Source organism: Dipodomys merriami, unplaced genomic scaffold, assembly GCF_024711535.1.
Source record: "Dipodomys merriami isolate MVZ:Mamm:240054 unplaced genomic scaffold, mDipMer1.0.p SCAF_51, whole genome shotgun sequence".
Classification (NCBI taxonomy): domain Eukaryota; kingdom Metazoa; phylum Chordata; class Mammalia; order Rodentia; family Heteromyidae; genus Dipodomys; species Dipodomys merriami.
The window spans coordinates 7,038,624-7,182,802 of record NW_027206080.1 but is presented as its reverse complement, the minus strand read 5'-3'; the positions used below and the strand labels follow the sequence as shown (position 1 = coordinate 7,182,802).

General features: G+C 42.8%; 1 protein-coding gene and 1 long non-coding RNA gene across 3 annotated transcripts; one reads left to right on the top strand and one right to left on the bottom strand.

Annotated features, from left to right (window-relative positions):
* Positions 1-27,607: 27,607 nt before the first annotated feature.
* Jcad (junctional cadherin 5 associated) lies at positions 27,608-124,493 on the bottom strand. 2 transcript variants are annotated; one of them, XM_069998220.1, is made up of 4 exons: positions 124,419-124,493; positions 55,751-56,091; positions 36,270-40,018; positions 27,608-30,201 (listed from the first exon to the last, which is right to left on the bottom strand). In XM_069998220.1, exons 2-4 carry the CDS (start codon positions 56,029-56,031, stop codon positions 30,167-30,169), a joined length of 4,065 nt encoding a protein of 1,354 aa, XP_069854321.1. In that variant the 5' UTR covers positions 56,032-56,091; positions 124,419-124,493; the 3' UTR covers positions 27,608-30,166. The 2 variants fall into 2 exon arrangements, with proteins under 2 accessions (XP_069854321.1, XP_069854320.1); XM_069998219.1 differs by lacking the exon at positions 124,419-124,493 and adding an exon at positions 75,210-75,298.
* On the top strand, positions 75,297-89,123 carry LOC138810870 (uncharacterized). Its single transcript, XR_011367253.1, has 3 exons — positions 75,297-75,579; positions 88,090-88,257; positions 88,881-89,123. It is a non-coding gene; the product is annotated as an uncharacterized lncRNA (long non-coding RNA).
* Positions 124,494-144,179: the final 19,686 nt, after the last annotated feature.

The window sequence follows — 144,179 nt, the reverse complement described above, 5'->3', positions numbered from 1 at the left end:
TTCATTCCTGGGGTTCACATGAGCTTCTCATACCACGTAACGAAGGACAACAGCAAACAACTGAGTAATAAGAACTAATTATCACCCATACAAAGACTCAAACTTCCCAAGACTGGTCACAGCTGTCAGTAATTTCGTAAGGTGCTCCTTGGCAGAAATGGTCTCCATCATGACCCTATTATAAGTGTCTATATCATGACAGCTCATTTGTATTAGGCTGTTTCCAAGGCTACAACAAAATGCTTCATCACAAGAGGAGCATGTGAGAGAGGGATCACATAGCAAATCAGAAAGCCATTGACCAGCTCACTCTGCTGAAAGCGACCTGAGGTCTTAGAAGCACCACTTAATTCTCTAAGAGCATAGGTCATCACACCTTCCTCCAGGCTCCACTTCTTGGCTAGCTGTGATGGGGACCCACTTCAAATATATGAGCCCTTGGAGACACACTGCATTCTAGTCTAGTGCTATCACTCACCATCATGCTGATTTATTAGTTGTTATATAGCGTCTTTGTGGATAGGATTTTGCATCCTCCGGTGCAGAGGCCCAGGGGACCTGGGCACCAGTCCAGTTTATATCAGACCAAACAAACTAGAACCTTTTTATTCAGAGCTTGAAGGAGGAAAGCTAGTAGATAAAACTTCAGCAAAGCTTTGGAAAGTCAGCCTATCACCCTAGGGGCAAACTAAACATACAACTGCAAATAGAAGAAAAAAATTCTTTCGTTTAAGGTAGAAGGATAATGATTACATCAATCATTCAGGGAAAACCAACTGTACCAAACAATACCAGAGTGGGAAGCCCAAAGAAGAAATCTCAGGACAGGAATTCCCAAACTATCAAATAAGAGAGCATCTTTGTAACATTGACTTCTCACATGGCTTTGTGTTTATCATCAGTTTGATTTGTTTCTGGAACTAAGGCCTGAACTTGGGGCCTGAACACTGTCGCTTAGCTTTTTCACTCAAGACAGATGTGTACCACTTTTAACACTTGTACCACAACTCTCAGCTTTTTAAATACTTAATTTCAGATAAGAGTCTCACAAAACTGCTTGGGCTGCTTCAAACTATGATCATCAGATTTCAGTCTCCTGAATAGCTAGGATTACAAGTGTAAGCCACTGGTGCCCAACACTATTCTGACAGTTCTATTCTATTATGTAAGTCTACACCGTTGTACAAATCATCATCACCGTCCATCATTATCCCAAGTAAAATCTAGGTCCATTCAATAGTAACTCCCTATTTCACACACACACACACACACACACACACACACACACACACACACACACACACACACACATACACACAGCCCCTAGAAAACACCATCCTACTTTCTATTTGCAAAATGAATGAATTTAACCACTGAAGGCAGCTCAGATAAGAAGAATCTTGTACCAAGTGTGATAGAGTAAGCTTGTAAGTCTTGCTACTTGAGAGTCAGAGATTGGAGGATGGTGTTTCTATGCCAGCCTGCATATAAGAAGTTCACAAGACTCCATCCCACTTAATGGACTGTCATGATAGCATTGTTATTGGTTATCACCAATTGGTTATCACCAATTACAGGGGAAGCACAATGTCTGGGATAAGTGGTGACTATCTGCCATAACCACGGACATAAAAACCATAAGTTAAAGGGATCACAGTCTACACTGCTGGTCTAGGCATAAAGCAAAATGCAACTTCAAAAATAACTAGCGGAAAAGAGGGCTGGAGGCATGGCTCAAATGGTAGAGCATCTGTCTAGCTAAGTATGAAACCCTGAGTTCAATCTCCAGTGTTACTACAAAAATGAAGATGCACTGCTGGCTTCCTTCATTTGGTATAATATTTTCAAGGTTCACCTCCGCTGTAGCACAGGTCACAATTTTCTTTCTCATGAAGGTTGAATTTCCTATTTCATATATCTACTACTTTTGCTTATGCAAAAGTATTGTTCTGTTTCTGCCCTTTTTTTTTTTACTTTTGGTCCTCTAAATACAAAGTGTGCTCAGTAAGCAAATATAAGCATGATTGATTACCCCCAACTAGAAGATGCCTGCACACACTTACCTGTACTTACCTCTTCAGCGTACGGACTTGGCGATGAGGTAGGAAGACATTATTTCACCTCAGTCACAGGTAAGTCCATAAGGAACACCATTGCTCATTTCCAGACTGAGAATGTTACTTCATAGGAAAACAAATATGAGGAGGGCACTGTGTTTGGTGATATTAACTCTTAGCTTAGCGAGCTCCCTGTAGTTGGTTTGGAGGATAGCAGGAGGATGTGCATTTGTCTGGCAAATGTTTAGCTGTGTGCATGCTGAGTCTGGGTTGAGTGATGGTGAACACACGGATATGTGGTGTCTCCCATGTCCTCAGGTGTTCAATCGCTGTCATCTTTTCTAAGTGCTTGTAAAATGCTTTTAGAATGTTCAAAATGTTACATTTTAGAAGGAAATGAGCTGCATTTTTGTTCTAAAGCACAGCAAAGTCCCCCTGTTAGGGCTGTAACATAGAGTTTGATGTTTGTTCAGCTAAAAACAAATAGAACAAGGAAGTAAAGATAAACCTTCAGTGGCTATTAGCTAGAATGCAGGCTATCAATCAATAAACAGAGGGTATCATTACCGATGGGCCAAAATACTGAACCCTATAGAAACCCTCCCCACTTCTTCTTCTTTCAGTAGAAGGTAGAAAAGCCTCTGGGCTCTCACATTGTGCTAGCCCACCCACCCTCTCTAAGACTAGTTTTTTTGCCCTTTGGCTAGGGGTGTAGAGAGAATAGGATGCAGGTGTGGAGTTCGTCAGGGTCTGCTTACTAAGCAAAATGAAAAGAGCAAAAGAAAAGTTCAACTCCACATGTGCAAAGGAAGCAGATGTCTCCCTGGGGGAGAAAGCAAGCCCTGGCCAGAGTTCCACAGACAGAGCTGTGTCCTAGGTAGAATATTTCATAAATATGAGCTAAAACAGCAGCCAGAGGGCGATTAATGTAATATTAGCATCAAATGAGCAGCCCTCAAGGAAAAGGCAGAGAGAAACATCTCCTGAAACACACTCCTTTTCATTTTTTTCTCTGTGCATCTGAATTATGTTTTATGAATAAAATAACAGCACAAATGCAGACCTTGCAGGTGTCTTGTTCACTACAGCTGGACCAGGTGGGCGAAACTATTCAGGGTTATCTCCTGTGTGGGGAAATTTCAGGCTCATAACTCACGGACAACTACTCTCCTTTCAGGCTGACCTCATGCATCTCCTGATGAGATGCAGTGGAAAAGTACACATCACCCATGCAGTATTCTTGCCAAAAATGTTTGGCACGGCCTCCCCTCCCCCCTAGGGGTCATCAGGCAAACCCAGAATATAGACATTCACGAGAAAACTGGCCTGAGATCCTCAAAGAAATGTCACATCATCACATTCAATGTCATAAGAGACCAAAGTGAACAATAGAGAAAAGACTTCTTTTTTGGTTCTATGGCTGAGATCTACAAATTGAACTTAGTAAGAGATTGAGTAATAAGAATGTGTGTGTGTGTGTTTGGGGGCTGGGAAGGTGGCTCAGTGGTAGAGCACTTGCTTTGCATGCCTGAGGCCCTGGTTCAATTCCTCAGCACCACATAAGCAAAAAGAAAAAAGCCGGAAGTGGTGCTGTGGCTCAAGTGGTAGAGCGCTAGCCTTGAGCTGAAGAGCTGAGAGACAGTGTCCAGGCCCAGAGTTCAGGCCCCAGGACCAGACCCCCCTAAAAAAAAAAAAGAAAAAAAGAAAATAAGAATGTGTGTGTGTGTGTGTGTGTGTGTGTGTGTGTGTGTGTGTGTGTGATTCGCTAATTATATTTTTGCTAGTATGGGGGCTCCCTAGAAAAAGTGGAAAATCCAAAGAATCATTGAAACCTGGAACCTTAGGAACCTAGAAACTTATGTACTATTTTAACAACGAGCAGTGAACCCTGGAAATATGACAAAGGAAAAATAGGTTTGAGGTGGGGGTGATATATTATGGCAAAGTGACTAGGAAATACATAAGGGAGACTAACAGAAGCCATCCCCAAATGCCATCCAGAATGATGACCTCCAGGTCACAGCTGACTCTGTAAGACAAGAGACAAGAGATGCCTACTTACAGTAATGTTTGTTTAACATGGATAATGAGCTTCTCACTGTGTCTGTCTCTCCATCTCTCTATCTCTATGTCTTTGCATCTCTATCTGTTTCTCTCTTTCCCCATATCTGTTTGTCTCTGTCTCTGTCTCTTTCTCTCTCTCTCCCTCTTTCTCTCCCTTTCTCCCTGTCTCCAATGAGTGTCTGGTCTGAAGACTAACCAGAACCTTTGGTATACAGTTAGTCAATATTTATTGAATGAGGGAACACAAATCTTCATGAATACCAGGAAGGGCTATGTAGAATTACAGAACTGGGGAGTTTAATGGACAATTCATCCATTTACCTTCAGCAACTGCTTCATTCACAATGATGAATTTATCAAGTTACCTGACCATCACCTGGCACATAGAAGGGGGCCTGGTAAAAAGGAGTCCAAGATGCAGAAGAAGGAATGTAAAAACCACCTTTGCAAGAATTGTGGGTGGGCCAGTGCTAAAAAAGAGTGACAGTTTCATCCTATCAGCTACTATTCCAACAGAGTCTTCTTTATTTTTTTTGAAAATTCTTTATTGTGATTAAGTGATTACATAATTTCACCAATTTCACAGTATTGTGGGATAGTGAAGCTCAAAGTCACAAACACAGGACTGGCAAAAAAATAAAAAATAAAAAATAAAGAAGTCACAAACACATTCTACCTTTCAGAGTGCAAATTGTCTATCGAGGTCTGTAAAATTTATGAGTTCTATGATCTTTGACAATACAGTTGTTTCTTTCACATCAGGTGATATGTACATTTCTTTCCTTTTGCAGTGTCAGCTGTTGCCTCTTTCCCACTTATTCCCTCCCTCCCATAGCTGCCATTGAGTTGCTTAGTTCGTTCTAATCAATGTCCAGTGCAGCTGATGGGTCCCGCTGTTGTATGTTTTTCCCTGATTCCCTCTAGTTCTGTGTCATCCTCCTGGTTTCCCTCCGGGGTGCACATATATACTATATATGTGATCAGAAGCATGGGGTTATTTAGTAGTAATTAGTGGAAGTCCTTTATTTTTCAAGTCTTGTTAACTTTGTTGTATCACCTTACATTTTAGATTTAACATCCACTTATCAGGAAGACCATGTGCCATTTGTCTTTTTGCTCTTGGCTTACCTTGCTCAACATGATTTCTTCTAGCTCCATCCATTTCCCTGTGAATGCCACTATTTTGTCCTTTCTAATAGATGTATAATATTCCATTGTGTATAGATACCACAATATTTGGATCCATTCATCCGTGGTGGGACATCTGGGTTGTTTCCATATCCTGGCTATTGTGAACAGTGCTGCAATAAACATGGAGGTGCATGTGTCCTTGTATATTGGTTCCTGTTGTTCAGGATAGATGCCTAGAAGTGGTATGACTGGGTCATAAGGGAGGTCAATATTTAGCTTTCTGAGGACCGTGCAAACTGCTTTCCAAAGTGGTTGTATAAGTGCACATTCCCACCAGCAGTGTAATAGGGTTCCTCTTTCTCCACATCCCCTCCAGCATTTGTCGTTGGCTGACTTGAGGATGTGGGCCATTCTGACTGGGGTAAGGTGGTATCTCAGGGTTGTCTTTATTTGCATTTCCTTCACAACCAGGGATAGTGAACATTTCCTCATGTATTTCTTTGCCATTTTTAGCTCTTCTTCTGAGAAGTCTCTCTTTAGTTCCCTTGCCCATTTAATAATTGGTTTGTTACGTTTGGGAGGGATTAGTTTCTTGAGTTCCCTGTATATACTGGATATTAATCCCTTGTCTGATATATTGCTGGTAACTATTTTTTCCCAGTTAGTTGGTTGTCTTTCTAGCTTGGTTATGATAGCTTTAGCTGTGCAGAAGCTTTTTATTTTGAGGTAGTCCCATTGTCAAGTCTCTCTCCAATTTGTTGTGACCCTGGGACTCTGTTCAGGAAGTTCCTTCCTGTGCCTATTAGTTCAAGTGTCTCTCCTACTCTGTCCTTCAGTAGTTTCAAAGATTCAGGTTTGATGTTAAGGTCTTTAATCCATTTTGAGTTGATGTTGGTGCATGGTGATAGGCTGGGGTCCACTTTTAGTTTTCTGCATGTGGCTGCCCAATTTTCCCAGCACCAGGAGTTGAAGAGGCTGTGTTTCAGCCACTGTATGTCTTTGGCTCCTTTGTCAAATATCAGCTGACTATAAGCGTGTGGTTTTATTTCTGGATCTTCTATTCTGTTCCATTGGTCTTTGGGTCTGTTTTTGTGCTAGTACCAAGCTGTCTTTGTTATTACAGCTCTATAGTAGAGTTCGAAGTCTAGCATCAAGATCCCTCTCATGTTGTCTTTTTTGCCTAGAATTGTTTTGGCTATTCTAGGTCTTTTGTTGTTCCATATGAATTTTTGGACTGTTTCAAACAGTCTTCTTTTAGAGTGGTGCAATCTGATATAAAAGATGGACATCACAAATGTTAGCCTTGTGTGTAATTTAAAATTCCGTAGTATCTACCTCAAAAAAGAAAAAAAAAATAAAAGAAGCAGGGTTCTGGTGGTTCATGCCTGTAATCCTAGCTACTCAGGAGGCTGAGATCTGAGGATCACGGTTCAAAGCCAGCCATGGCAGGAAAGTCTGTGAGATGCTTATCACGAATAAACCACTCAAAAAACCAGAAGGGGCACTGTGGAAGGAAGGAAGGAAGGAAGAAAGAAAGAAAGAGAAATGATAAACTTAACTTTGATTATATTTTACTTGATTTACTATTTCTAGAATATTATTCGAATATGCAACAATAATTACAATATAATTATTATAAATAAAAAGAATATAGTGTATTAAATCTTCAAAATCCAATGTATATTGTATATTTGGACATTTCTCAACTCACACTAGCCATATTTCAAGTGCTTCATAGTCACCCATGGCCAGTGTCCCATATTTTACAGAGGAACTGAAGAAAATGTTCTATAGGAATATCTATTCATCTCTAAGTCTCAGGTAAAGAAACCACAGGATAAGACAAGCTAGCTAGCCTGGAATAATCAGATGAATAGCTTTTGGCTATTGTGAGCTCTTTCCTGATGCTAGATGACGATGATCAGCAGCATCAGGAAGAAATGCCAGGCTTCTCTTGATTCAACTGAATAATTATATCTGTACTTGGAGTATTAGCTCCAATTTAAAAAAACCTAGCCAGAAACCAGTGGCTCACATCTGTAATCCTAGCTAAGGAGGCTGAGAACAGAAAGAACATGGTTCAAGACCAGTCCAGGCACAAAAGTTTACAAGACCTCTTTTCAACCTGTAGCTGTTGCCACTGCACCAGTTTGTGCCTTCATTCTAAGCTACATGGGAGGCTGTGATTGAGAGGATTGCAGTTCCAGGCAAACCTAGATAGAAAAATCCATGGGCCTCCCTCTAAATGGAGGGAATCTGTGCATAGTAGGACATACTTTTCATCATAGCAACAACAGGAAGTTTATATAGGCGGATCACAGTTAAGGCATGAACCTAGGGAGGATGTGAGACCCTATCCTAAAAATAACCAGTAAAACAAGTGCTGGTGGCTCATGTCTGTAATCCTAGCTATTTAGTAGGCTGATATCTCAGTACTGTGGTTCAAAGACAGCCAGGGCAGGACAGTCTGTAAGACTCTTATCTCCAATTAGTCTTCAAACAAAGCTGGACGTGGAGCTCAAGTAGTAAAGAGCTAACCTTGAGCAAAAAACCTCATAGCCTGCACCTAGGTCTTGAGTTCCAGCCCCAGGACCAGCACACACACACACACACACACACACACACACACACACACACACACACACACACACACACACACACACACACACACACACACACACACACACACACACACACACACCTTAAAAATAATGAGCAAAACACAGAGCCAGAGGCATGGCTCAGTGGTAGAACTCTTGCCTAATAAACATGACAGCCTGAGAACAAACCCAAGAACTACCAAGGAAGGACGGATAGAAGGAACAAAGGAAGGAAGAAAAGAAGGAAGGAAAGAAAAGAAATTCCTGTTACACATGCATTACTTCTACCCTATGCATCCTCCAAAGCATCAGAAAGTGAGAGAAACTAAGGTGTGGGATTTTATTATAAATTTTGAAATACTGAAAACATAAAGCACAATATTGAAAATTACTGCACCTCAACCTATATTAGTCCAGACACTCCAACTTTTATGGAAGCAGAACATTCTTCATGACAGAAAACACAGACTAAAACTCAAAGGAAAAGTCATGTCAATGAAGAAAAAAATCAGCCTATAAAAACTCCTCTATGCAATTTCATAAATCACGTGCTTACTTGGCAAATGTGCTCTCATCGTTGTTCTTTGCGTGTCTGCTTATATTCTCTCTGTCCTGTTTCTGGGTTGTCTTCACAGAGGTAGTTGGGTAAGCCTGATGAGTTTGACCATCCATCCACTTGAGGATGAAACACTGACCTTATAGTCTACTAAGGAACTGATCCTTGCTCTTTGGAGTCAACAATTGACCAAGAACAATTAGACTAAAAAGATAAAAAAAAATAATCACACAGCCCTGGATTGTTTTTCATTGTTGTTTTGGTTTTTCATTTGGTTTGTTTTCTGAGACAGTGTCTCCCTGGATAGCCCTGGTTGGTCTGCTACTTTCACTCTTCCTGCCTCTGTCTTTAGAGGGCTAGGTTTACAGGTATGACTCATCACACTTAGCCCTTGTTTTCTGTGTATGTGTATGTGTTGTTGTTGTTATTTTCTGTACTAATTGCAGTCCTAAAGAAATTCAAACTGGTCAAGGACTGGCTATACCCTCTACCTCTCTAGGTTATAATAAAAGCAGGCCTTAGACAAAAATTAACCCCACACTGAGACATTTATTGAGCAAAATAGGTTAGATAACTAATTTGATAGCTTGATGAAGACCTGAGTTACTGCCCAGGTGTCTAAGTACACCTTGCATGAAAAGTTTACTCCAGGGCAGCGTACCTTTCAGGGTCAGAATTTTGTTCCTATCAAACAGCATGTCTTTCTTGAACACAGGGTTGAAATAAAACCATTGGGGTCAAACATCAGGACAATTTCTAAGGGCCAGGGCTACAGGCTATCCTCATATAGAGATAGGAAGAATTTATAAAATATTTTCTTCTGGGGCTGGGAAGGTGGCTCAGTGGTAGAGCGCTTGCCTTGCATGCCTGAGGCCCTGGGTTCGATTCCTCAGCACCACATAAGCAGAAAGAAAAAAAGCCAGAAGTGGCGCTGTGGCTCAAGTTGTAGAGCGCTAGCCTTGAGCTGAGGGACAGCGCCCAGGCGTTGAGTTCAGACCCCACGACCGTACCCAAAAAGTATATATTTTTTCTTCTGCTTGCAATCTTACAAGAATTTGTTGCTAACATTCAACAATCCATTGTTCTCAAACTTGGAAACCTCAGTTCTTCATATGCTAGCAAAAGGGTGGAGGAGAACTGGTTAAGAAGGAACAAGAAGAGTCAGAGTTGGGCATGGTGGTGTATGCCTGTAATCCCAGCTACTCTGGAGGCAGAGCTAGGAGAATCATAGTCCAAGGTTACTCCTGTGCTTTAATAGCCCAAGACACTATCTGAAAAACAAACTGAAAACAAGAGAATAGGGGCAAGCTTCAAGTGCTACAACACTTGCCTAGCAAGTGGTAAGTCTTGAGTTTAATTCCTAATACTGCAAAAAAAGGAGAGGGGGGAGTAGGGAATCAAAGGGAAATAAAGGGAAAAGAGAAGAGGAGAGAAGGGAAGGGGATGAGAGAAGAGAGGAGAGGAGAAGAGGAGAGGAGAGGAGAGGAGAGGAGAGGGAAGGGGAGAGTAGGGTAGGGGAGAGGAGAGGAAGGGAGAGGGGAGAGGAGGGGAAAGGGGAGGGGAAGAGAAGGGAGGAGAGGAGAATGGGGAGAGGAGGGGAGGGGAGGGGAGGAAAATAAAGGCCACCTTGGGCCAGGTCTTTCTTCTGGGCCAGCTGGTGCTGCATCCTAGGTTAGTTTTAATCTAGCAGGATTAATAATTTCATACTATCTCAGAAGAAGGACCGGGTCTCTGCTCAATATTAGGAAAGGAAGATAAGATCCTTGCAGATACCAACCCAAGGGATGAAGCATGGGCTAGGAGACCATGCAATACCTCTCTGAGCAGGCATTTAATACTCAGACTGTACAGACAAAAAGGTATGAGTTTGGGGAGGAAAGAAGGCAGATAGGGAGAGGAGGCTGGGGACCCAGAAACCAGAGGTAGTGAGTTTATGGGCAGAGTATACAAGCAAGAGGGGCACCAGAGTTTCCTAGTTTCAGAGGAAAGAGTCTAATCTGCTTTTAAGGCTATTACCATTTGTCACCCCCAAGACCCAGGACACAGGGAGAGATTTCTGTGTGCATTATGAGCTCAAATTAAACACAATCTTTCATTTCCAGGATCCAGCAATCCTTCCTCATTTGTTTAAGACAGACAACTTGGACTGCAATGTCAAGGTACAAAGTAAGTTCTGAAGTACATTTACATCAAACCTTTGCTTTGTTTTACATAAATAATCTGCTAAATTACTTTAAAAATTCTTCTTACCAGCCAGGCTCTAATGGCTAATAATAAGAATAAGAATAATAGCTACTCAAGAGGCTGAGATCTGAGGATAGAGGTCAAAACCAGCCCAAGCAGGAGGCTATGAGATTCTTATCTCCAATTGACCAGCAAAAAGTTGGAAGTGGAATGGGGGCTCAAGTGGTAGAAGTCTAGCCTTACGCAAATAAAGCTAAGGGACAGAATCAGGCCCTGAGTTCAAGCCCCAGTACTGGAACACGTATGAACAAAATTTTCTCTGACTTATAAAAGTAATTCACCTCTGACTTATAAAAGTAACATCTGTGGTTATTGGAAAGAAATGCACTTTCAAAACAAATCTTTTGCACAGGAAAATTGCTTCTGAATCTGGTATTTCTTTTTCTTGAACTGTTCAGCCTGATAATCATTTTCTCATCATATGCAGTGAGCTACATGGGAGGGGACTGTAATTACCTGAAAAATAACTGCAAAGGGTGCTGGATTCATACCATCCACTGAGACTGCACCACTGTTAGATTAATGGTCAGATTGGGGACGTACCTCCTACTGCACTTCAATACCAAAGAACCAACAGCCTCGGAGACCCAATGGGCCACCTGAGCTTATTACCATCTGCTAGTTTAGTACTTAGATGACTATCTTTTATTTTGCAAGTCAATAAACACAGGGGACAGATAGGAATCAATAGAGAAATGGCAAGAAAACTGGGGGGCTGAAATGTCCTGTCTTGCTGAGGTAAAGGTATCTTATTAAAGCTGTTCCTGAACAAGGAGAAGGAACGTGCTTTTCAACACACAGACTCTTCCCATCCCCAGTTTCTGATTTGGTAGGGCTTGAGAGCCAACCATCTGCATTTCTCATAGTTTCCTAGGGGATGCTGATGCTGCTGGTCCAGAGACAACTAAAGAATAACTAAGAACAACTAAGTTGGAGAGAGGAAGGGAGGAAAAAGGGAAGGAGGGAAGGAAGAAAGGAAGGAAGGAAGGAAGGAAGGAAGGAAGGAAGGAAGGAAGCAAGCAAGCAAGCAAGCAAGGAAGGAAGGAAGGAAGGAAGGAAGGAAGGAAGGAAGGAAGGAAGGAAGGAAGGAAGGAAGGAAGGAAGGAAGGAAAGAAGTTAAAGAGCCAATACTCTAAGAAGCATCCAATGGTGGAACTGTATTTCTTGCTATGCTTCTTGGCTTCTTTGGTATCACATAGTAGCTCTCCAACTTTGTGATTTTTGTCAGATAGAGAATCAGAAAAATTCTGGGAGAGGGAGATTTAGGGGGGGGTTAATATCACAAGGATGAATATCAGAGACCCAGGCCAAACCTGAGGGATAAAGGAGTCCAGAAGTGGTGTGAGCAGCTAAGAGGAAAAGAAATGACAGTAAGAAAAGGAGAGACATTGGTGATCTTTAGGCAGAGGAGAGATGAGAGAATTTTGTTGCAAGGGAGTCACTGGGGGGGTCTTGTGACAAAAAAGAGTTCAGTAGGGCTGGGTGGGGACTGAGAGCCAGAACCTGTAGCACATTCTCAAGTGACATCTCTGCCTTTTCTCTGATTACCTAGAAGAAGGACAACAATTCACAAACACCAAAGTCTGTCTACTCTTCCCCCTTCCCCTCCTGAAGATCTGTTGTTCTATTTTTATCAGACCAAAGGTGGCAGTGGAGGGTAGGGTGGATCTGAGAGCAGATCTCCCCTTTTCGGAAATCTAGGACTCTGCCATAGTTTGGGTCTGGAATGTCCCTTAAGAGACTAATGTGTTAAAGGTGTAGTCCCCAATCTGTGGTGCTATTGGGAGGTGCTATTCGGAGGTGGATCCTTAAAGAGGTAGGATCTAGTGGGCACTGGCAGCTCATGCTTGTAATGCAGGCTACTCTTGAGGCTGAGATCTGCGGGTCACTGTTCAAAACCAGCTGTGCAGAGTCCATGAGACTCTTATCTCTAATGAAGTACCATAACAGCCAGAAGTGGAGCTGTGGCTCAAGTGATAGAATGTTAACCTTGAGCAAAAAAATTTCAAAAATAGCTCCCAGGCCCTGAGTCCAAGTCCCAAGATGGATACACACACACACACACACACACACACACACACACACACACACACACACACACACCAAAACAATAAACAAAAGAGGTGGGACCTAAATTTCATCATTGACCTGAAAGTGCATTGTAGGATTCTGGTCTCTTCTTCTCTTTTTTTGTTCACTTCCTGGCATCTGTTAAGTGAGCACTGTGTTCCAAGCACATGTATACACCATTGCCAAAGCCATGGTGCTAACTGACCATAGACCAAAACCTCTAAAACATTAAGCATAAATAATACCTTTCTCATAGTAAGTTGATTTATATCAGGTATTTGTTATAGTATAATAAGGTGCTTGCTTGAGTCCTTCAGACTCTATATCTTTCTGAAGCATCCTTTCCTGTCTTCATTCCACCCATTTCCCCAGAAAAGTCCTAGACAACTCTGTCAAGTTGCACATGTATTGTTCATTCAGGTCTAGAATGAACCAGGTCTAGAGTCATCACTACCCAAATGTTGCTTTACCTGGGGATGATCTTGGACCTTGATCCTCCTACCTCTCTGTCCCTTATAACTAGAATTACAGCTATGTACTGCTATGCCCTGCTTGCTCTAAGATTAGGAGCAAAACACTCTTCTTAAGTTTTCACCTGGACTGACCTTGAACTGTGATCCTCCTGTATCTACTGCCAGAGCAGATAGGATTACTGGTATGAACTACTCACTGAGCCCCAGCAAAAGTTTTATAGAATCACTATGCCTAATCCAAACCCAGAAATTACGGCTTTGGAGTGAAGAAAAGTTTAGATCAATTAACTGCAGTGCGGTGAGGGGGGGAGGGGGCAGTGACAAATATCTCAAGTGATCTTTGAGGTCATCTCATTGAAAAAAAATGGTCTATCTTGTGAACAAAGAGAGTCTCAGCACATGAGAGGATATATAGATTTGAGGTGATCTGCACACCTGCTATGAGGTTCTTAGCTACAGACCACACCTGAACTACCCCTCAGAGGAAACCGAGACTGTGTAGATTCATGACTTGTCTGTGTGGTTTCTAGGGATAATGTGATTCATTTTATGCTTACAAAAACTAACAAAAAAGTAAGGGAAAAAAAGTGAGAGTGCTCTTTCCCCTCCTCCACCCCCTCCCCTCCCCAGCCCTCCACATGGCTGCTTGGGGCCGGAATGTGAGAACACATAGCCAGAGGTTCACAGGTGTTCCCCATGCATGAACATCTGCACCTGGGGCTTGAGGCTAGCTCTCCAGACAGCACCGGCATTACACAGTGATGTGTTTCTGTTTTGTTTTGTTTTACTTTTTTCCCTCTATGCCTGACACAAGACCAGGGCTGTCTCTGCAGCTTTCCCAAGTGCATTCCACCTTCCCCAGTCTGGCCTCTGGCCTTGAAAGCAACCTGTTCATCTCAGCCCTCAAAACTTGGAGCCACTAGAGCAGGCTTGAAGTAGATTTCCTACCCGAGGCCTGCAGAAATAGTCTGCTCTGAGAATCATTTTGTGTCGAAGAAAACAGGACTGCAGACCCTCATGGATTTGAAGACACCGATTTATCAGCACAGAATGCTTCCTGAGCTGTTGGTACCTGCTCAGATTGGTCATCAGCTGCCTCAGGGGATAGGAGGGAATGGCTAAGCTAGATGATATGCTCACCTGTAACACACCAGCCGTGTTTTACAGTCAGTGCATCACACAGACACATAACACAGCACATGCACTTGTCCATTCAGCCCGCACAACACAGGTATACACTGCAACCCACACAAACACAGCATTGTTGTGTATAATACATGCATGCCTAATACCCACACACCCAAACAACACTATAGGGCCTCATGAGCACTTCCAGGAACCAGCCAGCAGGGGACAGCATTGCAAAGGCTTTCTAGAAGAAATGAAAATGAAGATCTAGTTAAACTTCTTTACAACCTGTACCCAGGACCTACTATGGGCCAAGCATTGTGTTTTGTACTTTCAGCAATGAGGAACACTGAAATACGTTTTCTTCTCTCAAGATTAAACTTTCTGTCCAGTGTGGTGATACACGCTTGTAATCCTAGCACTCCACCAAATCAGGCAGGAGCATCAGTATCCTGCTATATAGCAAGATCTTGTTTTAAGAAAACAAAAACAAGATTAAACACAATTAAGTAACTCTCAAAGGGTACCAGACATGGTGACACGTGTCTAATTCCAGATACTCAGTAGTCAGAGACTGGGAGAATCATGGTTCAAGGTCAGCCAAGGCCAAATCAGTAAGATTCTATACTCCATCTCTAGTAATCAGCTGGGTGTGTGACTGTGATTCCAGGTACATGAGAGGCATAAGTAGAAGGACTTAAGTCCAAGACTGGCTTTGGGCAAAAAGATGAGATCATACCCAAACAATAATTATAGCAAAAATGGATTAGAGGTGTGGATCAGGTGTCTGTCTAGCAAGCTGAGGCATTGAGTTCAAAACACAGTATTGCAAATACTATAAAAAATACATAACCAAATTGGGTGGGGGGAAGGGGGAGGCGGGGAAGGGAAGTGAAGGGTAAACAAAGGAGGAGGCTGCAATGCTTGGTAAGAAATGTATGCATTATCCTGCCCATGTAATTGTAGCCCCCCTGTACAGTATGTTCTCAAATAAAATAAAATACAATTAAAAAAAAATACATAACCAACAACAAAAACCCTCTAGATGGGGATGAAATATGGCCATACCTCTGCTCCAAGCCTGGGCTTGGGTAGTAGAGCAAGTTTTTTCATCCCAGGTCTGCCTCTGAGGAGGATTATGATGCTAGGCAAGCCACACAAGCTCAGGTCCTCTTCCCAAACAGTAAAGTGACTATTGGAGCCACATGGCCCAATAGAAATGTAACCTGGGTGCAACTGACAGCCACATGGTCAATAAAAATATAGCCTGAGTGCAACTTACAACTACATGGTCCAATAGAAATATAATCTGAGTGCAAATGACAGCCCCACAGAGCACTAAATTCTCCAATAGCACCATTAAAAGTTAGGTGCTGAAGTCTCTCTCTCCCTCTCTCCCCCTCCTTTCTGTCTCTGTCTCTCTCATATAATTTACTATATCCCAGTATATTTTAGATCTAACTTCCCCATATGAGAGAAAACATGTACAATTTGTCTCTGAGCTTGACTACCATCACTTAATGTGATTTTTTTCTCAGGCTATCCATTTCCCTGTAAATGACATATTATTCCTTCTAATGGCTATATAAAATACTATTATATATAGATACCAATTTTAGGATCCACTCGTCTATTTTAGGGTATCTGGGCTGTTTTCATATGTCACTCACTCTTAAAAAGGGGTTTGAAGAAAATATTGTCTGTAATTATGTAGCACTTATTTTCTAGCACTTCATTTCTAGAATGAAGTGTTCCCATCTGAGCATTGTGGTTCACACCTGTAATCCTAGCTACTCAGGAGGCTGAGATCCGAGGATGGCAGTCCAAAGCCAGCTTGGGCAGAAAAGTAGGGCTTATCTCCAATTAACCACCAAAAAGAAGGAATTGAAACTGTGGTTCAAGGGGTAGAATGCCAGCCATGAACAAGTGAAAGCCCAGGTTCTGATTTCAAGCCTCAGGACTAGTACAAGAAGAAGACGAAGAAGATGAAGAAGATGAAGACAAAGATGAAGATGAAAACAAAGGAGAAGGAGAAGGAGAGGGAGGGGGAGGGGAAAGGGGGAAGAGGAAGTAAGAGGAGAAGGGGGAGGAGGAGGAGAAGAAGAAGAAGGGGGAGGAAGAGGAGGAGCAGGAGAAGGGGGAGGAGGGGGAGGGGGAGGAAGAGGAGGGGGAGGGGGATAGACACACCTGGGAAGCAGAGTTGTGTGAAACTTGCTGAGGAATTTCAGCTTAGAGTCATGGAGGGAGGTCTGAGACGGGTCTGAGGTTTTCTCCTGGGTGACAAGTGACCTTGCACAGGGCCCCAGAGAAGGACACAGACTCCTAGATGGGAGAGGAGGACACTTACTTCTCAGTGTAGCCAGGGCTCAGTGCTTCTCATGCCGAATCCTTAGTTCCTGGTTTGCAGCCAGGTCAGATACACACAGGCTGGAGCAGAGCTGAGCACAGTTCTTGAAAATGGATAATAAGCCTGCCTGCCATTTTTTTGCACCCCACCTCTAGAAAGAGTCTACTAAGCAGTAAGCAGAGATGCCAGTTCCTCTGGTAGCAGACCCTGTGTCTGTCTTCTCAACCCACCTGCTTAGCAGGTGCCCTGGGAAAGCATCCTTGAAAGTTCGGAGCTGTGGCTACCAGCATCTCAATTGGGCCCAAGGGTCAGAAAAGCATGCAACCAAAGGGATTTTGCCTCCATACAAAAATACAGCATAAGCCAAGTCCTAGTAGCCCACACCTGGAATCCTAGCTACTCAGGAGGCTGAGATCTGAGGACTGAGTTTGAAGCCAGCCCAGGTGAGAAAGTTCACGAGACTCTTATCTCCAATTAGCCACTAATAAAGGAGGAGAAGGGGCAAAACCACACCCATCATTCAGCTTTAGCAGGTTGTGTGCCCAAGGCCACCTGGCTCTGGTGACTCACTGTGTTGAACACTGAGAAAGGCATACTGCAGGTGCTGTGCTGGTTTTGTTTTATTTTGTGTGTTTGTTTTGGGCCAGTACTGGGGCTTGGTCTTAAGGGCTGGGTGCTGTCCTTAGTTTCTTTGCTCAAAGCTGGCACTTTACTACTTGAGCCACAGCTCCACTTCTAGCTTTTTGCTAGTTGATTGGAGATAGGAGTCTCATGGAATTTCCTGCCCAGGTTGGCTTTGACCTGTGATCCTGACATCCCAGCCCCCTGGGTAGCTAGGATTCCAGGCGTGAGCCACCAACTCCCCAGACCCTTTGTGCTATTTCCACCACATCCCTGCCAATAGGTCTCATGGCAATCTGCAAGTTCAGACCCCCACATCCCCCCAGCAGCCACTGCCAGTAGAAAGGTCCACAGCGTCCAGGCTAAGCTCACTTGACAGCAGTGATGGAGTGCTAAGCAATTAGACTATAATTCTGGCTTATCAAAGTCTTCCACTGTCCTCTCCAATCTGCCAATATGGGCATCCAGGCATTATGAAGGAGGTCACAGGCACCAGCGACTGAGCAGGACTGAGAAGTTTGGGGCTGGCGAGACACTGGCCCTTGCTTTGATGGGGCTGTCCACTGGAAGGTTCTTTCTATGTGCAAAAAGTAGTGAATCTAGAGACTGAGTTAACAAGCATGAGTTAACAAGCATGAATGAGGGTCTTTGCCTGGAGTGACTGACTGCTCTCCTGCAGGTAGGGAGTGGGATCTGGTTGGTGGCTCCAACTTCTACACTTCTACCTCTCAGGACTTCTGGATTTGTGGCATTGTATTAGTTGGCTGTAACAAAACACCTGAAAGAATCAGCTTATGAAGAGGAAAGGTCTGCAATCCCAGCACTCAGGAGGCTGAGATAGGAAGATCTGAGTTTCAGGCCAGTCTAGGTTACATATCAATTTCCAGGTCAACATGGTCCACAGCCCCTACCAGTAGCACCAAACTTGGAAACCCAGCCCTCAGCAAATGTTCCTTTGAGGGACACTGTTTTAAACTGTAGCAGGTATCTGTTGCACTCGGCCAGTATGATTACTGAATCCCATTGACTGAACACATGCTAAGTACCCCAAGCTGTACAAAGCTATGCCCTTCCCACAACGGTTATCCTCACAGTAACCCTCTCTCAGTGACATGCCAGCATCATGCATGCAAACCCTTCTTTCAGGGACATGCTGGCACCACACAATAAGTCTTTAGCTTTTTCTTGTTTGTGATCAGATCTGATTCTTAGGCTGAGATGTGCTTGTGGGTTATTTATCTGCACAGTTGTACAAATACCTCAAGGGTCCGGGAACAAAACTCTTTCAAAGCTATTGTTCCTTCCTGTCACAAAAAGGTACCTCTGAGTAGATGCACACGGCTGTTCCGATGTGTGCATTCTGCCTGTAAGGAAAGCAGCAAACATTTGCCGTTCCTGTCTGCACTGGGACGTCTTGGGAACAGATTTCTTTCTTGGCATGAAGGAATGCTGCCCTCTAGTGGTAAAACACCAGCGGGCCACATCCTCTGCTCTACAAGGCAGGTAGGAAGCCTCCCAGCATTGTCCCACTCTGTTCCATGGCCTTGTCTCCCTGGCCAGCACCCCTGTGTGAAAATATCCTGGGCGGTGTGCTAGATAGAGCCACCGCCACCTTGGGAGGAATGTGCCTCCAAAGGGAGCTTTTATACACAGTTTATTATCATCCACCCCTCTCGAAGCCCTTTATCCCAGTGGCTCATGATTTTCAACCTGATTCTGCACACTTCAACCACATTTCTTATTCTCTCTTATGTCACCATCTCTCTTTACAAAGCAAACATATTTCGGAAGAAATGTTTTGGATCACAGGCTCTTTGATGTCGGTGGCCATGAGGAAAGTTAGGGCCCTGGGGAAGGAATATGAAAGATATCTTCCCTGGGTAGCTACTTTTATTTGTTTAGAAGATGATGCCTTTTCTCTATTGTATGCTATACCAGGGTCACACAACACATCTCTGGATGAGGGAAATGAAACTCTGAGCGGGTGCTATGCCATGAAAGCTCATACCCAATTGTGTGAAGTGCAGCTTTTCTCCATGGTATGGCTTTATATGCATGAGATGGTCTGAACCAAACACTACTTGATGCACCAATAACTCTGACAAGAAGTTCTCCTTGTAACAAAGCCTATCATTCAAAAGACTGCCCCCCTGTGGGAGTGGCTGGACTGTTAGATCACTCTCTTAGCAAGCATGAATCCCTCCCTCCGTTCAAACTCCGGTATTATTAATAAAAAGAAAAAACCTTTGGTGCAAACTATGCAGCACAACATTGGCACAATTCAAACAGCGTTCTGTCTGAATTCATGCATGTATAGATTCCTCCCAGAGGAACCCTTCTCAGAACTTCCAGTTGTTCTTCCTAAGAAATTTGCAGATGCCACAACAAAAATTTGAGACCATCTAAAGGAACCCTGTTTGGTATTTGGTATGTCTGGGGATTAGCTCAGGGGTAGAGCCATCACTTAGCATCCATGAGCCTTGAGTTCCAGTGCAGCACTCAAAAGAGAGAAAGAGAGAAAGAGAAAGAGAGAAAGAAAGAGAGAGAGAAAGAAAGAAAAAGAAAAAGAGAAAGAAAGAAAGAAAGAAAGAAAGAAAGAAAGAAAGAAAGAAAGAAAGAAAGAAAGAAAGAAAGAAAGAAAGAAAAGGAGGGGAGGGAGGGAGGGAAGAGGAGAGAGAAAGGGGGGAAGAAAGGAAGGAAGGAAGGAAGGAGGGAGGGAGGGAAGGAAGGAGGGAAGAAGGGAGGAAGGGAAGGAAATGTATTCCAGACCAAATTCTATTTCCTTAATAACTTAATTTTCCTTTTACCTTCTAATTTTCTCAAGTTCAAGGTCAAACCTCCTACACATGTTTTCTATTTCTGCAAAACAAATTACCCTCACACTTTGCAGTTTAAAATAACAATGAACATTTGCTATTTTACATTACTCTACTGGCTTGGTGGTTTTGAAGTCTCTCCTGAAGTGACATCCAAGATGTTGGCTGCCGTTACGTGAAGGCTGGGCTGTGGGTGGAAGATCTCCTCGCGAGGAGACTTCTTTACATGGCTGGCATGCTTTTAGGGTCGCTGGCCTCTCACCGTGTGGATCCTTCCGTGGGGCTGCCTGGGTGTGATCCTGACATACCGTGACTTCCCTGGGTGTGAGGTATTGAACAAAGCCAGCTGGAAGCCACACTACTTTTCTTTGGGGGGTGGGAATGGCAGCAGGTGTTGAGCCACGCCCCAGCCCCACTGAGCTTTTTATGATCTAACCTCCGATATGCATCGTAATTTTCACAGTATATGGTTGGTTCTCAAGCTCTGCTTTTGGGGGAAGTTGGCTCAGTGGTAGAGCACTTGCCTTGCATGCCTGAGGTCCTGGGTTCACTTCCTCAGCACCACATAAGCAAAAAGAAAAAAAAAGAGTCTCTCAAGCTCTGCTTTTGGGAAGTAGAGATTTTCAAGAGTATGAATCCTTGGGCACATTTTGGAGTCCTCCCTCCATCCCTTGAGTTCACGTTCAAGGAACTTGTAAGGGAAAACCCTCAAACTCTTCTATTTTTTAAATCAAAGCTGAAAACATTTCAGTTTATGAAGTGGTTCGACTTCAAAATGAGTTTCAGTCAGGAGTTATATCAAGCAGTGTTGAACTTTCCCTCTAACTGGAATAAAAGGCATTGTCCCATATTGCAAATAGGAATGCGGACCCCTAGGATCACCTGCTGATGACTTAGACAGCCATATTTGAAGGTAGAATCGGACTGGACCTTGGGAGATTGAATGGGATTTGACCCATCCACATGGTCCTTGCTAATGTCAAGGGGGTCTGGAGGGCCTGGCCTGAGCTGTGCATCTGATACCACCCACCCCAGGCTGGTGGCACTGAATAGAGAAAACTCCCTACCCCCCACCACAGCTCACCTGAACCTGGGGTATACAACAATAACCATCTGCTTTCAATTTCCTGTCCTTTATAGTTTCCTTCTCTTCTCTTCCCTTTCTCCAGGAGAGTACTCCATCTTCTAGAACATACACATCAGCAGCACACACATCCCTTATCCCCATCATCCTAACTCCAATGATGATGACTACCATGGTTTGGACATGTCTCTCCAAATTTTCTGTGTGGGAAATCATGTGGCTCTGAGGTCAGTTGGTTTTTAGCAGATGTGTGCATCGGATAAAAGGAGGATTCGAGTTCCTTTTCTTCTCTCTTCTGTATTTGGGCATGCCTTGGGATGTTTCAAACAGAAGACCCTTGCCAGAAATGAGCCGTGTGTGTGTGTGTGTGTGTGTGTGTGTGCTGATACTGGAGTTTGAACTCAGGGCCTGGGCAACTATCAGCTCTTTTGCTTAAGACTGGTGGTCTACCACCTGAGCCACACCTTCACTTATGACTTTTTGCTGGTTAATTGAAGAGCCTTGCAGTATTATCTACCCAGGCTGGCTTTGATCATGATCCTCAGATCTTAACCTCCTGAATAGATAGAATTACCGACAGATACAAGCCACAGGTAACCTGCCGATTTTAGTCTCTTGACCTTGAACTTCCAGGCTTCAGAAGTATAGAAAAGAAAGAAAAATTCTCTGCCTTTCATAAATGAATAGCAGCTATTGAGGTTAGGAACATCATACACATTAAAACAACTCTCGTTACGATCTTGCTGATTACCCCTCTGGCCTTATTCTCAATGTTTGCTCTATTATGTGCACTTCTTGCTCTATCCAAATAAAATAGACACCTAACATACTTCCCTCTTTCACTTAATAACTAAACAGTTGTTGTTGCTTCAATAGAAGTAGGTACTGATAACTTATGGTAGCTATATGTGCCTGAATGGTAGGCCCTATGTATTCCTGAGACAGATACGGTCCAAACACTCATGTGCTGTTGCCTAGTGTATGGGGGACAGTGAGTGAGCTTCATTACTCTGTGTGTGTGTGTGTGTATGTGTATGTGTGTGTGTGTGTGTGTGTGTGTGTGTGTGTGAGAGAGAGAGAGAGAGAGAGAGAGAGAGAGAGAGAGAGAGAGAGAGAGAGAGAGAGAGAGAGAGAGAGAGAGAGAGCGTGTGTGTAGACGGGGGCTTGAACTCAGGACCTGGTGCCATCTCTTAGCTTTTTTGCTCACAGCTGGTGGCCCACCACTCGAGCCACACCCCCACTTCTGGCTTCTTGCTGATGAATTGGAGATAAGAATCCCACAGACTTTCTTGCCTAGGTTGGCTTCAAACCATGATATTCAGATCTCATGCTCCTCACTAGTTAGAATTACAGTCATGAGCGATCAGTACTTGGCCTCCACCTCCATCTTTATGGTGCCAAGAAGGAAAATCCTGGTACAGAGCTATCTGATCTCACCTGGATGAGTCAGGGGAGCTACCATGGGATCTGAGATCAAGCCGAGATCTAAAGGGACAAATGGATACTGTTGTGTGAACAGAAGGCAAAGGTCAACCAGCATGCGGGACCAACTCAGTTAAAGGACTGATGTAAGAGCTGACAGCTGGTTTTTTTGAACCACTTCTAAGACTCTGGAAGTTTGCTTGGGTATCTATTGCCTGGATCAAAAATCACATACACACTAGTGAAAAATGAATTGTCCTGGTCTCCCTACTGAATACATAGTGATACCCACACAGTCTTTTTCTCTTTCACATAGTAGAGGCATTGGGATGCACAGCTATATTTACAGCCACTGCTTCTGGGTTCCCACAGCTTGCACCAATGGTGGTACAGTTCCTAGATGAGAGAGAGAGAGAGAGAGAGAGAGAGAGAGAGAGAGAGAGAGAGAGAGAGAGAGAGAGAGAGAGAGAAACATGCCTGAAAAGGCCAGTGGAGAGGTTAATTAGCATATTTCATTGACACAGTTTAATGTCTCTGAAATAGAGATGCATTAATAATTGAAGGCAAGTCATAATTTCATTGAGTGTTTGGATATAAAGCATAAAGATTCACATGTTGCCAGCTGAGTCCCTAGCTGAGAGTTAATTGGATTCCAAGGCTGCTAACTTCCTCAATGGACTAACCCAACCAGGAGGGCCCAGCTGCAGGAGATGTTAGGAGGTGGGACGCAGCTGGAGGACGTGGATCACTGGGAGCACAACTTTGATGAGTAAGTGCTGTCCTCAGCCCCTTCCCTCCCTACTCTCTGCTCCTTGGCTGCCATGAGGTGAGCAGCTTTCCTCCACCATGCCCTCTCGCCATGGTGCTTCTGCCAGGACAATGGATCCAGCCCTTTGAAACTGTGAGGCAAAATAAACCGTTCTTGCCTTACCGTGTTTCGCTCTTTTTTGTTTTTCATTTTTTATTTATTGTCACAGCCACAAAAAGGAACACAGACAGCAGTCTTCTCATTATTCAGAAAATAACAAATAAAATAATGGTGCGTCTTCTAGATGTGTTGAAATACAGAAATAGATGCTACAAACCATGACTCAGTCTTTCTGACCCCATTTTGTCACCCATGTAATGGTGTAGTAGATGAGTTGGTGCATTTAACATGCTTGGCCCAGAACAAAATCCAAGAATGTTTGTGTCCTTGCTTTCTCCTCATGCTCATGAGAAACATTGGTTTTTATTATTACTTTTAGCAATACTGAGGATTTGAACTCAAGGACTTGGGCCTGCTAGGCTGGTATGATTCTACAGAGCCATGTTCTCAGCCCTGATTTTCACTGGTTATTTTCAGAATAGGATCTTGCTTCCAGTGTCCAGCCTGAGCTGGAATCTGCGTATTTCAGTCTTCCTATCATTGCTGGGATCACAGGTACGGACCACCATTCCAAGTTCTCTCTGTGGAGATGGAGTCTTGTGTGCTTTCCTACCCTGGCTCACCTAGAGCCTTGATACTCTGGATCTCAGCCTCCCACGTAGCTTAGCATAAGTGGAGCTCCACTGTACCCAGCTATGGGTTGAGAAAGGTTCTCAATAGCTTTTCTGCAGAGACAAGCCTCAGAGTACACTCCTCTTAGTCTCAGCCTCAAGTAGCTAGGATTATGAGTTACTAGGACCAGCTTTGAGCATTTTATTTTGAACACTCAAGAGAAATCCTATGCAAACATGTGCACATTGAGGTTTATTTCTATACAAGCTGGACCCAGCTATCTTAACCTCAGGAATATGCACGAGGAGTTGGGCTAGGCAAAATATCCAGACGTAATGTAGCAGGAAGCATGAGACAGAGGAAAGGAGTCAAGAAAAGAAACAAACGGAATGTCTGGAAGCTTCTTGAACTCAACTCAAAGATAGGCTCTGCAACTGAAACCAAGCCAGAGGCCTGGCGAACTCCTGAGAGCCAGTGCAGATGTTCAGAGTCCTGAGCGAGGAGGTGGCTGACGGCATTCTCAGTCTGTGCCCTGCAGGCTGATTGCCTGGGGAAAGGTCCACGTGTGAGGTACAGAAATCCTGACTTGGATACGACACGAATGTCACTGAACCTTCATGTATGTGAAGAAGGCCTGCATCAGCCCCACTATAAGAAAAGTGGTCTATATGGTCCACTATTGACTAATGCCTTGGGCTGCCTGCCAGGCTCATAAACACCCTGCTCCCTGCCCTAGTGTAAGAAAAATATGTGGAGGAATTCAATATTGTCAGTCCCACATAGCCAGGGTGAAGGACGAAAAGTATGTTATTGGATTGGGGAACTGGACCACCCTGGTGGAGAAAACATGGCAGGATGCCCACCCTGGTGAGGACCTAGTTCTCAGGCATGCACAGTTGTCTTCCTTCTGGACCCTTCTGGCAGGGCAATGGACCCTATGAGATTCCAGGCTTGCCAAAAAAATAGTCATATAATCTTATAGTTGGAAGGAACTGGGGGACGTAGTCCAATCGCCTTCCCCACTCAGGGGTGGCCACAGTCAAGGCTAGTGAACAGCAGAGCAAGCTCAGGACTAGCGCCCAGCCTCCCTTGCATGTACATTTCACCTTTCACCTTGCTTCAGTCCAAGGACTTCTATTTTTCAGATGTATTTAATATATGGATTCAATTATAAACCAACTGAGACCTAGTCCTTCCTTTAAAACCCACATCCTAATGTGATCTGAAATATTATACAACTTAGAAGCCTATAGAACCATTGAGCTTAGAGCCCACACAAGGGGAAGTCAAGCAAGAAATGAGAAAAACAGCCCACAAAAGGTAATGAGGTGACATTGACCAAGATGCATAATACTCCGAATGACTTAGGAAATTGTAACCTCTTTGTACGACTTAATAATAAAAATAAACAAATAAAAAGGAAGTGGAGAGGGAGGAAGCCTACATTGGGAAAAAGAGACCATTTTCCCAAAATTCAAAACAGCTCAGAAGCTCTCAGGTCAATTAGCAATAACAAAACCAGAAGCATGAGGGGCCAGGATCTCCATATACCCCTTAGAACCACCATGCTGCAAACAGACATGGCTATCCAAATGAAGAACAGGCCTCAGATTAAAACCTTCAGGCTTACCAACAAGAATCATGTCCATAAAGTAAAGGCCTTCATTCGCTATGGATACCTTTAATATAACCAGAGCTTTTCCTATACATTGTGTGTGTGTGTGTGCACTGATATTATCAGGACCTGACCTTAGGATGTGGGTGCTATCCCTTAACTTTTTTTTTGTCAAGGCTGGCTTTCTACCACTTGAACCACAGCTTTACTTCCAGTCTTCTGGTGGTTAACTGGAAATAAAGGTCTCATAGACTTTCCTATCGAAGTTGGCTTTGAACTACAATCCCCAGCCTCCTGAGTAGCTAGGATTATAGATGTGAGCCACTAATGCCCCGCAGGACTTGACTTGTATTTCATCTAGAGTTTACTGCTTTTCTACGGGCTTCAGCACATGGTTTCCATTCAAATTTCTCCTCTCCTTGAAGTCGCCTTGGTCACCATCTTGTTCTGTGAGGGTGAGCAGCCACTGTGGCTTGGCTCTGGGATGCGAGTACAGGGAGGTAAGATGAACAATGTGTTGCACTTTTGATGAGTCCGTAAGCCACTCAGGGACTGGCTTCTGTAGAGACAAGGCTAACTTTTCACTCTAGCCAGGCTTTGGGACAAACAACTGGACAACGGGGTTTGCCTGTGGGTTTAGTTTCAGTCAGTGAGCCGCAGCCACAGAACGGCCACCTCTGTGGCCTCTGCTGTAAGAATGAAACCAGCTGTGACAGGGGCGCTCCAAAGTCAAGGCCAAGAATGTGCAGGAGCTCCAGCCGCCTCCCAGCACCGCTGCTGAACCCAAGAACTGTGTCAAGGGGCAGGCTGCTAGACCAAACAGACCTTTTCAAAAAGCCTTTGCAATTTAGAGTCCTAACCACTCCTTCCTTTTTCTGTTCAACACAACACACAGGCTGGAGACCATTCTTCCTTTAATGGAATTTTACCATCTCCCTTCTTTGCCTGGTGGGTCCCAGGGTGGACCAACCCACGCTCTTGGAAAAGGACCTCCCACCATGCTGACTCTTAAATCTTGTTTGGAACATCAGCTCTCCATCCAGAGCTGGATATAGACTGTGCAGTCAAACACAGAGCATAAGGGAAAATGCAAAATTCCCCCAGGCTGGCCACAGCTTCAGCTTCAGCAACACCCTCTGACCTGCACAGCTAGATCTAGCAGAACAATGTTCCCACCCACCAATGCCATGTTTGTAAGAACTCCAGGAATTGGAATTGTCTTCTCAGATCAAGTATTTACAGAAGGAGGATTCTACTCCACTGGTCACTTTGCAAGAGAGGTTAATCTGACACCTCGCAGTGGATTATTTAATCAGAAACAAGCAACAAAACCCCACACAGGCAACTATCATTATTGGGTGCAGTGGAGTCCACAGCATGAAATGGGTTGTAAATGCTCAGGTCCATGGGTGATTTCTACTCAGCTGGGAAGCAGCTGTATGCAAAATATCAGCTCCTTGCATGATCATTAGACATCTTCCACCAAGAGGAGGCCCGAGCCTCTGTGCTGTACAAGTGGCCAGGTTCTAGGTTCAATTATTAGTTTAAATACTTGGACTTTCATGAACGATGGATCTTCACCAACTGTCAAGTGGATCAGAGAAAGTTCTGCTGAGAATTGCCACGTTAATAAAAACTTAGACTCACAGTTCTGGTAAGGCAAGCTATCAAAGGGTAGATCTATATGTTAGGATCTTTTGAAAAAGAAATCCAAGTAATTAGGAAAGCCTGAAAAAAAATTCTGAAGATACACTTTGAGGCTGGCTGCATCTTTTCTAGAGTTGTAAAGCATAGGTTTGAAAATGATAAGCCAAAGAGTTCATTCTCTATCACTTGAAGCCAGTTTACTAGCGTTTCCCTCTCTGCAAATCTAGAAACACAAATACATTTCATGTGGAGTTCAAATGGTCAAAATTAGAACTTTTATTTTTACAAGCTCCAAACTATTAAATACCACCAAGAAATCATGTGCATGGGAAAACAATGGCAGACACAAAATGTTAAATGTTTCTCCAGCCACAGCTGTGTGCATATAAGAAGAAATTGAAAACCTCTGGGAATGTTATTTTGATTAGAGACTCTTGTTTGCTTCAGAATATGAAAGTTTGAAAATCCCATTTTTCAAGTTACTGATTTGAAAGTCAACCTTTGCCCTCCAAATGATTTACATACAGGCTTAAATCCAGGAAACTTAAGGTTAAAGTATAAATATTAATAACTTTGATTAAATTCAGCTTGGTTCCAGAAACATATGATATGATACAACACTTTAGAATAAAACAAAACAGAAGAGAATCAGATTTTGGGTTATGTGAAACATACATAAGGTCCAACATTTTTTTTTTTTACCCTTGAGGATCTTTCTCTTCAGGAAGAAGCTAGAACTGAATTTGTTTGCTTAAAATAAATCTCTAGATTGTATCCAATTAGTTAAGAGAAAGGCAGGTATATGTACACATGCACACGAATGTGTGCACACATGTTTACATAGCTAGTGCTCCTTTTACTTGCTTCTGAAAGGGGACAGAGCAATCCATAAAGCCCCCAGGTGGCTCAGCCTGCATTTAGCTCCATTAGAGAACTTAATAGCTGCCCAGCAGTAATAAAGCAATGCACCTCTGTCCCACCAAGTTGCCCCTCAGAAAAGAGTTGGGTCATCTTGCTGCTGTGAAAACCAGAGCCTTACTACAACTTTCCGGGAGAGTCAAGTTCTGGGAAGAGATAGCTTTGAGGGTAATGGTGAAGTCAGACTGCTGGTAGGTGTCTGTGAGAAGAGCTGTCAGGATGACCTCCATTCTAGTTCATCTGCCACAGTCCAAATCCATCATTCTTTTGAAATAACATCACATGGTGTAGGTAAGAGCAGGCATGATGAAAGCCTGGTCAGTCAATTTAGGGCCAAAGGACAGACCAGCCAACTGTTCACATTTTAGGAATTTGAAATGTCTCAAAGTAGAAAGATGATTTAAAGGAAAGAGAAGAGAAAAACAATAAAAGGGAAGAAAGAAAGGAAGAGGAGAAAGAAGGAAGGAATAGAATGGAAGAAAGAAGGAAGGGAAGAAATAGGGGAGAGGGAGGGAGGGAAAGTGGGGAACGAGAAAGAAACTGTATAGAAAATGTAAGCTAGTAAGAATTCCTCACTTGGAAATAAGGAACAAATGCATATAAAATGCATAAGCATTGTGCAGTTTAATGCAATATTAAACAGTAGAATACATAGGCCTCAGAATACTTTTGCTATGGCACATATATACATATAAATATGTAATGCCATGTATATAATGTCTCCAAGCATTTTTTTAAAATATGCAAGATTAATTTAGGATCATTCTAGATAAAAATACATATTTCTTTAAAGGGGCAGGTTCTCAGGGCAGATCCGCGCAGACATACAAAAGTGAAGCTATGCTTTTTGGTAGGTTTAGTTGTTACGACCGCAGAACTTTGTCATAGGCTGTTAGGTGACTGATAGGGAATTCTCCCATGAAGCTTTACAGGAGCTGATGAGCCCTGTAGAAGCTCCAAGGTGAGAGAAGAGAGGCAGAGGTGCGGCCTGGCAGGGGTACGTGCTTGAAAGCAGAACGGGACCCTCTCAGAGCTCCTCTTCTGCAAAGGGATAGGCTCTTAAATAAAATAACACTTCCTTAAAAATCTGCCACCTAGCAACTCTTTACATCATAGAAAAATAGCAATTCTGTAAAAAGAAATATAGTTACTTTGTTAAAATGGTCTATTTTTAAACCAGCAATTACTTTTCATATAAAGAACTTCTAAACATCCATTCAGAAAATAAAAATAGATAATACTGAGTGCAAAGCAGACAATGGCAAGTTTGCAAACCATCGAAGTATTTTCACTGCCAGATGAACAACACTCTTCAGTGTAGTACACCACAAGTGTTATCTTTTAGGAACTTGAAAAGTATTGCTTTTATTCTCTGATGGCAAGGTAGTCACTAGTAAAGTGACTCCCGCATCGGAAGGCCGAATTGATAGAAATGGATCACATGTAGCCAATCCATGTTTCCCTAAGCTCAGAGGACCCAGGCCCCAAGCAAAGGCCTAGGACCAAACTAGGCCCAAGCGTGAGCATGGAAGGCCTCAGGCACACTGACCACACTCCCAGTCATTTCAGTTCGACTCACTCCATTGTCCATATTTAAATTTCCACACAGAGCCAGCTGAACACCAAACTATGTGCCAGCTTAGCCAAATCCATTAGGCAGGAGATTTTTCTGTGAAAACTCTTCTAAATATAGACATTAGATCTTCATGCTATGAAACAGATGGTTTTATCTCCACAAACAACTCTGTACGGACGCATTTCCTCATCCTTTATGGAAGGTAAAGAAGAAGTCAGACCAGCAGTTTCCACCTTCTGCTGGGCACTGCGAGGGCACGGACTGAATCAAGGAACACTGAAACCACCAGAGTGGTCCTGGCCTCCACCAACATGGCGTCACACCCGCTCTACCCGGCTAGGGTCATACGACTCTGCAAAATGAAAAAAATAAAAGGGCAGTGAGTGGCATGTTCAACTGGCTGGTTTTTCTCTTTAATTTTTAGACTATAAATTTGCTTAGAGAGCAAAATCTACACATGTAAGAACTTCAGTCTGAGACCTTTCAGTATGTCTGGTTTTTACCCCAACATGGATGAGCTAAGTGAGTGGCTTAATGTTTGGATGTACTTCCTGTTTTCACCGTGAAAAATAATTCACCATAAATCTGATGTTTCTTAACCAGCCAGGATGTCCTTGGCTGATACCAAGCAGGAATTCTTTTCTTTCCCTTGTAAATTGCAACTCTAGCCAAAGCTTGCATTAGAATACACTTTTCTGACATCAAGGCTTAGGGATCATGAAGTCCTTCCAGTGTGGAGCAGCCAGCAATGAGATGCTTCCAATCTCCAGATGTTGCCAGAAAGCATGCTGGATGCTCACCTGTCTTCTGAGACTTTCTAGAAGGACACACAGGTGTATCTGAGTCAAGACCACCATTGGATCCATTTTATAGCCTGCCACAGAAATTCCAAACTGAGCCTCAATACATGAATTTTCAGAACAGGTCACTATATGAAAAAGTGACAATCCTGAATCCAAAATTTTAAATGTGTGTGTGTGTGTGTGTGTGTGTGTGTGTGTGCGCGCGCGCGCGCGTGCGCGCGCACGTGCGCTGGTCCTGGGGCTTGGGCATTATCACTGGGCTTTACTGCTCAACTCTAGCAATCTACCACTTGAGCTATAGCTCCAATGTAAGCTTTTTGGTAGTTAATTAGAGATAAGAGACTCACTGACTTTCCTGCCTGGGATGACTTGGAACCTCAGTCCTCAGATCTCAGCCTCCTGAGTAGCTAGGATTATAGGTGTAGGCAACCAGTGCCTGACATTTTCAATTCGTAAAGACAAGATGTTTAAGAAACCTGGAAGGGGTAGAATCATTGATACATAATGGAGATTCCCTAAGAAAGTTAAAAAGAGAAGTACCACATGATCCCACAGTCCCACTACAGGGTGTGTCTCCAAAGGAAATGAGGCAGGGTGTGGAAGAGCCAGCTCACACCCACGCCACTGCAGCACGGACACCACAGCAAAGACATGGAAATGACCTCTTCGTCCATCAACTGATGAGTGAACAAGCAAACTATTTATATGGAAATATACATGAAGGAATATTATTCAGCCTCAAAGAGGAATGGAACCCTGTTACTCACAGTAACATGGCTGATTTTGGGGATATTATGGTAACTGACCTAAGCCTGACACAGAAAGACAAAGGCTACATGAACTCACTTGCATATGGGTTAAACTCAAGTAACAGGGAAAAGAATGGTGTTTCCAGGAGACGGGGTGGGGAGAGAAAGGGAGGTATTGGGAGAGCTAAACCCTCAGCTGAAACACAAGTACTGAAGAGCAATGGGCTGACCACAAGCAATAATGCTTCACTTAACACGACATCTGCCAGAGGGCAGGCTTAGACTGTTCTCACCACACATTAAGACAAACTTGCTAATTATCGTGGTGGTATTTAGAATACGCACATATGATAAGGCACACCTCCAGGAGACACTTTCTATTTCTTAATCATGTCTCAGTAAAGCTTGGAAAAAAGGTGATTCATTTATCTGAGTTATCATCTTATGATCATTATGCTGAGTGAGATAAGCCAAGCTCAAAAGGCCAAGTATTACATATTTTTGGTTTTGTTTTTTGCTCACATGGAGAATCTAGACATAAAATGGTACTAACAATAGTAATAATGAGACAAGAGTGTAAGAGAGGGGCTTGGGAAGAATCGGTGGAGGGGTGAAAGGGGAGGGTAGCGGGATAAACACAATCAAAGCACTTACATACACACATATACACACACTCACAGGCAGCTGACTTGTAACAAGAGACAAGAACACAGGGTGAGAGAAGATCATCTCTTTAATAAATGGTGCTGGAAAAAACTGAATATCCAAATGCAGAAAAATGCTATTAGACCTACCTCTCACCACATCAAAAAAAATTCAAAATTGAAGACTTAAGACTCAAACTATGAAACTACCAGCAGAAAACAGGGGGAAAACTCCACTGTCTTGGTTGATCATCTTTTTGGATATAACCTCCAAAAGCACAGGCAAAGAAAGCAAAAATTGACAAGTGAGATCACTTCAGGCTAAAAAACTTCACACAGAAAAGGAAAGAACAAAGCAAAGAAAATCTTGTAGAAGAGCTGGGGCAGTGGCTCCACTTGGGAGGTGAAGAGTAGGAGGATCACTATTTAAAAGCAGCCAGGGATATAACTAGTGAGATCCTCATCTCAACAAAAACAAATGTGGGGTGGGAGGTGTGTCTTTTCGTGCCTGTCATCCCAGCTACATTGGGAGGCACAAGTCCAAGTTCAAGTGATAGAATAATTGCCTAGCAAGTAAAAGGCCCTGGGTTCAAATGCCAATGCAAGAGCGGGAAGGGAGAATATGAATCTTATAGAAGGGGAGAACACAGTTGCACACTGTACACCTGCCAAGACACTATATATCCAAAATATATGAGAAACTCAGTTGAATATGCAAAGAAACAACCTGATCAGTAATAGGAAAAAGATCAGAACTGATATTTCTCAGAAGATACACAGATGGTTTACAAGTATATGAAAAAAGACAAAAGATGTCCATATGGGTAAGGATGGAGAATGACATCGTGTTGATGGGAACATAAATTAATACAACTATAGAATGGAGGGCAGGAGGTCCTTGAAAGACCGAAGGAGCAGTACATGTGGCTGCCCAAACTCGCTCCTGGTATATGCGCAGAAGAGATGAAACTAGCACCTGAGCAAGGTCTGTACTTCAGTGTTCACTGAAACACTGGCCACACACCAGCCCGGACAAGAAACCAGACTATGAGTGGAAAAGACATTGCCTTCTGCTTTTGTGACAACATGGAGGAGCCTGGAGAACATTCAGTTAAGTGAAATAAGCCAGGCACGAAGAAAAGATAAAACACGGAGCGATTTCACCCACATGTCTAATCAAAGATGGCTGACATCAGAGGAATCGGGAGCAGAAAGAACAGTGGCTGCAGAGAGCTGGGATATTGGGTGGGGTGCGTGGGGGGATGTGCTGATGGCTACAGGACAGGAAATGACAGGTGGGAAAGAGTACTGTGCAGCGGATGGCTATAGTAAATGACAACATGCTGCATTCTTGAGAAGTGCAGGGGGTGTGCAGTGTTCTCACCACTGAAGCAGCTGAGTGAGGTGACACATCTGTTAATTAGCTGACACATTCGTTAATTAGCTAGCTTCATTGAGTCCACACTTGCATACATCAAAATACCATGTTGTACAAGACAAATAAATAGCCTTATCTGTCAGTTTAAAAGTCAGCCCCTCCCCAGAGCTCCCTTCCACAGTCCACAGCATCTTGTCAGGGCAGAAGACCCAAGAGATCTGGGACAAATAAAGTTATTTCAATAAAACATTCTGCCAAGGAACAGGGCCACACTGGTCAATGCTCCTAGAAATCATTCAGTAATAGTATTTATTTGTGGGAAGTTTTCAAAGTGCCCCGAGTAGCGAATTTTTAATTTTGAAAGTTTCTATATTCTTCCAGGGGAAACAACTGCATGCATGTCTTCATCGACTTCTAAATTCTTGGATTTCAAACCAGAGAATGAAATGAGGTGGCAGGGAGCAGAGTTGCTGGAAGCAACTGGGGGAGATGGACGGGTCAGCTTCAGCAAGGGGTATCCAGTAACCAGCCTTGTAAAGTGTGGTTTTCTCCAACCTGTACAACTTCCAATATTTACCTCCGCTCCTCTTTTAGTCATTTGGAGGCTCCATGATTGATGAATGTCTGGTGTCTTAACATCATGCCCAAGAATTTCTCTGGGCCTGTTTTTGTTTGTGATGCTGGTCCTGAGACTTGAACTCTGGGGGGCCTGGACAATGTCCCTGAGCTTTTCTTTTTTCTGTCTCAAGGCTAGCACTCTACCAACTGAGCCACAGCTCCACTTCCGGTTTTGAGGGTGGTTCATTGGAGATCAGAGTCTTACAGACTTTCCTGCTTGGGCTGGCTTTGAACCGCGATCCTCAGACCTCAGCCTCCTGAACAGTCAGGAGTATGAAAGTGAGCCATCAGTGCCTGGCACTGGGCCTGTTTTTGTAAGAGCTGAGAAGGTGAAACTCACTTGAGGTAAAAACACTGTTGTTGTCAACGGGCAACTACCTGTGGCTCAGTGGACCACAGGAAGCCCCCAAAACAAATAAACCAAGAGAAGGCCTGAGCTCCTGAAGCCAGCACCAAAAGCTTTATGAAACATTCTGTAAAGTGCTATGGTTTGTCTCCCCCCTGTCCCGCCCTCACCCTCTTCCACAGTCGCTTTTTGGCAGCCTCTGCTTGACCTCCTGCTTTTTTTCACCATGTTACCGAAAGGCACAAGGCCCTCCCTCATCAAATGCAGCTCCCCAACAGGAACTTCTCAGCCTTCAAAATAAACCTCTTTTCCTTATCAACTACCTAGCCTCCAATATTCTGAGAAAATGAGTTAAGACACTGGGTGGATTTTTTTTTCAGAAATGAAGTGTTAAGAATGGACAAAGCTGTTCACTTAGTCCACTAAATCTTCTCAAGTATCCTAAATGATGTGATCTCTGGAAAAGAAAACAACAGAGGTTGGCAAGCAAGGAGTTCTGAAAGGTGGCCATGTAAGACCCAGCCCAAAGGGCAAGGAGTGGATCAAATCCATCTATGTGTCCTTTCTTAGGGATTACTAAAGGCAGCGAGGGTCATGTGGGTGAACCGTTGGCATTGTGGAGGGAGGAAGTATGAGTAGAGGAGCTGGGGTCTCAACTAGCTTCACGGACTTTCCAGCAGCCACACCTCTTGAGCTGGGTGCTGGTGGCTCACCCCTGTAATCCTAGCTACTCAAGAGACTGAGATCTGAGAACTGAGGTTCGACGCCATAATGAACAGGAAAGTCCATGAGACCCTTATTTCCTATTCACTACTAAAAAGCTGAAACAGAGCTATGGCTTCAGTGGTAGAACGCCAGCCTCGAGTGAAAACAAAACAAAAGAAAACTAAGGGACAGCACCCAGGCCCTGATGCCAGCACCAAACAAAACAAAATGCATTCACCTCTTTCACTAACTTCTGAAAAGCTGGTCATGTAGATAGTTTTATACAAGTGTTAACATATACAATTTCTATAAAGTTTTCATAACATATGACAATAATATGATTTTTGAAGAAAACTTCTGGATAATTCTTCAAAGATGAAGACTTTCTGTTTCATGTTTGCTTCATTTTGCTATGTAATTCTCACTGGCTTCCAACTTTTTTTTTTTTTTTAGGAGTACAATGGCAAAGATTTATTGAAGAAAATGATAAACAGATCTCCTGCTAGACAGGAGAGGTCCAAAAGGAGGGCACTTCCAGGGGTGCATTGTGCAGAGGTTAATAAAGTGTCTCTAGGAGAGAACTATGTAACTCTCAAGATCATTGGACAGTCTGTGGGACATATCAATGCCCAGAACCAATCAGAGACTCCATGAAGCCTGCACAGCTCTCCATGGATCCTTGCTTAACCACTATTACTAGGTATCCATTCCAGGGCACACCTATGGGATCCAATAGTCTTTTGCTTATGTGCAAGTCTTCCAAGGCCAATGGGCCATGACATGATTCTCAAAGAGTGCATGTGCAATGGCTCAAGGTTATGGTGATGTGATATCTAAAGAGCTGTGTACAGGACTGGTCAAGGCCATGGTGAGAAATCCCCTATAGCAGGGAAGCTTTTGGCTTCCAACTTTTGATCGCCCTACCTCAGCCTTTTGAGTGTTGGGATTACAGGCTTGTACTACCACACCTGATGGAAATGAATAACTTTTTGCCGGAACCATTCACAGGGTCAACTTTATCTTTTATGAATATGTAAATTTGTATTATCTACCAACTTATTTATCTATCTATCTATCTATCTATCTATCTATCTATCTATCTATCTATCTATCTACCTATCTAATCTTAGGATTCAAAACTAATAGCAAACACCTTTCCCGGACCTAAACTGCTTACCTGGGCACCAGAAGTCTGGGTCCACAATCCTTTCCCTTCTTTGTGTTGATGGATGCCCATTTTCTTCTGGAGGGATGAAACCCTTGGAGACAGAGTGGGGGTACCCCAGTCTCCAGGCTGGGTCCTCACTGCTCCCTGACACAAGATCTCCTGGCTGCCAGTCATGGCCTCTTGAGGCCTTGGGGTCCTCGGCCTCCTCCGTGGAGTCTGCATTGTGGAAGCTCAGACTCCGCATCCTCGACACTGAGCTCACCTCCTTCATTCGCATCAAGCGATCAGGGTCCACCCTCCTTGGAGGGGAGGCCAACTTCTCTTGTAAACTCTCGATCACTTTGGAAGGGCTCCGAAGCCTCTTTTCTGAGCCTGTCCCATTTGGGGTCCTTTCTACGAAATGGAACAATGTGGACCTGAAAGGTGGCCTGACCTCCAGATCCTTCTCCTCAAAGGTCTTGGACTCCAAGGAGCTGGGCTGAGGCTCAGGGCCAGTGGTGTGGCCCACAGTGGCCCTGTCTACACCTGAGCACGCCGATGCCTGGGGAGCCCTCTCCCCTACGAAGAGGGGACTTTCGGTCCAGCCACACTTTCTCCTGCCATAGAAGGCATCAGTGGCCAACGTGGGGCCCCCGGATGGTGCTGACCTAGGCACTGACTTTCCTGTGGACAAATCGGGGCTGCAGGGACTGGCATCGGGCTTGGGTGGCTGGCTTTGTCCCGCTGCCCTGGTACCTGGCAGAAGGGACTCCACAGCCACCTCTATGCCTAGGATCCTCTCTGCCCTGGCCTGCAGAGACTCACCTGGAGGGATTTCCACCGCACCCTCTCCACCCAAAGCCCCATTTAACTCAGTAGTGTTTTGCTCTTGTTCAGGGTTGAGCCCTGTGGACCGCAGGTCTGGGGCTGAGAGACCTCGGGTTTTGTGAGCGATCGACAGCGGGACCACCGTGTCCCTCTCTCTACTACTCTCCCCCTTCAGCAGGACCCCTCTGCTCAGTGGCCCAGCACCGAAGTCTTTGGTGAGACCTTCTGAAGGCTCCTTCTGTTCAGCCCAGTAAGCTGAGCCTGCTGGTTTTGTGTCACTTGGTCTTGAAGTCACCCATCTTTGCACAGGACCTGGGCCGACTGCAAGCTTGGACAGGCCATTTACAGCGGCCTGCATTGGCTGCTCCATCCTGGCACCTGCGTCTCCCCACTGGAAGGGGTCGCCCCTGCTACCTTCTGCCTGGGTGGGGCTGGAGAAGCCAGGACAGTTCCCGCTGGGCCGCGGCTCTATGCTCCAGCTCTCAGACGTACGTTTAACGCTTCCCACTTGAGTCTCTGAGTCCTCTGGTGCCGGCAGGGGACGTGGCTGTTGCTCAGGGCTCATTTCCGGGTGGCTATTGTGGAGGCCCTGGGCTCCTGGTCTGCTGTTGGCCCAGGCTCCGTGCTGCAGATCCGCCTCGCTGCACTGGCTGCTGTTGTCACCACTGCCTTCACTCTCACTCTTTTCCTCTTCTTGAAGCTCCTTGTTGAAACTTTCTAACTGACTTATCAGATCCCAAGGCCGACGGCTAACTGGTTTCAGGAGAAACTGACCAAACAGCTGTTCGCTATTGCACCGGGCAGCTGTGGGCTCTCCCTTCACCACCTCTGGCTTAGCTGTGGGCTTGGCTTCAGGGTCCTGACCGTGGACATCGACGCAGGGCTGACTGGCATCTGCTTTGGGCATAGATGCCACATTTTTGGATGAGGAAGTCCTGGAAAAAGCACTGTTGCTGGATGGGCTGAGGGACACCTGACCCCTGAGGTCAGGGGCATTCGGCTTCTGTGTTTGGTCAGTGGAGGTTAAAGCCATGTGCAAGGATGCTTCAGAAGCAGGAAGGTCTAAGGGCAGGGTGGGATCTGGGCTCCTTGGCTCTCCCGGCTCTGTAGCAGGGAGGTACCGAGGGCCTTTGGCTTCTTCAGGGAAACTGGTTTGGGTTTGTTGATCTCTATACTGGTGACCTGGCCATGAGCCAGAATACTTGAGCTCTCTGTGTTTTGTGAGGTACACGAACTTGAGGTCATTTGTTTGCTTGTCTTCTAGTTCCTCCAGGTCTTGTTTGAGGAACACGAACCTCCCAGCCATGCTTCCTGTGAGAGCCTGCAGCTCCAGGTCGGTGGAAGACATGCTCAGCAGACTTTGTTCTTGCAGATCTGCGTTCTTATCAAGCCCCGGCTTTCCCTCGGCGTGTGATTTTAAGTCATTGTTGTTCGTATCTATATCTGGCAGATGGGCCTCTGATTTAACTGGGATGGAAACCAAGCAAAATATGGTCTCGTTTGTTTTTTTCTTTGAACTTTTCTTGGTCTGAATCCCAGTCTCAAACTTTCGGAGCTTGGTTTGGCTTCTGCAGGTGTCCTCGCTCTGGGAGTGTGGGGAGGAAGCCTGACTCTCCGGGCATCTTCCTGACCACGGTCCACTCACCACACTGGGGTCTCTTGGGTCAGTGAAGCCTCCGTTTTCTCCATTCCTGGGGAGTAGGCCCCAAAGCCATTGGGGGTTGGGGTGTGCAGAAGCTGGGCCCAACTCAGCGTCTGACGAGGGTGTCAGGTCCTGCGGGTGCAGGAGGATGCCATTGTGCTGTGATTGCCCGCGGGCTGGCTCTCGAGCTGTCACAGGGCCAGAGTCATATTGCCTGTCACGGAACTTTGTTTCCTCGCACAAGCCAGCGGGCGGAGCTAGTTTAATATGTCGTATCCTCGGATCATCGAAGGGGATGTACTGAACACAACCGTCATAGGTGGCAACTGGGTAAGCATGTGAGGGGAGCCCTTGGGGCAACACTGGGGCAACACCGTATGTGTTCCCGGCACCACCAGGGCCAGGAGGAAGTGGACAGTTTGTTCCATCCTTCTCGGCTCCATGCTGCTCCTGCTGACCCTGGCTGTCACTTACATGGATGGGCTCTGTGTCTTCTAGGTAGGGGTTTGGGATGTGTTGTGGGGGTGACTTATAGGAGGGTGGAGGCACATAAACTGGAGGCTCCAAACCAGCGTCTGACACCCCAAGGTCATGCCTGGGGTCGTTACTTTTGGTCAGATAGCTGTTTGCGTCACTCTCCTGAAAGCTGCTATTTTCTCCTGCCCTGGATGGCTGGTATGAGCTGTAGGAGGGAGGAGGTTTAACAGGCCTTCCAAACTTTGGCCGGGGAAAAGGGGCTGGGGTAGCACCTTTCTCAGGGTTCCTCGTGGATTCCAAATGTGGTGCACAATTGGAAGGATGTGGGGGTATTCTAGGAACACCTGGTAAATAGCTGTCCTTGATGGAAAGGGGAATTTCTGTGCAAGCTAGGCTTTCAGGGGAAAGAACTCGAGGCAGTGACCGGGATTTCCTTTTGTTCTGAGACGTCAGCCCATGCTCTTCCTGAACGAACGGATACAGATCTTGAAACAGTTTCTCTCCGTCACCATCGGACATGTGCCTCCCCAATTTCCTTGACTCATTCCAGCTTTCCGGGCTTGCGCTGGGCCACTTGGCAGGCCCCAACATCCTCAGCTCTTCTTCCCAAACTGCTTTCTTCATCACTTGCTCTGTCCTTCCTCCAACTTCCCATGAACCCTCTCGCATGTGGCTCGGCAGGCCATGCACTCGAGCCATTCTTCTGACCTCCTGGGCTTCCCGGTCCCTTGAACCTGGCAAGTTACTGACCTCCTGGCCTCTTCTTCTGTGGGTGTGGTCGCTGCCGACCTGAGGCTTTGAGGACCATGCTAATGTGGGTCGGTTGTACAACCTGCATGACAAGCAGAGCACAGATGTGAGACACAGATGTTAGACAAGGAAGAAGTCTGTCCTTCTCTGCTTCTGCAAGGGGCATTCAAAATGACAACTGGATCAGCACCTTTGAAAATTTGGATCCCAATCACCATACTCTGATACTTTTAAAGAAAACGGGTCCTACTAATTATGGGTGAACAACAACCATGTGTTTTGTCCTCAAGGGTTGAGTGGCAATAATAAGGATGCCCACAAGAACCCTGGGCTCTGGATGTACCAGAGATGTAAGGCCGCTACTTTTCAAGTGCTCAGTGGCCCAAGGATATGCTCTGACGCAGTGGTCCTGGACCTCCTGCTTTATGTTCCTGGCTCAGTCTACAAGTACCCTCCACATCTACCTGGCAATCTCTGCAAACCTGCCTTTGACAAAGCCGCTCTTCAGCAGTGAGCCTTGAAGTTTAGTGGGGTGGCATCCTCATGTTCAGATTCAGCATGACTGAGATGGGGCTCCCACACTCTGCACCCCCAATGAGTCTCTAGGCAGTGATGGTGCTGCCCATCCTGAGCCCTTCTATGGCTGTCACCTGTGTCTACACATTTGAATGTGGAGGGAGTTTAGAATTCACAGAGCTTAACAATGCCCTACATACATCTTGTTAGAATCGGGGACATCAGAAATGCTGCTTGTTCCCTCAAGTGCTCCTCTGGTGTAGGAAGACCATGGTTCACAGCTCTGGGAGAGGTTCCTTGCTGCTCTGGTGTGGAAAGCACCAGAGAGGCTGTTAAGCACAGTTATGCTGTGCATAATGAGGTTTCAGTCCATGACAGACTGCATACACAACAGCAGTGCCCTAAGATTATCATGGAACTGGAAAAGTCCTGTCCCTTAGTGCAACACTTTGTTTGTAGAGATGATAGTGTAAACATACTTATTGCCCTGCCAGACATATAGAAATATAGCCCATGCAATTATGTATCCACACTGTACTTGATAAAAAATGATGATGTAACTGATTGGGGTACTTGCTATACTTTTATTAAGAGTGTACTTCTTACCGAAGTTAACTGCAAAGGAGTGTGTTGCATATACCTAGCAGCAGTCCCATGCATTCTTCATGTCTTTTGTTGTTGTTGTTGTTATTGTAAAGGTGCTGTACAGAGGGGTTACTTATGTAAGTCAGGTAACGAGCACGTTTCTTTTTGAACGGTGTCACCTCTTCCCTTGTCCTCTCCCAGGTTTTCCCTCCCACCTTCACAAGTTGCATAGTTCATTTTCAACACAGTGTCTAGTGAGTTATCATCTAGTGAGTTGTTCATCGTTTGTCCCGCCCTTTTGTGTTCCCCCTTATCTCTCCAAGTCAGCGAAACTTACATAGAAGACAAAAGGTACGGAAACCAAAAACAGAAACAAAGGGAAGAGAAAACAAAAGCAAACACAGAAAGCAAAATAAAACCAAAAACTCTTGCTTCCGATTCTTGGCGTTCTTCTCAATAAACCTCCTGTTAACAATTCTTGGAGTTCTTCTCAATAAACATCATTTTGTATGATCATATGCACATGACTATTGAGCCTTTGTGATCCTCTCCTAAGAATATCCTTCTTTGGTCTCACTATGTGAATGTCTAGTCTTGTATAATTGATCATGTCCAAGTGTAATTTTTTTGTCTTTTACCACCCAGTGTGTTTACTTGTAGATTTATAGGCACATTCTAGTTACAACAAATGAGGGAAATCATTACATGTCATTTGATTGTGTCAAGAGACCTTGTGCAGTGATGACCTTTGCCACTGAGACCTACACAACAACAAAAATCACCTAATGACACATCTCTCAGAGTATCACCTTGCCATTAAGTGACAGGTGGCTGTAAGGTCTCTCTTGGCGAAAGTTAAAATTTGGCAGGTCTAGATCTAGTCCTGGCATCTGTATTTTTAAGAACCACTGCAAGAGACTCTTACCCTCAGGTGATCTGAGCATAAGATGGGGTTGGGCATGGGGAGATGACTATCTGTCTGTACATTAGAACTTCCTTTGGCTCCTTACACAAATGCCTACCCCAGACGTTTAGCTTTAGTTGGTCTAGGAAAGGACCCACCACAAATATATTTCACAATCTCCTGAAACCACTCAAGCATGTATCCAGGAATGAGAATGCAACAGAGCAAGGTACCTGGGTAACACTGTTAATCTGGGCAAGAATATTAAGATTTCATCTATAAATGACTGGATAGTGCGGCTCTATGATGGGAAAACCATCTACTCAAGGGATTCAGTATTCTGACTAACAATGGGCCAAGCAGAATCTTTAACTCTAAAATCACTGATTTGTAAAGGAATATTATATACATGTATACATACATTTATACATATATGTATACATACATACATATATATGGATGGATGTATATATACATATTATATATGGATGGATGTATATATACATATATATGTATATATGTACATCTACATATATAGATACACATATGTATGTCTATATATATGCATATATATATATATAGCAAAACACAAACATACACCTCATTGTTGCAGATGAATGTTGGAAGAGTAAAGTACCAAAATTAAAAATTACTTCTAATCTTCCTACCTAGAGGCAGCTGCTGTAGTATGTGAATCTTCTAATCTATGTGTATATGAAAATATTGGTTTTCCATGTTTATTGCAGCATTATTCACCATAGCTAGGATATGGAACCAACTCCGATGCCCCTCAGTAGATGAATGGATCAAGAAAATGTGGTATATATACACAATGAAATTCTATGCCTCCATCAGAAAGAATGACATTGCGCCATTTGTTAGGAAATGGAAAGACTTGGAAAAAATTATATTAAGTGAAGTAAGCCAGGCCCAAAGAAAATAGGCCCCATGGTTTCTCTTGTTTGCAATGTCTAGAACATGTCTACAACAAACAGAGAAGGTCAAAGGCTATGTACGTATCACCATATGAGATAATGTTAAGCAAAATGTGTCCCAAGACAGGGACAGAAGGGTTTTTTTCTTGCTTGCTATTGGTTTTAATGTACTTATAATGCAGTATGTGATTCTTTTGTTTCTTTTGTAAGTTCTTCCCCCATGGTATAACCCCTGTTTTCACTGTATTTGATTTCAGTGTTCTGCATCTTGTATATACATTTTTGTAACTTGGGGAGGGGAAGGGGTATAGTTGAACGCTTAAATGGGGATGCAGGTTGACCCAAATGAACTTTACAAGTTTGGGGGAGGGAAAGGAGTTGCAGAGGTGGGAAGGGAAGTGATGGCGGGGGAAAATAAAAGGAGGGGTAACAATGCTCAATAGGACATGTACTCATTACACTATTCATGTAACTGTAACCCCTCTGTACAGTATTTTCACAATAAAAAAATTTAAAAACAAAAAAATGTTGGTTCAAACAGTCTCCATGTTCCTTAGTCATCAGGGTTGATGTGAACACTTCCCAGTGCTTTGGGGTTCACAGTAAGTGCTCCCTGCCCCTACCTACTCACTCACTTAAGGCTCAGTGGGAACCCTTGTCATTCCCACTCAAAGGAGGAAACAAAGGCAGAGAAGCAGTCACTTGCTCGACGAAACAAAGGCAGAGAAGCAGTCACTTGCTCGACATTACTGACACTCAAGCTGTTTCCTGCATTGTGTCCAGTATGTCAAATGAGTTGTTTCACTGAAAGTTAATACCACCATTATTCCCCTGTTCAACATATACACAGGGATAGGATAAATGACTGTCCTAAATAACATAGCTCATAAAATGCTGGAAAAAATTCTAATCTGAGAAGTGTGAACCAAAAGCCTGCCCATTAGGATGCTTTACTTCTCCCAAGGTAATACAAATTCAAGTGTTTAATTTTCATAGATGAGTAGTTTCCATCATATATATGCAATTTAATTAGCACAGTCCCAATACAAAAAATTCACAAAGGATTGGTTCTAGCACATGATTTTTGTTTGGTTGGTTTTGTTTTGTTTTGTTTTTGAGACAGGGTGTTACTTGTGGCCCAGGCTACTCAAGATTCTCCTGCCTCAGTTTCCTAAATGTTAGGATTACAAGGGTGTGCCACCATGTCTGGATAGTCTAAATATATTTAGAAATACAAATATTAAATGCAAGTCTTAGATTATTTGGAATGAATCTTGAGAAAAAAATGAATATATCCCAGGACTTAATGTCAAGTTGGCCTTAGATAAGCCACCAAAGGTCACCTGGTGTGCAGGCATAGCACTGCTGAACTTTCTCATTCCTACTTATAATTACTTTTTTTCTATACTACATAGGTGAAACCAACTTCTCATTACCTTAATTTGCATTTCTTCAATTACTGGAGAGGTCAATTTTCTATGTGATGAAGTGTTATTAACTGGCTTGGGGATTTAGTTTATTTCTCCATTACACTGAACTGTGTGTTGGTGAACTCCAATAATCCCAGCACCAGGGAGGCTAAAGCAGGAGGATCACTGAGTTAAAAAGCAGCCTGGGCAACATAGGAAGTCCAGGCCAGTCTTGCTACATAGTGAGACCCTGAGTTAAAAAACAAAAAGTCCAATTTTGCTTTGTGGTATAGCAGAGTGAAGATCATGAGATGAGGGCTGGGGAGGGGGTTCACACAACAATGGCATGGGATGGACTCCAGGGGGACCATTCCTTACACAGGCAGAAGGAGGCACTTCACAAGGAGCCCTGGTAACGATATAGTGTTACTATCCCTATTTTGGAATTACTTCTTCAATTTACAGGGCATCAAGGACAGCTTCCAAATAATTTAAGAAGCCAGTGACGGGTAGGAACTATTTTACGTCATCCTGACGTAAAACATGTGCCACCAAGCAACCATAAAGCTGTAGGCAGGCTGTCAACACAGAGCCATCAAAATTGTGTTTTCAACTCTTGGGGTTTTGAATGCTTGGCAGACCACTGCTTACATTGGAGGTCTACAAAGAACTCATTTTGGACATCATCGTGCTGGCCTTGTTGCCCACCCCACTGAGGGGGACCAGCCCTGCAGCGCCGCTGCGTCAGCCCTTCCCTCAGGGACCCTAAATGGCTGCCCGCCCGCATGAGGAAACCTGTAGGAGGCACTCCACAGTCAGAATCTACTGGCTGTGGGTTATCAGACTTCAAAGAAAGCCTAGGGCAAGACTTAACAACTGCAAGTTAATGAGACATTGCAATTATCATAGACTCAACTGGAAGAGGGTAAGAGAAAGCATGAGGAAGCATGTGGTTGGTTTCTTGCCTCAGAAAACAATCTATTTCCTTTCCTTTATTCTAAGCCAAGGGTGAGCAAGCTGTCTATGTTAGAGGGCTTCACTCAGGGCCACCCTTCCTCTGCAGTCATCCAGACACTCTGGAGGGCCTGAGGTCAGGGAGGAAGTCCACTGTGGCTTTCACTCATTCACTCCAGTGATATTCCTACAGTGCACATGTTGTGCTTGGAGTACTGGATGGACCCCTGAGGTGCTGTTTCTGCATATACGTGCGATGGGCAGACCCCAAAGAAGGCTAAAAATGGTACACATAGGGTAAGGATATAAACTCCCTGTGACTTCCTACAGAGATAATGTGGCTAACGAAAATGTGCACCAGGCAGGGAATGTGGCTTAGTGGCATCGTGCTTGCATGAGACCCTGGGTTCAACTCCTCGGTACCACAAAAGCGTTAAATACAATTAATAAAAAGGGGAAAACGTATTAGCACCTCTATTTCATCTAGATGATCCAAAAATGGCTAAGTATTCTGAGTTAGAAAAATTTTTCCCCATTTGTGCAAAATACCCAAATCCCAGAATGCAGATCATCTGGGAAAGTTTAAACATTCTATTTCAAAATATAGTCCATGTGACCTAGAAAACTACACAAAGCGCTTACTGAACAAGTAAGTGTGCCCAGTCTTGTATGCAGTTTGAGTTAGGCTGAGAGAGGCATGAATGGACCCCCAGTGGGGAGAGCTCTGCTTGACTTCTCCCGCAAACAGCTTATCACACATGGATATTCCGGCAGCCCCCATACCTGGCATACCCAGGCTTTACCCTACCTCTAGAAAGCATGTTACCTCACACCGCTTCAGAGCCAAGAATACATTTTCTTCTACTTTTGAGAAAATAAGGTGAGATCATTTTTTTTCCTTTAAAAAAAATGAAGCACTCACAAGGAGAAATTTCACATTAACTTGCTGAACGCACTGATGTGGGGTAGAAAAAAAAAGCGACAAGCAAAGCAGATCAACTGAACTGTGGCGTCTATGAGACCAGCAGGGTCTCTATCTAGAACTCTCTCTGGATGGAGGTGAGGCGGGAGTCAGACTTGCTAACTGCTCCACGACTTTCACTGGGAAGAATGAAATCCTCTCCATAAAGTCTTTGATGTATAAATATGTAAAAATCATGTCTCAAGAAAATTGGCAAACACACAAACTCACTCACTGAATCTATGAATAAAAGATGATTAAAAGGGGAAAGTTAGGAGAAAGTTCTGACAGTTCATTTAACTTGTCTTCAACCAAACAGAAAATACTATCATTCTTTAATTTTTACTTTTTAGTACTATTTACAGTGCTAGGAATTGACTGTAGGGTCTCACACGTGCTAAATAAGCATTCTACCACTGAGCTACATCTCCAGCTCTGCCCTTCTTTTCAAAAGTAAATGTCTCCGGGTTAGAAATTTAGCTCAGTGGAAGAACACTTTTCTAGCAAGTGCAAGGCCTTGATTTAGGCCCTCAGGTCTGAGAAAAAAGAAAAAGTAGAAGCCTCATACTTAAAAACGGAAATATCTGAGATAGCTTTCAAGTGTTGCACACTCTAGTAAGACGATTTTCTCCATCAATTCCAGGACTCTTATGAGATGCACCAAGTTGTGCAAGAGCTGTGCCCAGCAGCCTGGAGTCCAGGATAGAAGCAAAATGAGAAACTGAGTAAAGGCTTGTTGCTGCCAGATTGATTAGGGTATCTGTGGGAAAAGAGCACAAACGTTGCATTTGTTTCTTTCTAGGAACCCAAATTTGGACATAGTCATCCTTCAGATAGCTCCAACGTCAGGCTAATGGCCTTCACTGTATAGGACAAGGTCAGGATGGGAAGATACCATTAAAGTCATGTATTTACTGGTGCAATGTTTCCCTCCAGGCCCTCATGTCTATAGCCTAAGCAAGCAGATGCCTGCCGCTGGAGGCTATCTTCATACTCTGGTGTTACATTCTGCAAGTTGGGATGGCTGGAGCACTCTGACCCCAGACTGTTTTTTCAAAGCCATCCTCCTTCCAGAAGGGTTGGTCATTGATAAACAACTGGATAAGATGAGCAGAAAAGTTATAGTACCACTTGAAGCTCCACATACTCCTCTCAGGAGCTGCTTTCTTCTCTCAATCACCACAGCAGAAGGAGCTGTAGGCATCTCTTTAGAGTGACTCAAATTCACCAGCAGGATCAGGAGCCTGATAAGCCACTGTGATAGCTCAGCCAGAAGCCTCAGTTCCATTTCTCAGAACACCCAGCATTCCAAGGGCTCCTCAATATACCACACTGTGCAAATAACCCTCTGACATGGGGTAGCAAATAGGCTAACTTTAGAAAGGGGAAATAGGAAGTCAGAATAAAATTAAGACTGAAGTGTAAAGGTTAGCATGAATTAAAGATCAGCCGGACAACGGGGAATATTACTATGCAGCCAACACACTTGGAACAAGAATTGTAGGTTGCATTGGCAAAGTTGTAACTAAAAGATTCCTGAATGCCTGGTCAGGCTGCTACCGTGCTGTTATGCCTACTTTCACAATGTCACATTACATGACTGCAGATGACAGAGTGCTGGTTAGTTGAGTGCCTGGTAGTCTATTTTGGGATGTCTTCTTTTTTTAGTTAAGATCAATACTCAAACTTAATAATGGGTCTGTAACAAAAAGTAAAATATGTTTTATGGTCTTCTAAATGACACTAAGTGTAGACACGTAGATGTGGGAACAGGAAATCAAAAGCAGTCATACTGCCAATGTACATAAGGGTAAATGGTGGGATTCATTCTGGAAAAACCTCAGCTAATGCTACCTGGACCAGAGTCTCTGAAGTCACAGTTGCTTAGCTTGGACCCCCCAGAGTGTGGGTTCCATGAGATCAGCACAGATGGGAAACAGCCTCTCCTGCCGCACCAGCTTGCTCTGCCACAATGCCATGATGTTTAAAAACTGACAGTTAGAAGTAGACCTGCAATGGTCTTGTGGGTGCTGAGTTTCCTGAATCATCTATGCAAGGTCCAGTAGAGACCTTTTAGACTAGCAAGGATCCACTAAGGAGGCCCCACCTCAGGGAGTAGGGTTTGTAATTAGTCCACACTTTTTATATTCCACTACATATACTACTAGTGCTCACATGAAAGACTCGGCCATCTTAGATACTGTGGTGATAATTGTAACAGTGCAGGAAGAGGCAACCCTGATACCCAAATCTAAAATGTTCCAAAGTCTGAAATGTTTCTGGACTTCTAGATTAAAGACATTCAACCGGTAAACCTTGCCAATATTCCCAGGTCTCCACTCCCCAAGTCTGAAATACTGACCAAATCAAGGATTTTGGAAAAGGGATAGTCAACCTTTTCAGTGTATCTAACAAAATCAGGACCAGAGAAACACTCCTTGAAGAAGATATTTCCTTTCCTCCTTTTCTTTCATGCAGAGCTGGGGAAGGAACCCAGGGCTTCAGGCATGCTAGGCAAGCAGTCAAAGCCTCACCCCTCTGCCAGCCCTGTCCTGAAGTAGGTGCTTGGGAAGTTGCGCCTTATTCCCATGGACTATAGCAAACATTCCTAGAGAGAGGTGGCAGGAAAGGTAAAATTCACATAAAAGGAGGATTTACAATGGAAATACGTGGGAAAAATTATATTAAGTGAAGTAAGCCAGGCCCAAAGAAACATAGGTTCCATGGTGTCCCTTGTTTGCAATAACTAATATATGTCTAGGACAAGCAGAAAAGGTTAAAAGTTATGTACATTTGACAATATAAGATGTTGATAAGCAAAATAAACCCCAAGATAGGGACACAAGTGTTTTTTTTTCTTTCTTGATAGTGTGTAACGAATTTATAATGGACTATGTGATTTTTTTTGTTTCTTTTGTTTGTTCTTCCCCACATATAACCCCTGTTTGCACTGGTATTTGATTCCGGTGTCCTGCATCTTGTATATACATTTTGCTAACTTGGGGAGGGGAAGGGAAATAACAAAATGCTGAAAAAAGGATACAGGATGACCCATTGTAACAATGATATGAACTAGACACTATGTTGAAAATGAACTTTACAACTTTGGGTAGGGGGAGGAGTTGGGGAGGTGGGGAAGGAAGGGATGGTAGGGGAAAAACAAAGGAGGAGACCACAGCTTAATAGGAAATGTACATATGACCTTATTCATGTAACTGTAACCCATCTGTACCGTATTTTACAATTAAAAAAAACATAGATATGTATAAAAAGGAGGATTTACAATCTGTATTAAGAAGGGTCTTGGTGGAGAAGAAAAAGAATACAGTGACCTGGTGGGTAGAAGTTGGTGGATGAATGAAGATCCACAGAAGGTCAATCTGTGCACTGGGCTGTTCTCAGTGGAGAGCACTGGAAACCCTGTGGCTTTTGAGGAACAACCTTCCAATGAATGCACTTGACCACAGAAGAATGCCTGCTTTACAGATCTCCTACCACCTTTCACCCATGTCTGATATGGAAATAAGTTCACTCATTTTACTGACCAAACTCTCAAGGACACACTGATGAGCTTGAATTTAAAAGCAAGAAAACACTTGAGTTCTTGTCCCAGAAGCAGCCCCCCCGCCCCATATGTTCGTATCCACATAAAGATTTCACCAGAAGAAGGAATCTCACACACCATCACAACTGAAGGACACACTCAGGCCCACAGGAAAGCCGATCCTCAGGGAGGTACTGCCAATATAGGTCCCCACCTGAGCCACTAGGTGAGGCTAAAAGTAGGGCCAGGGCTGGGAAGGTGGCTCAGTGGTAGAGCGCTTGCCTTGCATGCACGAGGCCCTGGGTTCGATTCCTCAGCACCACATAAGCAGAAAAAAAACAGAAGTTGCGCTGTGGTTCAAGTGGTAGAGTGCCAGCCTTGAGCTGAAGAGCTGAGGGACAGCGCCCAGGCCCAGAGTTCAGGCCCACGACCGGACCGCCCCCCCCAAAAAAAATAAATAAAAGTAGGGCCAGTTCTGCTTTTGTGGCATCTCAGTGCTTGGTAGTTGGAACTGTATTTGACAGGCTGTTAGTCACCTCTGCCACCTTATTTCCCAGCTTTGAAAGAACATGTTTAAAAGAGACAGTAGAAGTAGAATCTGAATAAGACCTGACAGAGTCCATGAAGCTGCAGCTCACCCTGAGGAGGGCTGCTCCACGTGAACAGGACAGCCAAGGCTGGAGCACAGGACCACCCAGTGGCTCTGGCATCATACTGTACCACGGGGAACAGAGCAGCAACACTGCCAGGAGTGAGGAGCCTCTGCTGTGGTAACCTAAGCACCAACACCACAGCATTTTGACTATGCCTTTCTCTGCCTCCAGTGTGGAGAGGATGGAGATGATCTGGCCTTTTGAGTTTGGTGGAGAACTTACCACAGTCTCTAACCCCCTCAAACACACATACACACAAACTTGTTTGTAGCTATTACTGCCATTACCCATCCAAGTATAGTAATGCTGACACTCTTTTGCTCGCACCATAGGGAAGGAGGTGCAGGTGAGCACACAGGACAGGACAGGAGAGCTGAGTGGTTGTCTGGATGTGATGTTATTTTAGGTCAGCCTTGTCTTTGGCTAAGTTGTAATCAATAGGCCTTCACAATCACAGGAAGTGATGATGATCTGACCCACGATCTTCACAAGACACTGCCCCTCCCCAGGAATGGCCTGTCTCTAAGGAAGAGCCTACGCCCGTTTCCACCATGATGCTGTAGAAGAAACCAATATTTAGGTTATTAGAACAAAACAGGAAGAGCAAGCTCCCATCTGTTTGTTCTCATGCAAATCTAACAGTTTTTGTAAAGCGGATTATTTCAAGATTTTTCGACTTTCTCTTTAACATAGCTATCAAATTTTTTTAAGGTAACCTATTTGTGCTGGTATATAGTCCATTCAGTGCCACAGTACATATTAAAACCCAATCCACACTGGCTTCTCACTTCCTTCTCTCATTTCTGCTCTATTAGCATGTCCACTTATTCACTTATTTAGTCAATGAATATTTATAGAAGGTCTTTGTGCCCCTGACCCTCTGCTCTTTGAACATTAGGCTCAGAATAGGGAGGAGTAGGGGAGGTAGCCACTAGGAAGCCTACATGAGAGTCTGAGGGCCGTACAGAGCCTGAGGTCAGTGCCTCACCACCCTATGGCCCCATGCCTGGCATATGACAGTTCATCCACTACATCTCCAGTCTAGCCTCTAGTTCTTCATCAATGGTTCAGAGACTGTCATCTTACTCTGTTGGAGCCCGTGGATTGCAGCTGTCTTTGAGGAGGGCTATTCCAGGTAACAGGACAGACATGGCTGTGGCACCTGCATGATATGATGCTCATGTCATCCAGTGGCTCTGACTTCTCACCGAACCAACAGAGAACAGGAGCATTAGGCCTGTGACTCCCATGCTTACTGGTTGCTGTCTCTCGGGTGAGTATTTTTCCCAGTCTCCAGCCTTCCCACCAACAAGGTTCTTCTAGGACATCATGGCAGCCAAAACACGATGAGTGAGAGGTCTGCTCTCATTCTGCAGAGACCGCCTCAGTTCTGTGTTTCTGGAAGTCTGTGCTCCAAGAATCCAACCTGCTTCTTATTGGGAAAAGCTGATGAGAATAAAAGCCACATGAAAGCATTTGCCACAGAGAACAGGGATCCAGATGCTTCTGGAAAGTTATGCTGCTTCTGAACAAGAATAAAGATGCCCAAGGAGATAGGAAAACAGGAGGCCTGACCCTTGTGCTCAGGAACACATGATATCAGGAATCCACACTTCCCTCATAAAAGTCCAAGAGGACAATGCCTGGCACTTAGCTAAGAGTATGGGTTTATAATTCTGTAAAGAGAAAGAAACAGATGTTAAACTTGAAGCATTCCTTTTTTGGAAAACCATTATGAGCAGTGTATGATTTGAGAGAAAGTTAAAAAGCCCCTGCAAACAGACTGTTTACCATATCCAGTAGCACCATGGGGAATGGATGTTTATTCATCTGATAAAAACCTCCCAAGATGAGGGCCCCAAGCCACCACATCAGAGACTCACCCAGTTTGCTAAGTCTTTAATTAGCCACCACAGCCGCTGATGGTGAGGGATAATTATGCGTTCTTCTCATGGTTAACAAACTTTTTTTTTTTTAACCAGAATTCCTGGGGTGAAGTGAAGAGAAGCCTGCTATGGTATGATTTCAGAACCAAATCCCAACTATGTCAAGTTATTTTACAGCTTCCTCCGATTATATATTGTTTCACAGGAAACACATTAAGGAAATGTGAGTGCCTGATAACAGCCTTTACCATCTGAGTGGGAGCTGAGCGTTACTCAGTTATGGCGCCTGCACTGGCGGCGTGCAGGGTTCTCCACGTACAAACACTCAGCTTTCCTGCGGCCACTTTCCCTTAACCTCCACATGGGCACGTGTGTGTGTGTCGGTCGGGGCATGCGTGCCGTCAAGCAAACTTTGGACGGGGGCCTGTGAGTCTTTTCTGTACCACATAAATGACTTTTCATGCAAAACCCACTGGTACCTTTATGGCCTCAGGGTGTTGACAGTGAATGACCAGGGGTGTATTACAATGCAGATCAACTCTTCATAAGACAAGTGCTTTAAATAGGGGAAAATGCCATGTCTTTAGGATTGCTCAATGATTGGTTTGAGATGAGAGAAAACAACATGTCTTGGGGTGCATGGTCAGCACCCCGTGGCCTGGAAACTTATCATCTTCCAAAGCTGATGTGGGCAAAGCTACAGCACCTATGTTTTCCCAATCCCTCCTTCCCATCCCTGTGACTCTCTCCAGCAAGGCTAAAGCACCTAGAAGCTTCAATCCATTCATTCTTTACCTGCAAACTAAGCAGAGAGACATGCGTGGGTAGTGAGCTATCTGATCTAACACTAAACCTTCATGAAGGGCGGCTACTGTCAGTGGAGGGAAGGGATCTACAGAAAAGAGGCATAGGAGTGAAGGCCAAGATGGCTGACAAAGAGGAACAGAGGTAAGTATACCCCCCACCTCGGACTGACTAGACGAAACTAACAGGCTAGCCCCAGCTCTGGCTCTGTCATGCCCAGTCTTCCTGCACTTCCTGCCCATCAAAGCTGCATCTTTATAACAAGCTGTCTTTTCATATGGGTGGGTCTGTTTCTGGTGCACTGAGAATCCACAAAGGAGAAAAATCTTTTCACTCAGAGCTGTTCAGTCCACCAGAAGTTCTGTGGAATCTGGGGCTGTTTCCTTCCCCATGTGTTGGCATACGAGGACAAAGTCATTAACTGGCCACCTCATCCACTCAGCCAGGAGGACAACACTCAGCACGGGACTGGGCCTTACCAGTCAACTTCTCTGCCTCCCGTCGGAGCCAAGTGTTCTGAAATACTCAGCAGGTACCTGGCACTGGAGTGCCAGGATTGATCCAGAGAATTTAATCTAAGGAATGAGTGTTGATGAGGTACAAGATTCTATAACAGAAATTAACCAGGGCCAGAGATGAAGTAAGACATGGGACTGGCCTTCAGGAGGCTGACAATCCTAGAGACCTACAGAAAAATGTTAGAAGTGCTAGACGAGAGAGATTTCCATGGAAAACACCTGAAGAAGCAGAGTTCCCTACAGCAAATGGGCAGAAGACAGAGAGAGGCCGAGGAAAGGCTGTTTGGTGGGGCCTGAGGAAGGTGACGGGGAAGCCTTCTGGATTTGAGTCCATGATGCTGTATGCAGATGTCATACAATGAGATGTCAGCAAATGAGGCAACAGGTATGCTGCACAATTGGTGACACAACATAGCTGAAGTTCCAGTCAAGCCCTAGGTCATGGCCAACACCACCTTGTGTTGGGTAATCCTTCCGACAGTGTCCACAGAGAAACAAGACTCTAAACTCTAGGTTTGGCAGCAAATATTTCTTCTAGAGCTCCTCAGATATGAAAGGACATGGCCATACCTGCCAGGGGAGAGTGGCGACAAGGAAGTGGGAAGAGAGTCTAGCACTGGGTGGCTGGAAGACAAACTCACATAACTGAGACCCTTTCAAACTAGAAGCTTCTTCGTACAGAGAGTCTGTGTGCTGGCCTAGTCCTTCTGCGGGGTAGCATCCGCTGGCATCTAGCAGCACAGGGCTTGGAGCTAAGCTAGGCTTCCTCTTAGGGCCTACACCAAGTGCGAGGCCTGAACGCTGCCGCCTGAATGCTGGCATTAGAAAAGCCTCGTAACTTGTCCCAGTCCTCTGATGGCTTGGAGATAGGAGTCACCAGCCCAGCAGGGTCACCGTGTAGGATGGGACAGGCAGCAAGACCACAGCTGTACTTGTCAAGTGACTGAGGCTGGGGACTGGCAGATCCAGAATTCATGTGAGTCATGATGTGGTTGGTCTGTCATATTTATTCATTTACATTGTTTAGAGTTATTAATCATTTGGCACCTATTTATTTCCTCTCAAAACACTTTTTCCTCAGACCTTTCTCCCCTGTATTTCCTGTGCCCCTTTCTGGTTATACCTGGCTACATGCTCAATCTACTTGAGTGCTTTCTCACAATGTAGTATAAAAGACAATCACAGTTTTATGCAAGAATGACAGAGATTTCCTTCAAATGAACCTGTTTAAAGAGAATTTCAGAGCTCCTGTCCCAGGCTCCTGTCAGTCCATTGTCTTTTCCTGTCCTAAGGAGATACTCCCCCCAGTACCCACCCACATTGGGGCTGATGTGTTTGTACAATAGCAAAACAGGTTTAAAAAAAAAACCTGGTAAAATTGAAAGAATATTAAAGAGGAAATACTTGTTTCCTCACAGATGGTGGGGAAGGCATCCTCCCATTTCAACTCTCTGAAACTCAGAAAATATTGAGATGTACTGATGCGAAAGGCAAAGTAACCAGGTGCTGGAGGCTCATACCTATAATCCTAGCTACTCTGGAGGCTGAGATCTGAGGATCAAGGTTCAAAGCCAAGCCTGGGCAGGAAAGTCCATGAAACTCTTATCTCCAATTAACTACCAGAAAACCAGAAGTGGTGCTGTAGCCCAAAGTAGTAGAGTTCTAGCCTTGAGCAAAAGAGCTCAGAGATAGCACCCAAGCCCTGAGTTTAAGCCCCATCACCAGCGAAGAAGAAAGAGGAGGAGGAGGAGGAGGAAGAGGAGGAGGAGGAGGAGGAGGAAGAGGAGGAGGAGGAGGAAGAAGAAAGGCAAAGTTAGTCTTACTGTGTGTGGGGGCATACAGGAGCTTTACAAAGTTCTAAAGTGATCTCTATGGGAGGTGAATGCACATGAGGGGAGAGAGGAGAAGAGAAGAGGAGCTATTGCTCAGAGCAATAGCATGTCTACAGACCACCGTTTACTGAAAGCTTAGCCAACCCAGTGCTACAGGCTTCAAAAGGATTCCAGATACCACAAAGAACATAGGCATTCCAGTCTCTGACCCCCGACTCCTTCTCCAGATCTACTCATACATAAGAAATTGAGAGCACCTACTTAGGTATAACCCAATGCCAAGTCAGAAATGGTGGACACCATGGGAGCTTACCCTGCCTCAGAAGTCCGAGAAACAGAAGTACTGTGATGCTCCCCGCGGCTTCCGGGCGTGCTGCGGCGGCTCTCCGAGTCACTCACTGGTCTCTTCCCCTGGGAGGTCTGACTGTAGGCAAAGGCTGCAGGATCATCTCCATACCCATTCAGCAGGTCATGTTCTGCTCGAGTCCTGGACCTGGCTTGCCGATGCCCCCTGGGATTATCCTCACGTGGTCTGGGGAGGTCTCGTGATGGTTTGTATCCATGAGAAATCAGGAGATCTTCCACACTGTACATGATGGGCGGGTGTCATCCGAGCTCACTAGATTGGAACCATCATGGTGGCAGAACCTATCACTGAGGAGACAACAACAGAGAATTCCATTTGGGCCTGAAGAACCACAGTTCCCTTTATCCACAGCACAGAGCTCATAGAAAGCTGAGCCACATGGCTCACTTTGAAACCACTCTCCAGGTATCTGCAGAGAAGGGCTGGCCTAGTACCAGTTCCAAGCATGGTGATGGATGTGTGGTTGGCACCCAGGTGACTGCCACTGACCACTCATCTCAACCCAGCAGACCCAAAGATAAACTCAGATGTGCACACTGCAATTACAACTTCATGTTGCTAAAAAGAGAAATTCCCCGTGTACAGTTTCATTGTATCTCACACACCTGCTCCCGAGGGCCACCGCAAGATCTTTAATTAATGCAAAGCCTCAGACCACCTCAGCGGAAGCAATCAGAGGAGCAACTACAAGGGCAGCGCCCAGGATGGCTAGCTAGCAGTTAGGCTTGTAATGAGAAAACAAGCAGTTCTCAGTCAAGCAAACACACACAACCCATAATGTGAGCCAAGAGTTTGCTTTTCCATACAAAATGTTTTCTTTATTTTATCTTGCTCATATTATTGGGGTTTTCTTTGTGCTGATACTGGAGCCTGGCCACTAACCCTTAGCTTTATCACTCAAAGCTAGTGATCTACCACTTGAGCCACTCCTCCACTTTCAGCTTTTTGGTGGTTAATTGAAGGTAAGGACTTCCCTGCCCAAGCTGCCTTTGAACTGCGATCCTCAGATCTTAGCCTCCTGAGTAGCCAGGACTACAGGTATGAGCCACCAGCTCCAGGAATTTTCTGCTTGTTTGTGTGTTGAGACAAGGTCTCTCTCTGTAACTCTGGGACTCGATGTCTCTTGCCTCCACCCCTCCAGTGCTGGAATTCTGGTGTCTGACTCTGCATGAAACTCTTAAGAGTGGAACTTCTTCCAGGTGATTTTTGGGGAAATCTTTCACATCTTTCAGTCTAAGATGTCCACACCCAAATCCTGCCTCTGACCTTCATTGTAGCTTGGCCCAGTGTCAACTCTCTGAAGGCAAGAGACCAAGAAATTAGAAAAGGGGCAGAAGCCCGAAAGTTGCAGGGCAGGAGGCTGCCAGTTCCTTTCTTCTAAGAATGTGAAAGGCAAGCGTAAGTCCTGGCCGACCCCAGCCCCATTTTGCTAGTAGATGGACACAAGAGTCTCTGTGGCCATGGTAAACAATGGCCGTGTGCTTCTTGCCAGTGGGAACTGTCCCTGCTTGGTACACTGTCCTGGTTTATTCTGCCCCTGTGTGGAGCACTGTCCTACCTCACTCTATGTCCCTCATGGGAGCCCAGGAGCAGCACAGCCCTGTGATCAGCTTGGAGAGGATGGCATCTGCAGATCTGTGATCTTCCATCATGTCTCTCCATTGCTTGGAAGGCTGACAAGCTCTGACAGTTGCTGTACTCACAGCAACTTCCTGACAGTAATACTGTATGACTTTCAGGGACCCATGACTGTGTCATTCCTTGCGAGAGGGGTGGGAAATTTGCCTCATGAAATCATTTGGTACATGATGGGACAGATATATATATTTGCTTCTAGTTGGCTGCCACTCAGCCATCTACCTGTATTGGTAATTTTGTAGGGCCTACCAATGATGTTATTAGAAACATCTAAATGGGCCTGGGCAGAAAGAAGGATAACCCACTCCTGCCCTACACAGAAAAGAAAGGAACAGAGAACCTGGACAAATCACTGAGCTAGAGACTACCGAGGAAAGCCTGCACATAACAAACTCAGGTTATGTGGTCAGAGACTTTTCACATCCTAAGCATCTAGCACACAGAATTTTCCTGGATAAATGTATACATGGGGGAAAGGGATATGTGATAGATTTTGAAGAATGATTAGGAGGTGGGGGGGAGGGGGGAGGCTGGGAAGGGAGGTGAAGGGTAAACAAAGGAGGAGGCTGCAATGCTTGGTAAGAAATGTATGCATTATCCTGCCAATGTAATTGTAACCCCTCTGTACAGTATGTTCTCAAATAAAATAAAATAAAATTAAAAAAAAAAGAATGATTAGGAGTTCCTTGGATAAACTGCATGTGTCCATGTATGAGGGGTACTTAGCACCTATTAGTACAATAACTTAGCAATAGGATCCTAGTGACCTAGAGCACCAGTGTCCCTTTTTCTGTGCCCCCGATCTGTTTATTCTTGGGGAATTTGTCTGAGTGGTAAAGAAATCCTCTAGTAAGAGGATTTCACACATGTAGGTAGGTCATAGGTCATCTTTCTCTTGGGTTTAGGAAGGAATATGTCCACAAATATATTTAGCAAAAACTTAAATGGTATGACAACTCATGTCAAGCCCTAAATATCACTCAGAAAAGATCAAACGTCAACCTTATTGTTCTAAAGTCTAATGGTCTGTTTGGTGTGTGTGTGTGTGTGTATGTGTGTGTGTGTGTGTTTGTTTGTTTTTGTCATGGGGCTTGAACTCAGGGCCTTGGCACTGTCCCTGAGCAATTTTGTTTAAGGCTAGCATTTTGTCACTTTGAGCCACAGCTCTACTTCTAGCCATTTTGGCAGTTTATTGGATATATGGGTCTTATAGACTTTCCTTCCCAGGCTGGCTTTGAACCATGATCCTCAGATCTCAGCCTCCCAGGTAGCTAGAATTACAGGCATGAGCCACCAGTGCCCAGCTGTGGTCTGACTTTTGCTGACCCCTTAGAGGCTGGCAGCCCATACAGGAGTAGGGGTACAAATACACAGGCTTCCCAGACAGAGGTAAGAGCTGACTCACAAACCCCATCACCAACCCAATAGTCACTACCCAAATTCACGGAGGCTTCCCATTCCCGAGGTCTCACTCTTTGCCTTTTCCATCCCATCTCACAGCCGGGGCTCCTGTTTCTTTCTGCATTGCACACTAAGCATGAACCTCTCCCTATGGCCATTTCTGAATGGCCACAGTTATTTCTAATCTCTGCCATATCAGCTTGCTTCTTCAGCATCCTTATCTATTTAAAATGTGCTGTCCTAAGAGGTAGCAGGTTCCCCACCACACACACACACACACACACACACACACACACACACACACACACACACACACACACACACACACACACACACACACACACACACACACACACACATCACCCTGACCACCTGGAGGGAAGAATGAGGTGCTGATGAGTGGGCTCTGGCATCAAACAAGTTTAAAAGATCCTTTCCAGTCCTGAGATACCAGTTTTCTAAGGCTACAGCATTTTAATTCTATCACCTAGCTGCTAATTCAAAGGGCTGGTGTGTAGGCCACCACAGGGACAAATGTGTGACATAAACCTGTCACTGTCACTATCATAACTATTTATTGCATTGTGGAAAGGTAGCAAATGGCACAGATCAAGTTAATAACCACACCAATAGCTCATTTTCCAATCTGCAAAATGGCAATGCTGCTGATATCCTACCTTCTTGGACTACTCTGAATTCCCAAAAAGAATATGTGGAAGGATTGACAAACATACAAGGATATGCTATAATAGTTCTGGTTTCCCTCTCTGAAGAGTTACTTGCACTATGGAAAGATTTCACAGTAGGCATTAATTTTCTCCATTTAGTTTGAATAGTTTCTTGTTTCTTTTTGTATTGTTTGACATATTACTATCAATTTTCAAAGCCATACTCACTTGACATCACCCATATACCTTGCCCTTTCATGAGTGGATATTCCAATCTCCATTGAAGTCACTAAGAACGAGAAACAGTGCCTTTTTTCTGGCCAACTCTGAGGCTTGAACTGGATGCCTGGAGCTGACCTTGAGTTTCTTTTGCTCAAAGCTATCACTCTACTACTTGAGCCACAGTGCCACTTTTGGCATTTTTGGTAGTGTTATTATAGATAAGAGTATCAGGGACTTTCCTGGCTTTGATCCTCAGATCTCAACCTCCTGAGAAGCTAGGAATATAGACATGAGCCACTGGCACCCAGCTACACAGTGATTTAAGTAGTCCAAAACATGAAAACACTGTGGCAGCACTAAAATGATGAGTAAGACCTGCTCTGTGCCCTTGTGAGTCTTAACCTTTAGCTGGAAGACAGATGGAGAAGATCCAATTAAGACTCCACACATATGCGTTAGTAATGGGAGCCTGCCACCTCTCCACAGTGTCAGGGCACCATTACAGGGACAGTCTCTGGATCAGGAAAGTCCCTAATGACTGCCTCAGCCAAATTAATTGTCTACTTCAAGGCTATACAGTAAGAACGGTTTCCCAGTCAGGTCATTCCAAAAGTTGTTCCCTTCACTATTTTGTTTCCTTCAATTAAATGCTCAAAGTACATCTAGACAGAGTGACCAAGAACAAGAAGCGCTGATAGTAATCTGAGGTAGAGACTTGTGGCATTTGGCCAAGGTCAAGATAGCTAATTCACAAGCTTTTTCGTTCTCATTATTCTCTACTACACATGTGCTCAGAGAGCAATCAAAGTCTTATAGCAAAATTATCTCCTCTCATATATTGACAAGCACCTATTCTACTTTATGTTTTTTTGTTTTTCCTCTTTTGGCCTGTTCTGGGGCCTTACACTTATGTGGCTTCCTTGCTAGCTCATGGTTGGTGCTTTACCATTTGAACCATGCTTCCAGCCCCAGCTTTTTTGCTGGCTATTTTGGAGAATTCTCATGGACTTTTATGACTGAGCTGGCATCGAGCCATGTTCCTCCAGATCCTCATTCTAATTTGCTTTTTGTAAAATGCTGGTCATTTCATGTCATGACCCTCTGATGTGGAAACCAGGCCTGTAATGGCCAGGGTATGAACTGAGATGGCCTCTGAAACTTGTTCTTATCAACCTATGAACCTATATGAAGCTTATCAGTAGAGTGTGTGTGTGTGTGTGTGTGTGTGTGTGTGTGTGTGTGTGTTGGTCTTGGAGCTTGAACTCTGTCCCTGAGCTTTGTTGCTCACGGCTAGTACTCTACCACTGAGCCTCAATGCCACTTCTGGTTTTCTGGTGGTTAATTGAAGATAAGAGTCTCATGAACTTTCCTGCCAGTGCTGGCCTTGAACCGTGATCCTCCTAGGCATGAGCCACACAAGCACCTGGCATATCAGCCTTTTCTCAACAACAAATACAGCTGTTCTACCCAAACTCTCCACAGAAGGAAGTATACCTCTGTTTCCTTTCTTTACCTGGGGACTTCCAAGTCTTGAACATGAGGACGCTGGAATACCTAGGCTCCAACCCCTCCATAAGCCTCACCCTTGCTGCCAAGGTGAACAGTAAGCCAGGGGGCTTGGAAATGAGGCACAGCACGATGCTGCCACTTTTATTCTTTCTCTGTGGTTTGAAAAGGCCAAGAAGCAGCTTTCTGTCTCCTTATGCTTTCTCAATTTTCCCACTTTTCACTGACCCAATACATTCCTAGAATTATTCCATCACTTCAAAGATACCATTTCTAAAATGATTTAAAAACACTATCACCACAATGAAAAGTGACAGCCTAATGAAGGGATGAGTGTCCCTGCTGGCCTATTTCTCTAGGGACCACGTGGTATCCAGCTGGGAATCCTCCTCTCAGGCCAACTGTGGAAAGCATAGCTGCATGGGCTGTGACATCAAAAAGATGCCCACTCCACCTGCCTCTCTCCTCCTGCCCACTTCCATCTGCCTCTCTACTTGCTAGAAGGCTGTTATCAATGTACCCAACTTCCGAATCTTGGCTTTCTCCTATATGAAATAGATAGACCTGCCACCAACGTGCCTTCAAGGAAGGTTCTGAGTCACATTTAGCTGGTCATTTCTATTAGACTTGGTGGCATTGCTCCATCAGAGAGAAATCAGGACTAGATTAGTTACTTAGCTCAGAGAAAGTCCCACCAAGCCCCCAGCTACTTGCTCTTTCCTAGTTTGGTTTTATACACCTTGGGTTAATCCAAGCAAGGCTTCTAATTAAAACAAACTTTGTAGGCTCCGTATATACAATGAAGAAAAGCCACATTTATGTAAGTTCTCTTTCTGTAGACGAATGAGTGTATGACATGACATTCAAAACCAGTTAAGATAAACACAAAATTTGAATTCATGTTTGTTCTTCTATTATTAAAATGAAAAATAAAAAGCTTTAAAACTTACCTTTTAATTGAAGAAACGGGGACAGAAACAAAAAGACAATACCTAGCTGTATGGGAAGACTGGGTTTTGTCCCCAATCCTGTTGTTTATATCTATTGGACTAGTTTAAATTGTGTTTTTGTGAGCCAGGACCAAAAAAGAAATACTTATTATCATTCAGCCTCTAATTGAAGGGGTGAATCAAAAGAGGTAAAGTGGAAGAACAGCAAAGCTGGAATGCCAAGTTTTTCTGGGCTAGGCTTTTTGATAAATTCATGACATCGCTAGGTTCATATCCTATTATCTTCCTCTCCCTTGGGGAATGCTTGTGACAGGTTGTAAAGCGCTCAAAATACTTCCTAGTAGATGAGTAAGTTCACAAAGAGTACCCTTCAATTCTTGGTTAATTTATTCTTCACACCCCTTGAACAATGACCCCTATAAACTCTCTTTCTACAAACCACCAGAAAAACCTGCCTTACTTAACATAGGATCATAGGGGACATGAAACAATCTATCAGCCACTCACAAGTATCTGCTTTGTGCCACAGAGTTTACTAGTTGCTTAGAATACTGTGTTACATTTTGTGCTTCCAATATATTTCCTGAGGTAGATAAGGTTGTCTCCACTACAAAAGAGAACCACATAAGACTGCTATGCTAGTTCATTCAAGGCTACATGGCCTCTATGAGGCAGATTCAAGACGTGAACCCATGTTTGTCTAGCTTTGAAATCCATGCTCCTATTTTGGGCTCATCCATTTATAGTTCCTTCCTTTATTTATCAAATGTATCAATTAACTTATCAAATAATACATAACTCTACCAAATTTATCAGATAATGCATAGATACAAATAAGAAAAAAGACAGGGTGGCATTAAATTTTAAAAGTATATATTTAGAAAGAAAAATGTTCATTCTTTGGAATTGGCTAGCTCCTGTACATGGCCCCTTCCTTGTATATACAGCACACATGTGTACATATGCACACTCACACAAAGGTCATGCTGCATCTGATGGTAATATCTTCATGGTAAGGCTAGCCTGGTTTCTAAATGCTTGGCAAGCAAGTCATTCACAAATGCACCATTTAATCATTTCCTGACCTTCGCAGGCCACATGCAGCTGCAACTCTGTTACAAATACTCTGCATGAAAAAGAAATGCTCCACATAGAAACAGCCACTCTTGTCCGCAAAATTAATTAGTAGAGTTTGGGCTATCCTTGAATAGATAGTGGGAAACCACAAGTGAATGGGGGGAAGGGCACGAATACTCTAAGGTGGTAGCAAAATGAAAGGACTGAGGTACTAAGAGCAGTCAAAGTGGGAAGAACATAAATAGCAAAGATGGAGAAGTGAGGGTATGCGCAGTTAGAACTATAAAATGAAGGAATGCTAGAGGCAAGAATGGGGAAAAGGGAAGTGATAGAAATAATCAATCCAAATGCCCCTCAGTGGATAAATAGATCAGGAAAATGTGGTATATATATACACAATGGAATTCCACTCATCCATCAGAAAGAATGGTATGGTCCCATTCGTAAGGAAATGGAAAGACCTGGAAAAAGTTATACTAAGCAAAGTAAGCCAGAATCAAAGAAACACAGGCTGCATGGTTTCCCTCATTTGTGGTAGCTAGAATGCTCCTATAAATCTACAAGTACACACACTAGATGTTAAAAAAAAATACACCGGGACATGATAAATTATACAGGTCTCTAAGCATTCACATAAGAGAGGAACTAGGGGAGGATGTTCTTAGGAGAGCATCGTAAAGGCTCAATAGCTATGTGCTTATGAGCATATAAAATAGTATTTATTGAAATGAACTACAAAAACATGGAAACAAAGTTGTTTTTTTTCCACTGTTGCTGTTTTTGTTCTCTTTTCATTTCGTCTTGTTAGTTTATCTGTCTTTGGGAGGATAAGGAAGGGCACAGAAAGGGTAGGACAAAGGGTGAAGAAGCGCTGCAGTGCTACTAGCTACTATGTTGAAAATGAACCATACAACTTTTGGAAAAACTGGGAGTGAGGGAAGAGGTGACATTCTTCAAGAAGAAATATACTCACCTGGCTTAAGTAACTGTAACCCCTCTGTACATTACCTTTATAATAACAATAAATATTTTTATGGGAAGGGATGGTAAGGGGAAACAAAGAAGGAGGCAACAATGCTTGATAAGAAATGTACTCATAACCTTGCTCATGTAATTGTAACCCCTCTGAATGGTATTTTCACAATAAAAAAAATCCTTTTAAAATTAATTTTCAAGGCAAATACGATGGATTTCAGCCTTGGTGTATGTAGCCAGGAAAACAGTTATCTCATTTACAGAAACTAGGAATAATTATGGGTTTGAGACAATGACAAGCAATCTGATTTTGGCTTAACCTACCTAGTTCTATAAAATTTTCTTTCCGATGAAGTAAAACTCTCCCTCTTTGCAGATGACATGATCTTATATTTAAAGAATCCCACGGACTCCACTCCCAAATTACTCAAGCTGATTCGAAACTTTGGCAAAGTAGCAAGGTATAAAATTAACCCTCAAAAATCAATGGCTTTTCTGTATGTCAACAATGAGAAGAGTGCAGCTGAAATCAGGAAAGCAACTGCATTCGTAATAGCCCCACAAAAAATAAAATATCTAGGAGTTAACTTAACCTCTATGATGAAAATTTTAAAAACCTAAAAAAGGAAACCAAAGCAGAACTTAAAAAGTAGAAAAACCTCCCATGCTCCTGGATTAGAAGGATCAACATTGTAAAAATGGCAATACTTCCAAAGGCTATCTACAAATTCAATGCAATACCTATCAATGTTCCAACCTCATTCTTCAAGGGAATAGAAAAGGCAATCTAAAAATTCATATGGAACAATAAAATTCATATGGCACAAGAACAGACCTGAGGACCAATGGAATAGAACTGAAAACCCAGAAATGAACCCACAGACCTATAGCCACCTAATCTTCAATAAGGGAGCTAAAAAAATAGAATGGAAGAAAGACAGCCTCTTCAGTAAATGGTGCTGGCAAAATTGGTTAATCACCTGTAGAAAACTAAAGCCTAGATCCTTATATATCACCCTGCACCAGAATCAACTCCAAATGGATCAAAGACCTTGGAGTCAAAGCAGATACCCTGAAAACATTACAGGATGGAATAGGAGAAACCCTAGGTCTCCTTGGCACAGGCCGAAATTTCCTTAATAGAGACCTGGAAACACAAAAATATCAAAGAAAGGTTGGACAAATGGGATTGCATGAAACTGCAGAGCTTCTGCATGGCAAAGGACATAGCTAGCAACATCAATAGAAAGCCCACGGATTGAGGGAAGATCTTCATCATACAATGGACAAGGGTCTCATATCTAAAATATACTTAGAACCCAAAAAATTAAATCCCCCAACAACAAATCCTCAAAGAAACAACTGCCTGATAAATAAGTGAGCTAAAGAGTTAAAGAGAAACTTCTCTGAAGAGGAACTAAGAATGGCCAATAGATACATGAAGAAATGCTCAACTTCACCAGCCATAAAAGAAATGCAAATCAAAACAACATTGAGATACCACCTTACCCCAGTTAGAATGGTTATAATCAAGCAACCTAATAACAAAAGATGCTGGAGGGGATGTGGACAGAAGAGATCCCTACTGCATTGTTGGTGGGAGTGTAAACTTGTTCAACCACTTTGGAAAGTAGTATGGAGGTTCCTCAAAAGACTCCACATAGAGCTCCCAGCAATCCCACTTTTGGGCATTTACCCACATGATCACAAACAAGGCTGTACTAAGGCTACCAGCACAACTATGTTTATCATAGCATTATTTACTATAACTAAGATATGGAACCAACCCAGAATGGATCAAGAAAATGTGATATATATATATATATATATATATATATACATTATATATATAGATATATACATATTATGGAATTCTATGCCTCTATCAGAAAGAATGACATTGCCCCATTTGTTAGGAAATGGAAAGACTTGGAAAAAATTGTATTAAGTGAAGTAAGCCAGGCCCAAAGAAACATAGGCCCCATGGTTTCCCTTGTTTGCAATAACTAGTACATATATAGGACAAGCAGAAAAGGCCAAAAGCTATGTACATATGACCATATAAGTTGATGTTAAAAGAAATGAACCCCAAGATAGGGACACAAATATCTTTTTTCTTTCTTGCTATTGTTTCTAACATATTTATAATGTATTGTGACTTATTTTGTTGCTTTGTATGTTCCTCCCCCATGGTATAACCCCACTTTTCATTGTATTTGATGTCTGTGCCCTACATCTTGTATATACACTTCTCTGATTCGGAGAGGGGAAGGGAAAAAACAAAATGCTTAAATAAGGATACAGGTTGACCCATTGTAACAATGAGGTGTACAAAACACTATGTTGAAAATGAACTTTACAACTTTGGAGGAGGGGGAGTAGTTGTGGAAGTGGGAGGGAAGAGATGGTAGGGGGAAAACAAAGGAGGAGGCAACAATGCTCAATAGGAAATGGACTCATTACCTTGCTCATGTAACTGTAACCCTCTGTACAGCATTTTTACAATAAAAACATACAAAAAAAATTCTTTCCCACAAATAATTGCAAGTGAGTTTTTTTTTGGGGGGTGGGGGTCTGGTCATGGGGCATGAACTCTAGGCCTGGGCGCTGTCCCTCAGCTCTTCAGCTCAAGGCTAGTGCTCTACCACTTGAGCCACAGCGCCACTTCCGGCTTTTTTCTTTTTGCTTATGTGGTGCTGAGGAGTCGAACCCAGGGCCTCCTGCATGCTAGGCAAGCACTCTACCATTGAGTCACCTTCCCAGCTCCAGTGAGTTTTTTTTTAATCAAAGATTATTTGTCCCTTCCAAAGAATTGAATGAGACTGCAGAAAGCAATGTATTGTATAGCAGATTTCAGAGTTCTTTTAATTATCCACTATAAGGTTTATATTCAAATGAGAGGAATTACAAAATAAAGAAATGACTAATGATGCAATGGCATTTTCAAGTATAGCTGAGAAGTCTCCACTGTCAGATTATCTATTTCTCTGTACTGCTCAGTGTGTGTGTGTGTGTGTGTGTGTGTGTGTGTGTGTGTGTGTGTGTGTGTGTGTGTGTGTGTGTGTGTTGAGTTAAATACAGCCAGGGACACCATATGGGAGAAAAGAAAGAATCCTTGGGTTTCTGTCTTTCCCTGAAAGAGTATATTGGGAAGACTCACCTGGAAGTTCTTGAGAATCTCGTACCTCTAGAATAATCGGTCCCCACCAGTGCCCTACCCCCTAGCCTTTTCTCTTTATTTCTCTGTTGGCCACAGGCTAGGGGTTGAGGGCTGAGTACAGCTTGTGGCCATGACATAGAATAAAGCTAAACTGGTCATGCAGACAGAAACTCTGACCTTGGCCTCATTAGCAGAGGCCAGTCAAGAGAGCAGAGGTAAATGGCTACACACTGGAAAGTAGAGGACCAGGAATGAGATATCCTGCAATGTTCCATCCAGAGAACAGGTGTCATACACTTACATATTCTAATCAAAAATCATCAAGACACTTGTTCTGTATTGGACATGCCAGACACTGGAAAATAAAGACCTATCAGACACAGCTACTACCCTCCTGGTAAAGGTTGAGTCTAGGTGGTCTTACATCAATCATGGGTATTCTCATCACTAGGAGTCACCAATGACCAATGGCAAATAAATGCCACTTCATAGGTAGCATTTTCTCTTCCCTTTCCACTTATAAAAATAACATTATTTAAACAGCCAAGTACTGGTGGCTCATAACTGCAATCCTAGCTACTCAGGGGCTGAGATCTAAGGATTGTGGTTCGAAGCCAGCAGTGGTAACAAAGTCCATGAGACTCGTATCTCCAATTAACCACAAGAAAACCAGAAGTGGCACTGTGGCTCAAAGTGGTAGAGTACTAGCCTTGAGCTAGAAAGCTCAGGGACAGTGCCAGGCCCCAAGTTCAAGCTCCATAACTGACCCAAAAAAAACTACCAACCAACCAACCAACAAATAACAACAACATTTTATTCTCTTATTTATAGTAATAAGGCTCTCCAAGAAAGTGAGAAGAAATAAAACACTAATAAACTCATTACATGAACCAGAATATTTCTTTCCTTTACAACTTTCCTTAGAACATGAATGAGAAAAAGATACTCAATTAAAAATATAAAAAAAAGTAAACACAAGAAAGCCACCTCACCTCATCTGGAATCACGGGAGTACAAGTTAAATGGGAATGACATTACTCATATACCAAGTACTCTGTGGAAGTAGTACTCTGCAAAGCAATGCTGGGTGGTAAGGGCAAGAAGCACTCTCTGGAAAATGCTCTGCATGGCTGCGTACCTGTGTATGAGGGGCTTTGTCCTGGCGCATACACTTTGCCTTCCCTAAAAGTGATAAGGCAGTAGGTAATAAATACCTTTACATATCTCAACCCTACGCATAATAATCTCACTTCTTAGGATTCATCCTGGTGGAATTAATAACCAGAGATATGCAATGCTTTGTTTATTAAAAACTTGACTAAATGGCCAAATAAGGGATACATCTGCACGGTGGGTTACAATATGTACACACATGTATGGAATTCTATTTTCATGTACATGTTTATTATGGCACAGGAAATGGTCATGCTAAATGTACATGTTAAATAATAAAGACAGGCTGGGAAGTTGGCTCAGTGGTAGAGTGCTTGCCTTGCATGCCTGAGGCCCTGGGTTCGATTCCTCAGCACCACATAAGCAAAAAGAAAAAAGCCAGAAGTGGTGCTGTGGCTCAAGTGGTAGAGCGCTAGCCTTGAGCTGAATTGCTGAGGGACAGCGCCCAGGCACCGAGTTCAGGCCCCATGGCCGGAAAAAAATAATAATAATAATAATAAAGACAGAATACAAACTTCTAGATTAGTGTGATACCAATTGCTTTTATAGCCATATGTACACAGAGGGGAAAAATAACAAGAAGAAAACCAAATATCAACAACAATACTTAATTTTAAGTTGTTTGTGTGTAGTTGTGTGTGTGTGTGTGTGTGTGTGTGTGTGTGTGTGTGTGCGCGTGCGCGTGGGCGCATGTGTGGTGAACATTTTTGCTCAAGGCTAACTCTCTATACCATTTGAGGCACAGCTCCACTTCTGGCTTTTTAGTAGTTAATTGGATATAAGGGTCTCATGGACTTTCCTGACCAGGCTAGCTTTGAACCATTATCCTCAGATCTCAGTCTCTTGAGTAGCTAAGATATGGGCATAAGCTATCAATATACAGCTGTACTTTAAGTATTTTTTTGTTTTTATTGTTTTTCTTTTTTGTGCCACTACTGGGGCTTGAACTCAGAGTCTCTGGCTTGACATTTTTGCTCACAGCTTATGCTTCACTATTTGAGCTACAATTCCGCTCTTGGATTCAGTATATTTTTTGTTTCAACATTTTATTTATAATTTATTTTTGTAATTATCTGCCATGAAATGCATCAGGTCAAATCACGTGAACTTGCTATTTTGCAAGTGGAAAGTAGTCAAATACCTAAAAGATATGCACATTTATAAATATGTGCATATGCATATATACCTATATATAAATTTATATATAGTATATGCACACATATATAGATGTGTGTGTGGTTACACATATATACACATATACACATACTCATAGAACATGAGTCTAACTAGGGACCATTTTAGGGGGATGAGGGAAAGCAAAGAGGAAGAAAGAAAGATGGAAGGTGATAATGTCAATACATTATAACTATGTATGAAGACTGCATAAGGAATCTCAATGAAAACTGTTGATCAACAAGAGGTTGAGGGGCTAGAGAAAACAATAGAAAAGGTATTCTAATCAAATATAATACATGCATGTCTGAAATACCTCCCTGGTACCATTAATATGGGGGGAGGGGAATGACTCAAAAGTAAAACAGGCTTTGTGTTGGAGTAGATACTAGTGGGAGGGCTGAAAACTAAAGAAGAGCTTGAATGAGGATGAATATCATCCAAGTAGTTTGTTTGCTTGAATAAAAATAGAACAATGAAACTTGAAATTGTTTTAAGGAGAATGGGATAAGGATACATTGTATGTCTGGAAATGTCATAACGGAACTCCCTTGGCACAACTAACGCATGCTAATTTTTTTTTAAAAAAAGGGAAGTGGTCAAATACTGGCAATTCCATAGGCTTAGCATACTTAATACATTTATATACCTCAAATAAGCTTAGGTACATATCTTAATAAATACATTATGACTGATATTAACTTGATTTCATCATTAGTTATCAGTCACCATCAATCATAAAACGATCCATATGTAAAATGTAAATTAGATTCAGATCACTTAATATTAATAGCATTCATTGTCACAGAATAGTTATTTCACAAATAATAACATGGCTAATAACATAGCTCACCAAACCATCCAACCAATAGAGTCAATGATTTTAAAAAGTTTATTCTGACAGTGAATGGATATATCTTTTTCTTTTATTTTTAGTTCATGTTCTAATCCAAAAGAAAATGGATAGTATAGAGCATGTGAGTCTCTTTGCCATGGGAACTCAACCTGTTCCAGTGAGTCTGAAGTCACATGCTCTGTCACAAATCTAGTACACAATTACAACTTGCATTCTAGGTCTCCCTAGCTAGTGGCACTCCTCTAAAAGTCCAACTTCCCTTCTATTCACTGACATTCCATAGTTAAGATGTAATTGGTCCCCCAAATTGTTGGCAGTTCAGTGTAAATATTTCTTCAACTGACAACTTTTAGCTCTAACATTATGATTAATATGTAACAAAGTACTTTCTTTAAACAAGAGGTAAATAGCCAAGACATTAAACAAACCAGAATGGAGTGTGTTGTGAACTGATACTTTCTACAGATTTGCTTTTCCCTTTCAATGGTAGAATTGTGTATTTTATTGTGAACAATAGGATTGCCATTTCCTTTTCTAGCCTTAATTATTAAAGAAATAACCCCACGGTTCCATTTTAAGTTCCAGGAACAAGAAGTTCTCACAAATCCTTGTTACTATACCACACAGTGTGTTGGCCAGCATTGCCAGGTTCTCAAGTTGTTAAACTTGAAGAAGATATAAAAAGCATATTTAATCTATGAAGTAATCATGTTAGCAGGGCAAGCATCATTGAGTTAACTTTCCTTAAGATGACAGAAGGAAAAACATGAGATAGAAAACTTGGGTCTGGGATCAAAAGGATCTTGGAATATTAGTGGTGTTGATTTGGGTTGTGTTAAGGTAGTGATTAAAAGTTACTAAAAGGAAAAAGTGCCCATTGGGCAAGTTTTTAATAAGCATTATCTCTTTTAACTCCTCTCATTGTTATTTTTTCCCCCACACTAGTGTGATGTTTCTGTCTTCCTGTCTTTTCTTTCACCTCTAAAATCTATGTCACAAAATTAGTATTTTGGCTACTCTCCATTTTTAAGAGATCCTAAGTTCCTTATTAACATTTATGAAATACTGCAAATCAGTAAGAAAGGACCAAATTGAGTAAGATTTAAAAATCCTCTGAAATATGGGACTATTTGCATGCAAATAAAACAGTTTAGAGTTTTTATTCTATTAGCATCTATATGTCATGTTCTATGTTAAGATTCCTAAAATATTTTATTAAACTTTTAATATAATAGTTTGGCTTTTTTATTTGTAAATATCTTTAGCATAAAAGAGCCAGGGTTTCTTAAAAGATTAAGCTTCAAATTATTTCTCATCATTTTTCCATTTTTCTTTTTTTTGGGGGGGGGGTCGGTCGTGGGGCCTGAACTCTGGGCCTGGGCACTGTCCTTCAGCTCTTCAGCTCAAGGCTAGCACTCTACCACTTGAGCCACAGCGCTACTTCCAGCTTTTTTCTTTTTGTTTATGTGGTGCTGAGGAATCGAACCCAGGGCCTCATGCATGCAAGGCAAGTGCTCTACCACTGAGCCACCTTCCCAGCCCCCATTTTTATTTTCTAATTACAAAAGTCATATAAAATTTTTTTCAAGAGTAAACTCTGCAAAATTCAGAGCTTAAGCAGAAAGGAAAAAGTTCCTATCTCCATCCATCCATGCACTTGCTCTCATTCTGCTCTCCTTTCCCTCCTTGAAGACACAGAGGAGGCAATTCCCAACAGTATGAATATAAAGAACAAACCACTTTATTAGGTAAGCTACATGGATAATGGGTGAGCAGGAAATACTAGTGGTCTGATAAGAAACCTTTGCTGGTCTGGCCAGGCTGCTTCAGATCATATTATCTAGCAAGTTATTGGAAAATGCATTTAGCTGTAGAGAGTAAAGGTAATAAAAACATTTGAAAGGAGACACAACAAATTCAAATCAAGATAACTTAGGTTTTAGAGGTGGGGGGCGGTGTGAAGGAGATTGCTGTGGAGTTATGGAGCACCTTTCAGTGTTTGAAGAATATAGGAAGGCGGCAGACCTTCCCTTTCCTGGCTGCAGGAAAGCATTCCAACAGTCCCCAGACAAAGCCTGCTGGAAGGTACTAAGGAGGGAGATAAGCCTTCCCACCCAAAAGGTGAAAATAACTCCTGAGAACCAAAAGCCAGCAGCAGCCAAGCTCAGCACTGAGCCCATTGGATGGCTTGCAGAGATAAAGTTCTTACTTATCAAAATACAACCCACAACTGGACAATTGTTTCAGCCCTACACTCTATGTTCCAAACTCTCTCTAGATTAATTACCGGGGAGTGTAGCCAAGCTCATTAAAAGGGAAACTGGCCTCCTACTATATAGTTTATTGTTCTTCCAAACTAAAGGGGACAAAGAGGACTTGGAGAAGACACTAACTTCTGGGCTTTCATTAGTGATGCTTAAGAAAAGATTTATCTGTGCATTTCAGAAATGTAGACTTCAGGGATCGCGTCACATCTGTCTCCTTTTAAGTGAAAAATTGCCCCTTATCTATTTTGCTGTGTATCTCAGATCATCAATTACATTCTATAACTACTGAACAACATAGTACAGGCCTTTGGAATCTGAGATCTCTCAGATGAGTTAGTTGAGCTTGTCAAACCCTCCAGAGCAAGCAACCATTTCAACTCTGTGTGTTAAGCTGCAAGGGAGTGAAAAGGCAAACTTTTTTCCCCAAAAAACAGGCTTCCTCCACCCACCCAGTCCCTTAAATCTCTTGGATCTGCCAAGGGCCTGACCTTCCAGTCTCTGCAGCAGAGGGTGGCATTTTGCGGGAGAAAAGCCCAACAGATAGACTAAAGGCCTCTGTTCAACAAATATTTGCCCACTCCAGATGGAGTGAAAGTTTGCTACATGTTGCTGGTGCAGAGTAATCAAGAGAGACCTTCAGGAAACTTGTTCAGATGCTGACAAAGAATTAGACTTAATAACAAGGTAAATAATTAAGTTTCATCCCACAGAACATTATGGATAAACCAAAGGGACTTAGCAAACTCTTAATTTCAAATTAAAACCAACACAACTCCCACGAAACAGAAATCTCTGTAATTTCCAGAGATCTCTAAGTATTCCTGCTTGGCTAGCTGACCTCAATCTACTCATTGTAAATCCGGAGGTTTTATTTATCCAGCCAGTGATCACTCCGTTTACGACATTGAGTTGTTGTTGTTGTTGTTTTTCTTGGTTAGAGAATTTATCATTCTGGTTGCCAGCATCTCCTCTTGGCCCTTCCCAAGGAGCCTAATGCTCTTCTAACGCTCATCCCTAGTCCCTGGGATGTCTATTCTAAGTCTGAAAAGACAAAATGCCAAGCAATGAAAACACAAAACCGTGGGACAAACATCCTTTAAACTGTCATCACCAAAAAAAAAAAAAAAAAGAAAACCTGGGAGTGGTGAGATCCAGGCCAGACACGCAGGCTCCCCGCCTGGGGAGAGCTGCATGCGTTTGGGAGGTGAAGCAGCGGAGGAGGACTCCCCCAAATCCTCGGCTCTTACGCATCACGGTGAGGGAGGACCGGGGCACCAGCCAGGTTGTGCTGGAGTAAAGTTCCATTTTGTTTTTTTTATTTTTTTAAACTAGTGAGATCTCAGCTTCCTTTTCAAATCTGCACACTAACAGGACTCGGCTGCTTCGGCCAGTGACCAGGAGTGGAATGTGGTTATGGGCATCTAGGAAGACGCTGGCATCTGGGGGCGAACCGTTGGCGAGTGGGGGAGGTGGAGACCTCGCTGGTGGAGAGGTGGGCGCGGAGACTCCATCCAAAGGATCCCCCCCCCCCCCAAAGGAGCTGAGGAACGGGATTTGCAGACATCCCTCCCAGAGGCGGGGCCCTTTCCTTTCTCTCTCTCTCGCGCGCCTCCCCGAGCAGCCTGGGGCAGGGCTGCCCGGGGCACGGGCGGTGAGGCTGCCGCGATTAGCGCCCTCCCTAATCCCCCGTCCCGAACAGCCCGCGCCTGGGTGGCAGCGTTCAGTCCCCCGCGGAGACCGAGCGGAGCAGCCGCCAAGCCAACTCCCACCGTCCCGCCCCGCAGGGTCCCCCCGGCGAGGACCCGCACGGAGGCTGTCAACCCCAGGGGGGCAGGGGCGTGCGAAGCTGGGGGGCGGGAGTGGGCAGGGAGGGGGACCGGCCCGACCCGCGCAGCGGCGATCAACCCGGGCGGGGCGGCGCGAGACCCCCTCCCTCCCCGCCCGAGCCTCCCCGCGCCCCGGGGCGCCGCGAGCCCCAACGCCAGCCCGGCCTCCGACCCGCCCGAGGCAGCCCCGCGCGGGGTCGGCACCTGCGGGCCGGGGAGACCCTCCCGTCCCGGGGGAGGGGAGGGGGGCGCCCCAACCCCGAGGTTGCGGGCTTGGGGCCCCGCCGCGCGGCCCGGCTCCGGGACTCGGGCGCACCTCGGCGGGGATCCCGGCGGGGCTGAGACCCCCCCCCCCACACCCCGAGCGCGGGGGCGAAGGCACCTTGTCCCGACCGGAGAAGTTGGGGGGCAAGCGCCGCCGGAGGCTGCGGGCCAGGCCCGTGAGGCGCTGGGGAGGGGGGACGAGCCAGATGGATAGTGGGGGTCAGGAGCGCGAGAGACGTTAGGACTTACCGAGTGCTCCCCCCATACTATCCCGCGCCGCCGCCGCCGCCGCCGCCGCCGCCGCTCTGGCCGGCCGGGGACCAGCGCCACCAGCCCCGCCAGCAGCCGCCCTGGCCGAGCATGCCCGGAGAGCCGCGGATCGCCCCGCCCACTGCCCACGCTCGCCCCGCCCACGCCCGGACTATCCCCGCCCACCGCCTGCTCTTGCCACGCCCCCGCCCGGGCTCTCCTCCGCCCATTGCATGAGCCTCGCTCCGCCCACTCCCGAGATCTCCCCGCCCACTTCCCCATACTCTGGCACCTGGCAAACAGGGCAGCATCAGGGCAGAGCCTGGTGCACAATCCTCAGAGGCCTGACTCAGAATCTACAAGAATCCAGGTGAGCTGACCACTCTTTCTCTCTTCTCGTGGCTTGTGTTTGGGCTATGTCAACCAGGAAAAGCCCATCTATAGAGAGATACTTAGGAACACCCACATACACACAAGCACTCATATACAAGTCACACAGTGATGCACATAAGCAGATTCATATTCAGCCACACATAGGCTCACATAAACATATCCATAAAACACACTGACATAGAGCACAGACAATAGCAAACACTGCACCTACACATAAAAGCACCAGTGATGGCATGAAAAGCAGGTAAGAGTGACCCCAACCCTCCCCCATGTTTCTCTTGGAGCTGCAAAAAGACTGATCTACTGCCCAGATCTGCACTGGTGCAACATTCTCAGACCTTGGAGGGCAGAGAGAAGGCATAACATGATAAACTTTTCTTACAAGCTGGAGAAAGGCAGGAAGTGATGTCTAACTCTACCTAGTCAACAGTGAAAAGCACAGCCAACCAGTGTCATTGAAAAATCGAGTTTTCAGAAAGCCATTTAGCTACTCGCTACTTAAAAAAAAAAAATCATTCTTGCTAATAACTAAAAACTTCCACTATGTCCTCATGTCTGAGCCTGATACGCTCCTCACAGGGATCATATAACTAATTAAGCCCCAAAAGAAAAAGGTCCTTTATAATCTAATAAAAAGTGGGGTAGGGAAACTCCAAACCACTAATGCTGGAAAAGAAATAACAATATAATTAAGTGCTGTATTCCATTATCAACAGGACAACTAAGGAAGCAAATAAGGGAACATGGGAGGGTCAGCTCACAGGAAGGTCCTGGGAATCTACTGATGATTCCTGCTTTTAGCGCTTGGCATACATGATTCAGGCCCAGGACAGGCATGAAGAAAATGCTAGCTACCATCACTAATACTGCTACCAAAGGTGTAGTTTGTGCTGAAACCATTAGGAAGACTGTGGGGAACACCTTGAAAACAGGTGGGTTGAGACAAGGCAGAGACACAAACATCGTGTTGTGACTAGGAAACTAAGATGGGATTTTTTTTCATTATTTTCCTAGAGGAAAATGAAACACATTTGGAGGAGGCAGTTATTAATAGTTGTGTTATTAATTCTTATCAAAAAAGCATTTTCCAGGTATGGATTGTTTCAATGACATACACAATCTGTTTCTCCTCAATTCACCAACTAAAAAGTAACCTTGTGTTGTCTTAGGGTACATCTATATGTGTCTTTTCTAAAAACAAAATCACGTATCTCTATATGTATCACAAATGTATATGCATAATTACATACATGGGTATGTGTATCTATAAAATGCATAGGCTGTGTGTGTATGTATATATATATATATATATACATATATATATAATTACATGTCAGACATACACAGAGCCAAATGTGACTAAGAGGAGACGATTATAGGTACTGGATTGAGGTTAGGATTTTCCTTCCTCGTGCAGGGCTGGGGGTGGGGGGGGGGGGAGAACCATCCAGCCCTTAGGCTGTGGAAGGCTTAAGAAACGTTTTGGTATATGTTGGGACAGGCACGTATACTTCTCTTGGTTGCCTGCAGCCATCTGCCTATATTGATCATTTTGTTTGGGCCCAGAAGGATGTTATAAATATCCAAATCGCCCTTGGAAGAAAAAAGTTCCCACCTCTCCCAAGACAATGTCATATTGTTGAGTTTCTGGGTCACTTCCACAAAAGTTTTATAATGTAGCTGAAATGCTTTGATATTGCAGTAGAAAATGACCTTGATACAATGCTAGGAAAGAATATAAAGCTAAATAAGAAATGGTGAAAGCCGGATGCTGGTGGCTCAGGCCTGTAATCCTAGCTACTTAGGAGGCTGAGATCTGAGGATCGCTGTTCAAAGCCAGACAGAGCAAGAAAGTCCATGAGACTCTTATCTCCAATTAACCACCAGAAAACAGGAAGTGGTATGGTGGTAGAGCGCTCCCCTTGAGCTGAAGAGCTGAGGGACAGCGCCCAGGCCCAGAGTTCAAGCCCCACAGCGTACAAAAGAAAAAGAAAAAGAAATGGTGAGCTGGATGCTGGTGGCTCACAGCTGTAATCCTAGCTCACTCAGTTGAGTTAGATGCAGGGATTACAGTTCGAAGCCAGCTCTGGCTGGCATGGTTTAGCACTAGTTTTGAGGGGGAAAAAAAAAGCTCAGGGACATTACCCAAGCCCTGAGTTCAAGCCCCAGGACTGGCGCACGTGCGTGTGCACGCAAACACACACACACACACACACACACACACACACACACACACACACCTGAAGTAGAGTTGTGGCCCAACTGGTAGAATGCCAGCCTTAAGCAAAAAAACCAAGCAGGAGGGCAAGTCCTTAAATTCAAGCTCTAATACTGGCACATAAAGAAAAAAAAAAAAGAATAATGAAAAAAAAATTACCAGAAAGATTTTTGGAGGGAAGGTAATGAAATTGCAATGCTAGAGATTCAAGAGAAGATGGCAGGATTCCAAGCATGGCTCAAAAGGTAGAGCAAGGGTAAGGCTCTGAGTTCAAAACAAAGTACCACACACAGGACAATGAATTTACAATTTCAAAGATTTCAAAAATGTTTGTGCTCTCTTGACCCTGGCTCTTTATCAGGATGACCTGGTTTCAAAATGCTTGGCTTCCTCTTTATTTAGTACTGAGCCATCACTAGCTTGTACAAATGCTTTCCAGCCCTGACCAAGGCCATTTCAGATGAAGAAACAATAATGAAAAAGAAAATTAGCAGAGACGATGGTAGTAGTACTGAAAGTCAAAGACAGAGGTAGAAGATTTTTCTGAAGATCTAGAAATAGAATTAAGAGACAAAGGAGGGTTAGGCTAGAAAGAAGCACACCTCTGATTTAAATGTGAGAAAAAAAAACATGAGAAAATAAAACCATTTGGCTAATTTCCATACTGATTATAAATGCCTGGCATGAGATGACAAACAGGAGATGGGGGAAAAACAGAGATATAAATAAGTATCTATAGGTAAAGACAGATCCATATTTATATTTTATTCCTACCCATGTACACATAACACATATGTTTATCATTACAGTTTTATAGAAGAGGACATTTCTTCCTAAGTCGGGCTTTAGTAATTCAGAAAACACCTGTGTACATTTTCTTTTGACCTCAACAGGAATGGCATTCTTTCCCCTAACCTAATCTGGCAATCACCACCCACTTTCCTGACTCTTTGGTCCCTTTCTGTCACTTATTTGATGTGAGGAGATTAGAGCACAGGAAAAAATATCTCTATCATTTACATGATGGAAAATATAAAATATAATGGAAAACAATGTCAGCGTGATGGTTTAGAGATCTAGCACAGCCTGTGAGCATGTGCTAGGAGCCAGCCCGGATGCTCAATGTCCCCGCCTTCCTGTGTGTCCTGGACAAGGGATTTCACAAACTCAGGAAGGAACTTGGATTACTGAGTCATGGGGCAGATGTGCAACGACCAAAGAAAGAATGCGTAAGGGTCTACTTAAAGGGGGAGGGGAGAGGCAAAACCCTTGTTTCTTTACTTATGGCTTTTTTTCAAAGACCTAAAATAACCCTCTTCTCTACTTCCTTTCGGACTCTGCTCTGACCACTATAAAGTTTCCTTTAGTTGATTTAGACATTCTTTGATTTTTTTTCTGCCTTTCGTCTGATTCTAGTTCTCATATTTACTAAAGAAGATGAATGTTCTTGATAAAACTTGGATGCTCTCTTGTGGATGTGTTCAGGAAAGTTGAACAATGATGCCTATACAAAAACTAGATGAGGTTTTATGGAATGAAGACAGACATTATATTATAATAAGCATTATATTAATTATATTATTACATTAATGGGCATTATATATTAATTCAAAGCTATACTGGCTAGTTATTTTTAACCATGACCTAGACATTGCTTTCCCAAGGTGAACTATGTAGACCTATTTCAGGATCAACTGAGAGGAGGATTTGACCAATAGATTCCTGGTCTTTATTAACCAATGGCACAATCAGAACTTCTAATTTGTACAGATGAGACTCTGGGATCTCATCAAGCAAATTCCCCAGATGATTCTAGTATACAGTAAAGGAGCAAGGATGGAGTGCAAGAAAGGGAAACACTACGTTCTGAGAGAATATAACAGAATGACTGACACTCAATTTACACTCAGAAAGCAATATTGCCAGTGCTAGTGGCTTATATCTATAATCCTAGCTACTCAGGAGGCTAAGAGGAGGATTGAGGTTCAGAGCCTGTCCTGACAGAAAAGTCTCTGAGGTTCTTATCTCTAATTAACCAGCAAAAAGACAGAAATAGGGGTGTGGCTCAAGTGGTAGAGCCACTGAGAAAAAAACCAAGTGAGTGTAGAGGCTCTGTGTTCAAATCCCAGTCATAGTCATAGCAATCAGCATATGTCGTGCTGGGCCATCAAGCTGAATCACAGCAGTGTCCTTCATTCATCAAGTTCATTCACTGTTTGGTGCTGATAACTTAGAAGGTTTAATAGCGAAACAAAGTATATAACTTTAGAGACCAGGAAAGAAGGCAAACACTTTTCAATCACATACTTTCAGTCTAAGGACACTGAATCACTGTGGTGTTACTTTGTTTTTAAATTACTGGCTATCTTTGAGTCAGCTTTTTCCCACATAAGGCTACCCATTGACAGAACACAGCTTCTCTGTCTCTTTCTCAAACCCTGTCAACACTCATCAAGGGTGATGGTTTACTAGCAGTGGACAGAGCATTCCAAACATCTTCTGCTCATGCCCTATCATTCTCTCCCAGGTTCATAAGGAAACACTCAGTGATTGCTCATTCCTCCTCAAATGGCAGTGCCCAGCTCGGGACTCATTGGGACAGGAGATATTAATGTGGCTTCCCAGTAGAAAGATATGTAGCCAGCACCAGATAGGATCAGACCTCTGGGTAGCCTCTCTCTACCTAGACACTAGCAAATCAAAAATCATTAGGATCAACCCAGGTATTGATGACTTTATGACCCATGTATGATTTTAATTTTAAAATGAGAATTATGTGAACAACTAGAATGAAGATGTAGCTTGGTGATATCGTGTTTGCCTATCATGTATAAGGCTTGAGTTTGGTCACCAGCACTGAACACAAATAACCATGAATGACTATGAGCCAAGTTGGTTGCCAACATTAATTGCAAAAAGTATGTTTCTGTCACAGAAGAAAATGATAGGTCAGTGTGGGGGGAGGGAGTAGGTGGGTGCGTGAGGAGGTGGGGGGGGGATTTGCTAGTCCTGAGCTTTGAACTCAGGGACTGGATGTTGTCTCCAGGCTTTTTTGCTCAAGGCTAGCACTTTACTAATAAGAAAAACCTGCCATTATCAGAACTAGCTCAATCTGGTAAGGAAAAGCCTTCTATTGCCAGAAGCAGCCTCATCAGAGCTAGCTTGTTAAGTCATTTTGAAGAAATTGTAACCTGTAACCATTGGGGTCCACTGAAACTCAAAATACCTGTGCTCTACCTGGAACTAAAACCTGGAACCCAAATGCCATAAAACAATTGCATTCCTGTCAGTCAGGGCTCAGACTTCTTGGAGTAGGAACTCCTCTGGGCCCTCTGAGTTCAATACTGGGATTGCAACTTGATTCTTCCTGGAGTGTTTTCTGCAACATTACCACTTGAGCCACTTTCAGCTTTTTGGTAGTTAATTGGAGGCAAGAGTCTTATGGGTTTTCCTGCCCGGGCTAGTTCCAAACCACAATCCTCAGATCTCAGATTATAGGCATAAGCCACTGGTGCTTGATAAGGTTCTTTTTAAATCAGTGATGGGTTGCAGGACAGAATGACATCAAAGCAGGAGGGAGAGATGAAAACCACCTTTCCTTTAGCCTTTCTCTTGAGCTAGGCACTGAGCAAGGCCTTGACTTACATTCTTCCATGTGTTCAGGTCAGCTTAATTAAGAGGATTGCATGATTTTGAGGTAATTGTCCCATGTAAGTATGGAAGAAGATGCTAATCTCCAATTAAACAAAACTTTCCATCCAATTATCTGCCTGCTTTTGTAAAACTTCCATTGTATTTTGTTTCAACTTTGTATTAGCCTTCCATCACTATGACAAAATACTTGAGATAATCTTCTTATATAAGCAGGAAAGATTAATTCACTATTTTACAGTTTCAGAGGTTTGAGATCATGGCTCTGTTACTTTGTAAGGCAGAGCATCATGGCAGGGAATCTGTGTAAGAATAAAGCTGCTGATGGAATGCTAGCCAGGAAGCAAAAAGATCCTGGAAAGGCCAGGCCTCCATTATTCCCTACCAGGACAAACCTCCAGTAAGCACCTAGCATCCTTTTACTAGGCCCTACCCTCTAAAGGTACTACCACCACCCAACAGTATTAGAGGCTGGTGACCAAGCCATTCACAAGTATGACTTTGAGGGAATATTTAAGACCCAAGCCTTAACAAGCCCATTCTACAGCATTTTCAAAATATCTATCCTAGATTTGCTCATCAGCATGAATACTTGAATAGATGACTAGATTCTGAGTTCCTGATAGAAGAGGATTGCTCATCTCTGTATCCATTTGGCATCCATCAGTCTTTACGCCCAAACAGCAACCAGAGTTGTTGACAGAACCATCTACCTTCTTTCCTTTCACTTACTGAGCCAGTGTTTTTGCTGCACTAAATCAGCCCAGAGCCTGGAACTAAAACCAAGAGAGAAAATGGAATTACCAGAAATTATGCAAACTCGACAACTTTTGAAACCCCAATAAAAGCTGTGGACTTGACCTTTCTCTTGCTCCTTCTGCCTTCTTACCAACCCTAGGGCTTCACCTCATGGTTTTGTGTGGCTTACTGCTTTTCTAGCCTTTAATCGTTTCTTTCTATGGCATTGAACATGGATGTTAGCCTCATGTACCTGGATTTTATGTGTGTGTGTGTGTGTGTGTGTGTGTGTGTGTGTGTGTGTATGTGTGTGTGTTTGAGTTTGAATTTGAGTTTGAGCCCCCATCTCAGACAAAAATAAAAGGAAGAAATGGCATTTTCAGTTTCAAGGACATTTCCAGGACTGTCATGAGCCTAACATGTGTTAAGCCCTAGGTTCAACCACTAGCACATGTGTATGAACAGATGCACATACTACCATCACCACGACCACTGTCAACAACAACAATAAAAGTCATAAACTAAGACCTAGGCACCAATCAGGTTACCAAAGAAAAAGACAAAATGGCCAGCATGTAGATTCTTGGTCAATTCAATTTAATATCTGTCTGGGGTGTTATTTTTGTTTTTCTGGTGTTCTATGTACACCCAGCTTACTTTCCTAAACCTACTTGTTACCCTCTTCTGTGCCTAAGTGATGTATCAAATAGATTGCATGTTTAATTCTTTTTGAAAAAAATCAAATGTTCTAAAAGCAATATTAAAACATACAAAAAAAAGAGGCTGGGTACCAGTGGCTCACACCTGTAACCCTAGCTACTGAGGAGGCTGAGATCTGGGGATCATGGTTCAAATCTAGCCCGGGAAAGGAAAGTCCGTGAGACTCTTATCTCCAATAAACCACTAGAAAACCGGACATGATGCAGTGGCTCAAGTGGTAGAGCACTCGCCTTGAGCTGAAGAGCTGAGGGACAGAGCCTAAGCCCGGAGTTCAAACCCCACGATCGACCAAAAAAAAAAACCAAGAGGCCAAAGTGGAAGATCAGTGGCTTGTAGAAACACAGCTAAAGAGCTAACGAAATCACTCACATGAAAGTCAGCTTTCACCAACCATAATTGAAAAATAACCTTGAAAATCCAAACCCAGTGTTTTATCTAGATGGAACAATTAGCTAGTGTCTCTAAGTTCCCAAGTAACTGGCAGTCTTTCCTTTGCTGCACTCCTCCCCACAACCTAGTGCACTTTTTCCAGTCAGCACTGATAAGGACTTTCAGGAAGCCTCATTTCTGCACATAGCTTTCATCTCTGTGGACATGCTTGCAGCAGCCTCTTCATGCAATGCGTCATTGAATGCAATGTTCAACTGGTCAGCAAGGAATTTAATCTACTGTGTAGTTTTCTCAAGACAGGCAGGTGTCTTCACTCTTTGGTCTGTATATAGTTTCACAGCCTTCCTTGTAGCTCTTGATGGCTGGAATGTGAATTCAAAATTTTGCCGAACCTACCAAATACCTGCAAGGTACCATAACTAGTCACCGAAGTTGTATTGTATCCACCTGTCTGTGTCTTCTCCCCTTCTATACAGCGCTCACTGGAGCTAGAATACCATATGTTCTTGGAGCAGATGCCATTCATAAACAAAATGAGTATTTTTTTGAGGGAACACTTTCATTTACAGTCATGAGCCACCTGTTCATGTCACGCACTACCTGTTTAAATATGGGGTTCTGATAGATTCTATATCATTAGGGATTAATAGAAATGTAGCACATTTCCTAGTTATTGATTCTTTGCTGGCACCTCATAATGCATGGCAATGTTATTAGTACAGTTCCATTCTTCCCATCTTTCCTAGTGAGTTATAATAATAATAGGGCCCTGGTACCTGGCAAATTTCCAGCGATAGTGACACACTAAGGGCTGTGAATACCCAATCTTATAATACTGAACAACTCAGGATGGGAAAGGCAATTTTCAGCCATCTGATAGACTATTTTAAGCTCTTACTAATTACATTTGTGGAAATATACTTAAAAGTTAAGGAGAAGTAGAAGCTGGCACCAGGGGCTCATGCTTGTAATCCTAGCCACTTAGGAGACTGAGATATGAGAACTGAGCTTCAAAGCCAGCTTAGGCAGATACAGCCTATCTCCCATTAACTAGCAAAATGCCAGGCTGGAAGTATGGCTCAAGAAGTAGGGCACCAGCCATGAGCAAGCAACTTGAGTGAGAGTCCAAGTCTGAGTTCAAACCCCACCAAAGACTAGATAGGCTGTAATCTAATCTAATACAGCACACATCTATCAATTTATTATTTGGAAAATATAGTGGTCAGTGACTATTGGCTATGAACCCAGAGGCAGCACTTAGAAATCTGCAGTTTTCAAACAAACCCTGTGGTTTACATTGTGCTTTAAAGTTTGAGGTCCACGGTATGTGGTGACCAGTCCACACAGTACTTAATACTGACAAGTGCTCCAAGCAATACCTTAGTAATCCTTGTTCCCATTTGAGGAGCTGAATGTATTCAGAGGGAAGTGCTTCCCACTTCCTCTGCCTCTGTTAGGAGGTGACCCAGCTTCTAGGGGAAAGCACCAGCAATCAGACATGCGGTCTGAATATCAAGGCTGCCATTTGTGGTGTGTCTTCAGAGAAAATGACCTCCAGCTCAGTGTCTTCATACGCTAACAAACAGTTTGTTTTGAGGCTTCAATGAGATGTTATATGAAAGCATCCAGCACAGAGTCAACATTCTGAAAATTAGCTGTTCCTGAAGTTTCTGAAGTTCATGAGCATGCTGACAGAGATGCAAAGCATCTGGCATATCATGATATTCTATGAACCCAAGGTAACTCCCATTTTGGGGAAGTAAATATAATGGAGCACAGTTCCCACATTTGTTGACTAATATGGGTGGAAACCATTTCTTTTGCTTTTTTTCTTTTTTTAGCTGAGACTGGGACTCAAATATGACAACTGATGCTTTTGTTCATTGACTATCTTGGTACCAACAGAACCAGTCTCCAACCCCAGAAAGAAATAATTTTGTATTTTTTTTGTGGAAAAATGTTACAGAGATAACGTGATTAAACACATTTTAGGGAGGACCATTTGACTTAGCCTTTTCATTGTAAAGCAAGATTATACTTTCCTCCCTTCCTTCCCTCCCTCTCTTCTCTTCCCTTCTCCTCCCTCACTCTTCCTTCCTTCCTTCCTTCCTTCATCCTTCCCTCCCTCCCTTCCTCCCTTCTTTTCTTCCTTATTTAGGAGACCAGCATTGCCAACAGCATGTGCATTTTCAAGTTAAACAAAGCATCAGAATGTTTTAAAGTTATTGAAACACCATGAAATACTCTGAAAAGGGCAAGATATATGTTCTGCCAGGGAACCCAGACAGCACAACTTTCCAAAAGAACACTTTAATGAGAAGCCTCTAATGTGAAACATGAGGTTTCAGAGCTTCGTCAGAGCATATGACTATGTATATATGTGTGCTTGTGTGTGAGAGAGACAGAGAGACAGAGAGACTGAGAGAGACAGAAAGTCAGGGAGAAGAGGGACAGAAAACTGATGATTTGGAGTTTAGAAGGGTAGTTTGGCCCCAATGTCAAGAGAATGAGTAAGTGTGGTAGAAATCTTATTTTTAAATGCACTGGCCAAAGTATACCTATCTGAAATCAAATGAGGAGAGAATAAATGGTGGGTGAATAAGTCATAATACTCAATGCACACATATAAAAATAGAACTAGTAACTCAAGGGATGGGTGGGGTTGAGAGAGATTAAGGAAAATCATGAAAGGCATGCAATGTACTCATAAACTGACATGGTAAACTTAAACTCCATTGTACAACTACTCACAGATAATAAAAATATTAGAAAGAATCCATAAGGACTGGGAATGGAGCTCATTGGTAGAGTGCTTGCTTAGCACGCATGAAGCCCTGAGTTCAATTCCTCAGCACCACATAAACAGAAAAAGCTGGAAGTGGCCCAGTGGCTCAAGTGGTAGAGTGCTAGCCTTGAGCTGAAGAATTCAGGGACAGCACCCATGCTCTGAGTTCAAGGCCCATGGCCAGAAAAGAAAAAGAATACAGAAAAGTAGAACAACCATAACAAGGGTATTCTTTGAGGCATGGCTCTTCCTTTGAATATTGACATCAACAGATACCTGTAACTAAGATAGGGCTTAACTAACCGTTCCCCTGTTCTTTCCAATTTAATGGGAGAGTCTCAAAGAGGCAACTGGCCAAGCTGAAAGTAATATGACCATGTTAGAAACTCTCTGAAAACTTCAGTGATTTCACATTCAACTATTCTCTGTGTAGTTTGAGCCAGATTCTCTGACCCAAACATTCAACCAACCTGCCTCTGAAGGCCTGGCTTCTATTTTTTAATTTCCTCAGGCGGATGGTATCTCCTTGCACATATTTCTGGATTGTGCAGGGATGGTACTGATGTGCACAGCGCTGTATCCACCCAAGGTATCATGGCAACAACTTCCAGGGAGGGGCAACAGCATCTTCAGCTGTGCTCACCTCCAGATGCCAGTGATGCTCATGAGGAAGGAGAATTTGGAAAGGTTGCAAAAGAAGATTCTAGAACCTCAAAAGGAGGAGGATGCTGGAGAAGGACATCATGCAGCCTGTGTTAGCAGTCCATGTCTACCACCCCTTTCTTTTATGTCCACACACAGCTGCTTCCTCATTTAAGAACCAGTACATTCTTTCCATTCCCCATGGCAGGTTAGTTTTTAAAATGGCTTAATCATTTTATTAAATTCTAATTGTACAAGCTAGAAATCTATACAGACTTATAGAAAGCATATTATTGCGGAGGGAAAAAGGCTTGGGAATTGAGTGGGTTGGGAGTCATGCTAATCTCTGAAGGGAATAGTGTGCTTTGATAATGCCTGTTGATATGATGAAGAAGCCCATGGTATATATGCTCAAAACAGAGTTGTTTACACATTGTTTTTAATATATGAGTGTGTGTGTATACACGTGTGCGCACATGTATGCATGTACACATGCACATAGATCCTAGGGCTTGTACTCAGGGCCTATGCACTGTTCCTGAGCTTTTGTGCTCAAGACTAGCATTCTACTACTTGAACCACATCTCCACTTCTGGCTTTTTTTGTCATTAATTATAGATAAGAGTTTCACAGGGCTGGCTTGGCACCCCGATCTTCTGATCTCAGTCTCCTGAATAGCTAGGGTTATAGGCGTAAGCCACTGTCACCTTTTTTAGATTCTTTAAGAACAACATGTTATTCTCATTAAGCCCGTAGGTCTGCTGACACTTCACTTAGCTAATACTCATGTCAGTATCAACAACACTGACTTGTTCTTATTTAAGGAATAGGCCAATAGTTGGCTACGGAGATAGAATGTCTGAAATTTGCTCCAACTGTGAGGTTTTTAGCTGAACCTAAATTCTGAAGTCACCCTTGGAAACTACATCCAGCCTGGATAACAATCCTCATACAAAATGGAGCCACATCACAACCCAAGCAGAGGTCAACCTGTCAGAACCGATGCAGAAGAGCACCAAGGCACAAGCTGAAATGAGTAGATATTGAAAATCAGGGAGGGTTGTTTCAGGTTTAGTGACATCCCTGAAAGGACCAAGATGTTTCTAGAAAGAGTTGATCCCTAGGAAGAGCTTCCACTGTTGCATCCTCGTTATAACACTGACTTCAAAGTTCTGTCCCTTGTTCACTACCATTTTGATTGAGAAGACAAGTGCTGTTAACCTGAGATATTTGTATTGCTGGGACTTTTGTATTTTCACATCTCATTTATAAATATGGGACAACAGGGATGTTTTGAGTATTTGGTATCTGCTACAGTTTGGATCTTGAATATCTCCTCCCAGGTCCGTGTGTTAAAGAGTCTTTCTCCAGGGTGCCACTATCGGGATCCATGGAAACCTTAGAAGATAGAGCTCAGTGGGAAGTCTTTAGGTCATTGGAGACATGACCTGTGAAGGAGACTGAGCGGCCCTATTTTCTTCCACTTCTTCTCTTTGTTCTCTGGCTTGTAGGTGAGTGGTTTTGCTCTACCACACATTCAGCCACAATGAGCTATGTGACTACTCAGTCATCGGTTAGTCGACCTTACTTTCTTTACCAGTGAGGTATGGTGATGGAAAGCTGACTGACGCTGTGCCTACACAGAAACCTGACCAATATATCCTTCTAGTGTGATAGCAGCAGTGTTTTTATTCTATCACCTATTTGCAAGATACAGACATTGCTGACTACAGCTCCATCAGAGCTCCATGGATGCGCTTCCCACTGCATCCTGTTCAGCAAGGGATGGCCAGAATGCCAGAGCTCTTCTGTTATCCCTGTCCTAGTTTTTCAGTGACATTGTGAAGGACTATCACTGTGCATCTAGGACAATGTAAAGACATGTGTGCTGTGCTGCATAGCATCTCATTGCTAATCATTAAAGTCTAAATTAAACCCTAGTGACATGAGACTGACTGACAGTTATCCCCAGGTTCCCAGGGATCAAAGTCAGCGTGTGATCAGAGGTATTCTATGGTTACAGGCAGGAAGATACAAAATTTACTCTAGGCTGGTGAGAACCAGCCACAGGGAGAAGGAGGGACAGCAGGCACATGTTTAATTTATTTTGAAAGTTTTTTTCTTTTTTTTTCAGGGAGGGGAGAACTTACTTGCAGCTTACTGCAGAACTCACTGCCTAGGAAAGAGGCAGAAAAATGGCCCCAGACTTGTGAAGACAGTTGAAGCTGCAGAGTACTATTAACAAGGCAGCCTGCACAGCCACACAAAGCTTGTCTGTTTTTCTCTGTTGGAGGTACGAGCGCATCTACAGACCTCAAGGCAGACAGTAGATGGGACTGAGCCACCTAAGACCTTGACAAGAAACTGAGTCAATAAAAGTTACCTTCCTACTCTTTTATTTTCCATTTTGACAAGTATACATTTCAGTAGCAACCATCAGCTCTGTCTATTTTCAGAAGTTTGTAATCATCCCAACCCGAAACTCAGTATTCATTAGCCAGTAACTTCCTACTTCAGCTCCCTGGTAAAACTTAATTCTTTTCTTGTCTATAAATATACCCATTCCTAGTACCCCATACCAGCCACGGGGAGTGGAATATTTCTCATGTTGAATGGCATACTTCTCATTTTGCATATGAATTACTTTAGGTGGCTACTGCCTTTGAAGTTCTTCCATGTTGCATGCTTTCACTCCTTTTTTAAAGATGAATAATATACTATACTATAATGTACTATTCTTTCCATAGAGGGAGACAGTCATTAAATACTAATGATTAGCAATACTATACTACACAGGACCACAACATATGTGTCCTTAGTTTTACACACAGAGATTTTGCACACATACACACACAGAATATCTGTTTTATATATGTTATATACAGAGAATGGCATATGATATATATATATGTGTACATATTTATGCATATATACATATACACACAACATGCATACACCATTCTCCCTATATAATATATGTGTGGTACATATACTATTTATTTATTCGCCCATTGACAGACATGACAATGTGTGTGTGTGGTGGGGGGATGTGCCAGTAGTGGGACTTGAACTCAGGGCTTTATGATCTCATTTACATTTTTTGCTTAAGCCTAGCAATTGAAGGTAAGAGTCTAGTAAATTTGACTGTCTGTGCTGGCTCTGAACTATGATCATCCGATCTTTGCCTCCTGGATAGTTAAGACAGGTATGAGCCACCAGAGTCCCACAGGACATGAGGGTTTTTTTTATGTATTCTTATCATAAAGATGATGTACAGAGGGGTTACAGTTACATAAGTCAAGTAAAGAATATATTTCTTTTTGGACATTGTCACCTCTTCTCTGGCTCAGTCATGGGCGTTTTTGAGTTTTCTTGGTTTTTGTTTTGTTTTGTAAGTTGAGGGGCTTGAACTCTGGGCCTGGGCGCTGTCCCTCAGCTCTTCAGCTCAAGGTTAGCACTCTACTATTTGAGCCACAGCGCCACTTCCGGTTTTCTGGTGGTTTATTGGAGATAAGAGTCTCAAGGTCTTTCCTGCCTGGGCTGTCTTTGAATCAAGATCCTCATGGGCTGGGAAGGTGGTTCAGTGGTAGAGCGCTTGCCTTAGATGCTTGAGGCCCTGGGTTTGATTCCTCAGCACCACATAAGCAGAAAAAAAAATCTGGAAGTGGCACTGTGGCTCAAGTGGTAGAACGCTAGCCTTGAGCTGAAGAGCTGAGGGACAGCGCCCAGGCCCAGAGTTCAGGCCCCACGACTGGACCAAAAAAAAAAAAAAAAAGATCCTCAGATCTTAACCTCCTGAGCAGCTAGGATTACAGGCATGATCCACCGGCACCCAGCTTCATGGAAAATTTTTAATGCCATTTTGAACATCATTATCAAATACCTGTTTTGAGCCATACTTTCAATTCTTTTGTGTATATACCAGAAGTAGAATTGCTGGACCAGATGCTAATTCTGTGTTAACTTGCTGAGGATCTGCCAAACTGTTTTTCTCAGGGACTGGACCACTTTACATGGCCACCAGCAATGAACAGAGTTCCAACTTCACCACATTCTTGCAAACTGTGAGGTCTGCTCTGGGAAGGCAGGGCAGACTCCTCCCTCCGCTGGGCTAACTCTCCGCCCAGTAAGTGTGTCACTTAGGTAACTGGCACACCTGGAGGCAGTCACCCCTCCTCCAAGGTCACATTCTGAGCCACCTGGGGTCACACCTCCCATTGGACTGGGGGAGGCTCCCAGACCCAGAGGTCACATCTGCATCCAGTGTGGCCACACCTTCCCTCACCTGGCCCATCTTTCCCCTGCCCCTTCTCTACTTAAACCCAGGTGGGACACCAGCCTGCCCTTTGGGTCATGCCTCTCCACCATGCACAGGCAGACAGTTCGGTGAAATAAACTTCTCTTCCTGCCTGAACACCGTGTGGTGTTCCCTTCATCAGCTACCTAATTAAACCTACCTATTTCATTTACCTAACACCAACAGTTGTTACTTTACTGTGTGTGGTTTATGAGACTGCCACCCTGATGGGTATGAAATGTTATCTCACTGTAGTCTGCTTTGTATTCCAGTCTTTTTCAATTTTTGTTACTAAGGATAAGTCTGTCTTTTCCTCTAAAATCCCAGGAGCTCCCTCTGGTCAACCAAACAATGTGTGTGTGTGTGTGTGTGTGTGTGTGTGTGTGTGTGAGAGAGAGAGAGAGAGAGAGAGAGAGAGAGAGAGAGAGAGAGAGAGAGAGAGAGAGAGAGAGAGAGAGAGAGAGAGAGAGAGAGAGAAACTTTTTTCCTGATGGCCCTCAGAGCTGGTTGGCAGGGATCTCAACTTGTCACTTTCACACTACACAGCCCATGAGACTGATTGGGATTGTAGAAAGATAGACAACATGAAGCAAGAGAGAACTTTGCACCCCCTCTGAAGCAAGATGAAGGCTTTCTTCCTTTCTTTCTTTTTAAAAATAGATCCTCAGCATCAGAGAGCTGCCATTTAAAGCAAACCAGGCAATTCACCCATCAAACCTGCAAAGACAGTGGAAGTAGATGTTCCAATGGTTTAATGGATAGACAAAAAGCAGCCCTCACAGGCTTGATCCTTTTGAGGAAAAAGCTGATCGCTCTGAGCTGACAGCGAGATCAGTAAATTATATCTGGGATAATTGGAAAGAGCTGAATCTTGAACCATCCATCAGAGGAGTTGCTCCTCTAATTAGACAGGCCAGTGGCAACAGGCCCTCTTTATACTTGTGCATAAAAGGGCCACAGACAATAGTGTATTTCTCTTTAGAACTAGCTGTGTGCAAGCTGCAGCTGGCTTCCCTCCTTGATATCACTTTGGAGGATGCTGCCACTGATTATGGGACCAATACAGGCAATGCTGAAGAGAGAAGGGTCATAGCTCACGTTCTTCAATATGCAACTGTAAAAAGAAGGTCAGATGTCATAGACATTGTGTATGTGTGTACTCTCCAAGCTAAGAACTTTATCTGATGATGTGAAGACACATGGATTGTCTGCCGTAGGGTCACATGACATATGACATGACTGCTCCCCCCTGGAAGAATAGAGGGCATCAGGAAAAGGAATGCCTTGGGATCCAGACTGTATAGACCATATCTAGCACTGATCCACCTGACATAGTCATGCTTAACTGCACATATGAAAACAGAACAGTTATATTTTACATTTCTCTCCTTTTTTCTTTCTTTCTTTCTTTCTTTCTTTCTTTCTTTCTTTCTTTCTTTCTTTCTTCCTTCCTTCCTTCCTTCCTTCCTTCCTTCCTTCCTTCCTTCCCTCTTTTGTGTGTGTGTGTGTGTAAGTCCTAGGGCTTGAACTCAGGGCCTAGGAGCTGTTTTGCTCAAAGTTAAAACTTTACCACTTGAGCCACAGCTCCACTTTTGGCTTTTGGGTGCTTAATGAGATGTAAGAGCCACTTGTACTTTACTGCCTGGGCTGGTTTTGAACTACAATCCTTATCTCAGCTTCCTGAGTAGTTAGGATTACAAGTATGAGTCACCACACCTGGTAATTATTTCTAATCGTTCTTGTTTATCAGTTATCTACATTTTCAAATGAGTCAGTGAGAAGGAAGAATAAGAAAGAAGATCCATATAAATCTCTTGGTAGAAAACAAATATAGGAAGTGTTTTCTTTTGTGTGTGTGTGTGTGTGTATGCTGATCTTGGGGCTTGAACTCTGGGTATAGGCACTGTCCCTGAGCTTTTTGCTAAGGCTAGTTTTCTATCACTTGAGTCACAGATTTACTTCTGGATTTTTGGGGTTAATTGGAGGTAAGAGTCTCACAGACTTTCCTGTCTGGTCTAGCTTCAAACCATGATCCTCATCATCGCAGCCTCCTGAGTAGCTAGGATTACAGGCATGACCCAGCAGCACCCAGTTTTCAAATAGTTTTTTTTTTTTTTTAATGAGTAGTCGTTTCCTAGGTTATGGACAAGTAGAATTGATTATCTTACTGTCTAGTAGTTTGGTCTAAACATTCTTGAATGGGGAGAAAAGAAAATCATTCCTCTTTTTGGAATTCTCATCTTAGAAGAACCACCAAGTTTGGAATCACCGCTTGCTTCTTTTTTCTAAAAGACTCCTTCCTTCCTCCTTCCAAACAGATAATATTCGGTACATTTCCTAAAGCTCTGAGTCAAGTTTAGGCCACCCTCCTACAGCCTCCTCCATCCATTCCCCCAAGCAAGCCAGTGCTGAACCCTGTGTGTTCTTTTCATATGGGACTGCAATGTTGGTGATACTTTTCCATCTGGTGGTCTGCTATTCACTCCCTTCTGCTTGCTTACATTTTTCTACAGTCTAGAGAATCATGTGCCATGAATTGCATCTGATCACACCACTCCTCTACAAACCGTTGGTAAAGGCTTTGTTCATTCAGATTCCTACATCACATCTTGCAGTCCAGTTCCTGCTCACTTGCTTCACAGATGATCAGCCACTCCCAACTCAGCATAACAGCCCCACCTCTCGCCACTCTCAGCCTATAATACCTGGCCCACTGTCCCCAGGAACCTCTCCACAGGCCATTGGCCCAATAGAACACTCTCTCCCCATCACCCTCCTGGCCTCCATTCAACTCCCTTCCAAGGCAATCACCCAGCAGGACCACAGCATGCTTTCCTCTAACTGCCCTCCATGGCTCCACCAGTGTCTTCTTGTCCTTGTCACCTGCTGCTCAGTTGGCTCCCTGTGCTACTTTTGCGTATGATACCAGCAGTTTTCCAAGACTTGTTCTCAGCTTAGGGAAAGAGGAAGAAAAACAAATTCTCTTTTCCACCAGAGCCTCCATGTTTGTTAGTTGCAGTAAATCTTAGAAATGTATATCAAATTTGCTAAAGCACAATGCATCGTTCCCTTACTCTGGCTCAAATTACCTCCCTACAGATCACTCTTGGTTCCAAGATGAAAAAAATGCTTCTTGAGGTCAAACTTAAAAGAGATCAATGTAACCTGGGTGAGAAAAAATTATTGGCAACTAGTGAGGTTAGATCATGAACTAATTTGCTAGATACGAAAAGAATAGAACCAGACAGCTATTTTTTGATATTTTATATATCTACCAGGAAGGAATTTTTGGATACCAACCCCCCCCAAATGTCAACTATTTTGATTCGTTTAACATAAAAGATTTAATTGAATCACCATATTGCAGAAAGAGTAGAACAGACAAGTCAGGTAAATTAAGGCACAGGGTGGAATCACGGCCAAAGATTCAAATACCTGCAGGTACTCAGAGTGACACAAGCTGACTCTGACCAAAAAGGACACTAGCATCCCTAAGTCGTGCTCTGGAAGAGCTTGTGTACATCTGAGACGTAGCAGCTCCCGGAATTAGTAACACGTCCTTAGAAAGTGTGATGGTGCCCTCAACTCCAGCAGTCACCTGCAGTTCTGTTGTGGAAGATGTTCTTTTTGTTTATGCCAATTGGCCAAAGGGCTAGTGGGTATAGGAATTTCTTCATTAACTGAAATTTAAACAGCTATGTTGCTTAAATATTATGCATACCTTTCTAATTGTGCTTTTACCTTTTTCTTGGAAGTGAATAATTAGGAATACATATTTATATATCTTACATATGATGGAGATGATAAAAACCTTAAAAAGTGCCTTGGAACAGATGGTAGTTTTAGAACAAAACAGATCCATTAGCTGTCAAACCCAGCTTCTCGTAGGATGAGAAATAGAATTAGTTCTCAGGTGTTGCTAAGAAAAGCTCTTAATCATTCTAAGATAAGTACCTTAGGATATGGATTCTTCTGTACAAAATGTGAAAGGAGATGACTGTAATACTCACAATTAATAAATGTCATAAACTGCAAAGAATAAGATTTAAAATTTTTCTGATCTGATGATGAGATAGAATCATTCAAATTGTATTTATAAAGATGATGCACATGATTTGGGACCAGTGTTAGAAATTTCCAGGGCTTTCCAGATATGTGCAGTTTTCCTGTTTCCATTCCTGGAATCTTTTTTTTTTAATATTTTACTTCCTATGTCAACTATCATAAAGAGGAAGAAACAATCTTTGATTTCGTAAAAGCAGAGATCTCTGGAGTATTTGTAGAGGAAGCAAATGATTTGTCTATTTCAAGCCAGAGCAGAAGAAGGAGTGTGATCCCTTTTTCTCCGTTCTTCCTTTCACCTCTACTAAAGGCTCTGAAAACACATTGCAAAGGAATGTTTCTATTAATAGCCACTTACACCAGGACTTGTGTACACGTGTGCTTGTGTGTATCTACTAGGTAAAATGTTTAGATAAATGACTACTTACATTTTTTATGATCACAAAGTGTGTTCCATTTTTGGTTGTTGTTTTATTTTTTATCTTTGCAGTACGGGGTATTGAACTCAGGGCCTAGTCTTACTAGCCCAGCAATCTAATCATCTGAATCATGCCTCCAGCCTCTTTCTGTGTTATTTATTTATTTATTTAGTTAGTTAGTTAGTTATCACTTTAGCCCTAGATGGAGCAGGGCTGCAATTCTCTTACCTATGCTTGTCACTACAGATGATAAGTGCCACTGCACCCGACTATTTGTTGAGATGATCTTTCAAAGTTTTATGTCCAGGCTGGCTTCAAACCATAAATCTGAACTGTCTTCACAAAGTTCACAGGGTTCACTTTGTGGTAATAGCAGTTGTTTGTGTACTCCACAACACAGGGTCTAGACAGATCTAGGAGCATTTTAATATAATTGATAAGCTTAATTGCCCTTTTAACTGGGTCATCAACTCTATGTGCTAATAATTCAATCCATAATGTTCCATGGGAATAAAATGGAACTTTTGCCCATCAGAATTACCATAAGTCAGGCATGAATCAGAAACACAGATTTAAACCATAGGAAAGAAAACATGCAAATGGACAAAAATTATGAAAATATTTGTTACTTATGGGGGGGAAGGAGTATGTGATTTTGACATAATAAAAAATATAATTTGATAATTTTGTGTGTCAGCTTCACAGAGACACAGGGTACCCAGATATTTAGTCAAAAATTTTCTGGGTGTTTCTATAAGGATGTCTTTGGATGAGATTAATATTTAAATTTGCATAATAATTAAAGCAAATTGACTTCCCTAACGTGGGTGGGCTTCCTCTCATTAGCTAAAGGCCAATGTTGAACAAATAGAATGATCTTGATCTGACTGAGAGAGTTCTTCCCATCTGACTCCCTTTGAACTGGACCACTGGATTTTTCCTGCCTTCAAACTCAACCTGAAATATTGGTTGTGCTGGATCTTGAGCTTTTTGTTCCATCAGACTTGAATTTACACCATCTGTTCTTCAGGGTCTCCAACCTCCCGAATCACTCTGAAGATTTCAGAACCTGTAGGCCTCCATAATGGGATGAGCTGATTCTTTATAATAAATTGTACATAAGGATGTATGTATGTATGTGTCTATCTGTCTGTCTATTGCCTATCCTCTGTCTATCTCCAAATATATCTTAAGAATGTTGTTCTTTTGGAGAACCACATGGAAAACATACAACAACCATTTACACTCGAAAGTAACCATAGTCAACGCCCATTCTATTTGTACTTTCACACCGTTTTCAAGCAGGTTTGCCTTCACATTCTCCTTTGACAAAAATGAAGAAGTAACAGTCTCAATGCTGGAGAGATGGGGACTTGCCACTCACCAGTCTCTTCTTGGTTTTATCTTTTGGTTTCTTTATGAACTCAAGATTAGTTTTCATACTTCCCCTACTTTAGATCTGATTGTCTTTTTTTGCGTTAAAGAGAGAGTGTCTCAAATTGTAAAGCCAGAAGAAAATAAAGACCTAAATAAAATCCACTATAAGCATGCACATAATAAAATTTAAAAGACGGTCCTATTCTGGTGGACCATCTGCTTTATTTGCCACTATTATTTTTATCTAGGCTTGTATTGGTCTTTGCATTATGATGGTATTTTTAAACTTACCAGTATGTTCCTACCATGATTTCTTCTAGCTAAATTTTGTAATAGATGAAGACAGGGTTCTCTTCTCCATAAGTTTGCTGTCAAATTATAGAGAAGATGTGTTGGGTTGCAATACAAACAAGAGTTTTTTCCAGAAACCTTTAAGAGCCCGTAAGAGCTGTGTAACCATGTGTAACCATGAAAGGTTACTGGCAAAGGGAAAAGAGCTTTCCAGAAAGGGGTAATATGACTTAAGAGCCCAACAAATGGGAACTTATTTCAAGAACTAAAGATATATGTCAAAAATTGAGTCCAGAAAGATGAGGCAGTGGTGCAAGATGATGGGTTGAGGTTGAAAATGCCCCCAAGTCATTTTGCAATGCACCAAAGCCTAATTACCCTCCATGCTTTCGCTACTTCACTCTACTTAAGTGATGTTCAATCCATGAAACTGTTTTCCTTTTTATCTTTTCTTTCTCTCTTTCTCTTTCTCTTTCCTTCCTTCCTTCCTTCCTTCCTTCCTTCCTTCCTTCCTTCCTTCCTTCCTTCCTTCTTTCTTTCTTTTTCAGTCATGGGGTTTGAATTCAGGGCCTGGGCATTGTCCCTGAGCTCTTTTGCTCAATGCTAGCACTCTACCACTTTAAGTCACAGCACCACTTCTGGTTTTCTGGTGGTTAATTGGAGATAAGTCTCATGGACTTTTCTACCCAGGCTGGTTTTGAACCACAATCTTCAGATGTCATCCTCCTGATTAATTAGGATTATAGGTGTGAGCCACCAGCACCTGGTTCCATGGAGCTCTTACTGCATACCTTATATACCTTCATAACAGGAACCTATGATATCATAGTTCCATTTTTCCAATTTCCAGTACCAATCTAGTCCTCTTTGTAGAAAGCCTGTCTTTTTGAGTGACCTTCTTTGAAATGTTGGTAATTGAAATTACATAGTAAATTGAATGGGCTGTAGATAAAAGTTAGCAAACTCTACATATCTTTTCCAATACCTTGGGAAAATGGGAAATTTAAATGTATTAAACTGGGCTGGAGGGCTGGGAAGGTGGCTCAGTGTAGAGTGCTTGCCTTGCATGCCTGAGGCCCTGGGTTTGATTCCTCAGCACCACATAAGCAAAAAGAAAAAAGCCGGAAGTGGCGCTGTGGCTCAAGGGGTAGAGCGCTAGCCTTGAGCTGAAGAGCTGAGGGATAGCACCCAGGCCCAGAGTTCAGGCCCCATGACCGGACCCCCCTCAAAAAAAACTGGGCTGGAGGGTGGCTCAGTGATAGAGTGCTTGCCTTGCATGCCTGAGGCCCTGGGTTCGATTCCTCAGCACCACATAAGCAAAAAGAAAAAAGCTGGAAGTGGTGCTGTGGCTCAAGTGGTAGAGCTCTAGCCATGAGCTAAAGAGCTGAGGGACAGCGCCCAGGCCCAGAGTTCAAGCCCCACAAAAAATTAAATTAAAAAAATAAATAAATGTATTAAACTTTCATCAAGAAGTATACTGCATTAATTTTTCTCAAAGATAAAAAACATATATACAAATACTAAAGAGTAACTTCAGAAAATCATCTAAAGACAAAGTCTGCATATTGTCTTTCTCTTTTTATGTATTAATATTTCTCCTCCCAACCTGGGTTAACAATTGCTATAAAAAGTATGTCAGGGAAGTGGCACTGTAGCTCAAGTGGTAGAGCGCTCACCTTGAGCTGAAGAGCTGAGGGACAGCGCCCAGGCCCAGAGTTCAAGCCCCACGACCGACAAAAAAAAAAAAAAAAAAAAAAAGTATGTCAGCAGTGCAGGGCATTGAGCCAAAGGGATAATTTTATTGGGAGACCAGAAAACAGCCCACTATTGAATTTGAAATGAGCTGAATTAGACAATCCATTCAGGAACCCACTTCTTTTTGTTTGGCTACTTCCAAATGTCCGAAGGTCCAAGATAAGAAGCTCTGTCTGTGTTTGAAATGTGCCAACATTCCCAACTTTGAATTTTCAGTCGTAAATTCTGCATGCTAAAGAGCTATGTCACCAATTCTTGTCATTAATGATGAACTAGTCTGGGTTGAATTGTAATACCACCTCTGCAAAAAGTCATCCAGTGCTTTGTTCCACTTGACCAATGACATCCTCATTTTTCTAACCATGCTACATCCTATAACTTGTACTGGATGAAGAAATACTAATCTGGAGGCTGGGAAGTTGGCTCAATGGTAGAGCTATTGCCTTTTACACCTGAGGCCCTGGGTTCAATTCCTCAGCACTACAAAAGAAAAAAGCCAGAAGTGGCACTGTGGCTCAAGTGGTAGAGCGCTAGCCTTGAGCTGAAGAGCTGAGGGACAGCACCCAGGCCCAGAGTTCAGGCCCCATGACCGGACCCCCCCAAAAAAAAAAGAAAGAAAGAAATACTAGTCTGATGGGGATTTCCTCCAAATGGTTTCAAACCAGTAGCCTTGAACTCTTTCCAATTTGCTGCATATATCCGGCACTGTTGGCTCATATCTGTAACCCTAGCTACTGAGGAGGCTGAGATCTGAAGACCACAGTCTGAAGCCAGCCTAGACAGAAAAGTTTGCCAGACTCTTATCTTCAAGTAACAAGCAAAATACCAGAAGTGGAGATGTGGCTCAAATGGTAGAGCACTGGTCTAGAGTGAAAAGCAACAAGTGTGGGACTCTCTAAGTTGGACTCACACTACTGGTATACACACACAAAAACAATAATCTAAAAACAAGGGAATTAGATAAGCCTGAAAATCAGAAGTAGTTTTCTAAACAGCTTACAGATATTTATTGCTCTAGTTTTAAGGCCCAAAATGGATTTCTTATTTTGATAGATTTTAATTCCTTGCTCACATAATCTTTAGCTGTCAGAACAATAGGGAAATATAAAGAAATGCATCCTAAAAATGGGATCCAAAGGTGCTATGATTTGGATATAGTTTGAGTGATTTTCCAAGACTCCATGTTTTTTGTTTTTTGTTTTTTGGGTCCAGTCGTGGTGCCTGAACTCTGGGCTGGGCACTGTCCCTCAGCTCTTCAGCTCAAGGCTAGCACTCTACCACTTGAGCCACAGCACCACTTCCGGCTTTTTTTTTTCTGCTTATGTGGTGCTGAGGAATCGAGCCCAGGGCCTCATGCATGCAAGGCAAGCACTCTACCACTGAGCCACCTTCCCAGGCTGAAGACTCCATGTTTTAAAATATAATCAAGGCTCCATCCATGATTCAAAATTTAATTCCTAATGTGAGGTATTAAAAGGAAAAAAATTTAATTTGACTATTTAGAGATGGGGCATTTGTATATTGGTGAGGACTACCAAACTCCCTCTTTCTTTCTTTCTTTCTTTCTTTCTTTCTTTCTTTCTTTCTTTCTTTCTTTCTTCCTTTCTTCCTTTCTTTCTTTTTTAATACTTCCTTCCTTTCTTTCTCTTTCTTTCTTACTTTCTTTTCTTTTTTTCTCTCACCCTCCCCCTTTTCTCTGTTCCTCTTTCCTTGTCTCTCTCTCTCCCTTCCTCCCTCCCTTCTTTCCTTCCTTCCTTCCTTCCTTCCTTCCTTCCTTCCTTCCTTCCTTCCTTCCTTCCTTCCTTCCTTTCTTCCGTTCTTCCTTCTTTCCTTCCTTCCTTCTTCTGTTCTGGGTTGGCCAAGAGGTCAACCAGTTCAGTCATTTCTGCTCTTAGTTTTCAAATAGGACATCTCTTCCCCCACCTCCAAGTTGGCCTCAGACAATGATCCCTTACCTATACCTCCCCCATACCTAGGGTTACAGGTGTGTTTTGCCACATTTGACTTTCTCCTGCCCTTTGAATCTACCAGTCATTATACACTTTCTCAATGGTTGCTCAGCTCATAGCTATAGATGGCATGAAAGCTGTAATTCAGGACCATGATATTAACAAGCACCCTTAGATATTAGACTGCATCACTTGTCTACAGTATTCTGTCAATGATACAAGTGCCCAACTCAACTGATACTGAATATGGAAAGGGAAATACTGGGTGGCATGGGTGAAGAGGTTGTTATTTATTTACCCGCACTAGGAGAGGCCTGTATAACACCTACACTTTTACTGAGCATCAGTACATTTTCACTGAAATTAGCTGAGGTAGAGAGTGGGTCTAGGGTAAAATACAAAGTAGCCTAGATATAAAAATTTTAACTAGAAAGTCTATTTGCTGGTTGATTCAACTTCAAACTCTCAAAGATATCATTGGTATTAGAAAAGAAAATAGGGCAATGCTTCTCTCTGTGAGAAGTTCAGGAAAATCTGCTGTCCCACAGGAGTTCCAGAGCAAGCACTAGCATTGTAATCTGTTGGGCTCAGCTGAGCTAGAGGAATCCTCGCCCCTGGCCTCTTGATTCGTTTGTTTACTTAGAACAAGTCAGAAGATCAGCCAGCTTAGTGTTCAGGTTCCAAATCAAATAGTTTGGGAGATAGCAAGATAAGAGCCTTAATCCTATTCCAGTTTCTTTCTTTTAAAACTCAGAAATACAATGATGCAAAGGCAGAAAGTAGATGAAATCCATTTGGTTTCTAGATAGAAGCAAAGAAGACAAGCACAGATAATGAATTACTATCCCAAAGAGGAAAGCAAATGTATAAATCTCTCTCTCTCTCTCTCTCTCTCTCACTCTCTCTCACTCTCTCTCTCTCTCTCTCTCTCTCTCTCTCTCTCTCTCTCTCTCTCTCTCTCTCTCTCTCTCTCTCTCTCTCTCTCTCACACACACACACACACACACACACACACACACACACACACACACACACACACACCCCGGAGCCCCATGGCTTAAACACAGGGACAGGGTCAGGGTGCTGTCCCTGAGTTTTTTGGCTCAAGGCTAGCACTCTACCACTTGAGCCACAGCTCCACTTGCAGCTTTTTGGTGTTTAACTGGAGATAAGAATCTCAGAGACTTTACTGCCTTGGCTCACTTCAAACCTGTATCTGCCATAATATTCCCTGTACAGGGAAAATTTGAGAAGCCGTAGATGGCAGAAGGAAGAGTTCACAGTACCTTGAGTCTCTCTGGAGTTGCATAGTGGACACAATGCATTGTTGGGCTAATGGATTAAGCACTGGACTGGGACCAGTACTAGAATTTCAGGTCAAGTTCTCCTAAATCCATTTCATGCTGATGCGGTATGTATCCTGGCTCCAACTGCTTCTCTCTGGTAAATTGAACCAAACTACCATGTGTCCCTGAATGACTACGAGAGGATCTAGGAAAAACACCTGTCCTCTAGCATCCTGAGGAACACACTTCTCTTCCCTGCTTGGTTGTGTTGCCCCATTTGGCAGCCACTTGGAAATCTACTGCTGTGCCTCCATCTGCTGCATCTCAGCAGAACATCAGGAATGAAAGGTGTGAAGTGTGAATGCTTCTACCATATTCGTTTTTTGTTGTTACTTGTGGCTGTCTAGGGACAGACATGCTGGAAGGCCCTGTGGAGGTCCCTTCTGAAACACATGAAAATATCTAGAATGCATTAGTTATTTCATAGAACCTCAGCTTGCTGTTCCCATTCATGGAGCCAGAGACACTGTCTGATTTATCCCAAGAGGGAAGAAGTCATTGTAGATGACTTAATCACTTGGAATAGAACAGCAGATGCCAGATGCCAGTGAACAGCCAGGCTTTTCTGTATTTTCTGGTTTTGAAAGTGCTTGTGTGTGTGCACACACATCAACTCTGCTCCATAAAAGTTATTCACAGTGCATGTAAACACAATTGTTTCAAAAATAAATTTAAGATGGCTGGTTTTGTTACATTTCCCCTTGTGTTTAAAAACAATCAAAAAGACTGTATGTGGTCCATATATTCTTAACTGGTATCAACAGCTAAGAATATGTTGACATTTTTCTTCTTAACATAATGGGTGCTTATTTAGCTAAGTGCTAGTAGCATCTTTGTGGGATCTTTCCCCCAAAAAAACTAACCAAACAAGCAAAAAAAAAAAAAACCCAAAGCAGTAAAATTGAAAACAGTGATTAATGGTGTTCCATAAACGGACTTGTGTCCAGGAAGTTACAACGCCCCCAAATTGTGCCCTAAGAGTATGTAAAGATTTGAAACTCCTTCTCTGCTTGAGGAACTTTTTAGGAGAGATTATTTGCAGAGCTGATAGACAGCTATTGGCAGGGATGTGGAGGGGGTGAGTGGGAAGAAGTGGTTAGAAGAAAAATGTGAACATTCCACGTGTTATTCTTATCTCCTCCTCAATCTTTTCCCATATTCCATAAAAGGTCTGAATTTACCCTAGATACTGGAAAACACCAGATGTAGGGGTTCACGCCTATAATTCTAGCTACTCAGAAGAGTTTGAATTCAAGGTTAGGCTAGACTATAGAGCAAGACTGTCTCCAGAAACCAAACGAAACCAAAACAAAAAAACCGAAACTGAATACCAACTCACTGTAGGGAATATGAAAAAATCCAAGCCTCTGCAACCTAGCTGTCCCCACAGGTGGAAGGTTTGGCCATTGTCAGCTCATTGTCATCTTCTGCTCTATTTCACACACTATTGATAAATTAGGTAGGTGAAATGGCAGGGAGCCAACCCCCACAGCAAGATTAGAAATGGCAGCCTGATGCCGATACAGCCTCAGAAAATGCAGAGCACATGGCCTGAACCATGCTCATCAATCTCCTTCCAGGCCCACTGACTTATTCAGACCACAGGGTGCACAGGCTTGCCATCTTCCCGGTGGCTAAATAAAACCATCAGAACTTCTGAGGAGTGGCAATATGTTGACTTAAGACAACGGATGAGTATGTTTGTGAGGAGCTTTGCGAGATGATTTCTGACAGTTGTTTGGCATCATTAAAAGATCATTAAACAGAGCTGAGGAAAAAAGAAAACTCTTCAAAAATAGATGGGATTCTAGAGGAGATTCGAATAGCATAATGGAATTTCTGTTTAAATTTATCTTGAAAGGAAGCTCCTGTCAAAAACAGGGCTGGGACGTGGTTAAAGATAGGGGGTGCTAACACATGGGAGCTGACGTCAGAGTTGCTCTAAGAGGTGTGGGAGGTAAGAGGGTGGAAAGACGTGAAGAGATTAGCAACTACTTGAATTTCCTCATGACAGCAATAATGATATTTTTAACTCTACTCAAGTTCTTTAAAGTCAATCCACTTCTCAGCTAAAATCAAAGACTACATTCTCTCTCTCTCTCTCTCTCTCTCTCTCTCTCTCTCTCTCTCTCTCTCTCTCTCTCTCTCTCTCTCACTCTCTCTCTCTCTCTCTCTCTCTCTCTCTCTCTCTCTCTCTCTCTCTCTCTCTCTCTCTCTCTCTGTGTGTGTACATGCTGGTAGTAGGGCTTTGAACTCAGAGCCTCTCATTCTTGCTTAGTATTTTTTGCTCAACACTGGATCTCTACCACTTGAGCCACACTTCTACTTCCAGCTTTTTGCTGGTAAATTGGAGATAAGGCTCTCTTGGATTTGTTTGCCCAGACTTCCAATCTTAATCCTCAGATCTCACTCACTGAGATAGGATTATAGCTACTATTCGAGTGAGCTACTAACCTCTAGCTAAAGATTACATTTTCAAATCCACATGGGGCTCCCTGGAAGAGGAAAGAAGAGTGAGAGACGGCCACAGACAATGGGCAGAAGGTAGTTGTTCTGGACAGGGACCCAAGCCAGGCCACACTCAACAGGGAGCAATGAAGATAAACATTTCCATATTTGGGGAGATGGGAGAAAATGGGGCAGGCAAAATAAGGCAACTGGAAACTTCTATAGGCTTCAAAAGCATAACAACCACTCCTGTTCTATCAGACCCCCCCGCCTCGCCCAAGTCCTGCTGACAGTGTCTAACAGGACAAGATACTGCTCTTAGCTTTCCAAATGGGCAAGACTGAAACACAGGGTTTTTGTTTCAGGCTACCCACATGACAAGTAGCCAGGAATCTTCCAGAAAGGTATTCTGACTGTGGGCAGGACTAATAACAGCTCTAGAGCCAGCATGGTGGGTATTCATTCAACATTTGAATTTCATATTCCTGACTTTGCCTATCTGTGAACAAGCCCCTATGCCTGTGGTGTATAATCCTTTCTATGCTCACTGGGGCACAGACCAAAATGCTCGTGAGAGCAAGTCATTCCTCTTAGCATCTCCATTTCAACCCAGGTTTTATTGATCTTTCTGCTCAGCAACTTTTGTGGAGTGTTATTGAGGAACAAATTGTGGTAAAATTCCCCACCAGGTTTGGATGTGGTTTGTCCCCAAAGGTTTGTGCTCTAAGCTTGGTCCCTAGTGTTGTGCCATTGATGGTGGTGGGGCCTTGAAAAGGTGGGGCCTACTGGGAGGTGACTGGGTCATAGCCACCTTCCTACAGGGATACAGGTGCACAGGATGGGAAAGGTATAGAGGAATGGACTCCTCTCCTCAAGAGTGGATTCTAATAAAGGAGCAAGTGGCCCTTCCCACTCTCCTACTTCCTACCCTACCACGAGATCTCCTGATCTTCTTCATGCTCCAGCCTTGATGCCAACACCCAACACCATCTTAGGAAGAAGCTAGAAGCTCTCACCGGATGTAGCTACGCCGCCATGGACTTCCAGCCTCCCACAGTGTAAGCTCAATAAACCTCTTTTCTTAAAACATATCCCATATGCAGCTGTAGGCCATACAAAGTAGACCAAGTCCTATAGAAAGCCAGCCATGTAGGCTAATTTTGAAAGTGAAAAGAAGGCAAAAATGCTCAAAGTAAGAACTGGGTTGAGGCCACAAAAAGAAATCTTGGGTCTTTTAGAAAAATACTGGATTAACCACAATAAAAAAAATAGCAGAAAGGGTATCCTATAGAAAGAATTCAAGATATGCACATGAGTAAGGTCTTGGATATTGAATTAAAGTCTGTTATGCCTTTGAGAAGTTAAAGAGCTATGCCCCAGACATAGATGCTGTGGTCAAAGAACCAAAGGCATTTCCTTTGTGTATAGTTTAATTGATAGAACTCATCATTGTGTTTTTCCACACCAGTACTTGTAGCATTCTTTGACAATTTTTGCTGTGCTGTCTACATATTAATGTTTGGTATAAGCTCATCAGTCGCCCTGTTTTAGTGTTGCCCTCAAGATATTTTCTACAGCTGCCATCCACATTGCTCTGGAGAAGTTGGAATTACAGCATTTAAGAGAAATCATTGGTGTGCACACCAACCTGTGTCAAAGAGTGAGGCAGACAAAGCTACCCCCTCAGAATTTTAGAACCAACGGAGAAAGAGGGAGTAGATCAAGGATGAGCCAAATCAGCAGTGAGGATCTGCTTAGAAAATTGCTCAGTGTCTTCCATTTCTGGGTATCTGCACATTCATCCTGAGTCTAGCCTCTGCTTTCCAGCTTGGCTGAATAATTGAAGTGGCACTCTCATATTTGGGACTTAGCTCTGGTAGGTAGACCCCAGGGCAAGGTAACCTCAGGGTTGGTACGCCTTGGAGATTCAGCAAGTATTGCAAGATCTGTGTTCTTTTGTAAGAGTCTTCAAAGTAAATGGAGGGACAAAGGGTGAACAGATGCAGCAGTGGTACTCACTAGACACTGTGTTGAAAATGAACTATCTACAACTTATGGGTAGGAATGGGAGGGAAAAACTGACAGAGAGCAAGGGAAGGGGTAACATTGTCCAAGAAGAAATGTACTCTTTACCTGACTTATGTAATTATAACCTCTCTACACATTTTTAATAACAATAATTTATAAAAAAAAATAAAACATGTTTTAAGGAGCCTTCAAAGAAAATTCTTAAAATTGGCTAATTGACATACCATGATGTGTTCTCCCCTGAGAGTTCAGGGATCCTGTTATAAAGAGGTCAGAAACTTGGAGGGCTCTGTCTTTCTTGCAGAGGACCTGGCTAAATCCATGAGGATTAAATGAGTATATAGTGGCATGCTGTCTTAAGAAAGGCAAGAATAGAATTCCATTGTATTTGATGTCAGTATAACTTGTGGAGGAGATGGGGAAAAACCAGTTGTTTAAGGATACAGGTGGACCTGTTGCGACAATGAGAAGTACAAGTTGTCATGTCCAAAACGAGCTTTACAACGTCGGTGCGGGGGGGCGGGGGAAGGGGGGGGAAGTAAAGGATTGGGATTGGGGGGGGAGGGAGGGAGGCTGGGAAGGGATGTGAAGGGTAAACAAAGGAGGAGGCTGCAATGCTTGGTAAGAAATGTACGCATTATCCTGCCCATGTAATTGTAACTCCTCTGTACAGTATGTTCACAAATAAAATAAAATTAAATTAAAACAAAAAAAGAAAGGCAAGAATATGATGCTTAGGAGCTGATTTAGGAAATCATTAGGAAGTTGCCTTCCTGCTTTGAAAGTCAAGCTGGAAATTTATTAACTCCTTACGGAGGGCTAAAAAGCACAAGCCAGACTTGGAGATGCTGGAAGGAGGATGTTAGAGAATACTCTTCTTTTTGTTCAGTTCAGAAGACCTTTTCAACTGCCTGTATTTGCCCTCATGCAGTCTTGAGGCACTGGAGGAAGGCTTGTCAAAAAGAAATCAGCTCTCCTGCTGCTCTGAGCATAGGTACCTTCTTGCCTGTGGAAAGCCCAGCCACCCACTCCTACCTTCTTTTCTTTCCCCCCACGCACCTTTCAGATTTAGCTTGCCCATTCTCTACCATTTCCCTTACTTCTTGTGACTGTCTGAAGTGCAGAATAGTTTCCTGTCTTTGCTCCTCCTACACGCTTGGAAACCAGCACACCATTTGCAAGTGCAGAGGGAAAGATCTAATTTCTGCCAAAAACTAGTCCATTCAAGTTGTCTGTAGGTGTTGGCCCTATGAGATATAGCTTTTTAGACCTAGATGGATTTTGGCTGGTGCCTTACCAGCTACGGTGAGGTACTGAGAGTCTTTGATTGTCTTGTCTTTTCTCCTAGCATCCCTCCTGACCTTGAGACCTACTCTGTCTTCTCTGGGCCTTAGAGCTCTGGTTCCTTCCATGCTTCCATGGCTCATGATGCCATTTTTCTTTACTGCTGTGAACTTGTCTTTACAATTTGGCCTCTTATAGATGAGCCCTCTAGCTATCATTTCTTGAAGTTATTCTCTCTCATCCTTGATCACTTCTAGTTCAGATATTTACCTGTGTGTATGTGTGTGTGTGTGTGTGTGTGTGTGTGAGAGAGAGAGAGAGAGAGAGAGAGAGAGAGAGAGTACTAGGGCTTGAATTCAGTGCCTCATGTTCTCACCGGTTTTTTCCAGTCATGGCTGGCATTCTACCACTTGAGCGACACCTCTAGTTCCAGCTTTTTGCTGGTTAAATGGAGAGTCTCATGGACTGGCTTCAAACTGCAATTCCAAGATCTCAGCCTTCTGAGTAGTTAGGATGATAGATGTGAGCCATTAGCACTCAGCTGATATTTATAAATTATTAAACGTGATTCCAGCCCAGAGTAAATGCGTCATGCTGTTGAACGTGTTGTTCTAAGTGAATTACAGGACCAGCTTTAGCACTGGCCCTGTAGCCTTAATCAACAGAAGCCACTGTGAATCTTGTCCGTCCAGTGCACCCAGTGAGTATCCTCCATCTGGATGTCCCAGGTGCCAACTTATACCCAACCATGGGCAGCTCACCTCATTTGTAAGTTTGCATCCCCATCAAATCTGCAATAAGCCACAGGTGTGCATTTTATTTTCTACTCATTTGTATTTATATATCCCAATGTTTCTATGTTTCAGTGACTTTATTTTTTTTTTTTGTCAGTCATGGGGCCTGAACTCTGGGCCTGGGCGCTGTCCCTCAGCAATTCAGCTCAAGGCGAGCGCTCTACCACTTGAGCCACAGCACCACTTCCAGCTTTTTCTGCTTATGTGGTGCTGAGGAACTGAACCCAGGGCCTCATGCATGCGAGGCAAGCACTCTACCACTGAGCCACCTTCCCAGCCCCATCAGTGACTTTCTTACCTCTTGGTCTCAAGATTCTTTCAGACAAAGGCTGTTTTATGCATCTTCGGCTCATGAGTGTCTGACATAGAAAAGATGCTCAAAAAGTATTTATAAGCTACTCAAGGTAGCAGCTGAGTTCTCCAAGACAGTAATTACAGCTTCGTGTAACTCTGTTTCTTAGATAGGACTTCATCCTCAGAGTAAGTGGCAATGAGAAGTGACCAAATCAGCATGAGTCTGGCCAGTCTCATCCATCCTAGAGACATTTCTATTTGTTACTTGTTTGCTTTTAAAATAAAATGAATTTTTATCTAAAAAAAATCACATTATATTAAGTCAGCCGATCCCCAATTCAGGAAAAAAATGTTTCCATGTTCATTTTTTTCTCAAGTTGTCAGTCAACAGTTAAAGTTTAATCCACAGGTGTTACACAGCTGATATGTGATAGGCAGGCTGCCCCATCAGCCTCAGGTTGAACTCCTGCTGTAGCTCTGTACCTACCACCTCTGTCTTGGTTTCCTCACCTATAAGATGCAAGAAAGGCCATTATTGCAGTGTTATTACAGTGGTTGGTGCTGATGGCTAAATGCCATTACTGTAATTTTTATGGAACTCGCAAGCCATGCTCCAGCTGGAGCATAATGAAAACCAAGAAATCAGTAATGCATTATTCATCACACCTCGATATGACTTTTATATGACATCCTGCTGGAAAATCTTCAGTCTATCCATTTCTTCTTCATTTGCTATTCCTGGCTCATGCTAACTAGCTCATCAGCTCAATTAGCTTATTTTTCTTTAAGAAGTGAGCATCTGCTTGTGCCAAGGCATACAGGTTCCTGCATGGACCTGATCGTCCCAAGGTTAAGGGACAAAAGGTTCAGTGGGGTCATAGCATTTCTCAACTACATTCAGATTGCATGGCATGTACATGCCTTAAGTTTATTTGGCGACATGGAGGGGAGGTGAGTCAAGCAAGAGTTTGGATTTTCCAGTGAGCAATTGTAGAATTTTAATTAGCTTTGAGTCCATTCCTCTGCTGGAAATAGCAGATCTGTGAGCATTTCTTCAATAGCATTACAGTAATTATAACAATCCTGCAAGGAATAATTTACAGGATGTATTTTAGTAAGCTGAGCAGAACAAGAAAGGCCACATCCAGTTCTGTATTTGGTGTATACCTCAAGTTGCTGCCACAGAGATGTCTAACAGTATCAGTGACAGTAGTATGAACCATATGGTCCGTGTTTTCTACAATTCACTAAGACAGTATTGTCCAATAGGGCTTTTTGTATGCTGCCTAACATGGTGGTCACCAGCCCTATGTGGCCATAAACCCACTTGAAATTGCAACTAAGGACTGGATTTTTAACTTCTTTTAATTTTGATGAAACAAAATGTAAATGCTCATGGCTTCTATATCAAATAGCACAGCACTGAGATACCCAGTGGATCTCACTCCAGCTACCCTATCATATGAAGCATGAATGAGAATGAGGAGAAACCAAGGTGGCACTGAAGAGACCCCCAAGACCCTATATTAAAGTTCAATGGAGGTTTCGGAGTTGGATTCATTTATTTTTCATCACATCTAAAATTGGAGCCACCCAATTAAAAAGGAGAGAAAAACAAGGGCGGGGATAACTATGTTTGACAAGAAATGTACTCACTACCTTACATATGTAACTGTAATCTCTCTGTATATCTCATTGACAATAAGATTAAATTAAAAGAGAGAGAGTCAGGACAAAGCATGGAGGTAGATGCATGTAATCCTAGCTCTTTGGGAGGCAAAAGTAGGAGAATGACCAAATGTGTGACCCTAGGTTAACATGAGACCCTAACTGAAAAGTAAATAAAGCAAAAGGTCTAGGGACATGGCTCAAGTGACAGAGCACTGTCTGGCAGGTATTAAGGCCCTGAATCTAATCTCAGTACTGCATAAATAGATCAGATCATAGGTAGGTAGATAGGTAGGTATAGGTAGATAGATAGACAGACAGACAAATAGATAGATAGATAGATACATACATACATACATACTTACATAAATACATACATAGATGTTATACTGGTAGATGATAGATAAATGGCAGATAGATAATTGTAAATAGATGATAAATTAATAGATAGAGATGGAGATAGATGATAGAGTCTGGTATGACAGCAACCTGAAATGAAAAAGTTTGAAAACAGTCCAAGACTCAAGATGTAGGAATATTATAAAATTCTTAAGAGTAAGGACTTAGAAGCATAGTGTTTGATACTCTGGAACATCAAGAAAATGTTGTGCTCAGGCAATATATGCTTCAGAAAGGATTGGAGAGAAAATGAACAAGCCTTATCTAGGCCTTTGTTCTTCCAAAGTGGTAAATTATGAACAGATTCAGTTATAAATGAGTGAGTTTTTGTTATTTGGAGAGTCCAGCTACTAGTAACATCTTGTCCTCTTAAGAAGAAATTATAGCATCCTTAGTGTCTTGTTGTTCTTCAGATAAAAATCTCATGCAGATATTAATTCTTTGGGCTGCTTCAGATAACTCTACCTACTATTCCTGCATCAGTTTATCTTACTTCTTGTGGCTGTCCTCCTCTTTCTGTTTAGTGAAGATGATGCTGAGAGAAGAAAGGGGAATGGTTAGGTAGATAAGGATGGGAACTCTCTGGTGGATACAGATAAAAAGTGGTTGATGTAGAAGTTTACAGATTATATGTGGCCAATCCTATTGCTTCCTGTTCCCATAGTGCCTCAGGCTCCTGAGCAAATAAATCCTTTTTCTCCTCAAAATGCTGTGAGTTCCCAGTCATGCCCATTCAACCCATGAAAAGAACCAGGGTGATGTGCATACAAGCCACCAAGCTATCAGCACAAAGTCTAGGGGAAACAATATGGAAGGAGCCCCATACTATAAAAACTATCCTCCTAGAGGACTCCAGTGGGCTTCTCTCCTGTTGGAGTCTTGAGTCTTGCTACTTTCATGGTTTTCCTTTCATTTTCAAATAAATTTGCTCTGTCTGCATGAAATATTTCCCTGACTTTTGTTTTCTTTTCTTTTTTTTTAGTCGTGGGGCTTGAACTCTGGGCCTGGGCACTGTCCCTCTGCAATTCAGCTCAAGGCGAGGGCTCTACTACTTGAGCCATGGCGCCACTTCCAGTTTTCTGGTGTTTAATTGGAGATAAGAGTCTCACGGACTAACCTGCTCCTTCTGGCTTTGAACAGCGATCCTCAGATCTCAGACTCCTGAGTAGCTAGGATTATAGGTGTGAGCCACCGGCAGCCCCTGACTACTAATTCTTTAATGGGTGGAGAAAATGAATCCATACCTCTAAGGCATCATGATGATCCTCTCTGCACAGAAATCCTACCTAGAAGGATTCTTCAAGACAACCTAGCTCCATCCCAGCCAGATCCTGGGCACTCTCAGCTACTTGGGCTTCCTGACTCCCTGCCTTTCCCCACCATGTATGGAACTGACCTCTTCGACAGTGAGTCTTCCATCAATTCCTGACCCTCCAATCCCTACTTGAACAAAGTCTTCATCAGTGGAAATATCTGATTTTTTTTTTTAATCTGTAAACTCCACAGGAAGCAGGGATTGGGTTTGGCCTGATTCTCTCACCATCATAGTCCTCGTGGTTGAGTTGGGATGAATGAGCACTAAAATAAAGAATGAATGAGTTTTAGTTTATTTCTGAGATGTTTAGTGGGACAAATGTCCTCCAGATCCTCACACTTCCACATCTTTTAAAAAAAAAAAAAAACAGAATCTCTTTAGTCTCTATATGACTCATATTCTTTTGAAGTGTCATTCCAAAGTTCTTACTGGCCAATAACTGTCATGAATGTTTCAACTCTACAATTCCACCCTCTTCCCCCATATTCACCCCACTTCCCCCATTAGCTCTCAGAACTTCCTGTTCCCCATATAGCCTGGGAGCTGGAATTGGCAAACTCACTAGTCATGTGCTAGTTCCTTGGCCAATAAGACCGTCTTCATGTTTTCAATTTTCTTCACTTAATTTTCTCCTCACTTCTCATTTGCTTTCTACCAGGTAAGCAGTGCTAGGTTTATGGTGTATACTCCATATAGCTTTTGCTACTATCCCTTTCATTACCTTCCTCTATATTTCTAATGTTTCCATTTCTTAACTTTTTCTCTGCTAAGTGTGTGTGCTAGTCCTGAGTCTTGAACTTAGAACCTGGGTGCTGTCCCTGAGCTTTTGTGCTCAAAGCTAGGACTCTAGTGCTTGAGCCACAGCTCTACTTCAGACCTTTTGGTGGTTTATTGGAGATAAGAGTCTCAGCCTTCCCATGGTTTCCCTTATTTGCAATATCTAGTATATGTCTGAGTCAAGCAGAAAAGGTCAGATAAGGTGATGTTATGGAAATGAGCCTTAAGATATGTATTCAAATGTTTTTTTTCTTTCATGCAATTGTTTCTAACACATTTATAAGACTATTTCTTTGTTGCTTTGTATGTCCCTCCTCCACAGTATAACCCCTACTTTCACTGTATTTGATGTTGGTATAATTTGTGGAGGGGAAAGGGAAAAACAAATCTTTTAAATAAGGATACAGGTGGACCCATTGCAACAATGAGATGTACAAGTTGTTATGTCGAAAACGAACTTTGCAACTTTGGTGGTGGGGGGGGAGGAGGGGGGAAAGGATTGGGGGGGGAGGATGGGAAGGGGAAACAAAGGAGGAGGCTACAATGTCTGATAAGAAATGTACTCATTAGGGGGCTGGGAAGATGGCTCAGTGGTAGAGTGCTTGCCTTGCATGCCTGAGGCCCTGGGTTCGATTCCTCAGCACCACATAAGCAAAATGAAAAAAGCCGGAAGTGGCGCTGTGGCTCAAGTGGTAGAGCTCTAGCTTTGAGCTGAAGAGCTGAGGAGTTCAGGCCCCACAACCGGACCAAAAAAACAAAACAAAACAAAAAAAACAAGAAATGTACTCATTATCTTGCCCATGTAATTGTAACCCCTCTGTACAGTATTTTCACAATAAAAAAAAAAAGAGTCTCAGCCTTTCCTGACCTAGCTGGTTTTGAACTGTGATCCTCAGATCTCAGATTCCTGAGTAACTAGGATTATAAAGGCTCCAGCCACTGATGCCTAGCTAAAGTTGTTTTAAATAAGAAAAATGAAAGCTAAAATAATTCCTGACTCTTACTCTGCCCACCCACCCCTATTTGAAACACAAAGCATCATCCTGGAAGAAAGATCTCAGCAAATCATTGTCAAAACCTCCAGGGGATTAATTAATTCTTAAGTTCACATTTTCTGTCTCATTTCACTTTTTTCCTAAAGAAATCAAGCTGTCTCATTTCACTTTTTTCCTAAAGAAATCAAGGGCAGCTAAGCATCGTGTACACATGTGTAATCTCAACACACTAGAGGCTAATGCAGGAAGGCTGTGAATGCAGAACCAGCCTGGGCTAACAAGTGAGACTTCATGTCAAAAACAGCCAAAATAAATGAATAAGTAAACAGAAACAACAACAACAACAACAAAAAGAAATTAGAAGCCCAAACTTCCATTGTTCCTACTTTTCTTCCCAAAACATAATTAAATTGTGATGACTAGACTTAGTTTTCTTTAGAGGGGGTTTCTTCACTGGTTTTAAGATTTTTTTTTAATCTTTTAAAAACAATCACTATTTAGTACCAAATTCTTGATACAAATGACAATTCTCTTTAGCATGTGTATCTTGATCCCTATGTTTGGGGCGCTGGGTGTGGAGCAGTGAAGAAGATAGTCTAGTCCTCATAGAGATCACTTTTGTGTGCATGGGTATGTGTGCTTGTGTATCATATGTGTGGTGCTGGAGATGAACCTGGGGTCTCACGTATGCTAATCAAGTGTTCTACACCTCTAGCCCTAGACATATATTTTATAAGATGAGGTATAATAAACATGAGGACTTACGTAATTACTTTCAGATAGGGATAAACTATAAATAATGCTATATGATAAATACTATGTCCATGAAAAAAGTGAATTTATATTGCTACAGGAAAAGTTCATGATAGATATTGTGGTCCTATTTTTCACTTATTAGATTTTAATAGAAAAGGAAGATGATACATTCATTCAGTCCAGGGACACCTCTGGGTGTAGATAGGGCAGGGGATGAACATGCATATGGAATGCTCAGGGGCCTAACATGCATGAAATGCATGTAACCAGTAGACCCTCCACACTGACTGCAGCACAGATTCTACTATGGCCCAGGGGGTGAGCTGGGACTCGGCCTTCAGATTAGGCTGGCGACTGTAAATGTCTGTAGATGGCATGGCTCTAGTGATTATTATTTTTTATTATCATAAGAACATTTTACATGACAGCTGCCTCAACAAATTTTAAGTGCACAATATGGTGTTGTTAGTGATAGGCATAATGTTGTACGACGTATCTTTAGAACTTCTTCATCTTGCATAACTAAAAATTCATACCAATTGAACAATTCCTTATTTTCCCTTCCCATAATCCCTAGTCACCATCATTCCATTCTCTGTTTCTGTGAGCTTAGTTATTTTAGGTCCTCATTTGTGTGGAATTATTCAGTATTTGTTCTTCTGTGACTAGCTTATTTCATTTAGCATAATGTCCCCTAGTTCATCCACATTTTTGTACCTAGTTTATCCACATTTTTGCATATGACAGGATTGGAGGCTAAGTAATATTCAATTGTGTAACCAGTCTCTATTTTCTTTATCTATGCATCTGTTGATGAACTTTATATTTTGGTTATTTGGAAGTATGTTATAGGGAGATAAAGCCAACAACTCAGATTCATACACTAAGAATTGGAAGGGATGTCAAATGTTATATGTCAATTTTTATGAGTGAAGATCTATACACACACACACATACACACACACACATCTATTTCTTTTGGTTCTGAACAAACCCTTTATCTATTGCAAATGTAATAATTTGCTGACAATAAATGTTTAGTGAGCCAAGTTTTCAACTCAGTGCAACCAACCTTTGTTTCTATCTGGTTGTGTGCAAAATAGCTTACAAAGGATTGTGGGAAGACCAGCAGTGAACAAGATCTAACTTCAGTTTTCACAGGAATCAGGATTCCAACTGAAAGCTGTTCATGCTACATTAAGAGTACAAAGAACGTACCTTGGTGCCGCACAAAGACATGAACTCCAATCCTGACTAGAACATGCCAAGATGCCCACGTGGAGGGAAGGACATTAGAAATGAGGGAACTTCAAAGCTAATGCAGAAATCTGGTTGCCTATGGCTCCTTCAGGAAAAGGGTGCTGTTCTACAGGGCTGCTGAGGGCTCAGAAGGGCTGCAAGTCAGAAGGGAGAAAGAAACAACATAGGGGTTTTATCTGCCATAGTGTAAGGTTTAGACTTGATTCAACCACAGGCTTTGGGTTGGTGAGAGCCATATTATGAAGCCAGGCATTGGTGGCTCATGCCTGTGATCCTAGCTACTCAGGAGACTGAGATACGAGAGTTGTAATGCAAAGCCAGCTCAGGCAGGAAAATCCATGAGACTCTTGTCTCCAATAAGTTATTGAAAAAAATGGGAAATGGGGCTGAAGCTTGAGTGGTAGAGGTGTCCTTGAGCAAAAGAGCTCAGGGACAGTGTCCAAGCCCTGTGTTCAAAGCCCTAGAACAGGCAGAAAGAGAAACAGGGAGAAGGAGAGGGAGAAGAAGAGGAAGAGTGTGAGGAGAGGGAAAGGGGGAGATTTATCTGTGCCTAAATTGTCAGAGAAGAGGAGAGGCAGGCTGGCAGGTTCCCCAGTTCCCTGGGATGATAATAGGTAACATTGATTGAAGGTGCTGAGAGCCTTACAAAATTCACCACATTTCTGTGATGGGAGCTCTAGTTGTTCGTATTTTATAGATCAAGACAGCCACGCTTAAAGCGGGGAAACTGTGCTGGAAAGCAGTAGATTGGAAGACCACCAAAGTCAACTTCATTTCTATACACATCTTCAAAAATGAGGACCTGTTGGGTGATGATGGCTCACACCTATAATCCTACCTGTTCAGGAGTCTGAGATTGCAGGATGAAGGTTTCAAACAAGCCTGAGAAGAAAAGCCCAGGAGACACTTAGCTCTAGTTAGCCATCAAAAAGCCAGAAGTGGAGGTGTGATTCAAGTGATACAGCAACAGCTTTGAGCAGAAAAAGTCAAGGGACAGTACTCGGACCCTACATTCAAGCCGTACCAGCAGAAAAATGAAAGAAAAATTGAACTGCAGACAAAAAAAAAGCCCACAAAGGTCCAATATAACTCTGTAGGGCTGCCTCCAGTTGGTTATAATGTTTTGAGAGGGTGGGAACGATTTTTTTCTCTTACATCCCTTTTATAGCTGATCTGCAAAAGATGAAGAGAGGACAACACCAAGCCATCACAAGTGTCACCAAGCTTAGCAATGGTGACATTTAATCCTTGAGGGTTTCCTCCCTGCCTAAATATAGCCCCAATCCACACCTTCAGCTTGCATGTACCTAAACAATGCCATGTGATTTTAGTCTTAATTTAAGAAAGTGAAGAATTAGCATTAGGATTAGCGTTGACATTGGCTGCCATCATTGCATTGGCTGTGTGTAAAATATCAGGGGCAGATTTTACAATGTCTGGAGACTCGACATCCTGTATCGAAATGCTCAGGCCCACCATTCATCTCACTGAACTAACTCTTGAACACATTTATTCCCTAGAGGCACCATCTTAAAAGAAACATACCACTTAATTCCCTCCTTCTAGAATGAAGGGAATCTCTGGGGTCTCTTTCTCCTTGTCTCCATTTCTGTCTCTGTCTCTCTGAAACCTTGCCCATACTCCAGTCGATGCTTTTCCCCACCCCCTCGCCACTATGCACACCAGAACAATAGACACTTTTTTATAGAAGATGCCTTAGACATCAGCTGTCACTTTGAAGAGCTGCTTTAAAGGGGAGGAGGTAGTAGGAAGAGGCAAAGAACACACCCCAGAGAACTTTGTCACCACACAGCCTGTGGTAGTGTTGAAGGTTAATTGGGATGATCACTGTAGTTATTTGAACTTAAATGCATTGCAAAACACTAAATTGTTAGATTTCTCTGGGCTGTGCAGGCTAAGCTCAAATGAAAGGATATCATGGCTGTGGGCAAGGGACCCTAATGCCTACCTACACAGTACTTGTCTCTCTGCACTTCTCTATGACCAGTTACTGTCCCTGTGGCAGTCCTCACTCTTAGGACTAGCCAGCCTGCATTGATGGCTCATGCCTGTAATCCTAGCTACTCAGGAGGCTGATATTAAGGATCTTGGTTTGAAACCAGCTGGGGCAAGAAAGTCCATGCAACTCATCTCCAATTAACCAGCAAAAAGTTGGAATTGGAGTGTGAATCAAGTTGTAGAGCATCAGCCTTGAGCAAAAAGCCAAGTGAAAGTATGAGGCCCTTAGTTCAAGCCTCATGCACATGCGAGCAAGCACACACACAGACACACACATACACATACACATACGCATACACACAGATCAAAACTGGAAAATAGAAAATAGGGTCTGGTGTGACCCTCCCAATGGGATTATTAATGTGCTTTTAGTGACTTCAACAAGCATGTACTAGATGAATAAGCCATATGAATCAATCAGCAACTGAATTAAATTAGGAAATGCATCATCCTATACCACAAATGTGTACAATTTTATGTTTGTAAGTATCAATGAAGAATTAATTTTTTTAATTTACAAATAAAAGTAAGATTTTATTGCCTACATTCAACTACACACTGGCATTATAGATTCTAAAATTTCTAACATTTTAGCCTTTTAGATTTAACTGGTATACCTCACATTATGTTTTGAGTTCTTGAATGGTATTATTCTACAGAAGTTCTTAGTGTTCCTAGACATAAAATTGTTGTATCTTAACAACAAAAAATAAGGAAGAGAAGAAGGGAGAGAGGGAAGGAGGAAGAAAGGGAGAACACTTAACCAAGGAATTCAGTCTTGAGCATTCCTCATTTCAGAATGAAGACAAAACTTGTATTTGAATAAAGGAAAATCTGAAAATGTTTAGATTTTTTGGTATACTACTTAATAAAAGATGCACTCATGTATGATGGTAGGGAGCTGGTAGCTCACACCTGTAATCCTAGGTACTCAGAAGGGTGAGATCTGAGGATTAGATTTGAAGCCAGCCTGGTTAGAAAAATCCATGAGACTCTTATTCCAATTAACCAGCAAAAATCCAGAAGTGGAGACGTGGCAGAGCACCAGCTTTGAGTAAAAATGCCAACAAGAGCAAGAGGCCCTGAGTTCAAATCCCCCACTCAAACACACACAAAAGATGTGTCCATGCCCTATTCTACCTGGGATACTATAGTAAATAGATTATGTTTCCTCAAAATGTGAAGAACTCTAGGGGGGTGGGAAGATGGCTCAGTGGTAGAGGGCTTGCCTTGCATGCCTGAGGCCCTGGGTTCGATTCCTCAGCACCACATAAGCAAAAAGAAAAAAGCCAGAAGTGGCGCTGTGGCTCAAGGGGTAGAGCGCTAGCCTTGAGCTGAAGAGCTGAGGGACAGCGCCCAGGCCCAGAGTTCAGGCCCCACAACCGGAACCCCCCCCCAAAAAAAGTGTGAGGAACTCTATTCTATAACAACAGTGGCAAAGTGTGTTTGGAGTAGTAGCTGGAGTGGCAGAAAAGGGTACTTGGCTCTCAAAGATCTTTATTCTAGCTCAGAATTGGAGGAGTGTAGCAATCCACACATCCTCATGATTGGGGAAATGCTTCTTTGCAATAGGGAGATAGATATTTTGTCAGAGAAAAAATGACTCTTGGCACAGAACAGCACTACAGAGCAGGAGCTTATAAGGAGAAGATATCCCATCATCCTCAACATTCGTAGAGAAAACTTAGGCTTGAGCTCGGCCCAGGTGCTGTCCCACAGCTCTTCAGCTCAAGGGGAGCGCTCTACCACTTAAGCCACAGCGCCACTTTTGGTTTTCTGGTGGTTAATTGGAGATGAGAGTCTCCCAGTCTTTCACTGCCTGCCCAGAGGCCTACCGTCTTCCCTTCTCCACAGTAGCCTCCCTGCTGAATGACCATGTCCTGCTACCTTGACATCTGTCACAGCTGTGTTCACTGAGGCCATTCTCCACAGGATGAAGAGAATGGCAAACCTTAGCACAGAATTTCCTAGGATGGAACAAGAAGCCATGGTAGGCTTCCAGAGATGTGTGGTTCATCCATATCATTAAGAACTGTCCAAAATGCAAGTCTACACTTCATTCATTAACCTTCTTTCGTGGGTTGAAGGTAACAGGTGGGACCAGTTGAAGGGTGTTTTAGGAAACAGCCAAAAATTACCAGGGGCTGGCAGAGAAAGCACAGGACAAAAGAGATTCTCTCCTCTTTCTCTCTCTCCACCCTCTCCTTTCAGAATACTTGTTGCTTCCCTGAATTAAATTGGTCTTTTTTTTTTTTTAGTTTGGGGAAACTATGTTTTATTAATATATTCTTAAGTATTTATGACTGGCATTTGTATTCTCTTAACAAATTAAATAAAGGCTTAACAGTTGTATGATTATCGAATAAGAAGGGAATATGTCAAATACTTCAGAGTATTCTTTTTTTAAATTGGTCTTCTTGATGCTTTATTTCTGACTTTCAAATAGGAATCTCTATTTTTGTCTCCTCAAGTTCTGTACTCCCTTTGAAGGCATATGTTGTGTCTGACCCATACCCTGGATGTATAAACTCAGATCTCTTGTCTCCTCAAGTACAAAACAAGCATTTCCTTCCCTCCTACTCCTGAAGCCTCTACCATCATTTTCCCAACTCCAGCCAGGTCTCCTAATTTTGTTTATTTTTCCTCTATTGTCCCCTCCTGTCTGTTCCTCCCACTCCATCTCCTTGTTGCTGTCTTTGGTCTGGCTTTTCTAACCTCAAACCTTGATTATACATTTCTCCAGCCTTTCTCCCACCACCCAAGTATTGGAGGAGCACTATGACCTATTTGCTATGGTAGTATCAACAGAGGTGGTGAATGTGGGAAATGTGGTATGTATCTGCTAATTTGTGGACCAGCTAATTTATGGACCAGCTAAGGGATGGGTCCAGCTGTGTCTCTTCCCCTCAAAATGTTAGCCCTGCTGTTGACCCTCCTAAAGAACTTTGGACAATCATATTTTGTACTCCAATTATTCTGCATATGTGTAGTAGGACTCTGTAGTGCTGAACACTGACTAAAGCAATACGATAAAAATCATAATAGTGTCCCTATTCTTATAGAGCTCACAAAGTCCTAGGAGGAGACACATTAAAAGTTACTTATTAGATACAAATGCAACCAGGCACTGGTGGTTCATGCCTGTAATGTTAGTTACTGAGGAGGTTGAGATCTGAGAATCATCATTCAAAGCTAGCCCAGCCAGAAGAATCTCTGAGACTTTTTTCTCCAATTAACCACCAGAAAAGCCAGAAGTGGACCTCAGGTTCCAATGGTTTGCTAGACTTGAATGAAAAAGCTAAGGGACAGTACCCTGGCCCTGGATTCAAGCCACAGTACCAGCCGTCCCTCACACACATTTGCACTCACACACGTATACATGCACATGAATTACTGTGTCATGGAGTGATTAAGTTATAAGGCTATTAATAAGGAAAAGCAAAGTCAAACAAAGAGAATAAGAGTGAATGGGATCCATGATGAACAAACACATGAGACACACGAGAAGATATGCAATGTCATTAGTCACTAAGGAAATAAAATTCAAATGCACAGTGAGATATAACGTCTTACCCACTAGGGATTGATGTGGCTAATGCAAGAAGAAGGAGAAAAGGAAAAAGTAGGGATTGATGTGGCTCATGCAAGAAGGAGGAGGAGGAGGAGGAGGAGGAGGAGGAGGAGGAGGAGGGAGGGAGGGAGGGAGGGAGGGGGAGGAAGAAGAGGAAGAAGAAGAGGAAGAGGAGGAAGAAGAAGAAGTTGGCAACAAGGGTGTGGAGAAATTGAGCCCTCCTACACTGGTGGTGGGAATGTAACATGGCACAGCTGCTGTGGAAAACTTTGGACATTTCTCAAAAAGTTAAACATAGAATTACCAGATGAGCTGCTGTTCCACTCCTATATATAAGCCCCCCCCTCCAAGGAATTGAAAAAATGTGCTCAAGGAAAAACTTGCTCACCAATGTGTGTACCAGTACCATTCTCAATAGCAAAAGGGAAGAGACAACTCAAATAACCACAAATTGATCAATGGATCTAAAAAATATCCATTGGATGAACTACCAGTCAGCCACAGAATACAACAGGGCTGTGATACATGCTATACCATCCATGCATGTGAAAAATATGCTGAGTCAGTGTAATGTATGAGTCAACACAAAATACAAAAGATCACAAAAAGACAGTGTATTAGTACTTTCGAGGGACTAAAGGAAGAGAGCGATGGAATGACTGCTTAGTGGATGAAGGTTTCCTTTGGGGGTGAAAACATTTCAGAACTAGATAGCAGTAATGGTTGCACAACATCCTGGATGTACTAAATGCCACCAAAGCACTCCTCATGGTGAAAACAGTCAATCATATGCTATATGTATGTTACTACAATACTTAAGAGGGAGTGAAACAGAATGGTCATGGATGTTCTTGGAATAGGAGGCTCAGGGAAAGCATGGAAGATGAGCTGAAGTTCAGGCAGAGTCCTGAGACAGGAGAGCACAGGGGGAAATCCTCAAGGAAAATGAAGGGGAAAGAATGAGCCCAAAGCACACATATTCCAATCAGTCTTATCACAATCTGACTCCTCTCCTCCTAATGCAACCTCCCGTGCTTAATACCTCTGCTTTCTTAGTCCAGCTCTTTCCTTTCTGCATCCCATCAGTGTCTTTCTCAGACACTCCAGATTTCCCACCTGTTCCTTGCCAGCCTAACTGTTCCTTCTCACCATTTTGGATGCCCAATGACCCTTTTGGCCCCGGCCATCTTCTTCCTGAGCACAGTTTTTGTTGCTGGCATCCCATGAGTGCTGGCGCTGAGCTGAACACTCATCTGAAGGATGCTGCTGGGTACTAAGCCCTCCTGTGTGTGTGTATGTACCGAGGGCTGTTGAGAATCAAATGACAGGAAAGTGCTCAGTATGGTACCCAACGCATGGTGATCTCTCAGTGAAGGTAACCATACAACCACTTCACCCTCACCTACAACTTGGAGCTTGAAATTTCTTCAGGAATTTTGTACTATCTGGCAAAGCTTGGTAATTATTTAATGGTTTGAAGTGGGAGTCAGGATATTTGATAAACACCATGTTTGACATTGCTATTCTTTGAAAGAGAATTCTGTTTACTACCCAACTCTGGTAACAATTCTAGTGCAGATTGCACAGTGTATATTTTTAAACTGTTTGACTGACATGCAACTGATTGATGATTTTTATCAAGTGGGAAAAAAACTTTATCCAAAGAAAAACCCTAAAAAATAATGTCTCAGGAAAGAAGAGAAGGCAGACATTGTCCAATCTATCAAAGACTCAGTCACAATGGGATATACCAAAGTATTTAATAGGCAAACATGTTTATAAAGGGAAAAATCTGCAGCCAAAGAGAGAGAAAGAAAAGAAGGAGAAGGAAAAAAAGGAGGAGGAGGAGAAAGAGGAGGAGGAGAGTGAAGGGAGTGAGGAAAGGAGAGAAAGAAAGAGAGAGAGAGAGAGAGAGAGGGTGGTAAGTTTTCCAAACAAATTACTCACTCTACAAATGAACTTTTCTTTCAGAAGACCATAGTTACTGGTACTCAAAGAAAATGTTAGCACATTTTACAAAAATCTCTCTTTATTTTTTTCTAATATTGGGGTGGGGATAAGGAGCATGAATTTAGCATGAATTTTGAAGGGAGTAGAGATGGGTATAGTAATATCCAATTGCTTGAAGAGAAGCAACAAAGGACAGGGAAGCAATGGGTTTTATTCTGTGAGAGTGAAAGATGCCAGCATAGCACAGAGACCTCCCATGTGGGTGAGCTGGTCACATCAGCAGCCCTAAAGCCAACACACCAACCAGAGTAACTAAATCCTACCCCACTTCTGATCCTATTTCTGCATAACTTATTTCTGTATTACTAATGTGATCAAATTTAATAAGATGACTCTACCTAGACTGACTTGCTCCTCAGAAACCCAGCCCTGTCTTCACAGACAGAATGCACCTGTCATTTTCCCTCCCTGCCAATCATCTTCCAGAGACATAGACACAGCCCTGTTTACAAAGAAAAAGCTAGAAAGTAGCTGGCTTCTCCCAGTGCCTTACTGGGTCTGTTTTCTTAATTGGCTTTTCAACAAAATAATGAAGAAAGGGAAAAAAGATATATTTACCTGAAGAGATCTCTGATTTCTTGCAGTGTCTAAACTATTGAATTTTTCAGAAAGCAACTTCAGGTGCCTGTGCTGAGAGTTGTCTAGATCCAAAATCTGCCTCCTTCGATAGCAGCTTGAAGTTTGAGCTCTGAATAGAGGCTGTGTGTTATTTTAACCACAAGGTTTCTAGTAGGGCGGGAGGAAGAGAGATGGTTTGCGGTACATTGGCAAACAGAAGCACCTCTCCACCTCCAGTGAATCAGGAGCTCTCGGATTTGACAGAAGTGTTCAGACAGATTTGAAGAGCCTCTGGACCAACCTTTCCTAAGTGAGAGGTCAAATAACTGTGGGAGATTCTAAGGCATAAGATAAGACACATTTTTCTTTCTTTTCTCTTTTTTCTTTCTTTTTAAAAATCATGTTGATATGTCCTGTCCAGAATTCTGTGAAGACAACCTCAGGTCTGAACTGGGTTGGAGTCCCTGGAGTCCTGGGTTTAGAATGGGCCAAGGTGGGGGGAGGATTTTTATACCTGTGACTGCTTTGTTCTACAGAGGTGTATTGTTGACAAAGGTACATGACAAAATCAGATCTTCAGGAAACAAAATTAGTGTTAGGAAAATTCATGGGTAGTTATAAGACAAAGGAATAACTAATGTGGGATATGTTGTTACAGAGGATGACTGTGAATGGTATGAGAGAGAGAGAAAGAGAGAGAGAGAGAGAGAGAGAGAGAGAGAGAGAGAGAGAGAGAGAGAGAGAGAGAATTTCTCAATTTCTCAACTCTTCAAACAGCTTTGGAAAGCAAAGATCCAGCCTCAGCTTGGACCAGTCCAGGATCCTCCTCCTTAGCATTTGAACAAATGCAAACATGGCCTTTGGACTTGAAAGAGAAAGATTTATCCCACACAGAATCAATAAAAAAGAACTAGAGCTGTTGAAATGGCCAAGGGGCCTTTACAGTCAGCCAAAGGGGTTTAACTCCACTTTTGGAAAAAATTCAGCAGTTCTCCTGTTAAGCAGGGCCATAACTCAGTTTTATATAGACTCTTTCATCTCCAAAGTGCTGGAGAAGGTTTGCACGAAAATGTAAATTATCATGTGCACAGTCACCCTGGAGAGGAAATATAGCCCATGCCTGGCAGATGCTGGCCAAGATATAACTCATCCGTATTGAGTCACCATGGACAGTAGGATGGGCAGCCCGCTGACATCCTGGGGAAGGAGTAATGACCTATCCTCTATGGAGATGAAAGGGGACTTCATCCTGTACCCCAATTTTCCCACTGAATCATCTTCTGTTCTCTCCTGGTGCTATCGCCATACACAAGCTCAACTTGTGTGCTCTCAACAGAGCTGGCAAACGATGAGATAAATGAAGGTTTTAAAAATATGATCCTGCACAACAACAGTTGGTGTTCTCTGGGGCCAAATCAAGTACACTGTCCCACACAACAATGGTTGGTGTATGCTGGGGCCAAATCATGTCCTCTGTTTGTTTTTGCTGATAAAGTTTTATTGGTATAAGGCTACACTCATTCACAGGTAGTATACTTGGGCTGGGGGGTGATGCCAGGAGCTCTTCCAGATACCAAACTCCAAGGAGGCTCCAGTCCCTTATATAAGACAGAGTAGGTCAGGCACCAATGGCTCACACCTATAATCTTAGCTACTCAGATGGCTGAGAGCTGAGAATTGTGGTTTGAAGCCAGCCTGAGCAGGAAACTCCATGAGACTCTTATCTCCAATAAAGTACTCAAGAAATCCAAAAGTGATACTATGGTTTGAGTAGTAGATGCTAGCCTTGAGCAAAAGAAGCTCAGGGACAGTGTCCAGGCCCAGAGTTCAAGCCCAAGGACCAGAAAAAAAACCCAGAATAGTATTTGCATCTATTCCCTACAGCACAAGTAGAAAGTCTGACCTTGCATGTGGAAACAGGCTCTTGATCCTGGCCCCCATGCCACTTACACTGTGGCACTGGTAATATAGCTTCCATCCTGACTCTTCGTCTCCCAGAGACTCTGTGACCTACTGATACCTTTTAATGGCCTCAACTAGCATCTGAACCTTAGAACACAGGTGTGCATGGCTGACATGGGAACTTTAGCACACCCTTCTTACTCCCATGCTGAGTATCAGACTCAGGGCTTCACAGAGGCCCTACCACTGAGCTACACTCCTCAGTGGGTCCTTAACACAACCATGGCCCCTTCCTTTGCTTTCTTGAGCAATCCAAAGGATTGTTATTCCTGACTTTGGTGCTATTTTGAATTAATATTTGTCACTGTCCCTGGATATTTGTACTGGTCTCTGGATTGTTTGTCTGCCATTAGGCTCCAATTTCCCTCATCCCTGTAGGAAAAGGTGCCTCACCTCTGCACCCTGGGTGTCACAGTTTCTTATGACCCAGTTTCCAGCCTCATTTCACTAAGAGGCTGAAGGGGTAAAAGGCAGGAGGGAAGGAGGTGCCATGGAATTTCTCTTCTCCGTTCTCCATCCTGATTGGTATCCCCACAAGGGCTATATTCATTCTTCCCTGATGTACCACCTTTGGACTGGTGGGAGAGTCTCCCCACAACCACTGCCTGCTCTTGACTGCACAAAGCTTCTTCCAGGTGACAGCTAGAATGCCTCCTCGTCCTCCTCCTCCTCCTCCCCCTCCTCCTCCTCCTCCCCCTCCTCCTCCCCCTCCTCCCCCTCCTCCCCCTCCTCCCCTCCTCCTCCTCGTCCTCGTCCTCGTCCTCGTCCTCGTCCTCGTCCTCGTCCTCCTCCTCCTCCTCCTCCTCCTCCTCCTCCTCCTCCTCCTCCTCCTAGCTTCTCACTCCTGCTTGGCGTTTTTGCTCAAGGCTGGTACTATACCACTTGAGCCACAGCTCTACTTCTGGCTTTTTGCAGATTCATTGGAGAACTATTTCTGCCCAAGATGGCTTTGAACTGTGATCCTGAGATCTCAGCCTCCTGAGACTACAAGTGTGAGTCATGAGCACCTAGCTAGAATTCTTTTTGGCTTGAGCAGGATCACTTCTGCAGAGCCGACTACAATGAGGCAAGTGTTTATAAGGCTTCTGTGTAATTCTTCTGGCCTTTGTGGAGAACAAGACACAGTATTCAAAGACATTTGTGGATGGAAAAAAGTTGTGATGAATAAGAGCAACTAAATTTTTGTCTCTCTGAGCGGCAGATCCCAGGAGAGTGAAGCAACATGAAGGAAAGATAGGCCATTAAAGAATAAAACAGTTTCAGCTTGTAGGGAATTTGGAAGACCCTGCCTGTCTTTTAGAAAAAAATCATAGACACTTTTCCCTCTAATTCATAACAGGGAAAGAGGATATACATGTAAAGTATTCATTATGGTATTATTTATTAAATGAATCTAAGAATATAGCAGTCAGAAAATTATGCTTTCCATCATGATATACTTTGCCCCTTGGAATAGTTTACAACAAGTAGCAGAGATAATTATGAGGGAATATAGCAACTTAGGAAATATTTATAAAGGTATTAAATAAGTAAAACCTGCTGAAAAACCTGCTGAACTAGATAATGTAGCTTCTCTCACCATAGCTACTTAAAAATCACAGATGCCTGTGGATAAATGAGAAAAGGAATGATGAGTTGATTGAGTAAGGTAAAGTCATGCTAGATGGGTTTGTCTTTTTTGGTAAAATCACCCCTTGTATGTACGATGTTCATACAATAATCTTCACTTTCTTTCCATTCTTTTCCCTCCTTCCTTTCCCTTCCCTTCTTTTCCCTTACTATTTTTCCCCTTCTCTTTTCTTCCCTTGTGCCCCTTGAGTCTTGCTTCGGGCCAGCAATTTGCTGGTTAATTAGAGATGAGGTCTCTCAAACTTTCCTGTCCAGGCTGGCTTCAAATCTGGATCCTCCAGGCCTCAGCTTCCTTCATAGCTCAGGTAATAGGAGTGAGCTGCCATTTCCCCCTCCTTTTTTTGGTAGAGGGGTTGTCTTGGGGCTTGAGTCTGGGCACTGTCCCTAAACTCTTTTGCCCAAGGCTAGTGCTCTACCACCTGCGCCACAATGCCACTTTCAGTTTTCTGGTGGTTAATTAGAGATAAGAGTCTCAGGGACTTTCCTGCCTGGGCTTGCTTTGAACCACAGTCCTTAGATCTCAGCCTCCTCCTGTGTAGCTAAGATTACAGACATGAGCCACCAGCTCCAGGCTCCATTGCCTTTCTTATTTCAGGTTATGTGATACTAATATGATAACAACAAAGAACAGAGCTCAGAGGCAGTCAACCACTAAGAATTGGGACACAGTGAAGGGGTAATAGAGGTAGAAAAGAGTACTAAGAAGAAAATAAGAGCTTTAATAAGAGCCAGATAATGGGATATTTTAGAACATGGCATGTAGAAATAAGAGCACACAGGATTTCAAGCTGGGGAGAAGTAACATAGTATTACTTTCCTTTTAAATACTTCAACTTTCTTGCCACTGTCACAGATGAAGACACTAAGAGCTGAAGATCTGCTCAAATGCAGACGGCAATGGCAGAGCAAGCTGGAGACGTGATTCTTCCTTGACCCTGAATCCAGTGCATTGACTCCACATCATGGTTGCCTCCAAACAACCAAGGTACGAGTGTTCCCAGAGATGGGGCTTTCAGAACTCAGACTTAGATGTCCTTCTAAGGCTTCCTGCGTCTCTTTGATACTGAATATTGCCCTATATCCTACCTGGTTCTCCTTCTAGACAAGGGCTATCTCTGAAACCCATTTTTTACCTGTTGGCACATTGATCTGACTATGTAATCCCAGGCCAGAGGAGACCTGTTAGTGAATGGCATCCATCTGCCACAGGAAGGACTGCCCAAGACAAAGAGACAAAAATAAAAACAGGTAAGCCGGGTGTTGGTGGCTTACGCCTGTAATCATAGCTACTCAGAAGGCTGAGGTCTGAGGATCATGGTTTGAAGACAGCCAGGGCAGGAACGCTTGTGAGACTTATCTCCAATTACCCACCCACCAAAAAACAAAACCAGGAGGTAGAGCTGTGGCTCATGTGGTAGAGCTCTAATCTTGAGCACAAAAGCTTGGGAATAGCTCCTAGGATTTGCATTCAGGCTTCAGGACTGGGTGTGTGTAGGATTCTGAAAGCATGAAGCACAATAGGACTTAATATCAGGGCAATTAGCCCAATAAATAAGTGGGCGAAAGACTTAAAGAGAAGCTTCTCTGAAGAAGAAAGAAGGATGGCCAATAGACACATGAAGAAATGTTCAACATCCCTAGCCATAAAAGAAATGCAAATCAAAACAACATTGAGATATCACCTCACTCCAGTTAGAACAGCAAAAATCAAGAACTCTAACAACAACAGATGCTGGAGGGGATGTGGACAGAAAGGAACCTTACTTCATTGTTGGTGGGAATGTAAACTTGTTCAACCACTTTGGAAAGCAGTATGGAGGTTCCTCAAAAGACTTCACATAGATCTCCCCTATGATCCAGCAATCCCACTTTTGGGCATTTACCCAAATGTTTACAAACAAGACCACACTAAAGCTACCAGCACAACTATGTTTATTGCAGCATTATTTACCATAGCTAAGATATGGAACCAACCCAGATGCCCCTCAGTAGATGAATGGATCAAGAAAATGTGGTATATATACACAATGGAATTCTATGCCTCCATCAGAAAGAATGACATTTCCCCATTTGTTAGGAAATGGAAAGGCTTGGAAAAAATTATATTAAGTGAAGTAAGCCAGGCCCAAAGAAGCATAGGTCCCATGGTTTCCCTTATTTGCAATATCTAGTATAGGTATGAGTCAAGCAGAAAAGGTCAGATAATGTGATGTTAGGAAAATGAACCCTTAAATATGTATTTTAATGTTTTCGTTTCTTTCATGCATATGTTTCTAATGCATTTATAAGATTATTTCTTTGTTGCTTTATATGTCCCTCCCCCACAGTGTAACCCCCGCTTTCACTATATTTGATGTCAGTATAACATGTGGAGGAGATGGGGGCAAACAAGTCGTTTAAGGATTCAGGTGGACCTGTTGCAACAATGAGAAGTACAAAATGTCATGTCAAAACCAGCTTTACAATGTCGGTGGGGGGGGTGAGGGGGGTATAATTGGGTGGGGGGAGGGGGGAGGCTGGGAAGGGAGGTGAAGGGTAAACAAAGGAGGAGGCTGCAATGCTTGGTAAGAAATGTATGCATTATCCTGCCCATGTAATTGTAGCCCCTCTGTACAGTATGTTCTCAAATAAAATAAAATAATATTTAAAAAAAATATCAGGGCAATTAATTTTTTTAATATGTCTGTAAGGTTTCACGCAGTGTCTACCACATAAAAAGTTAGCTATAGCCATATTAAGAATCCTTGCAGTTGTACGCTAAGACAGGAGTTGAGGCCAGCCAGGATACATAGTAAGTCCCTATCTCAAACAAAAAAACAAACAAAAAAAAGAGTTTCACTAGTAAAAATAGGAATAGCAGCAACTAACTCATTGTCTGGAGTTAGAAGTAGCTTTGTACCAAAATATCCTTCAGAAATTAGAACAAGAAATACGTTTTGTCTTTCTTTCCCCTAAAACTTGCTAATTTCCTAGTTCTAACTAAGCCCTGTGGTTTACACAGTGAGTATTCAATCCCTACTGAGTATACATAATATCTAGTAAGTGCTATCAATTTAGTTCCTGCATAAAAATAACACCATCAATAATACAAAGATGAGAGTTAATGAGAAGGCGTATTTCTTTCCATTTCTCACTTAAGTTGTTCCCTGGTAAAACAGGCTTATTTATTTATTTATTTTTGGTGAACTATCATTGTGTATATGTGTTTCCTTGGGCATATACTCTACCTATATTTCCATGAACAGTTCATATCCTATCAAGATCAAACCATTCTTATTAATTTGGTAGATATTTCTTGAGCCCTTAGTGTTTGAAAGGCCCTGTGTTTCAGTAGATGAAATTTCTAAGTGGTCCATGGTGAAAGCTTCATTAGAGACTAATAGAGGTTACTGGCTGGGCCTTTCTTTTGGTACCTAGCACCTGATCTTTGCTTAGGCTTATACAGTACTTTGCCATGAATGGTGTTTTGTTTCTCCAATTGTGTATGACCCTATCTAAGACACAATTTTCCTTTATTATTCTTTGAATCCCCAGCATCACATCTACCCAGTAGATTCCTTTTCAGTAAATGGTTTGGTTGATACTAATGTCTTATCAGTCCAATAATTGAAACAAATGGAAGTGAGATTGGGTGTCTTCAGACTCAGACAAATGTGTCACATATTTGAACTTAGCAAAGCACATCCAAGGTACAAGATTAGCAACTATTGAGTGTGTCCAATCCATACTTCAGTAAAGGCTACAGACCCATGTCTGAGGAAAGCTGACCTGGCATATCAGTGCAAAGGTTGGTTCCTGTAACTATGTTACCATGAATAAATGATAGACACAGAGCCAAACACCACATTTAAATACAGAAGTTGGATGCATGTGGTAATGCCAGTGACTAGTAGTTATACTTTCTATGATCTAACAAGTATGTCACAAATAAAACAATTACTACTGGGTGCTTGTAGCTCATGCCTATAATCCTAAATAACTCAAGAGGCTGAGATATGAGGATTGTGGTTTGAAACCAACCCTGACAGAAGAGTCCCTGAGATACTAAGCAGCAAAAAGTCAGAAGTAGAGGTATAGCTCAAGTGGTAGAGTGAAAAAGCCAAAGGACAATGCCCAGGTCCTGAGTTCAAGCCCTAATACACACACACACACACACACACACACACACACACACACACACACGCGCGCGCGCACACACACACACACACACACACACACAATCATTACTAAGTCCTGAGTTGATTGGAATTTGTCCTCTACGGGAAGTGGTGCTGTGGCTCAAGTGGTAGAGTGCTCACCTTGAGCTGAAGAGCTGAGGGACAGCGCCCGGGCCCAGCATTCAAGCCCCATCACTGACCCCCAAAAAAGAATTTGTCCTCTATGGCAGTCAAAGAAAATCATCATCTTTGAAATAGAAGCAATAGAAAGTGAGAGTTGCCAAGCAAAGCCTGTCCATGTCTACACAAAATGGATTAACCAGTAACAGCACTGGTATTTATTTTAGATATAGATGTGATGCAATTTATAAAATAAGTAACTACATCAACACTTCTGGGGAACAGAAGCCAATATCTCAATGCACATACTGCCACAGCAGCCAAGTGTGTTCTAAAATAACAGGAAGAACATGCAGATGCCTCTTGGGGACAAAGCCTTTTTTTTAATCCATGGGACCAAGTCTCAGCAGGTCTACCATGTACGTACCAAATGTGACATGACAAAGTCTTGAATTTTGGAGAATTATTTTCAAACTTAACCTATCATCAGACTCATCAGATTTCTTCTATTTTTGGTGGTTTTTATTTTGTTTTGTTTTGTGGGGTTTTTGCCAATCCTGGGCTTGAACTCAGGGCCTGGGCATTGTCCCTCAGCCTCTTTGTGTTCAAGGCTAGCACTCTACCACTTGAACCACAGTGCCATGTCCAGATTTTTTAAAGTAGTTTATTGGAGATGAGTATCATGGACTTTTCTGCCTGGTCTGGAATGAAATTGAGATCCTCAGATCTCCTGGATGGCTAGGATTACAAGTGTGAGCCATTAGGGTTCGGCCTTGTAACTGTTTTTAAAAAGACAATTTTGAGGTTTGACCTTGGGATTTTGAGTCAGTAGGTTATTCCTGAAATTCGTGGAATTGTGATCCACTGTTCAAAAGTCCAGTTCCCCTTCAATGATGAGTAAGTAATTAGTAAGATAAAGCTTTTACATGTGGCCCAGGGGAGTAAGAAATGACAGGGAGAGAGGAGCACTCGGATGAGTTTCAATGCTGCATAGGAGAATGTAGACTAGAAAAGCAGCCTTGCATCCTGTAAGAAAACAGCATCAAGTAAGCCTTAGCAAAGAGACTCAGCAAGGAGTAGAGAGGTGGGACAGTCTATTGGGATAAAGGTATGCATATGGAATCATCAGAAAAGATATATGAGTTACAGAGATTTAGCAAGTGGCTATGTAACTCTCTTAAGAACACTGCTCACAGAGAGCAGCCTGGTGGAAAATAGGACTCAAATCAATAATTCCTAAACAAGTAGAAGTTATAAGACTCCATAATTATTGGTTTGATTTCACAATGTCCCATTTCCCCCCTCCCTTTCTCTCCAAAGAGCTCATCAGAATGGTATCCAGGCCCTAAACGCACCAAGTTTCCCCTTTGTAAGGCTTTGCAAAAGCTTCCCAAGAGTTTCCAGCTCTAAGATAAAATAACACTTGGGTTACAATTTCTCACCATTTGTATGTGGGCACTTGAGAGAAGTTACATCACATGGTTATATGGCAGAAAGCCTACCAAAGAATGTGATCAAGCACCCACCCTGGCCCTAACAGTCCCAATAAGGATGATTTCAGAATTGTGCCTCAGGATCTATTTGATACATAGAGTTAAATGTGCGCTCTCTGCCTGTCTGTCTGTCCATCTGTCTGTCTCTGTCTTTCTGTCTTTCTCTGTCTCTGTCTCTCTGTCTCTCTCTCTCTCACTCTCTCTCTTTCTCCTCTATCAGTTCAGTTTGTTTGTGAGATTTAAAAATGAGTCTAATTTAGATGTGAGAATCTAGTTCTTTGGACAGGCAGGAAAGGATCGCAAGATCTATGAACTGTAAGTGACAAGCAAAAGAAAATATTAAGTCCTTTAAGCTGGGCACCAGTGGCTCACACCTAAAATCCTAACTACTCAGGAGGCTGAAATCTGAGGATCACAGTTTGAAGTCATCCCAGGCAAGAAAGTCTGTGAGACTCTTATCTCCAATTAACTACTAGAAAACCCAAAGTGGCACTGTGGCTTGACGTAGTAGAGTACTAGTTAGCCTTGAGCAAAAAAGCTCAGGGACAGCACCCAAGCCCTGAGTTCAAGCCCTATGACCAACAAAAGAAAAGAAAGAAGGAAGGAAGGAAGGAAGGAAGGAAGGAAGGAAGGAAGGAAGGAAGGAAGGAAGGAAGGACGGAAGGAAGGAAGGAAGGAAGAAAGAAAGAAAGGAAGAAAGGAAGAAAGGAAGAAAGGAAAAAGGAAAGGTAGTATTCAATCCTTTAGTTGAGATGCAGCCTATTTTTCTTTTTTATGATGGCATTGAGGACATGTACATTACTAAAGCTGAATAGGAAAGGGATGGCTGAGAGTTCTGTAGCCCCTCTCCCCTCATCTGTGGCATTAGCAAGAATTGCCATACATTACTCATTTCTATCTTAGTTTTGAGAAAATGTAGGATTGAAAACCAGAACAAACACAAATACAAAGAGGTATCAAAATGAACCCCAGAGACAAGTTAAATGATTTCAATTCTTTCCAGGGGAAGAAATGTAGACTTAATAGTGCATTTAAATATAGGAGAGTTATTTTAAGAAGAAAAGTACTTCTCTGTCCTAGCATGGCTTCAATGAGAAGAAATGGCTTTAATTTCCAGAAGAAAGGTTAATTCACTCACTTCTAAAGAAAACATTCTGACTGGAAGGTTTGTTACACATCCCATCACTGAGGAATTGGTGCATTCTCCTTTGCCTGAGACCTTTCAGACAAGGAGAAAGAGACTTTTGACTGGGAGGAAAGGAAAGGAAATAGAAGGCACTAGCAATCCAGCTCTGCTATCTATAGAAAGAAGGGATTTCTGCAGTAATAATGGCAGCTGCAACTACCATGAACCCTAATCTAGTGATTAACTCTGAACCCATCTGGACTCCACCATCCATTAACCCTGAACACACTTTAACTCTGCCATCTATAATAAAACTCCTTCCAGCTTCACACTGACACAGGGGAGAGAAGGTACTATCTTCATGTTGTATGTAAGAAAAGTAAGATACTGAGGACAGGTCACATGTGGGTGAGAAGCAGAACCAGTTTAGGCTCTACATTAATATGTTCCTAAATGTCTCATGCTAAGCCACTGTGAGAACCAGTTTAACTGAGCAATTCCCTTCCCCATCTCTGACTCACATACTACCAAGAAGTAAAAGTGAGGCACTTGAAGTATGTTAGTTGAACTGTGTATTATTTGGATTCATTAAGGTTTAATTGCTAAATATAAATTATATCTCTTTATGGTCTACAACATGAAGTTTGGATGTGTGTCTGCACTGTGAAATGATTAGATAAATGTAATTATCATGTCAATCATCTCAGGTCCTGTTTTGTGTGATAAGAACATACAAGATCTAGTCTCTTAGAATCTTCAAGTACAGACAGAGTACCTTACTATAGAGCTGTTGACCTATTCCTCTCCTAATCATATCCTTGGACCAACATCACAAACCATCCTTGCTGTCCCCAGGCCTGGCCACTACCATTCTGCTCTCTGTTTTTATGTTGTTGCTGTTGTTATTTGGTTTATTTGGTTTATTTGATGCTGGTCCTGGGACTTGAACTCAGGCCTGCGTGCTGTCCTTGAGCTTCATTTGCTCAAAGCTAGTGTTCTACCATGTGAGTCACAGCTCCACTTCTGGCTTTTTCCTTTTTTTGATGATAATGGTTAGTAAGAGATAACAGTTTCAGGGACTTTGCTGCCCATGCTGGTTTCAGAATATAATCCTCAGATCTCAGCCACCTGAGCAGCTAAGATTACAAGCGTGAAGCTCCAGTACCTGGCTGCTCTCTGCTTTTGCTAAGTTCTACTTTTTTCCAGTTCCATATATAAGCAAGAGTATTGTTTTTGCCTTTTTCTGACTGGCTTATGTCACATGATGTCATGGTTGTCCAGTCTCTTTAAAGTTGTCAAAATGCCTGTATTCTAGTCTTCATAAAATGTAAACACTGTGATTGAAGAGAGGCATTCTCTTAAGACCAGACATTTCCCCAAGATCTTTGCTTCTATCTACACAGTCAGCAGACAGCAGCATGGAGCCCCAGGACATGAAGCCAGCCAGGGAAAAAGGATTCACTTCCTGTTTAGAACCAGCTTTCAAATCCTTTATTAATTCATTTCCAACTGCCTTATTGCAGCAAGGATTTAAGACAACCCATGGTGAAAATCAATCGTAAGTTTCAAGCAAACCAATATCCCTACTTACTTCAACAGTCAAAAGCCTTTGGGCTATATTTATTCATTACTAACCAGATACAGCAGCGAAATTACCTCTTGTTCAGTTGTAAGAACAATCAGACACGTTGAGAAAAAGAATAGTTGTCCAAAGTAGTAGTGATCTACCAATGGAGGGCTGTTTTGGGGTTGGGTTATGAATAGGAAATCAGAAAGAACAATGGGGAAAAAAGCATTTGCCTCCCCCTTCCAACTATTATGGTCAATTTTCTTCAACCAAAGACAAATGGAAAAATTAATGGTGGTTTTGGATTGTTCTAACAGAGAGATCCTGGAAGTGAGTTTTAGTCAAGTCTTTTCAACTTGGACCACAATAACTTGTTTCCAAGTGCTTGGGATTGTGTATAACTGACAGAATTTCATTTCCAATATAAGCTGTATTTGAAGGAACATTTGGGGCTTGGTGTTTTCATTCTTTTTTAAAGTTTCATTGTTTAATTTATTCTTAATTATTCTTATCTTCATTTTTAACATTATTTTTACAAGTCTAAGCCTTGATACAAGCTGCAAACATTTTTCTCTCTTGACTTAGCTATTTTTTCATATTAAGGATTGAACCCAGAGCCTCTTGAATGCAAGCAAGCTACCGTTGAGCTATATTTGTTGCCTTGACTTTATTTGATCATGTGGAGAATTTACACGGGCTCAATAGCTATGTTCACATGATCATATGAAATGATGCTTATTGAAATTAATTCCATGAAATAGAAGCAAGAGGCTTTTCATTGTACTATTTGCAGTTTTCTTTTCTTTTCTTCTTTCCTTTTTTGTTTGGTTTATTCCTTTCTGTCTCTGTTTATGATTTCTGTACCCTCTGTATTGTATATAAGTTTATCTGATTTGAGGAGGGGAAAGGGAAGTACAGAAATGGTCTAAAAGGGTAAACTCAGAATGTATCAACAGCCATACAATAATGTAAAATCGTTAGGGTTTGAGATGAAGAGACATTACTGGCAGATCAGAGAGGTATTTCCTTGCTCTCAGAACAGATATCTCTGTCACAAGCTCCATATACCATTTTGTGAGCAATGAACACACACACACACACACACACACACACACACACACACACCTTAATGAAAAGAGTGTATAAGAGAAAATCCCCAATCCAGAGGCAATTTTACATGACTGCAAAATATAAGCAACAAAGAACCGAGTTACACGACAAGATACACAGGCTGATTTGGTAGAGATCCTGAGCTCTTACTTTAGCTCCAGTTTGCAATTGGCTGAGAGACTGAATTAAAAAAGCAGAATGTGCTTTAATGAGCGTCTTGCAAGCTGGTAACTGCATTTCCCAGGAGGCTCCCAGAATTCCACACAACCATGGCTCCAGGGGGATTATCCCCAAACCCCAGGAATCAAAGAAATTCTAGCCCAAGCTCTTAAGGTATTTTTTCCCTCCCTAATAGGCACAACCCCAGCATACACTATTTTAAAATATTTCCTTGATGGCATCTATGGCATCTATCAAAATAAGTTGTGTTTCTCCTTTGGTCTCTTTGTGTCTAAGACAGTTACAGGTCAGGGTACTTAGAGAGCAGAGAGTTGGGAAAAAGGGCAGAGTGCATATGGGGGGTTGGGAGGAGGTGATTAAAAAAGCCTAGTAGTAGAGGTGTGCTTAGCAGTCCTAAAGTCCTGGATCTCATACCCAGCCCCACAAAATAAAAGGGGAGATGGATTCTTGTAGAGGGAAAAGAGGAGAGCGCCCCCTCCCCCCCCCCCAGTCTTGGCATGGACCGCTTCTTTGCTAGCTTAAGAAGTAGTTTTTATTTTATATCTGTGGTTTTCTATCTCCAGCTTCAGTAGTCATATACTTAGACTACAGATAACTATAAAACAATTTCAACCTAGAACCAAGTTAATCTATCTTACAGTGAGCAAAGTCATGACCCTCTGTTGACCCCAGGAATGGGCTGAAGCCAAGCCTCATTTAGTGCCAAACTCTGGGCTTTGGAAGATGTCTCCTGCTGGATGAGTATAAATGCAGGTCACTGGCAGCTATAGGTAAGAAGCATATTGCTGGAATTAATGGTTGAGCAGGGCAATCATTCATTAGAAATGTGCATTTAGTGCTGGGGTGTTCTTTTAAAATCTGTTATATGTGATCTATTTTCCGGCCTCAAAAATAACTATGGGCAAAAAAAATAAAATACATCCTAGTGGTTAGAACACAGCAAGGAAGCAAGAGGTGCTGACTACTTGAGTTTTTCTAATCACAGACCTCTGTCCTGAATGCCATGGTCAATTAGCTGAGACAACATGATCAGGACCATAGAGAGAAAAATGTAACTGGAATGATGTAGATGCTGGTCTGTGGGGCCCTTGTTTCTGCAAATCTCCCTCTGTGGATTCAGGACAGGCTCTGCTGCTCCCAGTCAGACCTGAGCAGGCTGAGGGAACCTGGAGAACTGTGTGTGTGTACACATATCCCCACCACCGGACCACACACATGCAACCTGGTACCAGTGGCTCATACCTATAATCCTAGCTGTTCAGGAGGCTGCGGTCTGAGACTCATAGTCTAAAACCAGTCCAGGTAGGAAAGTCTGTGAGACTCTTCCCTCATGTGCACAACGCATACCACTACACACATGCCTTATCATATATGTACTATATATATCACACCATAGCTGTGACATAAACCACTCACAATAAAACATATAGACAACAAAGCATGCGATACCTCATAGATGCATAGTATATCACATACATCACATGTGTGTATTCACAATACATATATATCTGAGACACACAAACCACCCCCACTAACACATACTGTCATCCTCCATACACACACATCACACACATGCACGTGCATCCCTACCCCATATACCACAATACACAAATCACATATATATTCATGACTGAAACATATCCTTTATGCCCCAGATGTACTCACACCATAGGCAGAACATCTCTCTCTCTCTCTCTCTCTCTCTCACACACACACACACACACACACACACACACACACACACACACACACACACACACACATACACACACAGAGTCTGAGGCTGGCTCTGACAAGGGGTGGGTGCCTTGGCTGTTCCCGCCCATGTCTGGTCCAGTGAGGAGCAACGTGGGCAGAGTTCTCAGAACTCTGGGGCTGAGCAGCCTGCCAACCACCCACTTGCTCTGACATATCCACCTCTTTGCAGACAGGAGAGAGCCAGAAAGGGATAGCAGGGATAGGTTTGTAGGCAGGAATGGGAAAGGCCTGTCTCTGTTCTTTAATGCTGCCGCGTCTACTCTGTGACTGTGATCACCAGGGGAATTGACTGGAGAATGAGCTTCACAACCCAGGAAATCTGCTCAAGGCCAAGAACAAGGAAGCATTAGGTCTCAGTTCAGCGTAGACCAAGAAGTGAGCATGACTGCTTTCTGATCTCTTGTTTTGTTTGTTTCTTCTTGTAGTTGTGGAGCTTGAACTCGGGGACTGAGCACTGTCCTTGAACTTGGGGACTGAGCACTGTCCCTGAGCACTTTTGTTCAGGGCTAACGCACTACAACTTTGAGCTACAGCATCACCTTCAGTTTTCTGGTGATTAATTGGAGATAAGAATCTGAGCGACTTTTCTTCCCAGCCTGGCTTGAACCACAATGCTCAAATCTCAGCCTGCTGAATAGCCAGGATTACAGGTGTGAGCACCGACCTGGCCTTTCAGATCTTTTGAAAGACTGCAATGGCTGAAGTCAGTTCATCGGGTGAACAAGGCAGCTAGGGAGGGCACAATGACCCAGAGGATGGCAAAACTACAGGAATTCTTCCTTTCTGTTGTTCTGACACTTGCCCCCCGAGAGAGGCTCCTCAAAGTCCTAACTTTATCTTCAGTCCCTCCTCAACTGGATCCCCCATCAAACAGTATTGCAGAGGTGCAGGATTGCTTTCTACTTCCACCAAACAGAAGCAATGAATGATGGACACAATCACATTCTATTTTTATAAAGGTTTTCGTAATAGTTCTTACAAACGTATAGAAAAATTGAAGCCTATATTTTCCCTTGTATATGCTAGAGTATATTGTATTTTATTATCTGCTTGCCATGAAGGTTAACTCCCTTTTCAGATGTCTAATTACTATTTTTATTACAATTCAGAGACTTGTTTTACGCGGTTTGTTTGGCTTTAAAATTAGATGCTGTGAATAAATTAAAAGAGTTTTACTGTGATCTTAGAATTTTCTTTAACAACCACACTAAAGGGTAAGGGATCAAAAAGGCAATCAGAATGAAAGAAGGTAGGTATGGTGCACCCCTATAGTTCTAACTACACTGGGGAACTGAGGTAAGAGATCTGTTGGAGCCCAGAAGTCCAGAGCCAGCCTGTGCAGCAGAGCAATAGTACATCTCAGAATAAACAAACAAAGAGCAGCAGTTGGCTATGTATCTCAGTGGTAGAACACTTGCCCAATGGGGCACTGCAAAAAAAAAAAAAAAAAAAAGCAACAAGGCAAAAATGTAGAATGTGTGGCTGTTATCTGTCTCTCAGGCTGTGGTCTATGGGCTTGAAGAAGTTTCTGGGACCTCTTCACCAAGTCCATGAGCCCTGAGCTATTTTTCTAACACCTTATTTTTGGTACGTGTGCTGGTATTGAGGTTTTATCTTGGTGCCTGCGTGCTATCCTGTAGCTTTTTCTCTCAAGGCTGGTACTCTACCACTTGAGACTCAGTTCCACTTCCACCTTTTTACTGGTTAATCAGAGATAAAAGTCTCACAGACTTTCCTGCCCCAAAAGGTGGCATTAAACTGCAATCCTCAGATCTCAGCCTCCTGAGTGGCTAGAATTACAGGCATGAACCACCAGTGCAGGGCTCCTAACATATTATTTACCTTTCCTCTGTGTTGGCATTCACAGAAAAGCAATGGCAGCCAGGCAGCTGGTGTCTGAGGACAACATGGCAGGAATGTCACTAGCTTTATTTTTCTTAGTCTGTCACCCTTAGAGGGGGAGCAGGTCTCATTGAAGATGCTTGAGATAAGTCAATGAAACTGTGAATTCCATTACATTTCCAACACAGAATATGAGAAAAGATCCATTAGGAGTATGGGAGAGATTGACAGACTGTAATATAACAGGTATGACTGGTTCCTTGAGCTGGCTTTATACTCCATATGCCATGAACCTTTATAGGACACTATGTGTGGATGTAGCAATGAAGGAGATATCCCAGCTATCTGAAAAGCTCCTGTAGTATTTCTCATTTTTCTAGCCACAGCAACAGATCTGAAGATGTGGGTGTACTCAGCCAGACTCAAAAGATGCTTTTAAAACATCATCTTCTATTTTTTAAGATGTGATTTGGTATTTTAAAATATATTTAAATAGTCTAGGTATATGTGATAGTTCACACCTGTAATTTTAGCTACTCAAGAAGCTGAGATCTGAGGATCACAGTTCTAAGCTGGCCTGAACAGAAAAGTCCCTGAGAACCTTATCTCCAATTAACTAACAAAAAGCAGGGAGTAGAGTTATGTGGCACATGTAGTAGAGTACCAGTCTTGAGTGAAAAGCTCAGGGATAGTGCTCTGGCCTTCAGGTCAAGTGCCAGTACTGGCATTGAAAAATAATTATATATATATATATATATATATATATATATATATATATATACATATACATATGCACATATGCCAAAATGTTTAAAAAGTAGCAAGCATTATTATTGGTGTTATTATTATTGTTAAATAAATGAATATATATATATATATTTTAAAGCCTTTGATTTTAATTTGTAATGAAATCAATATTGATACATTATCTATGTAAACAAAAGCTTTGGGGATGAACTCAATAATTTTAGGGAATTTGCAGGAATTTTAAGTAGTTTACAAGCAAAGCTGTCTTGCTAGACTTCCTGAGAAGCTGAAATTCTGCAACTATTCGTGATAAGAAGAATTCATCCAAGCCCTTGGAAGGCAGAATGACACCCACACCCAGCCTGTGGCAAGGAGCAGCCCTCAGGGCAGCCTGGAGCAGGAACTTGGGACAGGGATGGATGCTACCAGCATCTTGACAACATCTAGCTGGGTATGGATTGCAGAGGCTTTTCTGCCATGTTTTTAGCATCCTACTGGCCAGTTCTTTCCAGAAACAGCTGGGCTGAGCCTTCCTCTGATCTGTTTGAGTCTCCAACACGAAATCTACCAACCTTTGCTATGCATGGAAATACTGTCTGCAGCACAGACACATTCTAAAGGCAAGAGAATGTCTGACTTCCTTTCATCCTAGATTTATCTCAGGACTTTAGCCTGTAAGAGCTGGGCCCAGGAAAGGACTTACATAAGTTTGCAGATCAGCCACTGAGAGAACAAGAGAACTGGCCAGTGAGTATAAGCAACTAGGAAGTAGCATAAAATATTGTATCTTGCCTCATCTTCTATATCAACTGCAGATTAGCTTGTTTTTTGTCACTGTGACAAAATTCCCCAGATAATCAACTTAGAAAGAGCAAAGGTTTGTACTGGATGATGGATTCAGAGTTTGTAGTCCTCAGTCGCATGACCACATTGCTTGAGGCCTGAAGATACAAAGTACGCCATGGTGGGAGCATGTGGTAGAAGAAGTATCTAAGTGGCAACCAGGAAGCGAAAAGAGAGTAGGGAGGGAGGGAGGGAAGGAGGGAGGGAGAGAGAGAGAGAAAGAGAGAGAGAGAGGGAGGGAGAGTGGAGAGAGAAGGAGAGAGATTCTGATCTGCAAACTTATGTAAGTCCTTTCCTGGGCCCAGCTCTTACAGGCTAAAGTCCTGAGATAAATCTAGGACAAAAGGAAGTCAGACATTCTCTTGACTTTAGAACAGGTCTATGCTGTAGACAGTATTTCCACACATAGCAAAGGTTGGTAGATTTCATATTGGAGACTCAAACAGATCAGAGGAAGGCTCAACCCAGCTGTTTCTGGAAAGAAAGAGAGGGAGAGAGAGAGAAGAGAGAGGTGATAAACAGAAAGAGAAAAAGAAAAAGAAGAGATACAGAGAAGGAGGGAGATAGAGCTATCTCCCTCAAGTGTGCACATCCAAAATAACCCAAATTCCTCTACCTAGGTCCATCAACTCTAGTAGCACAGTCTGGGGCTAAGCTTTTAACACATGGGCCTTGGATTGAACCTACAGCAAAGCAGTTGTGTTCTAGATGAGAAGTTTGCAGGTATGATCCCTGCAGCAGAGCCTTAGCCTCACCTCGCATGACTATCATTCAACTTCTAGGGCCCAGGCCTAGCCCTGAGTCAGATGCCTGAGGCTGAAGGGAGTAACAGTTGGCATTCTAACAAGCACAAGTAACTCTGATGAGGCTCTGATATGATGCTCACTTCCCTAGATGGAACGGTGAAGCCAGTTATGTCCAGCTCTGTCACCTGCCCCTCTACCATTTCAGAGTACATTAGCCTTTTCCCAAGGGCTTTTCAACTCTCAGCCAACATTTTTTGTGTCTTCCTGTATATGAACCCCACATTTATCCTGCTGCCCATCCTTCCCAAAATGAAACAGGAGTTAATAGGACTTAAGCTATCAAATTTCATTTCCAAAATAGTCCCCACTGTGGAAACCCAAAGCATTGCCCACAGACCATCTTCCTTAGCCTTGCTTTTTGTCTATCGTGCTTATCTTTAAACTTTACTTCATTCATGGCTTTCTCTTTTGTTGGAAGTAT

Bases quoted from the DNA above. Each gene is read 5' to 3' on its own strand.
- Jcad (XM_069998220.1), bottom strand. From the start codon at position 56,031: ATGTACAGTGTGGAAGATCTCCTGATTTCTCATGGATACAAACCATCA. The intron at 40,019-55,750 runs GTAAGCTCCCAT...CTTGTCATGCAG, and splicing joins TCTCGGACTTCTGAGGCAGG to GTTGTACAACCGACCCACAT. The intron at 30,202-36,269 runs GTAAGCAGTTTA...TTCATTTTGCAG, and splicing joins CCCAGACTTCTGGTGCCCAG to AGTCGTATGACCCTAGCCGG.